Source organism: Monomorium pharaonis, chromosome 5, assembly GCF_013373865.1.
Source record: "Monomorium pharaonis isolate MP-MQ-018 chromosome 5, ASM1337386v2, whole genome shotgun sequence".
In the NCBI taxonomy this organism is placed as follows: Eukaryota; Metazoa; Arthropoda; class Insecta; order Hymenoptera; family Formicidae; genus Monomorium; species Monomorium pharaonis.
The window spans coordinates 24,951,895-25,096,073 of record NC_050471.1 but is presented as its reverse complement, the minus strand read 5'-3'; the positions used below and the strand labels follow the sequence as shown (position 1 = coordinate 25,096,073).

The following is a 144,179-nucleotide window of genomic DNA, read 5'->3' as shown; positions in this document are numbered from 1 at the left end:
ATATGGCAGGAAAGTTGTTAAAAAATCATACAAAAAAAGTTATTTGTAACTGTTGTATTTTTGTTCAAAATTTTACTTTTTAAGATGTAAGGATTCAAAACAAGCATTTAATTGTCCAACAATCTTTTTATTATTTATATTAATAAATTATTTTATTTACAGATTTACATTGTAATATACTAATTCCGTCTATTACTACACTTCTGTCTACATTTTGTATTCCGGAAAAATGTAGACATTTCGATTCCTCTTTGATTGTAGATTAGCCTCTACCGAATTATATTTTGCAATCCGTCTTGCATATTCGTCCTGCGTTATACCGGCGTGATTGAACAAATTTTTCAGACGATTCCTGGGACTCCTATGTTTCTACGAAAAAATGTGATTATTGGTCGGAGGTCTGAACCGAGAGCGAAACCGTGTACGTTCAGACTGCCTTAATGAAGGTACATTCTTCCCTCGGTCGCCGATCAAGATATTCCCCATATAAATCGAATGCTTTTCACCGAGGCTCAATCAAGCCATACGGTAGCTTGAAAAATGCGGGTTTAGATCCCGATTAGGATCATAAAGAATTAGCGGGTAGGACCCGCGCGAACCGCGTGACCGATCGTATTAAAACGTAACAAAACGAAAGAAAGGAATGGGGAGATGTCCAATGTATTAAATTTAATTCACAAACTGCGATATTAGAGTATTATTCTAAATTTATCTACGGTGATCAAAATGGGTGTAACAAAATGTATCTTAAACTTTTTTGAACTCTTAAAAAAAGTGAAGCTTTTTACGCTTAAAGAAAACGCCGCAGTAGTTGCAATTGTAAAAATATACACAACTGTACAAGTTTTATATGTAAAGTTAATTTTCTGTAAGCAAGCTTTTCTTTTATCCAAGCAAAATTCACTCTCAAATTTCTTTATAAGATAAAGAAGGGAATCTGGATCCTTCTGAAGAAAAATCATTAGTAATACAGTTTGTTCAACTATATATTAATTATGCATATTGAAGTTTGTATGGTTGTCACTTTCAAAGTTAACTTTAATATTCTTTTCCGAGTGCAATATATTAAAGATAAAATGAAGAAAAGAAAGAAGGATGTTATGTCCAAATATTACATATCAATATATCTAATACAATAATTCGAAACATTTTCTTATTATTAATAATTTTTCTCTTTTCTTTTTGCTGGCTACCTCTGAGAACCGTTAGACATATGATTCTATTTCAAGAGTGCAAAAGCACGATGTAGCTCCGTCGTCAAATTAAAAATTTACCTCGGCGCGATGATAGAGTAAAGGGGGAGAAGAATGGGCTAGGTATACGGAGAGTAGATCGATATACTCAGCGAATGGAATGTCTTAGGACACCGCCCACGGGCATACTAACGAATCCCGAGGTCGTTATCCTCCTCTTAATTAATGGCCATTCTCGTCTTCTTCCGCGCGTCTTTACTCTCGCTCTCGTGTCGACGATGATAGTGCCCCCTCCCCCTCTGCTTCCCTCGACGCCCTCTCTTTTTAAGCTCCCACTCGCGTTTTCTCTCCCTGCTCCTTTCTTCGTCGTTCCTTCTCTTTCTCCCGCTTTCTCTCCGTATCCTCCGACTTCCTCTTCAGCTACGCGTTTTGCGAGACTCCGCCGCGTAGCGGCCTAAGCGTAATCAGGCCAAGCACGCAAATTAAAGTCTCGTCAGCCGACCTACCTCGTTGCGTCCCACTGACCCCATTTCCTTTCTCTCTCTCTTTCTTTCTTTCTCTCGTACTTCTCCCCGTGTTTCCGTCGAGCAAAAAGGACGCCGCGAGATTTGAGTCGGTCAGGGATCCATTCAGTTTAAGAAAAGGAGGGACGAGCGTGCAACCAGAAGATACGGAGACCAAAGAAATTCATGGACCCCTAACTTCCTAAAAACCGTCGAATCTTTGAATCCCTGAATGTCATCTTTTCTATATTGAATAAGATCTAGAAAGACTCTTCTCTGAATTAAAATATTTTCAGAACGTTGGTACTTCCTTTCGTATGTCAATGCTTCAGATTTCTACAAATGAATCCTCATTAAAGTTATAAAATCTACAAAAACTTGAAGACCTGGAAGTTTTGCATGATATGATTTTTAATTTTGTAATAGTAAACTTCTTCAATTCTTCGGGCTTTTGAATTCTCAAATCCTAAGAGCGTTTAGTTAGAGAAGGATGAAAGTGGACGGATACGACGAAAGAAAGGAGACACTTTGCGAACAAGGACGTATACGCGTGGTGGGGAATGAGCGAGAAAGAGAAAGAGAGGGAGGGAGAAAGAGAGAGAGAAGGCGGTAAGTGACGGACGAAGAGAAGCCGGAGCTGGAGGAACGAAGAAAGAGAGAAAAAAGGGTCAAACTCGTTTTCGTTTTCGTCGCTAATTAGACTCGTTAACCGCCTCTTCTGGCGTAGCAGGCGTAGCCATAACCGGGCGACTTCTCTCTTCGACTCCGCGGAGAGGAAGCGAACGGAACACGGCCACCACTGATGCTCGGAGGCTAGTTTGTTCTCGTCGCCCAGTCCTCCAGGGTGCGTTTGCCTTGATCGCCCCTCTCGGCTATTCGACATGCGTGCCGACATTCGCGCGAAATTGCACCTGCGGCCCTCCGCCCTCGCTCTCCGCCCGTTTCGCCGTCCCCCCCTTTCTCCCTCTGGACGTTCTTCGACGGCGCGTGCGAGGGAAAACGTCTTCAAGATGGTGGTAGTGGTTGTGCCGACGGTCGTGTTGCTCGTTTGTTGTGAACAAACCATCTGAAACGATATCCGGACGTTGTCAACCCCTTAATACCACTTGTGAAGTCGTTTTGGGGAACAAAGCAAAATTCAAGGATCAGGTAGCCCTTCGATTTCTTGCTCGATATTATTTGAATGCTTGTCATTGGGAAGTTTCTCCGATAAAGAAACGAAACGCCTCGAAGACATGAAGACAAGAGAAACACGGTTTGATGCTCTCACATTTGCCTTTGAGGACTCGCTGAAGTTCCACCCAAGTGATTTGCTTACCCAGTACAATTGCAAGGGCTCTATGATAGAAAGGTAAGAGAAGATACAAAATCGATAGTATCCGCGATAGATTCATCGACGAAGATTTATTTATAATAATCGTTGTAATAATTATCTGATTTCTTATTATATAGGTCTCAGTATCTATTAAACTATGTTTCCAAATAACCTGGGGTTTTTAAATATTATTTTTCAAAATTGGCCTCTTTCTGAATCCCTTAAAATTACCGAACTCTCAATCTCTGAGATATTTGGCATTGACAATTTCTTTACGCCCCGCGTTCAGAAATCTCATGTCCTTCGTTTAGCTTGATCAGACCTCCCGTTACCCTTCCACCCGATGCAACCGACGCGCACCAGTCCACTCACTCACTCAAGTTCGCGCCGTGGAAAATCGCGGCTCGCCGCGACACGTTCATTCATCATGCGGCCTCTTCAACGTGTAGCGCGCTGAAAAATGATGCTTATCTCGCGGTCGACTCATGGCGCACCAATGTTCATTTTACCATCGGCCTATCGGCAATCAGTTGGCCGTTCTGTGTCTCAATCCACCACGTTCTAGCGAGAGAAAGAGAGAGAGAGAGAGAGAAGGAGAGGAGAGACATCCTGTGCTGATCACGTGTGACCTGTCACTTTTCCAGATTGGTAACGCCGATTCTCCCGGTTGCTCCTTTCGTCTTCTGTCGTCCTTTTTGAGTTTTGAGGTAGCCGACCATTAGTCTCGCGTATTTTAGATGCCACATCCCGATCCTCCCCCTGCCCCTCCGGCATAACCGTTTCCTCTCTCGCCGGAGGATGCGGCATGCATCCTCGTAAAACCAATCCGCGTCTGTCAGCATCGACGGTCCTTATCGGCGCCGTGATTAATTATTTTCGCAGAGGATACCTTGCTATTTGCTCAAGACCCTCATCTCTTTACCGCCGCGAGTCAGTTGTCGGCGGATCTCTGTACGACGAGAGACGTGGCGCGGAATGTCTGGAAAGTCCTTTTTTTTTCTCTTTCAGAGTGTCACCTCGCGCTCAGCTGTTACAAGACGGAGAATCTTTAAAGAGCTTAGTCCCAACGCTCGAACGATGTCACGTAGATCCTTGAATATTATTTCACAAAAAGTAACGTTTAAAACAGTCTCAGCGTTCGAGAAATCTTTCACTGTTTTATAAAATGCAGAAATATGCTTCTCTCCAAACTTTAAACTCTAACTTTTTTTTCCGCATTTAAATTCTGTGCCTTTTACAATTTTGAACCGATAAAGGGAGAAAGTTATCTGGAAACGTGATTTCTTCGAGGTCTGACTCTCAACGTAATATCGTGCATTGTTATTACATAAAACCATAAATACAACCGCTGCGTCGGTGCACGCGTTTCCTTGGCTGTCTATATTCGCCGGGCGCGATGCATGATACCGTATTTCTTACATAAAGCGGACATTGACGTCCGCCACGGGGTCTAATACTCACGGTGGGCGGCCATATTGGATCGTGATATGGGCCTGCAATTAAGGCCGAGTAGGCCACCCGGGCTCGGAGGAGCGCGATAAGGTGAGCTTTGCCGTGGCCGCGTCTCAGGGCTAAGCTTGACCTTCTTGGCCCCCCTTCGTTCCTCGCTGTGAGCTGAAGGTTAGGTCACGATTAAGTACTGATTGGGTGGGCCTAATAACCGGGGACTGTATGCAGAACTTTCACTGAAGGTACGTCGACCTGCGACGGATCGAGAAAGATCATTTTACGATCGTTTGCGTAACATTATTCGTTTTTTTTTTTATAGTATGAACCTCGAAGACTCATCGATGCAGGTGCAGAGTTCGAAAGTCATCGGACGATGAGAGCTAAAATAATCGCGAGCGTTTTCAAGCTATATTATTTACCTAGTGTTCTTTCAAGACAAGCTGCCTTCAGTACGTTTATTGGTTTATAGTTTGTAGATTATTGAAGTATTCAAACGTATTTAAACTTTTTTTTTTCTAGAACTTTCAATGCATTCGCAATGTTAAACGTTTCCTTAACGTTAAGATCTCTGCAACTTTGAAAATTTCAGAACTCTAAATCCCAACGTCTTTGAAACTTCTAATTCCTTTACGTTGAAAGATTACGATCTGACATTTCTCTTGCCGCATAAAGATTTTTAGATCTAGAACTCCCGGTCTTTATCCCAACAGTGTTTAAATATTTTTTCGGGGATCTTCACAGACGAGTTCGACGACGAAACTTGTCCTTTGCTCAGCGCGATCCTCCGATCAGATAAACGGCCCGAGCCTTGGTATGCAAATCCTAAATGAACTAATGAAGATTAAGAATGGTCGTGGCGGAAGAGTTCGCCTCATTTCGAAAACATCCCTGCCCCCTTAACGACCGCGCAACGCTGCGCATTCCTGCGAGGCCCGGGATTCCCCCATTGTTTCCACGCGGGGATCTAATAGTGTCAAGCCTGCGGGACCTCCTAGGGCGAAACTTTGGCTTACCACGAGGTCAAATCTATTCTGCGGCCATCATCGCGGAACGGATACGGGACGCAACGGTAGCCACCTAAGATTATCATCTTCAACGGTAGCGATGAAGGATTCCTCTTAATTCCTCTTAATAGCCCGACGAATTTTTCAAACGTCTCTCAAACGCTTCCTCGTGTCCTTTCCTAGAATCGGAAGTCTCGTAATATTTCAGTCCAGGATCGACGCAAACCTCTTAATAAGGTTATGTCTTCAGGAGTTAACGAGGGAGGAATATGGGCGTGAGACAGAAGGAGATCCTGGGAATAAAGAAAGTCACGCGGTGAGGAGTACGTCGGTATTCCTTTTCGGAAGGTAGCGGAGGTTTATTTGACAGAACCTTCGCCGATGCCGCGCAAGAGTGTTATATGCGTATGCCTCATGAGTTCTTATGGTCAATCTTTTTAATGCCACACGTTTAAACTTGTTAAAAGGTTTGGATAGTCTAAAGTACAGTCTTTAGTCTTTGGAAATACAGATTTGTAAATCGTATCTTTCAATCTCTTTGTAACTGTTGGATCAAACATTTCAGTGTTATAAAGCTTGGGAATAGGTAAATCCATCATATTTCTCAAATTTACTTTATTTTAATTAACCACGCGCTCATGAAATGTTCCACATAAATCCCCCCCCCCCGGCACGGAGAGAACTTTCTCATCTTTAAAATTATCCTTAAAATTGTGGTTAAGAGTGAGACAACGTGAACTTCGAAGAATTTTACTATGCTTTTAACAAAATTTACTAAAACTTTGCCAAATTCTATTAAAATTTTAGTAAATTTTGTTAAAAGTATAGTAATATTCTTTGAAGTTTACGTTGTGTCACCATAATTCTTAAGAGAAAATTCTCTCCATGTATGCAATTATTTGAACAATCTTGAACATACCTGCAAGCGAGAGGAAAGGAGTAGAGAAATGGAAAGAGTAAACAGACATTTGTTAGAACTCCTCGGTGAAATTTATTCGCGCGCATCACGAAATAAATGCGCTCGTTCGAGAGTCCAAAACGCGCTTCTAAGCGGCGCTAAAACGTGAACGCGTCGGCGGACGATCGGTAAAGGAAGAGGAGGAGGAGGAGGAAAGAGGGGGAGGGAGAAGGCCCATCCGGCCTCGGGGCGCATCGCCCACTCTCCCCCTCGTGTTCCTCATAGCTCGCTCGCGCGCCAAATGAACCATACCTGAACTTATTTTCACTCCCATCCCGTGCGCCGGGACCTCGTCCACGAGCGCGAGGTGATAAATCACCGCGCCATAAACAACCAATATTTCTCGTCGAATGTTTACCGAGTACGCTTTAAATGCCTTGTTAAAACAAACCTACGCCCGTACGATGGTGGACTGCGCCCTTTTTGCCTCGCCCTGCGCACACCTGTGTAGGTCCATCCGACGAGTATATATCACAACCGAGCACCAAGACGTAAACTCTCTCTCTATTTCTCTCTCTTTGACCCCGCGCGAAACCTCGCTTTCGGACGGCAAGGAAGGGCGAAGGTTAAGGAACGCAAGTGGTTAGCACACTATGCAAGCGATACTTTATGCACACTCGTGTACGTTTAGGGAGGGATTAGAGGAGAGAAACGGCAGAGGGAGTGCGTTAAATCGCCACTTGATTGCGTAATAGCTACGAGTTAATTCTTTCGGTGGATTCCTCATTGATTATGAAAAATTTGCACTTTTTTGTCGCGAGGTTTTTCATATACTTACACCTACGCATACTTCCGACAATGAGACATTTAAATATTTACATACGTTACGATGCGCTTGATTCATTTACAACTCAAATAATCCGCGAAGGAAAAAATATGACTTGCGTAACGTTTTATCTTGAATTCAATAATTGGCCTTTTTTATAATGTTATCGGGATCGAGCGCATTTATTATATAAGGCTCTTTCAAAATTAAGAACGTCAACAATGGCGGAAAGATTAATGCACGCCAAGGGAGAGGAGGAAAGAGTTGCGCTGGTGGCTTGATTCACCGCGTTTCTCAATTCACCTTCGGGAAAAGTTCCCAAGTTATGAGAAAAGGCGCGGGGTCGGGGCGTGTCCCATATCTCATCGTCCGATTGAGTTATAGCGCGTTAAGGAAGCCGAAACTTCCCGGGGCCGCTCGCCTCGAAGGGGCCTAAACGCCAGTTTGGAACAAATCGCGTCCACGACGAAAGAAGCCGGTCGGAAGGCGAGATGAAATTAGTGATGAATAGCTTCTCGTCAATGACCTACCGCTCCTTCCCCCCCCCCCTCTCCACGCGTGTAAATGCTTCGTTAAACCACTCAGAGGAGGCAAGGAAAAGGGATAGAAATGGTAAGAGGGAGAAAGAGAAGAAGAGAGAAAGGTCGATCTTCTTGACTCGTACGGGAAATGAGCTGACTCGTGTCTTGAAATCACTAGTCCTCGATATATGTGAGCTGCACGCGTCAACGGGTTATCGAGCATGATCAATCATTCATAAATGTTAATGCGGCGAAGAATCAATGAAAAATTTTCAGATAAGCTATCAATTTAGTTACAACCTGTATTAATAGAAATATTGGCGGAATATATTTTCAGATTGGAGACTTGTTTTTCCAGATGTTGAAACACGTTTCATATCTCGCGGCTTTGAATAAACAAACTATATTAGACCTTAAAAAATCTTTTAATTATATCTTATAGAGGCAAATTTCTGATATTTCTAAATCATGGATTTTTGAAAACTTAAACTTTTGAATTATCGAACTTGATTCGCATAAAACATTATATCTTCGCATTGTAAATTTTTTACTTGATTACGTAAACTTTCCGAGAATTTTATCAAAGTGTGGAATCTTTCTTGGTTTAAAATTAATATACAATTAATTTTTTATTGTTTAGTACAGCTTAACGTGAAAATATGTTCTAATTTTGTATTCCATAATGAATCCATTAAATTTTTATCCGCAGCATTCACTTAATCTTATCTGCATATATTGTAATTTCAAACCTACTAACATAAATCCTCAGCTCGGTGACGGACACTGACATTTATTGGTGTCACACTCGTGCGTTTTGCTGTTTTACTTTCACAGTGCGCATTAATAAACGGCGAATGAAAAAATGCGGGATATTTATCTACGTCCGTTTAGCGGTCAGCCGGAGTCACCGGAGGGTATATTCGCACCAGTAGAGCGTTGCTTGAAAAAACACCCTGTAGACATAACAGACATGGCCACTGCAGGGTTATCAACCGATCGGGAGTAAATCTCTCGACCACTGTCAGGCAGCGTTCGACAGGCACGATAGCGAATTAACTCCGAAATAAATGGTGCCTCCTAGGAGGTTCCATTCACGAAATTTCTCCCTAGCGACACGGGCCCGCCGATAGAGCGCATCTTTCAAGAATTAAAATCGACCAAAAGGGACTTTACATTCACATGTAACATTTTATATTAGACTTTTTTTATAATCATAATGCTTATACATTATACCATTTTAATTAATGAATAAGTATAACAATTTCTTTTTGTAATGATTTGTTTGTGCTAACATTACTCGAATTCTATCTAAAATTTAAAAACATTTTGAAAATCCTTTGTTCTCTAAGAATTCAAAGCTTAAAATTTATACACTAAAACGCAAAGAGTTAACCCGGAAAATCATTTTTGATTGATATAAAAAAATACTAATCATACTAAAAAGATAGAAACTAATTAAAAAATTAATTTTCTCATTGCTTCTTTTAAAAAAGCTAAGTATAAAAAATTTCGGAATATGTATGATTATATATTAACAATTTTTCATACTTAGCTTTTTTAAAAAACCAATGCGAAAATTATTTTTTTAATTAGTTTTTATTTTTTCAATATGACTATTATTTTTTTATATTAAACAAAAAAAGAAAACTAATATAAACATATATGGGCATATTTTACATATATGTTTTTATATAAAACATTTTTTTTTCGGAAAGAGATACAAGAATTTAAATGTTAATTAATGATATCAAAATCCACAATTTGGAAGCAAACATCTCTTGTTTTAAATTAGCTCTTTTGTTATAAGTTACAAGATACAAAATGTCGAAAAGACTTTCTGCGCGAATGTAAAAAAGATATACATTTCGCAGTTTTAAAGGAATTCTTCTTGTGGTCTATTAGAGACAACGCGCCCATTCTTCGCGAAAAGCTCATGAATATTGTGCCAGCCAGTGGCGAGGAGAGAAAAAAGCTTCAATTTGCATCGGCCGCCATTCTTCAGCTCCTTTGAATTCCGTCGCTATAGCGACTTTTGTCCAGATCGTGCCACAATGGCCACTATCTTTTCTCCCCCGACCAGCTTCGCCTGCTCTTCCTGGAGAGAAACTCAGTGCAAACAAAGAATCCTCCCTACGCCCTCTCGGTAGAGAAAAGGGCCAAAAAGGCGAAAAAGGTCGATACACGAATAAGCGATGCGCCGGTTGGATAATCCGAGAAAAAAGACCGCGAAACGTGAACTCGCACTGTGGCGAACCATCGCCCACCCCGTCCCTAACCATCGGAGATAGGAACATGTATATAGGGTGAATCCTCGGAAACCCACCCAGATTTCAAGATTTAAATGATACTTTTAAATTTAAGTCGACTATATATATTATTACCATTTTCTCTCTCTCTCTCTCCTCTCTCTCTCTCTCTCTCTCTCTCGCATATATTATAATATATGATAATCTTGCGCAATACATATGTATAAAAACCATCGCCCAACCCGTCCTTACCTATCGGAGATAGATAAGAGTATGTATAGGATGAATCTTTGGAAACCCACCCAGATTTCAAGATTCAAATAATACTTTTAAATTTAAATCTACTATAGGTATTATTTCCTCGTATTCCTAGTAATATATAAATATATAAAAAATATATATATTTAATTTTAGCATAAAATCTTTTGTGAGATGCAAACTAATACGATAACGTGTAATAGAAAAGAGTTAATGTGGGATTTTATAATATTGATCCGTAGAACGGATTGGAGATAAAGTGAACTCGAGAAAAATGCTTAAACGATTTAATTATCCGAGAACATTACGGCGATTACTTAAACGGACGACTATATAATTAACCGCGCTAACTTCAATGAATTAATTGAACACTAACGGCGCGCGTCGTTAAAGCCCAGATAGCGCAAAACACGAGGAACACGAGGGACGCGTATTATCTACCGCATGTTTAATGCATTCGCATTCAACGACATGCAAAACGACACCGCGGCGAATATCAGATTTGTTTAAGGAAGTCGAGAGTATCGTTATCCAGACGATATTCTCGTGCACTTTCGCACGTTAGATTTTCCAGGCGTAAACGGCGGCGGCATAACCGCGAACGTCCGGCGAGTGTCCGGTGATCGTTCGCAGCGCCGTTTGACGTTCGAAAGGTCGGACCAGAGTGTCGTAACCCGCCGACAGCTGAGACGCGAACACTTGTAGAGTGTCTTGAGTCGTTAGAAGCAGCATCGCGCAAATTTCTTTGAAGTTCATGTCTAAATGATACTATTTAATAACGCGCCTTAATAAATTAATTCTCAGTTTAAGCTGCAGTTTCGATTTGGTGCTGCAGAGAAGAAAAATTTCATTCGGTTCAACTCGATTGTTCACCGCGTGTCCCTTCAATATCGAGATGCCGTTCGACGGTTCACGTTATCTCGGAAGTGGATCCCAGTGGACCGCGAGTCTCTGGCAAGTGATTCGTTAAAAGGACCGAGAGTCCGCCGGGCGAGGATTTACTCGTCCGAGGACCGTTCGGTCACGTAACTTTCGCGAATATTTCGGGCCTCGGGGGAACGAGAAAAAGGGTGGTCTCGGTCCCGTGGGGTGTAGGAGGGACGCGAGGGGAGGGGGAAAGGGGAGAGGCGAGACGAAGGCGAACAAGGCGAGCGGCGGCGTGACTACGGTGGCCAATGGGAGTCTCGGGCGCGAGGAGACATCGGGATCGAATCAGTTTATGCGCGACAGGTTCCGGAGAGAGATAGGGGACGAGGAAAGAGAGAACGGGATACGGAGGAGGAATTATACGAAGGAAACAGGGTACACGCGCGGGAGAAAGATCTGGCTGGCGAGGGATGGAGGGGAAGAGCGCGTGAGTGAGATGGCGAGGGGCCAACCAGACCGTACACTTTGCCAACTCTCCGACCTTCTGGTTCGCCGCCATGAAGAGGCATTATTTACAACGAAGTCCCCGGTAGACAATGCCGGGTAGCCGCGGCCATCTTTCGTTCCTTTTCCGTCCTCTATATGCGACAGCATCTGCCGCGGCTGTTCCTTCAGGAAGACCCCTGCTCTCTCCTTTCTCCCCTCTTTCTCTTATAAACAAATAAATAATCTCAATCTAAAACTTGACGCGAACCGAGTTTAATTTGAGTTTTACTTACTTTTAATCTATGTTTTTTTTTATTTAGAAATATATTTGTCTCTCCTTTTTCTTTTCTCTCTCTCTCTCTCTCTCTCTCTCTCTCTCTCTCTCTCTCTCTCTCTCTCTCTTTTATTGTATGGAAGATGGTCTCCTCCTCTCCCCGTTCTTGCGTACCGTTCTTCTTCACTAACGCACGAAAAGCAGTAACTACGGTAGTTACGTTGTTAACATTTCCCGCTACTGTTATAAAGTCGCGGGGGAGCCTCAGATAGAGAAGGGAAAAAACGCGCTTATACATCCGACGATATTAACGAGATAGAGAGAGAGAGAGAGAGAGACTCAGAGTTGTCGTCGCACGTTTATGCCGCAGATGTTAAAGTCAAAAGGAGAAGATATGGCAATAGGACACCGATAACACCTGGATTATAAACGAGCCGAAAGTTAGAGGGTTTCTGCGGTGTTGACTTTCGGGCACTTAAATAAGCAATATATCTTTAATCTCAACGGATCTGCCTGATAAACGAGAAAGATATATCTTACTTTTCAAGGAGACCTGACATTAATTGGAAAATAACGCGTAAAATTAATTAAAATGGTAGGTAGATTACGTGCACACTCGTAAAATTTAATAACTGTCGCCGCGAAGTAATTCTGTAATTTCCAATTAAATTCTCGTTGATGAAAACTCGATTTCGTCGTAACGTTTACGGTGGTCGATGACGCATCTTCCACATTGGTATTTAAATGTGGACCGCGATTCTTATTAATCATCCCAATAAATGAGAAATTAATTTGAATTGTAAATGATAATTTGTATTACGGAATAATATAAGAAGAAAGAGAAGAAAGAATCTCAAAGAAAAAGAGTCTCTTTTTTTAGGGAAGGGAGGGGGCAAGGAAACAAAATGTTGCCACCGTTGTCCATCTTTTCGAAGAGATATTCTGTCAAAGATCTTTCACGAGCGTTCATTAAGCGCGTTTTGGAGGCCGCGAATTACGCGAACATAAAATGTCATTCATACAACGATATACCAGCCAGTGTGTATTATTATTACACATATATAAAATATTATTACATATAAAATATACGCCGTAGGTATTCATTAAATTCGCTCTCTCCCCCGCAATACATAAATGCACGATAATAATCATCGAACTGTTACGTTGGCCGTTATTATTCCACATAACGCTCCGTTATTCCGTCGTCAAACGTCAAAGAGATCTGTCGCGTCGTGAAACGTTCGACCGAGAAGCATATCCCAAGCAGAACGAACAGTAACGCGAAAATGACGTTAAAATGTATGGTAAGTGAAAAATGATTTCAAATGATCTATTGGGATGCATTTTGATGCCATGATGACTGGTTTGTTCTGTTTGAGATCTACGACACACGGAGAGAATTTTCTCTTAAAAAAAGAATTTGTCCTCAAAATCTTTTTATATTAAACTTTACTAAAATTATAGTAAACTTTCTTGACATACAAAAAATAATATTAATCATTAGTTCCAGATTAAAACTAATAACTCTTATTTAACAATCAGTTTTATAAGTAAATAAAAAATTATATTCTTGATCATATTTATATTCTTTAAAAGAATTAATAATCTAAAATTTCAACAAAATATTATGTTTTTATTTCAACAATATTATAAGTCATCGAAAATACAGTACAGTTATTTTCATAATAACAGTATTAAAAGCTTCCAATTTTCTGTTTAAAACCACGTTTTTGTCCGTTATTTTTCCTTTCAACTCATGGAAATTATTATTGAATGGCAAAAATATATTTCTCTCAATAAAACTATAACAAAATTTCTTCATGTAAACAAATTATGTCCGTTTATTATGTCCATATATTCTTATTTCAATAATAAATATCTTTGTAGAAATGTTCTTTTCTTTCTGCGCATCCATGTTATCTTGGATGCGACTACTATGATTTCGAGAGCAAAGTTTAAGAGAGAAAGTTCTCTCTGTATGTATTTTTCTCAAATTGCTTTTGAAACCTGCATCTCTTTGATGCCTCAGAAACGTGCGGTCCTATAAACATTGTGTGGTCTCTCGACATTTCTCGAAAAACTGCCAATCTGCAGAATGTCGCTGCGACAAATTTGGGTGGTTCGTCGCTTACCGGGTTTTACCGGATAAGACGGAGCGAATTTTACCTCGCGCGCTGATTGTCCTAACAGAAAGAGAGAGAAAGAGAGAGAAAGAGAGAGAGAGAGAGAGAGAGAAAGAAAGAACAAAAAGGGCCGAATGTAACGGCGATCGCCGCCCGGGTCAACGCGCCCGACTTTTTCCCGACTTTATGAGCAAAAGAGATAAGAAGCGAGTGGTGCGCTGTGCACCGCTGCTGCCTCTCGTCCGCTGTGCATCGCATCGGCGCGGCGCGGCGGCGGAAAGGCCCAGTCGTACATCGAAACAAGAAGTTTCCGCGCGCCGCATTTTCTTACGCACCGACATACATTGGTAACGCGTGCCTCTGTCACCCTCTCGGCGGCCATCTGCCGCGTCCAGCAGCCTCCATCGAGCGATCGAATCCGCCAGAGATGACGGCGGCCGCACCGTCGCGCTCTCGTCGCGGAGAACAAGGAGAAACGATCTGGAAAACAACGTCGAAGAGGAAGATAAAAAGGAGAAGTGAGAAGGAGAAGGAAATATTACGTTCCAACGATATCAGCGGAAGCAATGGCTGTGCAGAGCAGCAGCTGATGACCGATCGCCCTTTTTTCGCCCGGAGAGCCGAGGCAGTTAACCTACACGTACAGTTAACGCGCGCTGTCATTGGCCAGAATTCTGCCAAAATGTCGAAACGTTTAATATTCCTAACCATTTGGCGTTCACGGTATCCTTGAACAGCTCTTATGAGATTTGGAGTTTAAAGTTTTGAGCTCGCAACCTGAAAACGGAATCTACGTCCGAAAAACATGTCCGGATCGTCTCGTTGCTTCTTGTCCCTCCTGCCCTCTCTCTTTCTCTCTCTCTCTCTCTCTCTCTCTCTCTCTCTCTCTCTCTACTCGCCGAACGACCGCGATTCTTCTCGCTTGTGCCATCAATTACCAAACACCCTGTATGTATCGAACCGACGATGAACGCTCGCCGGTCTTACCGCTTTCACAACTGCCTGCAATAAAAACTCCTCTAGTCTCGTTGTCCCAGCCTCTCGTACCCTTTCTCTCTCTTTTTCTCTCTCTACCCTTCTTCTTTGCGTCTCCTTTGCTTCTCTCTCTTTCTCTCCCCTCAAGGCTCCCTCATGGAGCAGGCGCGTTCGACGTTTGACAGAACAAAAGACTATCGACCGGACTCGCTCTCTCGGAATCTTCCGTTTCCCTCAAAAATAGACTCCCGCGAGCCTCCCCATGCGAGAGCGTCCTCCCTTCCTTCAATCCTCCTTTCTCTTTACGCTTTCCTCCGTAGCCGCCACACGTAGGTACTCGTCGCCCGCGACGATCTCCTATCCCGACGGGAGAAAGGGTTGAGGATGAATGTCGAGGAGGGATGTACGTTTCCTGACCGGCTCTCTCCTGCGTGCTACACATCCAACGAGCCATCGTGTACAAATTACCGAAAATTGGTCCACTTTTTGAGGCGACTCGGGAGATACCTCCCGACGTCGGCATAACCGCCACGGTATCTCTCCCTATTGTCCCTTCGTCCTCGAGACGCGTTTTTTTTACAGGCGGGGTGGCGCGCACGGCTCGGCTCTCTCCCTCTCTCTCTCTCTCTCTCTCTCTCTCTCTCTCTCTCTCTCTCTCTTTTGAGTGCGAAATTGTTTTTGTTGGCTACTGTGTGTGGTAATTTTCGAAATTTAACACTAGTTTCCGAGTCCTAGGAAATTGAAGCGGCTCGTGCGACTAATTTGCCGGGAATCGGCGAGTAATTTTCGATATTAGATTTGACCGGACTTCGCCGATTAGCCGGCCAACAATCCGGTGACTGTGACTTAGAGCCTTGTGTCCACGATGTGCCGCTGGAAATCGCTCCGAGGTCTCGAACAGAGCAAAAAAGGAAACCGACAAATCGCGTTTGAACAATTCGGCCATTTGACTAATGAGATCGGTCAATTCTCCTTGGATTCTAATATTTGGCAAATTTGGGACTTCTGCCGCCACCTTAGTCACCGCTGTGGAGGGGATGAAGAACTAAGGGCAAGAATCAATCATATTAAAGAATCACCAAGCGCCTATTAATTCTTCAATATGATTGGTTCTTGCCTCTAGTTTCTCATCCCCTCCACAGTTCCAATATGCTGATATTCTCTTATCCCCTCGTTCCTTGGATGCAACACTATCTGTTTGATTCTATTAAGATCGTTCCTTTGCGGAAATATCAATCCGCTTGAGCGTGTTACAACGAGCCCTTACTCACGTGACATCCAGACGGTCTCGCGTGTGACTTAACGACGCTTGGCTAATTAACGTAAAATTCGATCGGTCATGGAAGGTGGTCCGTTCTTTCTCCGTTTGTCCGATTCTCAGCGTGCGAGCGATTGCGCGTGGACTCCCTGCGACAACCTGTTACTTCCAAACGTCACGCTGCTACCTGCGAGAAACACCAAAGATCGAACAACCTCCAAGTGGTCCAACTGACAATTATGAATTTACGCACGTACTCGACGAATGTAATTCTTTTTACGTTGAGGGAAACACGTTTCTTTATATATTAAAGAATTATAATTTATAATATATTATAGATTTCGAATTTTAAAAATTGAAGGACGTAAATCGTACTTTCGATAATTAAATTCCTGATACTTTCGGACCTTCTCAAACGAATGTTAAACAGCTTCTCCTCGTAATTTACGTTAATGCGAGACTCGGTCGGTCGAGCGTACGCATCGACCAACCTTCGTCGGGCAGGCGCACATCGAATGCGCCGTTAAAACGAAAAAAAAAAAAAAAATAGTATCCCGCGATATCGAGCGTACAAATATTTCTGCCGTCAACGGGAGAGACAACGAGATATTCGTTTCGAACAAAGCCGAGGGAAAGAGAGATGGGAGCCGGGGGGGGGGGGGAGGGGGAGAATCGGCAGAACGAACGAACGCTCCTCCGATCGCTTATATTTCACGATCGCCGGTCGAAAAAGGAGAAGCGCGCGTCTCTCCGCTCGCGCGCGCACCTGCCGTGTTGCGGCACCGTAAGAAGGCTGCGGCGATCCCCTCGCCTCGGAGAAAATACACTCGGGAACACACGGATACGGCCGAAACTTCTTATTCACCGGGGAGAGCGCGCATGCAAATGCGCGACGCGGACTCGGAGAGGTGATACTCCGTGGTCCGGGGCCCCGGGGGCCCCGGGGACCGACCGACCGGCCATTGTGCGTATCTGTCCGCGTCGTCCGCTCGCGCTCGCGCGCGACCGTCCGCGCCCCCTTGCTCATTAAATATTAACGAGAGTCTCAATTTCTTCATTTCGTTGATGAGTCGCCGCGCGCCATCCGAGGGAACCCGCATATAGATTGAAAATTAACTTATATGAGCGCCGACAAAATATATACGGCATGCGGTGCACTTATACGACTCAAGAGGTCTACAATTTACACGAGGGCTCGCTATGTTGGTATAAGCCCTAAGTAGAACTCGTCCTCCTCCCCCCCCTCCCCCGCCCCCGCGTCGCCCTTCTTCCTCTTCCTCAACTTCTTTTCTTCTTCTTTTTCTTTCTCTTGTACTTTTACTCCTTCGTCTTCTCCTTCTCCTTCTTCTGCCTCTTCTTCTTCTTCTTCTCCATCTTCCTCTTTGTCGTCGTCGTCGTCGTATCCTCCTTTCGGCTTATTCGCTTCTGACCCGAACGTGAAATCCTTAAATACCTAATTTGATGCTAATTACAACTTGCACTTGCGTCTCGCGAGATACTCCCGGCAAACGTGTGCGCTCGCGTGCTACGAAGAAGGTTTAATGGTGTGTGCCCGGGACGGGTGGTGTATGATGAATGGTGAAACGTGTCGTCGGTGAGGCATCAGGTTGAATCCTCTCAACTTCGAACTCGGAGGTGCCTGTGCCTTCGAAGTCTTCGACTTTCAGCGCGAAGTTTTTTTGCGGAATCTCATAGATAATTTAACACCTTAGACATTTACAGCTGAATCCGAGTAGCGGTCGTTGATTTTTACTTTGAAACTTTAAAACTTGAAATATTTATAAAAGAACTTAATTGGATTATCAAAATGTTATAGTCATCGAATTTTCGAAGTAATAGACTTTTTGAAACTAAAAATATTATGATACATAACTTTGTTTCTTAGATAAAGAAAAAGAATTCGGGGCTTTGAAATTTTTATACTTTTATGACGTTTTTCCACAATGCTTTCAGTTAAATTGCTACCTTCTTATAATTTTTAAAGAAACTTTTCAAGTTAAACTTTCGACAGTGCTTAATTTAAAGTTCCTAAAATCATTCTTCGGTTATTTGAGTTGTTACAAACTTTGGGCATCCAAGGATTAAAACCAATCTTTCAATAGTTGGACGCCGATATTTTTGTATTAATTCGAGAATATTAATGCAAATAATAAAATGAAGAAATTCGAATTTCTGTTTTACTTGGGCTTCGACATCTCGCTGTTAAGAAAGTTTCAGCACATCGTACGCGAAATATGCAAAGCTAATTCGCGAAGGAATTTAATTTAGATTAAAATAATCATCGCAATTCATTGAGGAAACGACCCGTGTTACATTTCGCGCTAATTGGAACACGAACTTACCTCTTTTTCATACGGTCTATACTTCGAACGGAAAAGGTACGGCAAATTAGAGAAGGCAGAGCAAGTTGCATCTGAGTCGAGACGTACGTAACTATTTATTATGTGATAATAGTTGCACTCGAATGTAGCACATTAATTTGTCTATAGAGTTGGAAATAATTGCTTCGCTCTTTAACATGTACGCTTAATGATCGCTATGCTACACATATCTAACGTGCGACCTATCGATTTTCCCTGCCGAGCATTACGTGACAAGATACGTCATGAAGGATGCCCGTAAAGTATTTGGACTCACTTTATTTCAACGGGTGAAATAAAGAAAATAAATACAAAGAGATCAGTCTACAAAGGGAACGATATGTAATGCGATTTTCGTTTGGAGTGTTGTCAAGTTTTGCGAAGGAGACACTCTGTAAGTTTCTCATTAAATTAATATTTAAATATCGGCCATTTGTTATAATTATATTGCCACGCTGGTGCACGCAATACACTCCAAGTTTTCGCAAAATCTTGCTGCAATTTAGCATCTCAAACGCATATTAAATGTTTAAAGTATGAACCAAAATAAAGCCCTTTTATTTCTTATGTAAAAACCCTTTTATCAGTGACCGAAGGAAAAACTGAAAAAGGTTGATCAACGTTAATCAACGTAAGAAATGGTCGTCAATTAATAAACTTCAACATAATTCCTAAATATTTCAAACTTCCCAACGTTGAAAGAAACATGTTGGATGTAAATTTATGAAATACACACAAATATTAAATGAATACTTTCCTGTACGACGGCGCTACACATGTCCAAAAAGTTCAACTTGATTAAAGTCTCACGAGCACGTGACAATCTAATCTTGATTACGCAATCACATTATGTGCGCGGGATCGCGCGGGATTGAAACTTGCGTCAAAACACGTATATACGTGTGTTTATGTGTGTGTGAGTGTGTGTGCCTCGTACTGCTCGAATTCAAAGATGACGATTTGGAGGGGAAAACGTGAATGCAAGAACGCATAACGTGAAAGGCTCGATCAAGGCGAAATCTCTCTTCCTCCGAATGGCACGCGATAACCCGAACCGCGGTTTGCAAAAATATATTATGCCCTTTGAATTCCAGCAGCTCGTTAAAAAATTTTTCTTAGCTAAGTTTCTTGGCACGAGCAGAGGAACGCCGTTTTTTTTTCTCTTTCCTTTCTTTTTAAGAAAAACTTTCGTACGTTTACGCTGCTAATATAAAATTCGTAGATACTCGCCTAAATTTCTGTGGAGCTTCGCATACTTTTGTTCATCGGACTCAATTCTCTCTTGTGATTTTTACCTTTTATACAAAGACAATTTCACCAGATTATATCTTTTTTCTTAATATTTTATTGAAACTGCTGTTAACGTATATATTGACGATTATCATCGTTTGATTATGAGTTCAGTTAATGGGTATTTAATTGATTAGCTTTGGCCAATTGGCAACAACGCAAAGCCGATAAAAGTTAATCGCGCGCGAAGTCTCGTATAAAATCAACAAGGACAAATTAAATACTCTCCCTACGTAATTGCACATGTAACGTACGTGTCCGTCAGCATGGGCGAGTCTTTATTTAATTTAACCCTCCTTGCAACATTCCATAGGGTGTTCTAAACAGTTTCATAATTATGACCTTTTAATTTGAGAGCATTAATATATCTCAAAGTCGTACAATTTAAATAAATTCAAAAATTCATCGTACGATTTTCTCGAAACTTGCAGAAATTTGCACATATCGCCAAAAACGTTAAGAAATTATTTGATATATTAAAATGTCCTTTCATGAGTTCTTGGAGACATATAAAAGCTTTTTTTTTAGATTCTTGAATCTTTTTGTCGTTATACGCCTAAATTTTTAAATTTTTAGAAATGCTCGCTGGACCGTGAAAAAAATTGTTTTAATGCTTAAATTTTCAATTTTCAAATAAGCGTGACATTCAAATTATAATTAAAACATCAAAATTAAAAGCATTACATTTGCGTATTAAAAGTTTATTAAGAAGGAATTCTTCCAAGTTTTTTTAGACACGTGTTTACCATAGTATATCCTTTTGGAACACCCCATATGTCGAACGGTGTCCGAAACTCCGTCGTAATTATCGATATAATCGCTAATGATATACCCTCTTTGCATACGTACCTAGATTACATTATTATTATTATTCTCGTCTAGTAAACTTTGGTAATTCGGATGTGCATGGAACTATGATTATTATCACTGATTATTTAATCATAATCGTTCTCGAAGTTACCCGCTATAGATTCTACCTGACTAGGCTGCCTTCGGGAAAAGTCCTCCGACGAGTTCACTTCCTTCCATTAAGTCCGTCGACACGTTTCTGTCCGAATCTTGAAAGGCCCAAATGCTTAATCTTGATCGATTTTGCGTAACCAAAGCTTTGTCCCCGCGCGGGATTAAAACTACTTCGGCTTTCGCGAAGTTCAAGTAACGTCAGTTCTCAAGATTGGCACGGCAAAGATCGTACTCTACTAGAACCTTTGAAAGAAAGCCCAGGCTTAAATAACAACCGTTGCCACGGTCGGCGACGCGCGTCAGCGGGATTTCTTGCTAAGACCACGGATGGACGCGTGTCATCGACTTGCCGAGGGTTTTTCCTCGGTTCAGTCAATTCACGAGGAAGCGCGAGTAATTCTTCATCCAAGATGGCTGGAGAGACTGCTGTAAGCGTCCTCCTCCATTTCAAGCCGTCGTCAATAGAGGTCGGAAAAGGAGACCTGAGAGGAGACGCCTGAATGCAGATGATGAAGGGCGTGCAACTCCTCCATCGAGGTCGAGGGCATGCTGTTGCTGTCGCCGAGTATACTGGCGGCCGGCCCGACGTTTGGAGAATTGCCGGTGCTGGAGGACACCGCCGTCCCGGAACAGCCGACGTTGCTACCGACGTTGCCGCCGTCCTGCCGCATCAGGTTCCGTCGCCATTTCGCGCGCGCGTTTTGGAACCACACCTGGACAGACGCAAGATAAGAAAAAAGATCCGCGTAATTCATCGTCAACTCTTGAAAACCAAATGACTTTTCAAAATCATAATTAAAAAAAACCGTATTCGTTCCAGGAATAAAAAATAAAGAGGAGCAATGCGCTTGGAGTGATTGGAACTGATGTCGAGCAGTTTTGCACACACGTTCTTGCGATTAAAGAAAAAGAAGGTGGTTTTTTGTCAGCGATGATTAATCGATACTTTACGAACACCGCGTCAAAGAAGGATATAGAAAGAAGGAAGAGCCTGTACCTGCAGCACCCTTTTCGACAGGCCGGTTTTCTGCGCGAGTTGCTTGAGGTCTTTGGCGTCCGGGTTCTGATTTATTGAGAAGTAATTCTTCATGGTTCGCAACTGGTGGTGCTTGAAACTGGTGCGCATACGTTTCGTCCGCTGATTCTGGTGCACCGGTCCCGGGGATCCCACGCCCGCGTCGTACGTGGCCAGCGACTCCATCGACGAGGACAGCTCCGTGGGATGCAGCAGCTCTGCAACCGCGACGTCCGCTAGAAAGTTTCTCTTTTCTTTCCGCTTTTTAGTTTCACGTCCGGCCATCGCGACGTTGACGCGCGACGCGCGACAGCGGAGGGAAACCATTAGACAAAAGCGTCGCATTCATTACAAAATTATCCCTTTTTATTTATACACTGAGAGAAAAATGTTGTTTTAGTTTGACTAAATTTTCCAATTAAATTTTATCTATTCAAGTATTCATATATTTCAATTAACTATATATAAATACTAGAATTGAGAAATTTGTGCGTTTAAGCTAAATGCATAAATTGTTGGAATAACAAAACTTTAATTTAGTTGAAAAATTTTGTCAAATCAGCAATATTTTTTTCTTAGTGTACAAAAAACAGAAATTCGAAAATTCAAAATTCCGAAACACCGCGGGGAGATCGAACGCGCGAAGAAAACTTTAAAACTTGAAGCTTCTGAAGTATTTCCTTCGGGATACCTATGTTCAAATTCGCGAGATACAGTCTTTCCGTACAAAAATTGCCGTATGAAAATCGAGGTAACTTCCAAGATGACGAACGTACATTTTGTATCCGTAACTTTTCATTCCGCAGTCTTTAATTCCGCGCCGGCCGAGCGGCGCGCGTGATGACCTTAGAAGGATTTTAACTTTGCGTGATACGAGAGAGGTCGACCACGTTTTCGTCGCCCGTCCTGTCCTCTCCTATCTTGCGTACGTATAACTGTGCTTTTCGAATCGTCGACCGGGAGGGAAGGAAAAAAAGAGGACGAAATCCGTGTCGTTCGTCCCGACAAGAAAACGAATTCCGTACGGCGCCGTTCACGAAAACGGTTTTTCTCCTCTGTTTCCTCTCTTCTCTCTTTATCTCACGCTCTTTCTCCTCCTCCTCCCGCCTCGGCGAGCCGGCAGATCGCCGTCCGTTGGGAATGGAAGTTCGGAACAATAAACAGTAATGGCGCATACGTGCTCGGGGATTTACTTCTGGGATCCCCCCGCCCTCCCCGCGCCCTGCTTGCGCGTCCGCTTCGCGTCGACTGGAACCCGTTCTTCTCCCGATTGAATTCAATGGTTACCCTCGTCGTCTTATTTATTGGATACGTTCCTTCGCTCCGCCGGCCGGCGCGCAACAACTGCAACTGCGCACACAACTCTGCGCCGCACGCCCCGTCCTCTTTCCGGCGATTCTTCTCCTTCTCCCTTTCATCCCGCGTTTCTTTAGCCTTCATTTCGTTTTCGTCATAATTCAGTTAAATTCGCGCGGCGTGGCCACCGCTAATTGATCAATCAAGACGCTTCCTCTTCTGCATGGTTGAAGGCCACGTCTGAGATATCGTCATGAGTCCCTTTTGCATCTTCAAACAATCGTTTGTCACATAAAACGGGACTAAGTGAGAAGCTCTATCTCACCACCGCGGAAAACGTAAATATGTCCGTTTCGCATTTAAAGAAAGCGCAAATTAAAACGGAGGGAGAAGACTCGAACCCAATCGAAATTGGGATTTTCTCAGCGCGGCTTCTGTCTCTGGCTGAAAGAGGAACGGCTCCGGGCAACCGCGGACAGTGACAGATAGGTATCGGCAGCGGGAGATGCATCGATTGGCCGTTCTGCCCGGAAAAGAATGCTGCCGTGGCCAATGCGTGGCTGCTGCCGGTAGAATGGCCGGCCGGTGCTCTTATAATGCCGCCTGCGCGAGTTTCTTGCCGCGTCGCCGGCAATCGGAATTCCCCCTCTCGTCCCCGTCGCCGTCGATTCTCAGTCCTCCACAGGCCCCGGCAATTTTGGCTTCTAACTCGCCCTGACAAATTGTAATCTCATTCTTAAACCGCCAAATCAGCAGCCCGTCCTCCCACCCTCCGTTCGCCGTGCCCCTCGGAAGGGGGGAGAAACTTTCCGGAGCTCGCGTGTGTCCTTCCTCTATCGCAGGAAAGGGCAAAAAATGTCTCTTCCTAATTCCAAAATGGACCAACGTGAGATTAACGTGTTTTTTGCCATAAGAAATATGCCCACGTTTTCGCTCTAAACCTCCTTCACGAGATAACAATCGCAATTACATTTTTCACATACCTGCCGTGTGTTTGAACGTTTAATGTAACTGCTCAGTTTTCATGTTCGCATAAGTCAAACCAACGCACCACTGTATTCAGCGAAGACTGTGTATTTTTTCCTTCGGGATTTGTCTGCATGCACAGATTGCAAGTTTAAGGAGATGCAAAACTTAAAATTCTTGGACCTCTTGTTGGAACGCCGCTTCGACAACTCAAATTTTTGCGTTTATGCGTGCAATCCAATACGTCAACTGGTGTCAGGCGTTAGTCGGTGACATGTCGCGCAGTTTAGGAATACTCGGACCTGTCGTCTTCTTGCCCCTGCGCTATTACCACGAGAGCGGCTCCGCGATCCGTCGGCGCGTCTCGCCGTGGAATCGCGTTCCCCCGTCGGCGTGTCCCTTTCGCAAAAACTGTCCCAATTATATATAAAGACAATAAAACACTGCGAGAGAGGGGCCTCTCTCTCTCCCAGGCCGGCAGGTTCCCACTCGTGGCCGCGCACGCAGGACGCTTCATGGACGATTTTATGGCTGTTGGTCGTAAATTCCGGTCGGTAGTCCGGGGGAGAGTGATCCTCGGCCCTCGTCGATTATAAAATAACTGGGAAATCACGCGCGGCGCGCACCGGCCGTCGTCCGCCATCTTGGCTTGCGCCCGGAGCCGAAACGATCGTAAAATCCAGCGGAAATCATATCGAGACGCGAGCGCACGACGTTTCGCGCCGGTCGGCGAACGGTCGCCATTTTTTTTCACTCTCTCTCTCTCTCTAATTTTCTTCAGCCGCGAGCAGCCCGTTTTCATCGAGATCGTAATGGCGATAGCGGCGAGAATTAACTTGGCGATTTATGTGTTTCCACACTCCGGGGCACCACGCTGGGATTTAGTGAAGTATCCGCTATAATTCTCTCGCTCGATGACGATTCTCATTGCGCTGTAATTTCACACCAGCATTTGTTACCTGCGCGCAAGGTTAGAAATGAGGATTACAAGCGGGGATTACCGGGCGAAACGGGCGCCTCGGGATCTCGCGTTGTGGGCGCCTTTGTTGCATCGGGGGGATTCGTCGCGCGTTGAATCATCGAGCAATTAGACATCTGCGTAGCGCGCGCGCGAGATTTCGTCAAAGAAATCGCCGCTCGCCCGAGATGTCGAATGCTCCAGTTTAACGAGCCGAATAATCGCGCGCGGACGCGAAATGAAATAACATCTGCACGATTCTTGCGAGGGCCCGAGCAAATGTTTGCACGAAGGAACGCTCCATTATACCCCCGGTTGCCCGGTAAATAATGCAACTCCGCCGATTAACTCGTTTGCCGTAGCGTGGAATAGAGAGAAGACACAAGACTAAAGAGTGGAGAGAAAGAAAGGGACGCGGAGAATGCGAGGAGAGCGAGAGAAAGCCTGGGTACTACGAAGTCTAAAGAAACGAATGCCAAAACGGAACTGCCAAGTTCGGGGATCTGCCACATCTAACCACGGCTGTGACGGGGAAGAAGAGCCAAAGGGGAAGAAAAGCCAAGAACCAATCATATTGAAGACTGCTCGATGAGCGGTGATCCTTTAATACGATTTGTTCTTGCCTTTAGTTCCTCCTCTCCACCACAGTTAAGTGTCTAAATTGACAGATCTTCGGAACCGCAGCTCTGATACTAAAAGACTGAAGAGTTTTAAAAGCGGGCGGACTCTAAAGGGGAAAGAGGACGGGGGAGTGGACGAGGGCAACAAGATCGCTCGGGATCGAATTACAAAATTGCGGAACATACATTGGCTGGACTCACCGAGTGCTCCAGCGGCCAGTCTCATCGTGACGGGGAGCTCGGAGCCGGTGATTTCCGACAGCTTCCGCTTCCGCGGCCGGCCCTTCTGCACCGTGCCGGAAGCGGCGATTGGGTTCTGCTCGTAGTAGGCCGGGAGCGGCGACACCCCCGGCGAGCCGAGGTCCTCGATGCCGCCGGCGGCACCCCCGTAATCGCCGGCGCAGCACAGCAACTCGTAGTGTGGTCTTGGGAGCGACGTGCTCGTCAGTCGTCAACCTCTCTGTCAAGTAGTCGATAGACGACCTGACCTCCGCGTTATGCGTTCGAGTTCGATGAACGAGTTCGACGTTTACTTCCGGATACCACGCGGGGGCGGAATTTAACAAGTAGCGGGGGAAGTAGGGTGGGGGAGTCGGGGATTATCGTTAGTAGTTGGCGAGTTAGGATAATGCGGTTAACTTTGGGCGAGTCGTTTTGGGTGTTCGAATTCGAGGCGAATTCGGGCTCCCTCGTTCCATCTCTCGCGGTCTCCTTGGAATCGTTAAGGGGATCGTCTTTAAAAACATTCTATGGCGCGCGCGAAAACTTGAAAGACGTTTCGTTAGGTAAACGTTGAAAGAAATCACGAGAAACCCTCTTAAATTCCTCTGACATTCATTAAGTCTCACTTTCACGCCTCGCGGTATCTGTCGTCGCGGCCGTCTTCCCGGAATCCGAGACCGAATCCGTCCGTTTCCAATGACCACCATTAGCACTCAACAACCGTCATTAGCGCGGAGGTAGGGGAGGTAAAGGAGGGGGGACTGACTCGGTGCGACAAAGCGCCTCGTGCTCCTGTCAACCTCGTCATCGAACTCGTTGATAACAAGGAGAGACGGCCTTTGAAGGATAGTAATGATCAGACACTCTTGTTTCTCACCTACAATACACCAGTCCGTCCCGCTGGCCGAAATGATCGCCTTTGTTCAGCGGGGTGCTGCACGAGGCGCAAATGAAACACGCCACATGGTACACCAGGTCGCGCGCTCGCATCACCAGTTCCGAGGCGGAAATGCCGGCGCGACATCGGGAACACCGGGACACGGCGAATAATCTGCAAGACAGTTAAAATTATCCTTGTGTACACGGAAATTCAATTTTATGTTCACAATAATATCACCTAAATATCACTTGAATATCTCGATCTAATCGCTAGAAGGCAATATGACAAAGAACGTGTCACAACCAATATTTGGAACCAATTTGATTATCTTTGAAATATTGTAAGACGTCAAAATTTAAGAGACATACATTTTTTTACTATGTGCACATTTTAAGAAAAGTAAAATAATTTTCCAAAGTTTATATTTCATTGTAAACATTTATTGTACAACTTGGGAAAATTTTTTAAATATTTTAGAAAAAGTATTTATGGTTTCTCATATACTTTATAATTGTGCATTTAAAATTTCGATAAATCTATTATTTTTCATGATACTCTATCTCATTATTTCCATGAGATTATATTTCTTTCATAAATACAAATTAAGAATAACTTTATTCCAAAATCTCTTCTAAGTGATAAAATAATTTTACAAAGTAACATATCTGAGAACCAAATTAAAAAATTGAAAAGCATTTTAATTCGTAAAAGATACACAGTATAAAGCACATGAAAGTAAGGAAAACTTAAAGCATTTCTTATATACATATTTTTATATACATTTATAATAATTTTATAATAACAATTGCTTAGACTTTAATATAAGCTTTGGCTTTGAGGTTTTGTTTCACTTTTTAGATTTAGACATATATAAAGAAATACGCTCTCTTTTTAAATTTATATATAATTCAATATATTAAAAAAAAATTAAATTTGTTCCAAATACAGTTGTAATATCTTTTGTCACTTAAAAAGATTATTTAATAATTTATATAATTTGTCAGTTCTAGACTTTAAAATTTTCCAACACAGGCACACACGTAAACTTAATAATATTATTATTTTATTCTTTTCCTGTTGACACCAATTGAACGAACATTTCATTGAAATATCAAAAATATCGAAATTTCCTGCATTTTCTTAATCTCGATAAACGTATATCTAATTTTTAACTTGGCATGAAAATGAGCAAAAATATTTAGATCTAACGGTACGTTATGTACATATTATTCTGTAAGCGGGTATTCGTAAATGCATTGCGAATTCTTGCTTGAGGTGAATTTCGCAAGGGATTGAAACAGACCACGTAGGAAACAAAGGGCTCGCGTTGTTGCATATTGCATGGAAGACGGCTGTTGAATTCCTCCCCTGCTCTAACGAACTTGTCTCTCAGCCTTTCATTCCACCCTCGTACCAAAACGGCGAACGTCATTGCGTAAGCGCGCTATTTCACATGATAAACAATATATTTGTTTCTTCATTTACAATTACGTTCAAATTTCCATTCTAATTTTAAGTTTCTCTAGATTGTGAATTGTTTCAAAGTTATGAATATTAAAACTTAAGAATGTCAAAAATGCCTTAGAATTTAAATTCAATCTTTCAAATATAAATAGAAAACATGTTACATCTATATTAAAAACGACCCTTGTTCAAATTTTTGAATTGCATTTTTACCTGAGTGTAAATGTAACATAACGTGATTATTTAAATATTTTATGTTGAATAAATATTCAAAATTTTTTAACGTTAAAGTAATACAATTTATGGGTAAACAAATAACACAAAGATAATGTACTTTTAAAACATTAATTCTGTGATAGATTATTTAATGTATGTATCAACATATAATAAGTTTATTTTATTGATATAAAGTACTTTTTTTCAATCATATCAAAGCGTAATATTTTCTTGTTAATTTTGTACATAATATCTGTTTCTAGTGTATTCATCCTGTGTTAAATTAATACAAAAATTTGAGTGGACCGTTTGTGGGACATACAATATGTTAATAAAAATATCTAACGCCAATTTTCCAACTGTGTAATAATAAGTCAATAAGTGATATTCCGTAGGATTTATTTAATTTCGTTGAAATTCACTTTCTTCTCGTTTTTCTTACGGCTCTCCGCATTCTCTATCGGCAAGTATATCGCAGCGCGGAGTGTGGAATTCGAGGTCCAATTCCTGAATAACGACTAGAGCTGTGTATTTTGGAGTCGGCTATTAGTGAACATTTTGTGTGGTCTAAGAAAGAAGGCATTTTTGGTAAAAGAGAGCAAGGCAAAGCCGCCTCTCGTATGTAAATTTAACGCTATCCCAAATAAATAAAAAAACAAGGAAGTACATAATAACGAATCTCGCATCAGTTCCATACGCGTCATTTGAGTGATTCGTCGCAGAACAATGTGAAATCAGATTCGTTTTCACGAAACCGCGACGAATGCAGATAAGAGATGTGTAGAAAGACAACTGAGAAAAAAATGTGTGACATTTACAATTATAATTACATAGTAAAGTAATTATAGACAAAAATATCATTTTTATAATAATTATTACGATAATATTCATAGTGGATGCTTACAGTGATTGTTTTATGATACAATGTACTATATTAACGTTTCCTGCATTTTATGGCAATCACGTCATAAGTTGTATAAACGAATATGAAATTTAAAATTATGATTATGAAAACTTTAATATAATTTAAACAAATTTATAATTCATATAACTGGATCCAAAGGTGCCTATAAATTATAATGATATTATGGTTACTGCAACTATTTTTTTTCTCCGTGCAGTTCCAGAGACACTAATAGATCTTCTTAAAAAAGCAACAATAACATTTTCCGATAAGTATAACAAGACAGAAGATTTTAATCAACACAGAGAGCCAAAGGATATATCTAGAGACTGGACTTTCAATACTCCAAACACAGTTCTCCCTCGTCTCTCAAAAAGACAACGATTTCCCTTTACGTATCACGCTTCAACTAACCTGTAGTAATCGTCTTTGCAGTAAATGTTACCGTCCCTGGCGAAGCAGGTGAGCTCGGCGGCCAGGGGGACCCGGCAGTGACAGCAGCGCAGGCAGCCGCAGTGCCATGCGCGATCGGCCGCCCTTAGGTACCAGCGATCGGCGATCTCCCTTCCGCAGCCGCCGCAGCCGAGGACACCCTCGGCGATACCGCCGCCACCGCCTCCCGCACCCCCGCCACCACCACCGCCGCCGCCGCCGCCGCCTTCGTTCGCGCCGATCTGCCGACCGTTCGTCCCTCCGCCGCCGTCTCCCGGCGGGGGTGTGGTGCTGCCGCAGCCGACTTCCTTCAGCATCTCGCTTCACGCGCCCCGTTACGACGTTGCATGTCGACGTTGCATTCTGCAAGTGGCATATCGCAAGCCTTGGTGATGACGTATGGCGTGTCGCTTGTCTGGACGGAGCGACAAAGAGAGGCAAATGCACAGAAAAAAATTCTACAGTTCTGACAATTGTGAAATTATTACACGCAGTTCAATAAACTATATTATAGTTGTTGCTGCTGCCGTTTCAGTACAATAATTATAAATATAATTTGTTTTATCACGGCAACATTATATTATAAGAAAATATATACACAGTGATATTGATTTGTAGTACATTTCAAAAGAACTTTAGAAAAATAGAAATCTAAATTCTATAGCTTTGTATAACTTATTATTGTTTATTACAATACATAGATGCTGTTCATAAATTTATAGTTGCCAATACAAGTTTTTTTTTAATAAAGGAAGCTGCAATTATTACTGCTTATTTAGGATACATTTACCGGAAGTGACGATATCGAGACAAATTTCTAGGAATACAAGTGCGATCTTACGTGTTACTAAAATGACCAGTGGGAGCGACAGATTTATCGATCTTATTCAACGGCGGTTGAAATTTTGTAGTTTGAACAGTTCCAACTGTATACAAGAGTTTAACGCTTAAACGCTATGCGCTGTAAGACATTGTTGACAGTGTTGTCACGTCGTGTCGACAGCGATATTACACATAATTTATAACTAGAAGATGAATCATTTAAAAGAAAATAACTATTAAAATCTGTTAAAAACTGCTAATAATTTAATAACATGTATCAATGCTGCGAGTGTCTCGTAAAAAATACAAACAACTGGTACTTTGTTGCTTAACTTTATTGATTTTCCTTCTTTTTTATGATAACAGTTGTTGCTATAATAATTCTGCGATAAAAGTCATCACATGGTTCTTCTTATTGCTCAAACGATTGATTCGAGAGGCTCGTAAAAATGCATCTTAATGCATTGAATGCATGTGGATGTATATTGAACTGGAATTATTAATATTTAAAGCTTTTTTGTTTTATTATTCATCATTGTTTTCAAGTCTGAAAACAATGATGAAGAATTAGAAATATTAAAAAAAGAATAAATCAACGTAGAAAGGTGTTCAAAGTACAGAAATAATCTTAAAATTAATCTGTAAAGATATAATAAAGTGTTTACGTATTTATGTTATTATGTATGTAAATCGAGAGATATGATTTTGAAATTCTACAAATATGAATCGTATCTCTCGGTCTGCACACATAATAACGTAAATAAATATGTTGAGAAGCCAAGAACAAATATATATAAAACAGAAATAAATTGTTTTACTATAGCTTTACACATTAATTTTATCACGTATAAAGTAAAAGTTTAATATATAATGCATATTTTTGCTACAAAAAAATAGGTTTTTAGAAATCTCTGTGATAGTTTGCATCAATGCGGTTAAATAATAGGAGAAATCCTCGCAAAGCATAAATTTATAAAGGAGCTAAGAAAAAGTAAATAAATAAAAATAATACAAGTTTAAAAAAACAAAACAAAGTATTTAAATTCAGATGCCGCTAGAACAAACTTTAGAACATAACGATATTTCGCAAAAAACCGCTATAATTTAATGTGTCAGTAATAAAAAATTAATTAGTGTGCATTTTTTAATATTAACGAGTAATACGTTTGATCAATTATTGATAGTTTTAAAAAATGTATTTCTGATAATATTATAAACTAATCTTATTTTTTAATTAGTTTTTAGTCTCCTATGACACGATTTCCCATAACACTGCATTTCTTAGAAACCTAAACACCATGTTACACAAGAATTACCTGTACATATACATTATAGAAAAAAAATGTTGTTCTATGTATAAAAAATTTGGTTAAAATGTACCAAAATAAACTATTTATTTAGTTCATATAAACAAATATTTTTTTATTTACATGTACTTCACGAAAACCAATAAATTTTTGGCTATACAAAATAAAATATTTGATGATTGTTGAAATGATTGTGAAAATGCTTTAACTGAACAGTTTTTATAAAGGCACTTTTTTTAAGTGTACACAAGAATTTTATAGCTACATAATAAACTCTATGTAATCGCGAATGAAAAACATCATAGGTACTTCTTTCTATCGTCATAAAGTAAAGACTCGAGAATCCAAGATCAGGATCCTTACGAATCGCTTCGTGCACAGGTGCATTCATTCAGAGCGCGCTACTCAGATGACACGAACAGAAACCAATGAATGAAAACAATTCGCGGTCGACGGTAATGAATCCACTAACGAACGCCACTCTCGCCTTCGAATCACGATTTATACGAACGCGATGTCTCTTGCTTATGATAGATTGTTATAATGTTCGTTACATCTTTGCGCACATGTCACGACAGAAATGGAAATCATTTTCCATTTCTGAGTAACTTTTGTAAAAATTACACTTTAGAATCCGTTATTTGGTAATTTAAGAAATCAGAGCAGATTTCGATTTCGGCAAAGTGGATTTAGATAGAGGCACGTGCACAGGTGTGAACGTGTGACACATTTATTTTGTCATTGAGGCAACGCCGAGTATCAAAAGTATCGTCTCAAGCATTGTCGTAACGCAGCATCGATCGCAACGATACTTCAATGTTAATTAACTTGTCCTTGAAAACGGCATTGTGCTAGGTGAAAAGCGAAGTGGTCAGCACCACCGCGGATTTGCATTGCGGTGGCATTATGTTTGCAATAGCATGCGGATTCGATATTATTGCGTGCCATATTTTCATAAAATCGATTCGTTTGATCCTCGATAACGAAATATTCTGGCGAGAAAGAGAGAGAGAGAGAGAGAGAGAGAGAGAGAGAGATAGAAGAGAGAAATACGCGGAGTTACATCGGCGAAACTGCATTCATACCAGAATGTTTATTGCAGATCGCAATGACTGAAGAATCGTCACTGTTAAAGATTAAAAATTACGAAATGCTCAAAATGCTCACAGGAATTTGTCTAGTAAAATTTTAATTTATATTAACATAACATAAATTATGATAATATAATGTAAGAGTAGATAATAAACTTGTTTAAATAATTATTAAATATATAAATTATTACAGATTATTAAATAAAGATTAGCCGTAATTTTCTAAAAAACTTTAAAATAAAAGAATATAATCAATATTGATGCAGATGTATCTTTCAAAACGACACTCCTTCTATTTCTTCAAGCCTACAGAATAACGTAATTAAAGTGAGGTGTGTAAATCGGCAAACATTAACCTTTCGACTGTACATGTGAATGTAATTAATTTCTAATGGTACATCCAATACAAACTCTTTGTGTGTGTGTATTATAATCTTAAAGTATGAGGTGTTAAAATGTGTACTGTTACCTTTGTGATAGCATTATACATCTAGCGCAAGTATTATAATTTCTGAAATCTATTGTTAAACAATATGCTATCATCTCAATATCTCTCCATGTGTGCGTCAAAATAAGAAGAAATACTAAAACGAACGAATTTCACTCATTTATTAGAAGTAAAAGACAAAATTTTTCTGTTTTAGATCAAGTAAAGTATTCGAATTGAAACAAACAAATTCTGACAAGTTTCAACGCCACTATTAAGTTCTTTTAATATTCTGCTCACCTTTAATCGGTTAAACAGTTGGAATGCGACGGCGAGTCCCGCTGGCGCGTGGCGGCCGTCCCTCGCTTCACTCCGCTCGCCGGCGACGAAGCACCCGCGGCCAAAATTACACCCGCTTGGTTATTTTCATCTAAATCGCGATCATCTTGGACCTGCTAACTTTCCCAGGGTTCGGTTCGGTCGCGGCGCGGCTCCAACCCCAGATATTCCGGCGCTCCGACGGCGACGACGACGACGACGACGACGACGACGACGACGCCCGGCTGCCTCGAACCGACCAGGCAGTCGTTGCGATCATCAATCATGCTCTGGACAAGCGAAAAGCCGCGCATGGACGGAGAAGATAATTTCTTGCCGCGTGACATCGGTTCTCTACGATAATAGAATCCGCGCCGACGGGAGAACCGCAAAATTGTATCTGCTTTAAAGTATCGCTCGCGTATAAATTACTTCGAATAAGAAACTTAATCGGGCGTTCCGACCGATCTCCAGAGAAACTTTAGCAGTCTGACGTCTAACTGTCGGATCATTAGAAACTTACGCACAAATAAACTTCATACTAGTTTGTTAGTTGCATTAAAGTTTCTTAAATTCTCGACACCCGATCTAACTCGCAATTTCAAAGATTGAAAAATGTTAAACATTTATTTTTCTTTAAAATTATTTGAAACATTAAGCCTGCATTTAAACTTTAATTTAAATCTCCTTCAGGAAAGAAAAAAGTAAAGCGTTTTAAGTGACGAACGTTTGACTGAACTTTCGATTGTGGTTAAACTAGAATGCGACCGCAGTGGTCGCGGAATGTTCGAAGTAAATTGCTGGTCAATGCCTTAGAAAGAGGCGCCAATTGAGTCACAGTTGCGTTTAACAAGTCCCCGAATTCAGTTTCTGTCGGAAATTCGTTCAAGTAACAAGTTTAGTGCGTTGAACATTAATTCAAATTCTCTTCTGACACTCGACATTTTCTCTTATAATTATTAGTTTCCACGGAAAGAAAAAGCAATTTTTCTTATGTGTCTCTATAGAAATCTAAATTAAATCTAAATTATAAACTCTTTCACAGGCTTCGAATTTTTGCATTTAAATCAAGTCAATGAAACTAAAGATTCTTGACTTTTATGTCAAATCTCTTAATCATAAGATTTTCAAACGAGAGTAAAACGTTATAATATCAAATATTTATTTAAAGAATATAAATTATTCTTGATTCCTTAGATTTTTTTTCGTAACCATAAAGTCTTTGATTTCTTGGATCGTCTTAATTTTTAAATTTTCAATTTTTTTACAAACATTAACACACAAAAAAGTTTCAATCATTATTAAGAAAATTCGTCGAATAATTGGCCTTATAATTTTTTATTATTTAGTATTTTATTAATATATATATATATATATATATACCAGTTCATCCTGTTCTCAAAGTACAGCATCCTCGTTAGATTTCTTGATCCTTTCACGTCGCTCCTTCCTTCAGTCGGGTTCAAAGATGCAAAACATTAGCACGTCACAATACCGATCACAGCTTTGAATTTGCTTTGAGGGTTTAGAGAGCACACCTCTCTCACACTTTTCTAACGATCAAGCGAACCCGCCATTGATGAAACTTACAACCGACAGAGACGGACGCAACTTCCGAGCGGGATTCTCTCGAATTCGCGAGAGGGAAACTGTCGAAAGAGATCTCCTCGCGGGGAGATCTACGCGACCGCCAGACGGAAATTCGACGGGAGGGGGAGGGACATTCTCCGCGAGCGCGCGCGGAACTCGCGCGCGGAAAACCTACGTGCGGGAAACTGGCGCGCCGGAAACTCGCGAAACCCCCGTCGCCGGAGTGCGAGAAGGAAGCGCGAAGGACGCGGTGGATTCGTGCGGGATGGAAGCTGCTCCCCGTCGGCATAACATTACGATCCTAGGACGGCCACCCCAGGGCCAGGGGCGGACGTCGCCGCGGCAGGGAAGCGGGGTTGGCGATCCCCCTCATGCTGCGATCTCGCCGGGGTGGCGACAGGGTGGGGTTTTCGAAGCCGGCCCGAGGGGTAGCGGCGTCGGGACGCCGGGCGTCTGCGCGCCGCGCCGGCGCCTTTCGCGGCATTTGCCTTTGTTCTCTCTCTCTCTCACAATCGGTTCCTCACTTTCTCTTTCTCTCTTCTCCTCTTTGTCTTTCGCGTGAAAATAATTCGCCCCGTCTCTTCACCGCTGACGTCGACTGGTGGTCGTCGTTGATAATATCACCGGTACGTTGGTGATGTTATCATAGTTAATGTTGTTTGCCAAGTCACTGGGTTTTCTTAGAGAACCTCTCCAATTTGGGAAACGTATCGAACGAAGTATCTTGTGAGATATTTTTATTCTCTGTCATCGTTTTTTATAATACAATCTATTATAGCTGCTTTATAATATTCTATCAATGTGTAACTTAATTTGGTTATAATTATTACTGTGATTATCCATTTATTCTTTTTTTTTAAACAATCACTAAAAAGAACATTTGTATTTTTTGCAATGTTCAAGATTGTAATTTCAAATTATAAATATTAAATATTATACTTAAAATGCGTCAGTTTTCAAAGTTTGAATCAAAATGTTGAGGATATTAGAACAAGTTTAAAAATACATTTTGTTTTCTCTGAAAAACTTAAATAAATCTTTTCAAAAATAAAGTTATATGAAAGCAAATATTAATGAGTAAATTTTTTATCGTTATTAATTAATTATGAAAATTTACTCCCTTTAGTCAAATAACTACAAATTTTAAAATAAATAAACGGATTTAAATAAATTTTTGCACTATTTATTAGTTTTATTATAGCATTTGTAAAAAATTTGATTTAATTCGTAAAATAATATTCCTCCTCAAATTTGTAAGTTCTACAAAAGTCGATTTTGTGTAAGAATTAAGAGCAAACAAACAATTAAATAACTTTTACCAATAAAAGAGAATTATGCTCAAATTTTACACCAATAATCAAACGTAATAATAGAATAATCCTGAATCCTTTTTTAATTTCTGATATTACTTTGAAATACAACATAGACGTCCTTAAATAAATTTCTTGGAAAATGATCTTTTATATTGCATTAACAAATCAGCGATGATTATGGCGAAAAAAAATAGCATACAAGTCTCGAGTCTTCCGCCTATTTTCCACATCGTCCTTTCCTTCCGGTGACATCAGCGATTTCGTGTTTCCGGAAACATTCTGAACGGTGCTAGAGCGACATTCATTATTCATGATTAGCCGCGACGTCTCGCCCGCGCGCGCTCACGTTTCACTCTCAATTAATTTGCAATCGGGGTATCCCGATGGGAAGAGAGAGAGAGGCGCTCTCGGGAAGAGAAATGACGTGACACGCGAGGTGGTTAGTCACGCGTCAGTCACGCATACAGGTACAAATTATTACTTAAACGACACCAGCTGGCGAAAAACGTGTTCCCGGCGATTTTAATATCGCCACCAGTTTGTCACACTCCGTCTCCTCTGTCGAGCACTGTCGATTGGACTCGTTCCTAACGAGAACTCCCTCGCGCGAAATTGCACGTCGGGAAAATCACGTAATTGCAATTTCGAGCACTCGAGTATGACAATTGTTACAGGATTCCCGGGATTTCCGATTTTTTTATAAGAACCTTGTACTCCTTTCGAGATATAAGATCTAAAATTATTTTCGATCTTTTTGTTCGCATTTCCAGCAGAATTTTTCAGCCCTGTTATTTCAGACCGCGTAAAGTTCTTTTATAATTTTGCGTAGCAGAATTGGAAAAAAATTTCTAAGCCCTGGAATTTCGAGGCTTAGATTGATTAACTTTAAAGCTTAATCTCTACACCTTTAGTTTTCAATTTCACACGATGTAAGTTAAACGCTGCTGCAAATTGCATACTTCGTACGAGAAATCGCGCTTCCGTTCCGCGCGCACGTGCGTAATTCGTGTGAGCGCCTTTTAATTACAGTTGAGGAATGCGAGCGACAGTCGCATACATTGTCCAGTTCTTGTAGAATTTGCCTGGGTTTACGTGCGCGGTCGACTATATTTGGCCGAGTCGACACGGCGTGACTTGACGCGACGGCGCGGAACCCGCCCGGAAAATCCATCGCGTCTATGTGCAACAGAGTCATTCCTCGCTCCTGATGGCCCATTAGGCTCATTAACCGCGGGTGGCGCGCGATCAGGTCGTCATTACAAATCGAACTTCCCGTTTAAACCGCGGGGTTCTCGTTAATCCCGCGTACCGCTGGTGTTCGCGACCGTAAGAAGCGAGAACGCAGTCGACGTTACGAGAGACTTGTCAAACTAATTTTTCAACCGCGAACACCGTAACTCGTGACACTACACGTATTAATTCAACAGTGTCTTCATTTGTTTACCACAATTTAGAACAACATTTAGCAACATATAATTTTTTAACGACGTTCAAATTGTTCTCACCTTCGGGATTAATTGAAAGTTACACACGCTCTGTTCAATTTGATTCACTTCAAAATGATATTCTCCTTTCGTTGAATTTAAGCTTATCAGTCATTATAATTCTGACGTCGCGTATAGTTTCCGGTTGAAGAATCTGTAGGCAAATACCTCTTCCGTTCCTGGCGCGAGGTCGACTTCCCTATGGAGTACCCAACCGCTCGAGGCTCCCGATTCAATCAAATTCACCCTAATTCAATCACATCCAGTCGCCTCTCCCCCCGCTCCCGCCGACCCCTTCAAGTCGAGGGGCGCATTGCGCAGTGCGCCATGTAAGAAAGAAACTGTCATTGTGGCGAGGGAGGAGGTCTGCTGTCATATCGATCAGAGACTTTCCGGACAGATAGATGGCTGGAAGCGATACTAACGAAGAAGAAGAAGAAGAAGAAGAAACAGTTGTGGTAATAGTAGAAGAAGAAGAAGAAGAAGAAGAAACGGCAGCAGCAGCCAAGCGCTGGCTTATCTCTCCCGCTCGTTCCCACTGCCTCTTCCTCCCTCTCGCTCCCTTTCTATCTTCCTCCCGTGGGAAGGGGAGGATGAGTGAAGGTACAGTAACCTCGGCGGAAGCAGCCTCCGCGAGGTGCGGCCCTCCGACGCCCGCTCGATAGGAACCCGTCCGGCGTCGGCCAATAGCGATAGCCGCGACACGGCGAGGCCACCGTCCCATTGGCCGACGCAGCCGGTTCGCATCATCGCCCGGGTGGGGGCGACCGGGAGAGCCGAATGGAGATGGAAATAATGCTCCCGCCAGCATCATCGGGGGATCCTGCCGAGAATGGGAGTCATCTGGCGAAGGCTGACAGAGGCTGGCAGCCGTTCGGCACAAGACCCGTCCTGTGTTCCTTCTCTCTTCCTTTCTGGTCCAGTTCCCTCCGATCAACGGAGAACAGGAAAGGAGGGACGAGGTGTTGGTGGGACATATCGTATTATGAATGAATAAAGTTACATGTGTAAGATTGAGAGTTGCATCGGCTGTGGGTCTCTCGTGCCTGAATAAGAGAGCGGTAACTTTTGAGAAGTCGACTTAAACGCGAAGAAGAAGGGAATTCCCCGGGGATGCCGGCAACTCCGGTCGCGATCGTTGTACTTTCGTGGATTCGCGAGTTACCTCTGATACTCGCTACCATATCAGATCGGCGGCACGGTATACGAATGTAAAACCCCGAAACAATGCCAACGTTACGCTTTACGGCGGTCCACTTAGCCTGTATGCCCGAGCTCACTGTGCCGTGTCGTTTACGGTTATCGCAATGCCGAATTGATGTGACAATTAATCTAGGCGGACAACTCTCGCGGGCGCGCAGCACGTCTCGTAATCGGACGTGATGTATATCTCCGTCGACCGTTTATCCGCTCGACCGTGACGCAAAGCGAAGTTATTTCCAAGCATTCTGAAGCCCGGGCTCGGGGTTTCGGGTGAGGCTCAGGAGGGGATCCTCGCACCGCTAAAAAGATCGGCCGCGTCACCGCGGAGTCCCCGACACCATCGATCATCGGACGAGTGAGAGACGGCGACAACGGCGACAACGCCGAACGGAGAAACTTTTAGCGCGACCGCAAAATGGAGGCTGTCGGGCGTCGTTAGCGGGCCCCGACGGCCCCGGCGGGAACCGCTGATTCCCCGTTACAGTCTCCGTTCGGCGAACAAAAGTAGGTCTTTCCCTTCATGCCGCACACACAGCACGAAAGTAATTCAAGACACCTGGCGGGAATGGTTTTAACGGATCCTAAGATCGTTCCTCGGGAACGTTTGCGAGTTCCGCGCGGTGGCGGAAGACGGAAGGGGGAGGGGGAGGCCGGAGTCAGCCTCCCACCTCCCCTTTCCTCCCTCGGTTGCATTATGTAAAATACATGGCGGCGGCGGCGCTCGCCCAAGTTATCTCCCGGCGTAAGAGTAAATAAGTGTAAAGATATAACGGTTAATTTCCGCGTTAACGCGCGTTTTATCGCGACGTTTCTATCCGCGGCGGGCGGCAGGATGCCCCGCTGCTCTTCACCGTGAATTCGCCGTGCCCGCACGCAGTTTGCGTGTGCGTGTCGTTTCGCACGCACGCGCTGGGAGAACGCACAGGGGGATCCCCGAAGAAGACGCTACACGCGCGCGCGCGTATGTGTGTGTGTGTGTGTGTGTGTATATGCGCGCGCGTCAGAGGGAGTTAAACGGAACGCACGTCTCGCGGCTGCCCTCGAAAGTTTCCACACGCATCCTTTTACGAGCGACCGTTCGATCGAAATCAAGATCGAAACGACGTGCAAGTCTTCTTCCCAGCATTGGATCCCGTTCCCCGTTGCATTACGTTTGTTCTCGACGAGGTGCCGAATCTTGAGGAGACAAGTAAATTTACGGGAAATTTTACGAGTATTTTGAGATCGGGGCTTTTGACAATTTTAAATTTTCAATGCTTGCAAAGAATTCTATAAACCTTCAAAATTAACTTCGAACTTTGAAGCTTCAAATCCGTTCGAAGATTTGAATATACAAAGTTGTCAAAAAACAACAGCCCTAATTTTGACAAAATGTGAAAGAATCTACTCAAATGGTTAACATCTGGTTTCAGATCAGCTCAGATATTATCGATGAAATGTAGGGAAATGTATTTAAAAAATTCCGAAACACTTTGTGAGAAATTCATAACAGTATTCAATGAAAGACTCGGAAAGATGCATTTGATACGTCAGACGCCTCATCCTTATATGATTTTTAATTATTTCCTACCACTTTATGTACGCTTTTAAAGCATTGTTTTCTCCACGAACCGTATAAATATTTCCTGTATATTTCATAATCTATTCTTAGTTCCCCCCCCCCTTTCCCAAGTCTCTTCCAAGTTATTCCGCGATACGCAAAAGCCTTGCCTTCTCGGAAGGTGAAAGAGCGAAGGAAAGAAGCGAACGACAGGACGGAAGGAAGGAAGGAGGAGCGCACGAATGCGTGCGCATGAAGTGTATTTATGCGCGGCACCGTCACGTGGGTAAGGATCGTAGATTGCGAGTCGGCCCCGGCGTGCGTGTCGGTGAATGAGGCTGACGTGGATAAATGGCGCGTTTCCCCGCGGGAGACGCGCGCCAAGGCGATCTTCCGGGCTCGGTGCAACAGCCGATCAGGCCCTCCGTGCGGGCCGCGAGAGATCTTCAGGAAGCGTCGCAAGAACGTGGGGTGAGGGAGGGCTGGGTCGGAGAAGAGGAGGTGAAGCAAGAGAAGGAGGAAGAGACGGCAACGACGACGACGACGGCGGCGGCGGCGGCGGTGGCGACGCTCCTCCACGGCTGGTTCTCGCAAAAAGCAGCGCCGCTTGTCGTCCGGGTAATTGACGATCGCGAGAACATGCGCGCCCGTAAAAAAGGCCCGCCTTCTCTCGGCCGCCTCGCTCTTACGCGGAATCTTGTCAGGAGGACGAGACGCGCGCTCGATGATTCCACGTGAATGTCAGCCGGGTTGTTCCGGTAGTAGTCGCCGTAGTCTTCCGGAACACGCGCGATATAGCGCTGCATATAGGAGAGATGTCATAAACTGTCAGTTGTACTTTAATTTCTTCGATTTGTGACATATTAGATGCCTCGTTACGAGACAACTAGTACGAAAGAATTCAAATCCTTCATATTATTATACATATATATATTATTGTTATTATATAATTATTAACTCTATTTTATTTTAGGTGTTACAGGCATTCCTTAAACAGCCTAAAACAATGATGTAATTAGGAAGAGGGGCTATGAGAATTCGAGCCCTTTCTCTTCCCCAAAACTTGAAGTTAATGACTAAAAATCCCAATAGAAAATGAATATGAAGGAATCTACAAATTTAAACTCGTTCGCATTATGTTACCGTCTGTACTTAAATTGTGGAAAAGGATTTTTAATTTTGTAAATACAATTAAAAGATTAGTTTTGGAAATAATTAAGATATTCGGTAAAACAGGACAGGTTCAGCATCCGCTTAAAGATACAACATTATTTTTTAGCCTCTCCACCCACGTGCAAAACCTAGGTTCGCCAATGGCCTAAAGACAGAGAAGCAGGCGCGTTATGCAAAATAATAATAAGTAAATTAAGCAGAGTGAAGTGGCTGATATGAATGGAATCGCGTTAACTTTGTCTCTCATTGTTCGCATAACTCCCGCGAGGGACGAGCGGACGGGTGAGAGAGGAACGGCAAGGGGGACGGGAGGGGTGCGAGAGAAGCGAGGTAGGTCAGACCTGTGCAGGCAGGCTAGAGGAGGAGGGTTATCTGATTGGGAGCGCGCGAATATCTTCTCTGCTTCCGGCGCCCAACCCGTGATTACCGCGTCGATTGTCTGCAAATGGAAGCTGAAAAACGCATCTCACACTCGGTAAAGGCGAGCGAGGCGCACGTCAACGTCGACGAGGGATGCTTGAGGCCCGCGGATCCCACGATGCCACGCACGGTCGACGCACGGTGCCGCTCTCTTCATTTTGTCGTTATTAACGCCCCCCTGCCTCTCTCGAACAAGAGAGGCAACGATTGGAATAAAAGGGGAAAAAAGAAAGAAAGATCTCCATTTTATTATCCTCGACACGGACGCTCCGTCCTGTCGATGTGATTTCGAAAAAACGACGAATAGGAAAGAAGACAGAAAAACGTACGTCTCAGTGTCATTTTGCATGTGTAATCGAAAATGTGTAGCATCAAATTGTCCGGTTCACCGGTATAATAAAGCAACCATCGTCCGCCTAAGCATATGTTAATTTGATTTACACTGCTGATTAGTCTCTATCGACCATATCTCACGGAAATAAGACCGACCAGGAGGCAGAGGAAGGTGGGAGGGGAGGGGCTTTAATCGGTAACGGAGAAATCGCGGATCGCTCTCGCCAGGCAACGGCGTTCGCCATCTTTGATCAGACGGGCGTTCTGTATTTCTACACACGAATAATTATACAGTGCATGTAAGATTCATGAGATCCGCAGATACGAGCGTTCGGCTAGTACTCGCCAGGCAATAAAAACGACACGAACGAACGGAGGAAGAGAAGAAGGAAGGGTACACAGAGAGGGAAAGAGAGAGAGAGAGAGAGAGAGGGAGGAAGAGAGGGGAAAAAAGGAAAAGGAAGAAGGAAGAAGGAAAGGCATCCGCCGACTAGAATGATTCCTTTCCCGAATCGCATGCCCCTCATCGCACTCTGTTTAAGTGAGCGAGCAGGCGCCCGTATTATCCGTTTAATATGAAACGAGACGCCTCGTATAACATCGTCTCGCCTGCCCGACTTCCAAAGTCTCGGCCGAACAATCTAAAGGTGTTGTAGTCGCCGCGTCGATTCGCGCAGGCGAACTGTAACCGGGCCCGGGCCCGGTAATTGATTCGGTTCTATTATTGCGCAACCGAGCGCGTATTGCGGAAGCTCCGAGACGGACGGAAGATTACGGTAATTATCGATCTTATCGAGCGATGGATCATCGTGCACCGTGAAAATCTCGGACATTGCGAAATTTTAAATTTAACAAAAGACCTAATTATAAATATAATAGGATTTATTGAGATCAATATAGAGATAAGATCAAATTTAATGTTACTTAAAAATGCTTAAAAATTCAAGACAAATGCAACAATGAAGTTTTATTTTTTAGAACTCGAATAATGAGAATTTATGAGAAGTAATATGTTATATTGCATATTATATTGGGTGTGTGCTTGTGAAGTAGTCGACTAATAGTTTTGGAATTTTAGAATAAGTTGCGTTTTGAATCTTCCCGTCAGAGATTCAAGGTTCCACTTGGAAGTAACTCTTGCTTTCTGTGATACTTACAGAGGCTTTAATGAACCCGTTTCGAGGTTTCAGGTTCGAGTATACTTGAAAGTACTACTTTTATTTTTCAAAGTAATTGAAGAGGATTCGAAACTGTGCAAACAGATTTGAATCTACTTGTAAAATACTCAATCCCATCACTTGGATAGAATATTTTCATCATGTTATCCGTGATATCCGTGAAGTGCGTGTAGCAAACTTTCCTAACTTAACAACTCGATACAAATAAAGTAAATACGTTATTAAATAACTAAATAGTCGCCTGTAACAGCATAGACAGATTGCAACATTGAAAAACATTTAACATCGGCGCAATATTGCAGCGACATTGCAACGGTGGTAAAATATTCGCCTTTAAAAAAATTGCGCCATATATTACACCAACATAATGAGTTCTTTTTATATTAAGAACGCACTTATAAAGATGTTAGCACGTTTTTATGTCATCATTCCACCTTTGTTTTTAATGAGCGATAAAGATAGAATGACAAAAAGCGCGCTAAAGTTTTTATAAACACGTTTTAAATAACCAATATACATTGCAGTACTGATAATATTTCAGGTGCCATTATATTGACACATTTTGATACATATAACATTCAGGAATGTGATATGTTTCTGAATTAATGTTTTCACAAAAAAATTAAAAGTTTTACTATCAAAATACATCATTTATTTTTATTTTTAAATATAATTTTGGGGATTTGTCGCGTCAAGAAACTATTTTATCAAAATGATTCAAAATGTGTGTGAAAAATCTTATCATGTTATGTCACTTACTTCTTATGTTGTTTGATTTTCTTAATTACAAAATGTAGTGTTCATCTCGGAATCCATTTAGTGGCGGTAGCACATAACATAAAACATTATTCTCGAAACGTTGCTACAACATTGCTGAAATAATATTGTAAAAACATTGCAATGTCTGCAACATGGTTGAGACAATATGTTGTTGTACATTGTAGCAATATCGCTTATGTGCAGTATAGAAGATGTGATTAGGACAATTTTGTTTTATTGCTAAAAAAAAAAGTGACATTTGTCCATCTCTCATAACCATATAATTTTTCATTGCAAATAAAAACAAATTACAACGAAATAACGTAGCAGAATCGATGTAAATGGCCGATGGCGAAACGAGATCTTTTGCGCGCGAGGGGAAAAAAATCGCTCCGTTATCATGTGTTAACAGCTTGCCGCTCGGCAGTATGAATGGGTTAACCGGAACGGTCATTCTAATACCCACGGCCGTTAACCTCGGGCCCCCAGTAATTTACGTATTTGTTCTTGGAGCCTGTAAATCTCGTCGGGGCCTTCCGCGACGAGGGGGAGGCGCTCGCCGTGGAGGACCTCGCCAGCCAATATGGATAGGAATGTGCGACGTTACCATAATATTAATAGTTTATTTACCGAGGCCCATACGTCACCGGGTCCCGGGCCGGACCCGGTGTGTATTAGTTAACGTCCGTTGCTCTCGCTCCGGGCGACTATCACTAAATATTCCTCTTTGCGAGAACGCTGACAGGCGCTTAGACGCTCGCGGATGCACGCGTGTGTGTGCCTGTGTGCGTGCGTACGAACGGCGCGGCCTGTTCGCCGGCCGTCGGGTGTTCGACGGTTAATATTGATGGCAGGATGCAGAAATGAGTTAAACGATACGAGGAGCATCGCTAAAGTAAATAACTCGCTCGCTTGTCTATTCGCCGTTATTTACGTCGTCGGGGGAGAGGGCAGGGGGGAGGGGAGGGGAGAAAGGGGATAATCGAGAAACTGAATTTTCGCGCGGTATCCTGGACAGGGTGAGGCCCCCACCAATCACACTCGGACTCTCCCTCATCTGAGCGAGCTGTATTTTTCTGTTATGCGTAATTCAACTGACATCGGTACGTTTTTTGTTACGACAATGCGCGGCCGAGACGCATTTATTCATAAACGGAAAACTAAATTAAAGACTTAGCAGGTGTCTGTATCGAAAATATCGCTATCTTTACTTCTACAGGGCACAAATTCTCTACCAAGTAAATTTTAAAGATTTTGATTTTTAGCAGATGTAATTGTTACAAAACATATGTGTAATTGTTATTTAATATATACGTAAACGTAATGATTTTACATTTCTGTTATATAACAGTTTCATTCGTGGTTTCTTCGGTACTTCAAAGTCTCAGTGAGAAATGTGACGACTTATCGAAACAACGTCTTTTCCATCGAAAAGACATCAATTCGATGCTGATTCTATGCTGTTTTGAACATCATTTTTCATTGGGATCTTTCTGAACGGTTGACCTAACTTTGCGCCGTTAAATGTCAGGGTTCTCGCAGATCGAGGCACAATTGTCTCTCTTGATTGCCAGTCCTCGCTTTCTCCCTTCCCCCTCTCCCTCCCCTGCTATATTCAATCTTCACGACCATGCAAAAACCCACAAAACCCTCGTAACAACCTAATATTCAAAACGGCGCGGGGCGACATTAATAGACGCGTCTCCATAAATCACGGCGCGCTCCGGGCGAAAAAAGATCGCGAAAAAGGGCGAGTAAATCCATCCCCGGTCGCGGTCGGTTCGAGCACTCTGGAACGAGGATCCGGACGGAGGGATGGGGGGAGGGAGGGAGAGTACGAAGAACGATGGGCCGTGGGAGGCAGTGGGGGAGAGCGGTCCGAGGGGTAGGAAAGTAAATTGAAATAATTCTTAGCGAGGAGAATAGCCGTCGGGCAGTCCGAAGTGGAATCGGACGGGCACTCTGGCAGGAGGAGTGCTTTAAACTCGCGTGCGCGAGCGAGCGAGCGAGCGAGAAGAGCGAGCAATGGACGCGCGGCGGAATAGGGGGCCCCGTGACGATGTAGCCGTAAATCGAGGCGAGTTGATGGCGCATTGATTGCCTCGCATCTCATCACGTTCGCTTGGAAAGCCACTGCCGGCCCCGGCGCTATTCCTAGTCATTCCAGTGCCATGTTTACTCGGCACTTTTGCGCGGCGCGCGATCCTCTCTCCTCTTTTCTCCTCGAGAGCCCGTGCGCCTCCGTGATCTCGGCTCCCGTGCCTGTCTCGCACACCCCAACCCTCCCGCCCCCGTCCCTCTTGCTCCCTCTCTCGTTTTACGAGACTCTTCATGTACCGGTTTTTTTCTGTTTTTTTGCCTACATGAAAGACGTGAAGGGGGGGGAAATGTCGTTATGGAAATCTGTGCGGATTGAAAAGCTGTCGCGAAAAATTTGCGCGAGGAGGATTTATTCCGACGGCAATAAAAATGAGGTAACACAGACGAGCTACGAATGTACTTTGGTTCGCTTTAAAATCGCGCGTCTCGAATCTGCATTAACATTTACTTAAAATGCCGACGATATCGGGACAAGTTTGAGCGACAGAGGATACACAAACGTATCGATTTTACAATACTCCTTTTCTTGCGATGACGAAAACGAAATTAATTATCGCTTTACCAAGAAAATGATCGACAGCTCTCAGGGTCCTTCAGTTTCCTAATCCAACTGATTCAATAAAAGTCAACTCACCTTCAATGCAATTGCTCGGATGAACACGAGTGTTGTTTGTTAAAAAGAAGAAAGGAAGCTCTATTAGCGGCGGGAAATGAAAGGGGCTGAAAGGGGCGGCAGGGGAGGCGATAGGGAGGGGCAGGGAGGCAATAACTACTACTACTGGGCTCACAGTTTCCGAGACCGAAGCCGACGAACATTCCGGCAAAAAACGCTAACGCCACCCACACTGTGTCAAGACCCCCCGTTCACGGGGGCCAGAGGTTAGTCATTCATGCGGCAAGGCGCCACCGCAGAAGTTATTCGAAGCAGACCGTGCATCCCCAGCACGCATACCTAAGCGTTTCTAAATACGCTCGCGTGCGTGCCGATATTCGCCAATTTCGCACGCCTTCCAACTCCGTGATATTTCCATTCTCGATAGAAAATAACCGTGCGATTAGCATTCGAGGATGAATTTGACAAGAATTAGCGATCCTTAACTACAGTGTTTGAAACTCTGTTTCCTTTTCGGCATTGGCTCTAGAGACTATAAGTTTTGGCAGCACATTGTCCTCGAATGTTTAACACTTAGAGTATCAAAGTTTTTTTTATTTATTAAGAGAATCAAGCAAATAAATTATTATAAAAATAAATATACGATTAAAAGTCAAATATTGTACACTGAGAGAAAAAAATAGTTGCATTTACCATAATTTATAGTTATTTTTGGCCGTAACAATATTTTTATAGTTAAATTAACAATAAAAATTATAGTTTATTTAACACTATATTATTGTTACAATAGCTGTAGCATTCGTTCATACAACAATATGTATGGTTAAACGTGTCCATAATTGTGATTTATGTATGATAGAATATTTGTATGGTAGAATATGTATGATAGAGATTATTATAATTTATAGTAAACTTCTCAGTTTACAGTAAAATTTTTACCCTGTTTGGCACAACTACACATGATTATTTACACTACATTATAGCAATAATAACTATAAAAATGATATTTGCAACTATAATTATTTTACTATGCAATTATAATTGCAAATACTAGACACTTTTCTCTCAGTATAGCAGTATAAGAGATATAATTATTGACAGCGGAAATAATAACTGATTAAAAAATTTAAAGGTAAATAATAAATTTGAAAAAACTAACAACTTTTAACTTAGTTAACTTTAAATGAGTTTATCTTTAAATTATTTTTATCATATAAGTTTTAACTTGCTAACTTTTTCCCAAGTTGAAAATTTACTTTTAATAAAAGTAAAAGAAAACGGAAAAACTATAAAAGGAAAAATACATTTTAATATAAAAACAATATTTCTTTTTTACTTTATAAACTTATTCTACAACATGTTATATTTCATGATCTGTATTATAACTGTTTTGTTATGTAAAGTAATCTAATTTTAAAAATGTACGACATTTTAATTTAATATATATGTATGTATGTATAGAAGGAATATTACTTACTTAACTCTAATTATTGATAAGTTAAAGAATTATACAAAAAATATAGTATTAATCAGAAGATAGATACAAATAACAGTGACGTACCTTCAGTGTTAAAAATCTTACATTTCTCGTTTTAAGCAATCTAGAAAGGTATAAAAACAATTTGTTTTTAAAATAACAATTAAAAAATCTGGGATTAATTTTTGCCATTTTAAATTAAATTGTTTTTTAAATTTTGAGAGGAAAATAATACGCTGTTCAAACATATAGTGATTCAACATCAGGAACAAAGTTTAAAGCGTCGCAACTCCAGAGATAAAATTCTAAAGATTTGAAAGTTCAAGCGCGAAACTTCAGAGAAAATCCGAACCTTATGTTTCTCGCGAACCTGTGATCGGAAAAAAACGTTTATCCCCTCATTGTTTCATAGTTCAGTCATGCACGTAGAATTTACTGGGCGCGGTAATGTCGACTTCGAAAAGTCCTTCTTCCAACGGTTGGCCACCGTCAAATAAAAATGCTCGCCGAACTGCGGGCCATCCGTGCAACGAGATGATTTATCGTTTCCTCAAGACGTATCCGTAAGAAATCGAGGCGGGGCGACCAGGAAGAGGGTGAGGCACCAGTAGGAATAAGAAAAACGAGCACGAAACCAAGCCGACTGGAGTACGTGGTCTCGTCTGGTTCGATGCTGGTTGGGAATATTGGTGCTTCGTGTTTCCGCGCAACCGCTCTCTCGAATCGATCAGGCTTTCAGCTTGATTTATCATCCCGCGAGAGAGGGAAAGAGAGAGAGAGAGAGAGAGAGACGCTCGGACATCGCATCGCCAATGCAATGCTGCCGTTGTCGTTATATCTCGGTGATCCTTGTAGCCTCGAATGTTTCATTTCGCTTTGCATGCCCGTAATAACAGCGCGCCACGATCGCACATGTGGTCATCATAGGAGAGAAAATTGGAACTAAATTTATACGCTGTCGTAATTAGTTGTAATATGCCCGACGCAAAACGCGAGTTTTGAAATCTTTCATTCTGATGTGAGCCTTTCAATTTTTATGACACTGTTGTATCTTATGATAAATTATCATACTTACACCTTAACTCCTTCAGGTCCAGTGAAACATATATGTCCTAGTATCTTTAGAAATATATTTAAAAAATATTAAACTATTTAGTTTAATTAGGAATTGCGTGTATGTGTGTGTGTGTGTTTTAAAGAAAATTGTATAAATTATAATAAAAAATAAATATGTTTAATAACAAAATTTCAATAATATTTTTATTACACATACTCTATAAATGCATATAATTTTTACAGCTTTTGTATTTGAATGAAAAGTAACTATTACTGAAAAAATGTTATTAATTGACATTTACAGTTGTAATACCAGAAAAAAAAAATTGCAATAACCATAATATCATTATAATTTATAGTAATTTTGGGACCCATTTTTTAATAGTTACTCAATAATATAAATTATAGTTTGTTTTAATTGTATTAAAGTTCTCAATCATAATATTGGTTTATGCAACTTGTGATATCACTGTCATAACCAAAATAAAGGTTTTAATATAGTACATTGTACCCTAAAATAATCACTATAAACATGATTGCAAGCATATGGTTATTTTTACTAATATTATAGTAATAATTATTATAAAATAATATTTCTCTCTATAATTATTTTATTATACAATTGTAGCTAATTGTAAATATGTACACATTTTTTCTCAGTAAAGGAAAAAACATTCACAATAAACTGTTTTATTTAAAGCATGCTAAATAAATGTCTAAAATATATTAAGTTACACTTGTAATTAAAAAAATTAATAATATTAAATTACAATCAATAATATTTTTTAACAATATTTTTCTTTTTGGATCTATATTAGATTTTTCATTTTTAATTTTTATATTTTGACTTCATCTTTGCATCCAGATAAATCTATGTATATCTTAAATAAAGGTATAAAATTTAAAGACCTTGTGCAAAAATAACTATATATGTTCCACACTATTTTCCAAAGAGACAGAACCTGAAAAAGTTAAATTTTATCTATATAGATTCTCATAATTCCAGATCCGCAAATATAATATCTATATTCTGAAGCCTTAGAGCTCTGAAGTTTTAATATTCTTCTAACTCCTTGACCTTAAATGTGTTCAAATGTATCTAAAATCGGGACATAAGAGATCCTAAAGACGTCATTAACGTCTTCAGGTACAATGTATCTTATATCCCAATTTTGAACGTGCGTGTTGTCTGGGCTGTTGAGTTTTTACGATAATTAAACTCGCAGATTCGCGCAATTTCTTAAGCATCGTTTTACGATACGCAATTTTATTTGCGGCGTCTCTCTTTGCAAGTCAAGAAAGAATCTAAGTCCTTGGGTTCTTCAATGAAGCGGGAATTGAAGATAAGGTAGAAATATTGAGAATTAAATAATCGTTGATACAAGTAGCATCTAAAATTATCACAGAGGCGCCGTCGCCGGAGGGGCATTCGGATCTTCGGTGCCTTAAAATAATTACCACCCGAGGAATTCATTTATGCGGCGTTTCACTCTGCGTGCTAACGTTAGCCGCATCGGTGAACTAATAAAGGATACAGATAAAAAGCGGAGAGGCGATTTGGAATATCAGCGAGAGATATTTCGTCCTATCTGCCCGCTTATTAAGCAGCCCGATTAAAGCTCGCGTGAATTCTCGCGCGATGCATTAAGCTGCGCATCGCGCCGCTTCACAAGCGCGAGCAGAATCGAAAAAGAGAACCGCGGAGAAGGCAGACCAGAGAAAGGATTGCGGCGCGTTAATATCGTTAAATAAATGCACAACGTTCGGAATAGCCGTTTCCTACTTGGCGATATAAACGCTACGGCTACCTGATAATCGTTCAATTGAAAATTACCTTCAAAAACTTACTATTAAGGTCGAGTTAAGAGCTCGGGTCGTCCTTCCGATCGCAGGGGGCGATTAGGGGTTACGGTATTAATTTCCTCGAAAAGGAATCTCTCTCCGAAAGAGACCTTTCGTGGAAGCGAACGGAAGCGCCTGGGCCTTACTCTTTTTTCACGTGTCGTAAAGTCGTCGCGCAAAAAAAAAGCGCAAACCCTACCCCCCCTCCTCCTTCCCGCCCCTTCCAATCAACAAATGTGACGCTCTCGCGAAATGTTCCCTGCCTTCGTGCGTGGGACATTAAAATTAAATATCAGCAATTTAAAGATGAGGGGTTTCAAGATTCTAGAGAGGAGAGAACCCGGGGTTTTGCCACCGCCATCCCGTCCTACGTGAACGGCCGAAGGGCGGTCAGGGGAATACTGGAAGGAGAGGGGAAGGGGAGGAAACGTGGCGTTTTTAAAAGTTCGAGACGCCGATACGGCAGGGCCTAAATCAATGAAGCGGAAAGGTAAAATTAAATACGCAGTAAATTGTATCGTAAAGTCTCCGGTACGTGGCAAAAAATCGGTCGCGCACACACGTCGTTAAGACTTTATAACTCGGCTGAATGCATTTTAATTATTAGCCTCGGAGCCTCTTGGAGGAAAGGGAGGACCAGCGCGGCAGTGAACTTCCACGCGTTTCGATTTTGACCCGTCTTTCAACCGGGACCTCGTTTTTTCTTCTACTTCCTCTTTGCCTTGTCAACCTTCAGCCTGTCTCGAGAATAGATAGAATTTTTTACAGTTATTTCTTATATAATTAAAAGTCCTTTAACATCACCCGAATGCATATGTATTTCGATTTTAAAAAGTCTTAAAAAAACAGGACCCCACACAGAGCCATCATTTCCACCCATATGGAAAATTGTTTCCCGCACGGAGGAAAAATGAAGACCACAACAGAATAATGATGTTATTTTTTACTTATACTATGGGAAAGCGGGGTAAGATGACGAAATTAACACGTTCTTAGAAAATCAAAATTTTTTAAAATTCTAATATACTTAACAGCTTTTAATTTTTATGGTAAATACAAAAGATTTTAATAAATCTAAAAAAAATTGGCTTATTATTTTTACATTATCACAGAAATTAAGAAAAATAGACAAACCTTAAGATCGTCGTCTTACTCTCCTTTCCCCTGCTCTAAGTATACCACATAAATCTTGTAGGGTAAAAATCACTCCAAAATTGCCCAAGCTCAATTTGCAATTTATAGGAGTGAATTTTAACTTTTATTAAGAGTACTGAACTCGAAAAATTGTACAAGCTTAACTTTTACTCTTTTGAAATGGCTTACTTTGTGAAATTTAAAGAATAAGATACTAGCAACATAAGGTTTGTATTCATTCTCGTTTTAGATTCAAAAGAGTAGGCGCTGTTATACAAAATAAAAACACAAACACCTGTGCTCATGTGTTGCTAGTATTTGGGTTAGGCGAGATATAAAATGTGTTAAATTCACTTGTCTTGTCACATTCATACATATCACAACGAAACGTTATACCGTTACGATGAATCATTCGAGCGAAGTCATGTAATTCCGTCCTCACAGATAATTTAGTCCTTGAGATACAGTTAAGTGTACATACGGTCTGGCAGAAAGAGATTTTACTCCAATAGTATAAAGAGCACTGACTATTCAAAAAGATCATTGAGGCCCGATTAGAACTATGAATTGAGAATGAGGTTTTAATTTCTAATTTTAACTTTTGTAATTCGTTGTAATCCGCTACGACATAAGACATTTTTAAATTATGACACTCTGAGAATGATCTAATAATAAAGTTGAAACGTTCATATTTTTATTATTGATAATTTATAAGTACCATATCAGTATATCCATCTTAACTTAAATGCTTCTTATTCCGATTGTTTTAAAATGCATATTGCTTAAACTTTCTAATATCTTGAAAAGCAAGAGTGTCATTTTCAAGACTCTAGATCTGAAATCTGAATAAAGAATGTTCTAAAAATTTTTATGAGTATTTTACTTAAAATTTTATTACTAGTAAAAGAATTTACTTATTAACAGTTTTATTATTAGAGATCGACTACTTGCTAAAAAATTTGATTCTTTACAATAAAATTTATAAATATATTATTAGAATTCTAGAAGATAGAATTCACAGAAAAAAGCATATGCATTGTTCTATCCAATTTGTGTTGGCAGTACATGTACATAGTCGTCGTTATTATCGTTGCCGTAGTTTTCCACGTCTTTTCTCGCGCGCGGTGCGCTGGAAAAATCAGCGCGCGCGCTGATTAAGGCCCGTTTTGTATGCGCGAGGCAGGCCCACTGATAAATAGCTCCGCTTCTTTCAGCGGCGCAAAAAGTCCGCAGCGCTAGCGCCACGACTCATTCATGCCACATACGAAACCATATGCGGAATATGGTGCTCCGCGCTCTCGGGAGCGCGGGATTCCAGACGTCCTGGAGCCCCTGGGTGCCTCTCGTGGTGCCCCGCCGGGGACCGGCCGACGAGAGAGATCCCGAGATCCGCGGCGGTTCAGCGAAGCGCGCGTCCTGAATCGCAAACGTCACGTTCCTGCTGATTTTCTAGATTTATCGAGATCCATTTAACCGAGAATATATTTTTCTCTCCCTCGAGACGTTTCGTCAAAAAGAGAAGACGGAAAGAAGGCCAAATCCTTCAAGCCGATATTTTTAAATGTGATTGCATTGTAAATATTGTGCGCTACACTGCAACGTCGCATTGTGACGAACAAAAGTCACGAGTTTTGTAAGTTTGCGAGCATTCTGGCATTAAAGAGAGAAAGACAGACAGAAATTCACACGAATTCTAGAAGTCGCAATCTTCAGTGATCGAGACCACATGCCGGTGTCGCGAGATTCTCTGGGAAAATTTACTGGCTCGCGCGGTCTCGTGACGAACACGAGCGGTTCCACGGGTGTTCTCGAAAAATTCAAGAAAAAAAGAGGAAAAAGCAACAAAAAAAAGAACATTCCCATAGAGAGATTAGAACCGTCAAAGATTGAAACATCCTGCGTTACAGCATTCCGTGGCGGCAGAAATTCCGTAGAATTTTCGTAGACCGTCTCGCTTTCTCGCCGGAAGAGGAGACTGCCGTGAGAGTGTCGAGAGAAGAGGCCTTGCCCCCGCGACTCCCCCCCTCCCCTCTCTCTCTCTCTCTCTCACTCTTCCCTTGTAAGAGGAGGACCCGGTGAGATTAGAACTCGAAAGGGGGCACGACATCCCGCGGTGTCGCCGCGCGGACGATGATAAAGATGGAGCTGATACTACCTGGCTTAAGACGCGCTGACGCGCGCGCGCACGGCTTTCCAACATTACGTGTAATCACCGCGAGAGTGATCTTATCGGGCTGGTAACGGTGCACACACAGTGGTGGAGAACAGGCTTGGTTGTAGACGAGCGATTGTGAGAAATTTGGTAGAGATAAGTGTGAGAGAGAGAAGCATAGAGATATAGATACGCGAGGTAATCCTCGCGTGTGAAACGCGAGCGATCGTTTCGCCAACCCGCTTGCTACACTGAAAAAAAAATGCAATATATTCAATAAGATATGTTATTGCGGGCTGCCAATTAAAAATATACTCAATACAATAATATATGCTATTGCAGTATCAACATTGTACTTGCATTAATAGCAAATATTATTGTATTGAGTATTTTATGTAGTTGGCAGCCCGCAATCACATATGTTATTGGCTGTATTACATTTTTTTTCTGTGTAGGTAAACTAAATTTAGAAGCGCGATTCATCCTTCCGATTTCGTAGCGATAATTTCAATGTGTAGGATATTATAATTCCCTGGTTTTTGCTGTATGCTTGATTGAAAGACTGTTGTTGATAAGGCCATTGCACCAGAAAATAACTGTTTAAGAGAAAACGATTCAAATAATGAAATTCTAAGATAGTAAATTAAAAACGAATTGATGTACTTCTTTAGAACTAATTTTCATATACGGAGAGAATTTTTTCTCAAAATTTACCCTCAAAATCTGGTAATTGTGGTACATTTTACTAAAAATTATAGTAAAATTCCTCGACGTCACACATTATCCCACAATTACCAAATTTTTAGGGTAAATTTTAAGAGAAAATTCTCTCCGTGTACAGATTTGATTAAAATATCATTTATTACTTAAAAATGTAATTAATAATTAAATAATATATTAATAACTATTTATTATATTTAGCAAGGAAAGTATGTATTTATTTTAGTAAATACGTTTACTTGTAAAAGAAATTTACCATAAGCAATACAAAGTATATTAAAAGAAGTAACATTACGTTAAATATTTATTATCGAAAAAACATAAAATATATGTTTTCAGGATCTTGTAATATTTTCGTAAAAATTTTATTAATTGTAGATGCAGTGACTCTACGTAACAATTAGAAAAAAAAAGATCTTACTCTTCTTCCTTCTTCTTTGTCTTTCATACACGCATATATGCTTCGACGTACAAAATTATGTTTAAAACCTCGTGGACCAATTCCGCTCGAAATTTGAAAATCCCATTTTCGCGTTTTCGAGTTTGAAACTCGGCAGGATAACGATCCGACCCGTTGCCGGCACTCGCGCTTAATCAGCAAGTAAAATCGGGGCCCGGCGGGGCCCGGCGGTGACAAACTTACGACAAACTTACGAGACGTAACGGCAAATACCGCCGTGAAAATTACAACCGCTTACGAGAAAATCGTTCTCCACTCGGCGGCCGCCGTGCGGTTGGTGTGATCGCGATAAGAGAGAAAAAGAAAATACCACAGGCGGCTCCGTAGGGCCCGCCGGACGAGAGACAAAATTCAGAGTGAGATCTGCGGGGACCGGTAGAGGGAGAGATGGTGAGAGGGCGAGGAGGGGGCGAGAGGAGGGAGATACATTATCATAAAGCCGAGAATTTTACGAGAATTATGCCCGAGGTCCGAATCCCGCGGGATATCCCGCGGTGCCGTCTGTCGTTATCAAAATTCCGTCACAATGGCCACACATCAACTCTCTAACGCCGCACATTCTCTCCGCAACCTACACCTCGCTGAGGACCGTCACTCGCGCGTGTGCGTGTGTGTGTTCGTCGGTGTGCTCCATCCTCCCTTGGGTAGGTCTAACTTTCCTGTCTCTATGCTGATTTTTTGAAACTAAAGGTTTTCGTTCAATGCGAAGATAAGGTAATATATATTTAAAATCTTTTTCCAAAAATCATTCCAAAGAGAATTTTTCTCTCGTATCTACATATTTTACAAATCAGATATATGATAAAAGAGTATAATTATACGAAGAATATGTGTAAAATTTAAATTGTTTACAGTAAAAATATATAAAATATTGTGCGTTTTTATAAAAATTAACATGTTTATTTTCAACTGTGTAAACATATTTTCAGACTAAATAAAAAATTAACAGCTGCATTTTTTGCAATATTCAACAATGTTTCTCAAACAAAAGTCTTTTCTACGTTCCGTTCTTATTTTTAAAAATTTCTGTTCCTAGGAAAATAGTCACAAATATTGTATAACAATAATGTGTGTAATAATATAATAATATAATAAAAGTATTACAAAACTACACATTTCATTTTTAATAACTGCATTCCATAACTGCTGTGTATTTTCTTTAGAAAGAAAAGTAAAACTTATGATTTATAAAATCTATTATTAAAAAATCAGAAAACGCGAAAACCATATCTGGCAAAGCCATATCTGACTTAAAAAATGCTGTTTATTGTTGTAATAATATTATAGAATTGATAACTCTCCCCAACTGCGAAAAAAATCCTGGATACATCATGACTGTAATAATTATAATTATATAAAACACTTTTTGCAGTGCAGAAAATTGTTGCTTGAACGAACTCATGTGCCAACGTTATTAATAAGTTTAATTGCGAAAGGGCTCCGCGTTTATAACGAGTCATCCAGAGTCGTCATTCGTCACCCTTAATTTTAATTGCGAATACAATTAAATGACGCCGCGGATGAAAATATATGCGCGCGTATAAAAAATGGCAGACCGGAGCGCAATTGAGTCCTTCGAAAATAACACGTTGCGCACGTTAAAATCGACAATGGCCAAAAAGAACTTAATCATCCCCGCGTTTCGCATGCGTGTTACAAGAGAGAGAAAATTTGCGTGCGCGCCCGCCGAGCTGGAGCTTCAGGTAGCAGAACCGACGAACGCTGGTTGCCGCCGCATTTTGTCGTCCTCCACCTTATCCCCCTTTTCTCCCCCGCCTCTCTTTCTCACCGTCCTTGTTTTCTTCGTCCGTCGTTCTCTCCCTCCCGCTCGTTTCAAGCTGTCTCCCACAAAGTGAGCCCGTCAGCGAATCGTACGACGAATAATCGTAAAGTCGCCGCTTTATGCCGGAATCGTATTCCAGCGCGCCTCGAGATCCCGAGGATGCCCGCCGGGATTAAAGTCGTCGGTCCTTTAATCGCGCGCCGAAGGATATAACGCCCCGAACCCGTTCCGAGGCCGCGGCGAGACCGCGGGAGGAGATCGACCGGTATAAGCTAACATATAACGACGTACGCGGTGCCCCGCGCGTCCCCCGTAACGACCACGGGGGATACCCGTGTGCACATGCGACTTAAAATTATCAAACCGATAATTCCGCGCGGACGAAAGCCACCGCTCTCCGACAGGTCTTCTTCGCCCGCTCGCTCCGCGACACGACAGGTCCGAGAGAGACTCACGATGATTCAGGGTTCGTGGCACCGTGGCAGTTAGTAACGCGAAAGTCCCGAGAGAGAGAGAGAGAGAGAGAGAGAGAGAGAGAGAGAGAGAGGGGAAAAAGGAGAGACTTGAATAAAATGCACCCTCTCGATCCGACTCTCCGAAGGCAGCGCGAAGCTGCCGTTCGCTCGCGCGACTTTGTAGACGCTGGAGATCCAGCTGGGCCGAAGGTGGAATTTTTCACTGAAAACAAGACCGCTGTTTGCGCAGCGACGTGCACGTCGGCTCATTACAAGGCGGGGGTGAGGACATCAGAGGGACGCCGACGCCGCACGAGCGGCGTCATCGTCGGCATCGCCGTCGTCCTGTCGCCTTCGACGTGCCGCCGCGCGGAAGGTGTCAGGCGGAAAAACAACGTCGGCGTGTTTGTACAGGCGCGCGGGGGTGGCGGGGTGAACCCCCGATGTCTTTCTTCCTTCGCCGCGTCGATTCGCGCCGTTACCGAGCTGTCAGGTCCACACCACCCCGTCATCGCTGTCCTTCCCTCTCTTTTCCCTCTTCCTTCCCCTGCCCTTCTGCCTAACGCCTAGCGAGTCTAACGACTGTTACATCGACGATGCAAACAATGAGCGACTTCGAGCACCCTCGAACGAGCAAGACTGTAAATAAGGTAGCCACGATCTGAAACGTTAACAAAGGCCTCGTGTTGTTCTCCTTCTTCGGTGTGTGTGTCCTTGTATATAAATTGCAACTTATACGCGCAGATAGGATAAAGTCTTATATACGTTATATAAAAAACAAATTCAAACACGAATTTCATATTCCAATGTTTGAATAATATTAATAGAAAATGATATTTTATATATTATACTATATATATAGCGAAGTGATCCATCTCAACTAGTTTTTACTTACAAGTAGTTTTTATCATAAAGAATCAAATCTTTTACAAGTGGTATTTAAAGTATGTACCCTAATAGCACAAAACACTTGCGCAATATTGGGAAGTAATGTAAAGGCAATATTCTCAACATTGGTCCAATATTATAAAGTGGACGCTTCACTTTATTTAACCAATTTGTCTAAGCAGTAATATTAGTTCAATATTGGTTCAACATTGGGCCAATGTTAAACCAATCAATTTTTCATGTAGGATATTATTTGCACTTTAATTTGGAATCAATACTTTGTGACAAATATTGGCGTTACATTGGCCAATGCATTCCCAATATAACCAATGTTTAGCCAATATTAGCCAATGTTCTGCCAATGTATTGTGCTACTAGGGTAAAGAGTATACTCAGAAAAAAAGGGATGAAATAGATTAATATACAGATTATTTTTAATAGATTAATATATAAATTTATTTGCTAGATATAAAGTTGTAGAAATGTTAAATCCTATCAAAGAGATCTTATGAAGATAAGAAGGATACATTAGGTACATAAATGCATTCAAAAGTTCATGCAATGAAAATAGAAAAGAACTTTATTTATTCAAAAATTAACTGTTCAAAATGAATATGAGATCAATACAATTAACCCAGTATATTATTACAAAAAGTTTAGAAAACATTATAAAAACCTGTTGAAAAGTTATTTATGTAAAAATAAAACATAGTTGGAACGCAACGATTTTATATAAAAAACAAAAATACTCGAAAATTTTGTAACGTTTAACCCGTGACAGCATTTGCTTTATATAACCAAATTATGTACTTTGTATAATACAAAACAAGCAGAGAGAGAGAGATTGATTGATTGATTGAAGTTTATTTAGTTTTCTCAGCTATTATGTCTTACTTAGATTTACATACATGCTTCTTTAACATCCGTTTAAATACATCAATTCTTTCACAACTTCTAATTTCTGCTGGCAAGGTATTGTATAATTTTACGCCCTCGTAAAACACGATTTTTTGCGCACTTTTAGTTCTAACGAATTTTATTGCGATAGTCCATTCCTGTCTTGTTTTTCTTTCATTTTCATTATTAATTATTTCTAGTCTATCCCTTAAGTAATTTGACGCCAAGTTATGTAAAATCTTAAATATAAATATACATACATTATAGTGTACTTTATAGACATAAATTGCAACGCTTGTAAGATATGTTCTATTTTGGTGTATCTATTACATTGTAATATTACTCGCATAGCTCGATTCTGCGCTATTTGCAATTTATTCAATTACGTTTCTCCCATATCTACCAGTAGAGACCAGGAGAGACGGGGAGAGACCGGGAGAGACGGGGAGAGACGGGGAGAGATCGGGAGAGACGGGGAGAGACCGGGAGAGACCGGGAGAGACGGGGAGAGACGGGGAGAGACGGGGAGAGACGGGGAGAGACCGAGAGAGACGGAGAGAGACGGATAGAGACGGGGAGAGATCGGGAGAAAGAGAGAGAGAGAGAGAGAGAGAGAGAGAGAGAGAGAGAGAGAGAGAGAAGGAAAGGAAAAAAGTTTTAACTTAGATGAAGAATATACTATTGCGTTTTCAAAAAAAAATTCTAGAAGTGTTAGAATATGAGAAAATTTTATTAATATATTCATCTTTAATATTACATTAATTTTACACATAGATCAACGAAGCTAACGTCGCAAGGATTCTTTTAAAACGGTATATATGCCTGTCTTAAATATAAAAGAAACGGTTGTAAAATCCAGCCTTAATCCCACACCCTTTTTATCCCTTAAAGAATGATCTTAGAATTATACTTTTTACTAGACATAAGTTTAATGGATTTTGACAGAAAACTAAACAGAAGTTATTTAAAGCAAGAAGGAGTTTATTTAGGTTTCTTTTTGTATGAATATTTATTTTATGAAAACTGTCAATTTTTCTACTTAAATTGCGGATAGATCTATTCAAAAATGTCACTTTGGCATTTAAGACGGTGAAATATTGGCGACCGTCACTGGCGGCAGCAAATCAAAGAAGTAACAAAGATTCACAAAATTTCTGATCTGTCTTCTAATCTGCAGTACTTTCCATCCAAATACAACCTATTTTATCTCGCCGACATTATTGTGGTTAGACATTTGAACTTTTCGAAGAAATAATAGCAGCGAAACCCTCGAGCCTTTCTTTCTTAGTAGATCAAAACAAAAAACAAATGTTTTGTGGTTACAAAAAGCGCTTCAAATAAAAGAATTCAATTCAGTAGAGTGAATAACATAAAGATAATGACATGAGAATTTATCGTTCCCGGAAATATTAAAAACATATTTAGCTTCTAGTATTAAGTTCTAGTTCTAGTTCTAAAAAATAAAATATTATATAGAAAGAATATTAAAAGATAGGAAAAATTAAAAAGTAGAGTATTAAGGTATTACGCACAATAATCGTATACACTGTATAATAAATAATAATATACAACAATTAATAAATGAGAAAAAAAATGCAACGTCTAATTTATAGATCGCCAATATAATTTCGCTCTACGTTGCCATATTTTTCTTCCGATCCGCCTCTTCCACGAATCATTACGTTAATCATCGAAAAACGTCATTCGGAGGCAATCGTGCGTAACGAACCCAATTCTGTGCTGCGCGAGAGCCGCGTGAGCAAGAAGGGGGGAGGGGCGGCAGGGGTGGAAGGAGGACGGTCGTGTGACCCATATTAGGGGCAGCACAAATCTAGGTGGCGAGCCCGCGGCAAGGATGTCCCGAGGGAATGCAGTGCTTCCGATCTGGTCTGCGCAACCTATTCTTAAGCGGCGAACATTGTAGATAATCGTCGCCCCCTCCCTTTCGGTTTTTTGCTCCCGAAAATTAGCGGGAGGGGCGAAGAGGGAGGAAGAAGCGTGATCCGAGACGTAGTTTGTTTACCTATCGTGGTCGGCGCGGGGACCCCACTCTCGGGTAAGATTTAGGTATTCTTCGAAGGGCCGGGCGGGCCCTTCGAAAGGGCCCCCCCTCGAAATCGGCGTTGCGTGCCTCACCGAGGGAAGGCGCGACCAGGCGCCTCCTTTCCCGAAAATTCGCCTTGCATCCTGGTTTTACCTCTCTCTCTCTCTCTGTCTCTCTCTCTCTCTCTCTCTCTTCCTCTCTTTCCCTCCCCCACCCGTGCCCGGCGCTTCTCAGAAACCGCGCGTTTTTTATAATTCGAGTCGTGAGCAAGAGAGAAAGGAAATGATACTAATGACATACGCGGGATTACAGCGCGGTGCATCGCGTGCGCGCGCGCGTCTAATGTGTCGATGCCGGCGCGCGGGGAGTAATTGCGCCGGTGCAACCGGAAAAGTATACGGGGAGAGACCCCTTGTCACAAGAATAAGTCGGCTCTCTCGCGGGCGCAAGTGTAATATTTTCCGAGGACGCGCGGTCGTTTCGAATCGGCGCGCGTTTGAACGACCGACGCACGCGATCCGTCACGGTCGCTCCCGGGCGTACCCGGGCTCGTCCATGTTTCTAACGTTCGGGCTGCTAATTTCAGTATGATATTTGAATGATTTGAAGCTAATAACGCATCCGAGTCTCTTTTTTTTATTGATGTCGCGTTTATTTCAGTGAAGAATCAAGTAAACATGATATCGATAAATTTAAAATTCTTAGTTTACTCCTTCTATTTATAATTTAAAAATAATCACCTAGTCTTTTTTGTAGATATCTGTGTAGCACACTGAAATGTTTTTCACATCCTTAATTAAAAGTTACTATTTATAAAAAGTTGTATAAATCAAAATACTAGTATATTTTTTAATGCTACGTAAAACTTTTATTCAATAGGTAAATAATGTGTTTCTGCTTTGAAAATACGTATTTCTATTTAAAAAAGTAGGATGCGAAAATAAATATGAAAAGAAATAATAACAGTGATCTAAATAAATGCATACTAATGATTTAGTTTTAATGAATTATTTAAAATTAAAAGATAAGTGATTTTTTTTATGTCACATTTTTCAATTATGGAGAAAATTTTTTTTAATTTTATTTCTCGTAAAACTGCACACACTTGAAAATCGCATTTTTTCGCAAAATTCTTTTTTGTTATAACTTAAGACAAAAATTAAAAATTATAAAAAGCCTTCGTGATTCAATCTAAACAAACAAAGTGACATCAAATATCGTTTTAATGAAGTTTCTAACGTCTTATTGTTAATTTTTCTATATTTTAATAATTTTTTTGTATTTGTATTCATGTATATAAATTTTTTAAATCCGTAACTGAGCTTTTTTGCTACTGAGATACAAAAATCACCATCTCCAAGAGACTGCTCCTCTACTTAAGAACGATAAGTAACGGTTTTCTCTTTCAACGTTATGTATTCTTATTCAGCTTTTTAAACACAAATCGTGACTTTACATGTAGAACTGCAAGCTAATTCCGTGCAAGCGTAAAACGGTGCAAACTCGCGAATCCAAGATTCTCCCCGGTGATTTAAAAGGGGGACAGTAGACCGGACGGTGGGACAATGGCGGTGACTGTCAACCGATCAACGGGGGCCGGGTACACCGAGAGCGTTGGACCACGAAAGAATTCGCCTCGTAATATCTTCGAGCCTCCGATTATTAAGCTTTCCACCGTTTCATTCCTCTCCCCCGGCCCGTGCGAGTCAACGAGGCGGCGGCAGTTGACGTCGTCGGCACGAAGCGCCGAGCAGTCAGGTAGTCGCCTCCACACACAATCATCGTATGCCCTCTCACCTCTTTTCGTGTCACCACGGATGCAGCCAGGATATTAAAAGGCAGTTTAAGGATGACTGGACGATGACTCATGACACCCCAGCCATCGGCAGGACGACCGCTTTCTTCTGTATTCCTCTCTCTTCTTCTCATTCTCTTTCTCTCTACTCTCGCTCTTCCTTTTGCTCTCTGTTTCTCTCTCTCTCCCTCTTTCTCTTGCCTTTCTTTCTCTCCCACGGTGAAGAAGAGGCTCGAGAAAAATCTTCCTGAGACCCGTTGACATCGGCAAGAATATGCCAGTCAGCGTCGCCGTCGGGACCTGCACCGTGACGAAGCGATAAGTGATTTTAGGCAAGTCCTGTCGGTCGTGAGAGACCTTCCGTGAACGGAAGCTGAGACCGACGGTATTTGCCAGACGCGATAAGGTTGATCGTTCTGGAATCCGAAAATCTCGAGAAATTTTACAATGTTACTAATGGTGAACTTTAAATAAAAGACTCAATCTTCTGCGAATCAAGTTGTCAATCTTTCACTTGTATTTCCGAACATAAAGAATTGCAATTAGTATCTTGTTCCCAAGGAACTTTTGGGAAGGTTTGATGGTGGTATTTTATTTTCAAGTCATAATGACATAATTACATCTGATGTAAAAATACATATGCATATATGTTTCGTATTTACACAGTTTATTTTGCAACGGATTACAGTTTCGAATATAAAAGGAAAATATTTAGATAGAGTATATTTAATAAGATAAAGAGAGAGTTACAACGAAAAAAAAAAAATTCAAAGCGCAACAGCCATAGAATCATAAAAATTCCAAAGAATCAAGATATCAAAGAGAGTTAAGTAACTCAAGCCTTCTTTCAACGTTGCTACTAATTTGAAATGTTTTGAGGAAAGCTGCTATCTGAAGGATAGTTTTTAATACTCCAGTCAACGGCTATGGCTACATTTTAAGATAAAACTAATCCCTTGAATGTATAAATTAAACACATAGCTACAAGAACTATTTCCAACATTTCTATTATTGATAGCATTTTCTGTCGTCTTTGAAAGGCCATCTCAGGCTCAGGTTTCGAAAGTATATAGTTGGAAATATATCTGAAGTATCAGCAATTTGACACGTGTAATTGTCTCCGCATGCGGGCCGTAGTAGATTAAAAGCAGCGCACACGCAAGAGCCTCTCGGGAGGATGGGGGAGGGGGCACAGCCGGCGCGATCGTGAAACTTTATCTGAAATTATTATCGTCGTAGCCGCAGATCACCGCCGTCGATTTCGGCGGGCGTCGTCATGCGATAAAGGAACAATCCCGCGGCAGCGGCATCGAGAACAATTCCGCGGTGGTGGTATCGATATCTGCAAGTAAGACCTGCCACGGCGAGAGAGAGAGAGAGAGAGAGAGAGAGAGAGAGAGAGAGAGAGAGGGAGAAAGCGTGCGCGGCTGTGAATCGAGAATCGTCCCGCCGGAAAGTCGGTCGAACAGTCATCTTCGTTGGACGATCGGTACGCGCGCGTCCGGCTGGTACTCAAAGGGACCGCCGGCGATCCCCTTATCTCGCGACGGGGTCAGAACGTCCCGGGCAGTCCCGGGACCGAGGCTCCCAGGCGGGAACAATGACGGTCTATCCGCGCGGCCACCGTGCACCATTGTTCTTTGTTGCGCGGCATGATCCAGGCGGAATCGGGGAGACAAACCGCGATTCTCGAGCGCGCCGAGATGGCATGGGTTCCAACCGGGGCCGATGCTCTACCTACGCACATCAATCACATCCTCGGGGCCTCTTACATTTTAATCTTCGCTCGTTAGGGAAACATACGGGAAGAAGAAATTGCGCTTCCCTCGGTTAATAATACGGGACCGAGGATTCCCTCACAGGTGGTACGGGAAACGCCGTGTTGGGGAATACGCGAGAAAATGTACTCGAAATACAATTGAAATATATTATATATCTGAAAGTGGAGTGTCCGCAGTGCTAGCTAACTGAGGGGAAGATCGATTTATTCCTTCAAATACACTGTAAAAAATTACAACTATAATAGTGGGTAATTTTGAGACCAACTATAATAGGTGGAAATTTACTTTGGTTTATAATTTTGCAGTGTACAAGTAAAAAATTTAATTTGTCATAAATTTGTTTACAGTGTATACACAAGTGTAAAAAACCAATTAAGAAATTATTGCAAAATTTATTATACAAAATTACATACACAAGAAAATTTACAACTATTATAGTTGGTCTCAAAATTACCCACTATTATAGTTGTAATTTTACAAAAATTTTTTATATAGTGTACGTTTCATGGCCCGGAAGACCAATACTTCATGAACATTATTCTGTTTTAATTATTATGAAATTGATTCACAGATAATGACAGAGTAGCTGCGAATAATTAGAACGACCGAATGCCCAGTTGCGGGAAAAATATTGTTGTTTTGGTTTTTCAATTAGCGCATAATGCGTAAAACCCAACGTAAACCCAAAACGTTTTCGCTGCAATCGTTCAATCAAACGGCGCATTCAGGAGATGCGTATCATTGTCCCCCCCTCTCTCCCCCTAAAGAATACACCTAATCTCTCACTCTCGATATATTCGCAATATCCTCGACACCTCGAGAGGAAACAAACCCCTCGCGGCCGCCACCTGCTGGTTTACATCACGCTATCGCGCGGAGTTGGCCGACGATTCATGCCGATAATGACGGCTTACGAGCAGCTAAGTCAAGCCTTCCTCGACGGAAAGAGAGAGTGTCCACGTGCAGAGAAAGAAAGAAAGAAAGCAAGAAAGAAAGAGAGAGAGAGAGAGAGAGGGAGAGAGGCACGTAACACGTGGTATAATCACGCGGCATTGAAACCACATATATCGCCACAATGGCGACAGAGAGGAGAGAATCGTCGTCATCGTCATCGTTGGCGGCTGCGCACCGGAATGATTAATGCGTCGCCGCTACGCCGCTATATGCGCCTCGGCCGCAACACTCACATCTTAATTCCGCGGCATAATGCTCTTAACGATTTTGTACCGGGCTACGCGTGCTTTTGGTAGCCGATAAACACGACAAGCGTTCGGGATCCGCGTACGTTCGTTAGTCCCCGATTGTTCGTCCGCGCGAACGTCGTCATGCACGCCGCGCGGACGACGGCGCGGACCGCGCAACCGCGCCGTTTCGTGAATCGGTTATTAGCTAATCGTCAATCGGTCAACACAGCCAGGATCGAGAGTTAGCTAATCCGGCGATCGTGCCGGTGCGGCGAGGAAAAGCAACCACGTCGCGGAAGCCTCGTCGGTGCTGTCGAGAGGTTTCTACTACACAGGTTCAATTGTCGCTTCTCAACCCAAGGAGTTGAAAATCGAGAGCCGATTTTCGCATCGTTCATCCGCAGGCACAATCGCGCGCGGATCAGCGAAGCGAAGAGACGAAGAGCCGCGCGCTCGGTTCCTTTGAATAGAGAACAATTCCGAGCGAGTAGGCTGGTTCCCAGGCGGATGGTGAACGCGTTTTCTACACGCACCGAGCTAGCTCGGAACTAGCTCGAAAAGGGAAGAGTCCGGCGTACGCTTAAATTGATTTATAGCGAGAAGATGATGAGGCGATGCGCGACGTTAAACGCCGCCTTTTACGAGCCGCCGTGCCGAACCTCCACCTTTGGCTCTGATTGCGGATCATTAATCAGCGGGGTGTCTCGCGCTACCTCTCGCGCCACGTTAACGCGGAACCCCGTCTCTTTCTCTACGGGATTGAGTCCTTTCTTGGTCTAATTATATATCGGGACGCGCCGCGAATCGGTGCGCACCTCGCGAAATTCCGAATCGTCGAGCGATGATTGATGGTCGCTCTCTCTTTCTCCCTCCCGCTTTTCTCCCCATCCCTCTTTCTCCTCTCTGTCTTCACCATAGGCGATGCGAGCATTTTTCACCATCTCGTAGAGACGGTCGTGAGGAAACAAGTCCCGAGGAATCATGGCCATGAGATCGCAAACGTGATGCGTCGGTATACATCGTTCTTGAACGAATATTTCACTTCCCATGCAGCACAGAAGTTTGCAGCAACATTGGTTCAAGAGCAACAACGTTTTACCTGCGAGCAACCTACCGCCACCAGATGAAATCCTACTTCTCGTAATTAAAAGAACACACAATAGAATAGAAAGCATGTAACGATATAGGACTTTTTACCCGGAGGGCAATTTTTCACACGTAGCCTGATATAATGTGCTATGATTCTATAGGCTTGAATTCCAAAGCCATCTCTCGATTCATTTTTTCGTTTCACGCACTGAATGATTAATGCGTCGTGATCAGCGTGCTAAACATGTGTCTTGATTAAAGAGGTGGTAATACAAATGTTCACTCAATTAAGGAGTGTTTCTTTTTTATTTAGTTATGTTATGTAATTATATATACTTATTTAATTATAGTATATTATTGTCGTATTTTGATGAAGTGTTTATAAGTTTTCTTTCCATAATAACCATTCTGGAATGCTAACCCAATACATAAAAATGTCATGTTTCAGAAAAAACTTATAAATACTGCAATATGTTAAACTAGATTCTAATAAAAAACTTTTTCAAAAATTTTCATCTACATTTTCATGAAATCATTTTTTAAAGAGACAAGTTTTCAAAATTTAATTCAAAGACGAACGTAAATAGCATATATTTTGACAGTAAAATTTCTATTTTTTAAAGAGACAAGTTTTCAAAATTTAATTCAAAGACGAACGTAAATAGCATATATTTTGACAGTAAAATTTCTATTTGCTGTCTAAAAATTATTTTAGAGGCATATGATAAATAAATTTCTAAGAATTATGTGTGTCAAAATCACATACGTAATATTTTTGTAATATTGCAATCTTTTAGTGAAATATCTCTGCAATATTGCCGCAATTTGTACCATATAAGTTAATATGCATACATTAACAGAAGAATTGTAATCTTTATCTGTGAAATGAAAATGCAATAAAAATTATCCAATCAAAATTTTTTGCCACCAAAGTGACGATAAATTCCTGTATCGATGACTCGGACCCGAGCTGTTCGCGCCATCAATCGTTCCCCGAGCACATCAGCCCCTTTGTGCTAATGTTTGCATGGCGGATCAAACTATGTTTGATTAAATACTTAGTCGCGAGAGCCTAATCTAGTGGCGCTAAGACGGGTGCTGCTGGTAGCGTTTATCGAGCCCCTATTGTTTGCTCGTGCCGATCGGCACCGTTTTGTAAGGATTTGACTCGACAGAGGACAGAGGTGCCTAACGCCAATCCATTTGCGCAGCTCGAGGGATTTTATCCGCGCGTTCGGAGCTGTGTTTTGTTTGGAAACTGAATAGGTAGTGCGATGGCTATCATTCCCTTCTTTTCGTATACTATTCCTGTCAGCAAATCTCTATTCTTTTATATATCAATCTATTTTTTTTCAAATGGCTATAATTATTTTTATTCATTATCCATGGTTTAATCTCAATCGGCGAAATGTAAGAGAAACGTATGTTAATCGTGTATATCAATCGATGTCAGATTTTTACCTCTACGTACAATTAAGTTGATGGCGAAACGCGATTGCGCCGCTGTTGGGACACGGAGCAGGATCTAAACGCGACAGTCGAGGATCATGACCTCCCAATGGACGTCTGTCGTAAAAAAAAAGGCTATACGTGGGGTGTACAGCTGATTGCGGCGACCATAAATTCGCTTAATGTCTTCATATGGCGACTATCGAAACCCCGAAACGAGAAGGGTTGAGGCCGCGTTGGGACAAATGTCCAATCCTCTCCTACTCGCCGTCTCTCTCTCTCTCTCTCTCTCTCTCTCTCTCTCTCTCTGTTTCTCTTTGGCATTAAATCCACGAGGGTGGTATAATGCGGCTCACGATTCGTCGGCTCGATATCGGAAGAGGGATAAACAAGCGATTTTTGCAGCCATTTGGTGGCATGTACTTGATGGATTGCGAGGAAATGCAATCGCGCGGTAGTGGATTTAAATGGAATTTAATTATTCCGTTGATTATAGCAATGTTGTCCTACTCATTTAAGCCATTATATTTGAGCTATAGCACAAATATAACGATACAATTTTAACAATACTTGGTTTCACATAGTACAGATATTATTAAAATATTATTACATGTATCGTATGAGACCAAGTATTGTTAAAACTTTTGCACAGAAGAAAGTAATAACTTTTTGCAAGATTGCCTGTACAAATCACATAAGTTGTTTGGCCTGAATATTTTAACAGCTTTTAAATTTGAGTCTATAAACTTCTTCGCACACAAGTTTAAAAAATGTGAAAAAAGCTCTCAAAGACTTTTTTAGACGTTAAAAAAGACGATGTTCAGTGTGTTGAGTTACCGTACCCTTTGATAATAATGTAACAGAAAAATGTTCTGTTAAAAAGTTAAGCGTTAAACGTTAAAAAGTTAAAAGTTTTCAGTTACTGAAGCCTTACAAAATCCACGTAAGCAACCCTCAACCTCGGCGAAATAAATCGGCAAAACGAAGGACCAGATAGCAACGGTGTAAAAACGAAGAGCGTGAAAGGGGCGCGAGGGAAGTGCAAGCGATTCGTCACAGATATTATTTGAAGGGGCTCCCTCGTGGAGCAGGGGCACAATACAAGTCAACACGGCTGTCTGCGTAATGAAGTAGTTTCTGGGGAGGGTCCCGCCTAACATAGCGAAGACGAGGCCAGAGGGGAGCCAGTAATTGGGGGGTAGGCCACTCTACCCGCAACCCCCAGGGGGACAACGAAAACCCCTAACATATGCTCTTCACGGTTCTCTCTTTCTCTGTTCTCCTGACGTTTCTCTTTCTTCCTCTCTCTTTCTTAATGTCTTTATCATCGGGCTCTTTTTTTATCGAAACGAGCAATTTGATACGCGCGTAATAGATAAATCTGTATCTTAGGGTTACGCTATATCATAAAGAGCAATTATTGTATATATTTCTATACAAAGTTGAAGGAAATAATTATTCTTCATAAAAATGTTACAATTCTACATCGATTTCTCTTTGTCATTAAAATCCCAACCAATATATCTTTGGATTAAAAAGCATTTGAATATTCCTTTCTTACATTTTCGATAGATTCACGCGCGTCAATTTATTTCTACCGTGTCTCGGAGAACCGTACGGAATCGCGAAGACACCCACGTAACGATAAATCTGATACTTCTCTGGGCAGTCACTTTTATTTGGTTTTGGCGAGACCAATCGCGACGCCGGATAAATGTCGCTGTCGCGCTCACCTGTCAGATTCACGTGACCGCCGGCGGCTTTTCCGCGGCGGGGGATGAATACGTCGTTCCCCACCTACATTTTTCACGTCGTATTTCCACGTGACTTCCATGTGCTCGTTAGCGTCGGCTTTGAGTGAAATCGAGAGCGTCGACGTCACCGCGGCGTAAGCGGAAGGAGAGATGGAGAGGACGAGAGAAGAGGCGCGCGTGGGAAGGAAAGAGAGGCGAACGGGAGTTGAACCACGTCGGTGAAGTTCCTCTCTAATTGGGGTGCGACGGCGACCGGCGCTCGGGGATGAAATCCCCGGCTACCGTCCTCTTCACACACATACACACAAACTGGTACCCTCTTCTTCGTGACCGATTGCGTGCCTCGCTCTATAGGATTTTCGATTGAAGACACGCTCGCAAAAAAGGGGCTAACTCTTGAAGTTACAGAGAAAGAGATAGAGAGAGAGAGAGAGAGAGAGAGAGAAATTCAAGTACTTTGATGTATTTTTTATTGCATCTATAAAATTAAAATTTTCGAATTGTATAAGTTAGTTGTGTAGAAATTTATTAATTATGTTTTTACTCATTGGTCTATATTTTCTTATTATTATTATCGAAATTTCTTTGCTTTAGAATCTAATAAAAATTAGTTGCCTCTCCACGCTTGTTGAAAGAACTATTAATATGTAGCATTTCCACAAAGAAATGACGTGAGTCAAAATTTTTCTAATTTTATATCGTGCAAATCGTATTCTAAATAAACCATCTTTCAATCAATGAGGAGAGAGTCTAACAAGTTGAATTTAAATTTAAAAAATCATGAACGGAAAAGTTACACAGTTCAAAATAGTTTTTAAAGATCTCTCTCTAACATAATAAAAAATTGACATTTACATTACTTTTAGAGAACTTGAAATAAGCAATTTATGATTGACTCTAAATTAACTTATGTGCAATACTGTTATAAATTTAAAAATAGAAAAAAAGCACCGAATTTGGAACACTACTTTATTTTTGGATAATATTTCTTAAATAATAGTTAGAAAATCAATGTTGAAAACATGAATACAAATTAGAAAGTATCTTCTGTCAAATGATATAGTAATTTTTATAATATTATTTTGCATTTTTTAATAATTAATGTTTTTGTGTCACATGTCAAAAAGGGCATCTGACGAAATGGGCACCTAATTTGAAATCCGTATACGATCGAAATATTAATATTATATTTTGTTGATTTATACATCTTATCTAAATTATGTAATACTGCAGATTCAATATTATTCCGTTAGGTTTGCCTAAGAAATAATCGTGCAAATCTAACTCTCGCTTTTGAGGAATTCGTTTTTAGTAGATGTTATAGAAAAAAATATGAATGTATGAAATATGTGTTTTTACTTTTTTAATTAATTATCTAAGCAGATCATATTTGTGCAATGTTTAGTTTCCAAGGAATAAGGGAGTTCCAATTTAGGAAACTGTTGCAAATTCGGTGCCTTCTCTCTCTCTCTCTCTCTCTCTCTCTCTCTCTCTCTCTCTCTCTCTCTCTCTCTCTCTCTCTCTCTCTCTCTCTCTCTCTCTCTCTATACTTAGTTTTTTTTCTTCCTGAATAATTTTATATTTTAAATAGTGCCACTTTTTTGTGACAATATGTATCCTTAAAATTTTAAAAAAGATTTCCTTTTAAAAGTATGATTATTACGAATTCTAGAACTCTTTAAATTTTTTAAACGTCGTAAATCTCGGCTAAAAATTTGCAGTTTTCAATTTCTTTTATTCTTTAATAATACTGAATTTATGCAATTTAAGTTTTTTACATTCTTTATCGCATTTATTTGATAATATCTTTAAAGCTTTTTGTTTCTTTATAAATCGCAAGGCATTGCATAAATTTTATGCAAATCTCGATACAACTCTGACACTTCACTATCGAAGGCATTCATTTTACTCCCTGCACTTTCTCCGTCTCATTTCGCGGTGTTTCAAACATACAAAAATCATTTGCCACTGCACCGGTGAACGCTTAACATAAATAGCGGAAGTGATCGCATTAGGTCCACGCGTTAACCTCGGCAAAGCGTAAACGTTTCTTGCATATCCCCCTTTCCCCCCTCCTTCCTACCCACAGCGTGCATTTCGCTCCCAGGTTCAGGTTTATTGCGTTTTGTGTTATGTTAAGCTTTCGGCTTACACAAAAGGTGCGCCGACGGTTAATGTGGGGTGACGTGTGTTTATAAATACGTGACTGCCGACGTCGAAGGGTCGTTCGACAGTGTGTTTCACCACTGAATCGTCTACATAATTGCCGCCCCATAAATCACCAAGTAAAGTTATCACGGTGGAAAATATATTGAATATTAATAATAAAAAAACTGTGGATTAAAGAAATAATTGATTAAATTTAAAAAAAATCTTGATCTATGAGATTCATTTTACGTGTTATCGTACGCGCCATCTTATAGTCCGTAAAGTCAATTTATCGTTCCATTATACTGCGCATCTCTTCCACCCCCGGTGCACCTAAGCTCTTTCGCCATTTTCCTCTCGTAGTTTGTTATGTTGCAGAAGTTTCCTTTTATCCCGAGAAACTCGACACAGCCTGCCGAGCCCTCTGCTTTGTCAGAATAGCCTCTTCCCCCCCTTCCCTCCCTTTCTCCTCCCTCGACTTCCTCCCTATCGCAACCCTCGCAAATCTCTCGCTCGCCCGGTTCCACCCCGTTTCCACCGGTTCTCACCCTCTATTTCCCCTTTTCTCTCCTCGCCACCCGTCGGAGCTAACCTTCCTTACGAAGAGTGAAATTACCTTCGTTACGCGAAACTCGGCTCGCCCCAACCCCTGTATCGAACTCGCCCTCTCTTTTTATTTTTAGTGCCCCCTTCCTTTTTACTCTTGCCTTCGCTTTCTTTTTCTTTTCCCGAAGCGCCACACACACACACACACACACACACACACACACACACACACACACACACACACACACACACACACACACACACACACACACACACACACACACACGCACGCACGCACACACATATATCAAATGTATACTATAATATTACTTCGTTAAAAAAAAAGGTATATACATATACATTAATATACATATATTTTTTTTAAGCAAAAAGAATATATATATATATATATACATATGCATATGTATACAATACACATAGGCGTTAAGAGGAAGATTTTATAGCGCCATTTTTGCTACCTCCTCCGAACAGCCCTTGGGGATGCTACGAAAGTAATGGTTCCTTCAGAGACCAAGCAACCCGAGTCGCTACGTGACGCCCGGGATTTATGGTCAGTCGTGACGACGACTTTTTATTATTTTCCGTCCAGCGCGCCGCGTCGCGCACACGGGCGCGCGGGCGCGCGCGCCCGGGACGAAGCAGCGAGAGGGGAGGGAAGTGGAAGAGGCGAGGTTGCCGGGCGATGAGGGAGACGATAAGAGGGAGATACCGAGAGGTTATTCCACGGCCTCGCTGTGGAAGTAAATTAGACAACACTTAGATTGTGTACGCGATATTAAAGAGGAGTACACTAAACAGAGATCACTTTGAGATTTCTATAGTTCCCGGAATCCGACATGAGAGAGAGAGAAAGAGAGAGAGAGAGAGTGTCCTACCTTTCTTTCTCGAACCCTCTAATATCTATCGCCACCACCGACGCTGCAACAAAAGGACGCTGCCTTACCGGGTTCTGGTTTCGTCGCGCACCTGGGACGCGAGGGTCCAACGATGAGGATTATTATCTTCGTGAAGATAAATGGAGTTCATTGATGAACGATCAATCGCGCGTCGAGGGGAATCATCACGTCATTGTCGGGCGAAAGTACCTTGTCAAATTTGCTACACGGAGATTTGCTACTCGCATTAGGGAGCGGGCGGACGGATAGCCGGTCTAACGAGAACAGTAGCGAATGGTTGCCTCCTATCTCATTCAAATTAGACCGATCTCAGCGGCTCGTATTTCAGGAAAAGAACATTTTACACGATATAATTGTGTACTCGTCTACATTCTTTTCTACCAATGTAGACTGTTAACTTTGACAGACACCTCGATTTGAATAATTCTTAGGGAAATCGTTATTATTACTGGGAAAGGAAAATTTTATTCTCAAACAGTCAAATTTGTACCGCATAAAGTTGCGATAAGAGATTAAACATGTCAATAATATCTTTAGTCTTGTTATTAGAAATCCTTTCTGCTATGATAAATTAAAGTTAATCTACATTGATATAGGTGGACTTTATATACACTGAGAAAAAAATGTAGTTAACTTGACTAAATTTTCCAACAAAATTAAATGCTGTTTATTCAAGTATTTATGTATTTTAATTAACTCTATAAATACTTGAATTGAAATTTGTACATTTAAATTAAATGCACAAATTTTTGAACTAACAAAATTGTAATTGGTGTTGGAAATTTTTGTTTAATCAACAACGTTTTTTCCTAAGTGTAATGCACATTTTTTCCTCCGCCATGAAAAAAAGAGATTCTATATTTGCGATTTTCTTCACGCCTATAAATACACAGATACTTATATAACGGAAATTTATACAGACAAGAAAAAGCGACCAATGCTGTTATCTGTATCAATGTGACTCACGTCAACAACCGTTAGATTAACAACTCGATTGTCAAGCACATGCATCGGTTCACCATTATTCACACCTCATACTCCTCCATCCTCCTCCTCGTTTCGCCCGTCTTCGGCGCTATCTCGTGGCTGTCGCTCGGGAAGAACCGCGGTTCAACACACCGGTTATAACAAATGATCAGTCACGGCCGTGCTCAGACGGAAGGTCTCCTTTTCGTCCTCCGTTTACTCGAACGGCGTCTTTTGAAAATAGCTCGGATTCCGCGGCACGCCCTCCGCCTTCCTTTCCTCCACGCGTCATTAGCACCGCTAAGGGCAGGAGACGGCGCGGGAAACGGACTGGGTGCACGAGCACGAGGAGAACCAAACGGGGAGCCAACCCCCGTTCACACCCCCGCAGACGTATCACGTGTCACCCACGCAATGAGCTGGCGCCAGGATCATCACGCGGTAGTCCATTTCGGGCCCTTTGTGGTGGCCCGCAAAAATGCTCGATCAGGGCACACGTGCTGCCGAGGTCACTTCCACTGACGTTAACCCTCTGGTGATCGCGCAGGCGTAAAAAAAGAAAAGCGGACACCAGAGGAAAAAGGAAATCGAATTGTATAACAGCGGACATTTTACGTTCTTATTTACTCGTCTCATCGATTCTTTTACAATAACGTAAGAAGAATGCGGTTCTCTCGACGAAATATCGCAATACCGTTGTCGAATCACGTCGGTTTTTCTTTCGAGTAGATAAATAATTTCCGGAGCAGAGTGTCCGGAGGAAAAGCAGTTTTCTTATTATATCTCACGAGCACTTGAAGTACCTTGTTACCATCGATAACAATCCGCGCTTTCGCTACGAAATATATTACGATCGCTCGAACATAACAATATATCAAGTGAAACAAGCCAGCCAATTCGGTGATGAATAACTCATTTTTCTACGGATTCTATTTTCGTTGCGTTTTTCGACATTGCAATATTTGATTCTAACAATAAGTTTAAATATGTATCCTGACACGAGCGGGAAAAAAAAATTACAGAGCAGTGGAGTGTTTGTCACTGACCATTGATTTGATTTGTAAATGTAATTTGAAAATGACATTTTTAAGATTAATTTAGATAAATAGATAAATTTGCCAAGTTCAATATATGTAACTATTAAAATTTGACAATTTAACAAAGAAATTACGTAATCGATAAATTTTGTCTAGCTGTACTTTACTGCCTTAATATAAAAAAGTGGTTATCCGATTGCAAATGTACAAAATCAGTGAAATTCCGAATTGTTTTAACAAATCTCTTGTTTCCATGAACGGTACATTCGTATTAATAATTTTTGACACGCAATTTTCACAGAATATAATTTATATTTTACGAAATATTCTTAAAATTTTCAAAATATAAATACATGTTATTGTAAATATAATATATAACATATATAACATAAAACTTTATGTGCAATTTTATGAGTTAAGTAATGCACACATGGAACATTATGTAAATTTTTATATTTTTGCTTTTTTTTTATTAAATTGTACGGTTAGCAACCATTTTGCCACATAGAAACAAATAAAATTTTCTCACTCTTCTTCAATTCTTTAATCCTGCTGGTTGGAATCGCTAATTCACCAAAGTTTTCCAAACTCCCGAACGCGGAGACGAGCGGAAAATTCACGAGGGTCATGCGTCACGACGGCGGATCTCAGGGCTAAAAAAGGAAGGAGACACAACGGTGGCTCGTCCAGCATTTTATGAATAATGATCGCAAGAAATGCTTGCTGGCGAGCAAGGCATACGGTAGGCGTTCCTCGCTTTTTTACGTTTTACTTTTACGAGTCCATTCGGTTTTACCCGGCGGTGAACGCATTACGCGTCCGGCGGGCATCAAGTGAACCGTTACGACGCCGCGCCAATCCATGATCTAACGATTTCCTGCGCCGAAATGTATCTGCGTTATACCGAACGAATGGCGCGGAGGCTGTACATCGAAGAAACAACAAATCCAAGAGATTATTAGTAACGTAAAACGCTATCTCTACCTGAGCGAAATAGTTAAATAACAAAATGGCAATAGAAATATTTATTTAAAAGATGTATCTATTAAAAAAAAAATATGTATTTAGAAAATAAGTACTGTGTATAAAGAAGATAAAACAGCAAATATTTATACTTACATTAATTTAAAATTTATATTTTAATAAATGTTTATTTCCTATCTTGAACATTTAAAAAATAAAAAATATCAAATAAACAATAGAATGCAGGAGAAACTTATTTATCCATAATATATCAAAATATTCGGAAATGTAAAATATTTTATTTCACATACATGTATAAATGTAAATATAATTCCTAAGCACTATTCGCTTTTCATTTACTTATTTTCTGCACAAAACACTTATTTTAAATATTATTTTTCATAGATCTTTTTTTTCTGTTAATTCTATTTCAATTTTTCCCAGCATTGATCTCTACAATCTAGCAGTATAAGCTTGTTTTTTATACTGATAGATTGTAGAAATAAGTTTTTTAATAATCAAAATGACTGTTCAAGTACCATATTAAAAATCAAATTCACTGTTGCTTGTATTTTTTAAAATTTATTTAAAGGGATAAAACCACCTCAAAAAAAGTTTTTGCTAAATTTCTCTAAAGAAAGACAGTTTCTGTAAATAAAAAAGTTTATTTTAAAAACTATTACTGCAAAAACAAGTGTCGTTATTAACTGATTTCTGTATAAAACAATAGGTGGAATCAAACACAATGCAAGCTTTATCATTGGAAATGTCAAACTATATTTTTGACATTGATGTATTGTGAGCAATCAGCACAAAGCGATCTTTTTTATTGATAAACTTTGTAACTGGACTTTTCAAAAGAGCCTGTCTTGCTGAATCCGAATAATTGGCATTGATCTGCGAACAGATTTCAAACAAAAAAGCAAATTGATTATTAGCAAGAGCGGTTCGTATTTTGCAGAAAAAAACAGCTACGTTCTTTGATTCAAATGTTTTACAAAACCAACTGTTATATAAGCTAAAATTGTTCTTTATTCTAAGTAAATCAGTTTTTTAATGTCTCATTATCAATTGAATTAATGTTATCTACCAAATACCTACCATTACTTTGCTTTTAATTCCTATTAATATTCAAACATGAGATTATTAATAATTCAACAACACTTTTTTGTGATTCGTTTAATAAGTGACTAATGGATAAAAATACATATATTCACTACACATATGAGCGTTGTGATTAGAGATAAATTCATAATTCATAAGCAGCTCGTGAATTATTTTAGAAGGTACCTGAAAGCACTTTATTAATACATTTGCAGTTAAATGTACATCATGTATAACAATTGGTTCTTTCATAGTAAACAAACAGATCAGGTGCATTCAGCTTTTGTTTAAATTGTTGAGATGTATGATTATTTACTGAGATTGTAATAACAGCTTTTGCAAATTTTACTCTACAGTAGCATATTGTTTAATTTATTCAATTTTTTTACATAATTTGTCACAAATTATTAATAAGGATTCAAAACTTTTGAGGGGCAGGGTAGTTTTATTCCTTTAAAAAAATTAAACAATGTGAAGGAGATGGATTTTTAACGACAATTGGAAAATTATATTTTTGACTAACCTTAGTACAAATTCCATTGTTGTAAAAGTAGTTTTAACTTTCTTTCTGTTACGCTTGAGCAACATTAGGAATCTTATGGTCTTTTAACTCCTCGTATCTCAAAAACTATTTCTATATACTCAACTTATAACATTTTTCATATTAATATGCTATCATATAGTCTTGTTTGACATACAGTCTAAATTTTGAGAGTCACAAAATAAGCTAAAAAAGCTTGTGTTTTTATAAATCTCCTTAAGTTATGCATATGCCGTTTGATTCTCGGCTAACTTTTGCTGCCTGTATAATTTTCTGAAACTCGAGTACGTGGCTGCGAATTTTACCCTTTCATTTTTCCTGCTCGGAGGCCGTACTTTCTCTCCCGATTTCGCGAAATTAAGCGCCAACCCGCTGCATTCCCGTTCTCGGCTCCGCCGTATCCCGTCTTTCGCGCTTCGTCCCACGGAATCCGCCGCGCAAAGGGCGCTCTCCCTCGGGGAAGGCGCCCAGCAGGTACCCGCGGATCATATTTACGACAGCCTTGACCCCCGGCCGATCGGAATAAGTTTTTCATTCCGAGGTTTGAAGTAACGAGGCGTTATTCTCGCACACGCGCGATCCGCTGTGCTCGCGATACGTTGCAGGCGCACAGGCGTCTTCTTCCCACCCTGCCGCCCCGCGCGCTCGGGTCCCGATTTATGTGTGGCCCCGTGATCGGACGAATAACGATCTGTAAAGAGGTTTGTAAAGCTGGCGGGTAGCGAGAACCCCGTGGCGCGCCCGCCGGGGCCCCCCCTCGACGAGATCGTCGTGGCATCGATGCGGCTCACGCCTCGGCTGAAACTTTATTGGGGGGCCCCGATAGATCTGTCTTGCCATTTCATCCTCTCCCAGCTGTGAAACACGTGCTCCGTAGACCGCGCGGTCTGACTCGATTCTTTAAAATCGGCACGAGATTACAATTTTTAATTTGCTAAATTAACAGTCTTTTTTGTACACTCCTGTTCTTCTTTTTTTATATATTCTACTCTTAAACGTTTCGCGATAGCGTTCATAAAGGAAGATGTATAAAACTCTATCTATCTTATTCCTTAATCCAAGTTAATAAGTGCAAAATCTCGATTTATCGGGGGACAAAGGACCCTTTATATTATTAATGTTCGTGAATGTTAGGGACGTCGACGAAATCACGTGTGGTCCGCTGGACACGTGATACAATATTTCTCCTCCAGCTCGAAACTTTCGAAAGTTTCTCTTGTCCTCCTGGTCCTACTTGTTGTTCCTTGCGTGCTGCTCGCACTCTTCATTCTTTCCGACGGTGTGTTCCTCGAGATATGATTGATGATGCCGTACCACGGACCGGACGACATGAAACCAGCTACTAAGTTCCCTCCTCGCCGTTTTCGATCCATCGCTTACCATCCTCTTTGAAGAAATGTCTCTTTCCTTGTTGCAATGTACAGCGCAAGTTCTTGGATGATCAATATCACATTGATAAAGCAGTTAACAATAATAAAATATATCATTTAGTATTTAATAAAACATGACTTTTTAATAATAATATAATTATGTTTTTACTAATACAAACGTATAGAAATTTTAGCAAAATTGTCATAATTGAAGTGAATAAAACTTTAAGTAAGTTTTACTTAATTAAATCTGGAAAAATCAATATATCGAAGCTATTTCTATTTGCTGATAAATATTTTTACTTCTATTTGTTATTAATAAACTGACTTCTGATGCCGAAAATCCGTGGGTGCATTTCGATGTAATTGAGAAAGACGAGATACACGTTGCATTAATTTAAAAATCATCCCCCATGTTTCTTGCGAAGCAGAGGGAGGGGAAGAGAATGGTGTATCGGCGCAACAAAGTAGTCGAGTTTTGCCCGGCGCGGCCGGGGGAACATTTTTCGTGTCGAGCCGGTTTCTGCACACCTACACGGCGTCGCGTGGGCCCCCGAGACAATCGCCACCTACGAGCCCATTCTTTCGAGCCCAACGGCGCGTGCTTGTATAAATGCGATTCGAGATTTACGGTTTTCCTGAGTTACGGCCAATTAATTAAACCGAAAAGAGGGAGGCGGAGCGGTAACGGTCTCTCCTGGGCCTGGGCACTTTCGAATCTTCACCTTGCACCCCTAGAGATTAACGTTTCGGACCCGCCGACGCGTGATCGATGATGGCATACGTTCCGATGGGAGATGAAACCGACCTGAAAAAGAAATATACGTATGTATTCGGCAAAAAACTTTATTCGCGTGGGTTAGATTCAAGGCGGAGATTCTCAGAAGTATCAAACTAGTATTAGTACTGGTGTTCTTAAGTTTACAGAAAAATCAAATTAAAAGGAAACCATTTTTTCCCCCAAAAAGAGGAAAAATACAATTGTGACAATGACATTAAGAATTTTATTAATAAATTATAATTGTCTATTAGAGCTTTTAAAAGTAATCTTGCAATTGACTCGGAGACCAATAAAGGTTTCAAAAGAACAAGAAACTGAAAAAAATGCGAAAAGAAAAGAAACAAAAGATACCGTCTTTCCTCAAAATTTCCGATAATTTTTCTGGAAGACTAAGAACACTAATTAGTGCCATTCAATTAGGTTCAAAAATCAAGATAAAGCTTGAATATTCCGAGGAGGGGTAGCGCGTTTCAAACAAGAGAGAAACACTCCTCACAACACGATACCGTCCCGGAATGAGACGCGTCCTACATCTCGCGAGTCCCCGGGAAAGGCGGGTATCTCATTCACGCGACTAATCACACGCGACGCGTTCTCAGGAAGGAAAGGGGAAGGGGCGGGAGGCGTTAAGGGGGGCATCGGACCACTGACAATCACTTTGGGGGCGACGCGGCGCGGCGCCGCGCTGGGTGGTCCGACACGAAAGCGCACTCCTCCGACTTCCTGAATGGAACGCGCGACTCCTTGTTGCGCGGCGTCGTTTTCACACATCTTCCTCCCTTCCCTTTCCCCGCGCCGTCGTCGTCGGATTTCAGACGTAGGCGCGATGTCGCGCAAGCGGCATCGAGGAAGCGCGAAGGTCCGGTGACGACCTAATGAGGAACAACCGGGCGCGGTCCCGTGCCATCTGGTTACCAGCTTCCTCTCGGGGAGACCGACGCCTCGCGCCCGCCTCCCCTCTCCCTCCCCCCACATCTCCCCTCGCGTTCACGAGAAATTGATGTGGCCCGGAAAATTAATGATGCTAGGCCGCCGCTTCCAGGAAGAGGAAAACACGAGGCTTCGATCGAGCCGCGTCCGACAACGAGTGGAATGTCTCTTGCGAAGAAGAGACCGAGCCTGAATGTCGACGGGATCCGCGTCTCCTTCTTCCGCCTCTTCATCGTTGGATCAACGTGTATTGAATAGACATTTCACGATCAGAGCTCCCGAGTCTCACGCGCGCACCTTGACGTGTGAAAACCCCGACGATTTCGTAAATCTACGCGCGAGAAACAATTTGCATAAAAGGATTTACATATACTGAAAAAAATATCTGGTTAACCAGGGATTAACCAGAATTTTGGTTACACGATTATTCACCATACGGTGTAGTAAGCTGAATCTGAATCTGGGGAGATCATTCAGAATTCTGGATAAACTGAAAGAAATATCTGGTGAAAATTAACCAGGATTCCGGTTACATGATTATTCACCAGAATTCTGGTTAATCTCCCCAGATATTTTTCTCGGTGTAAAAAGTATGTCTCACGCTATTTCACGACGCAAATAATCGCGTAAACGACTATGATATTTGTGAACTTGTGCAAGAACTTTAATGGTATCAATAAGTGTTTGTTCTGATAAGATTCGGTAATTAGATTTAGTAATTAAACAAATTAAAGGGGTGAATACATCTAGAGCGAAAGTCACACTTTTCTGAATTTTTCTCGAAGAAAATGTAAGATCTTTTAAAATAATTTTTTTATTACAAAATATACATTACAAATAAACTTTTTTCAAAATGGCGATGCTACATCATTATGACATAACGACTTCAAAAAGGGTGGGAAAAATAATAACAAAAAACGCATCTGAAATAAAAGAAAACTCTAACTCTAGTCTCATTTTACGTAACAACTGTTTGCAATAATCTTTACCTCACTTTGTCACGTGAGTCGATCGGCAAGCAAATTGTGTTACGGTTCGTGCCCGTACGTATTGCATATGTGTTCGCGTGTAACAAGTTTCGCGATGATTTACGCATCTCGCGCCCTCGAAACTAATCTGTATTTGTTTATTCATTGGAACAACGAGGGAAGACCGCGAAGCGTGCACACTTGCGTATCCCTTCTTCTCTTCTCTTTTCTTCTCTCTCTCTCTCTCATCTTCTCGCGGGGATCGTCGTCAGTGATTTAGGGTTTCGGGTTTCCGATGCACTTTGCAGGCCCGTTCTGTTTACCATTCCCCATGAATTTATTGCCTTCCCTGAAGCAAGATAACGAGTAAATGAGCGAAAGAGCGATTGGATTTTGCTTCAATCCCATGGAAATCTATTTTCTTCCTCTTTTCCTTCAATCGAAAGACTCCTATGAATTTTCTCATTCAAAAACGCGTCAATTTCCTAATTTATTTTCCGCATGTAAACATTTTTTTTTAATAATTAATATCGATCTTGCAATAATGAAGAGTTATCGAATACGTATTCATTTGAGCTTTTTTTAAGTTTGTATTTTCTACTTAGTACTAATCTCGAAGCAAGTAAACGACATTGTAGCTTGATGTTTCATGTAGCTATCACTACAATGCTTAATCTCTTTTACTAATAACAATGTCTTATAAGATTTTTTGCCGCAAGAGGCACAGTTTAAGAATTCTTTTTGTTTGTGAAAAAGAAAGAGAGACAGAGATAGAAAATCTGGCACTTTGCTTGACGTTTTGACAGACCATATCGATACAAAATGGCCACATCCTTACACATCTCTAGAATATAGAAAAATTGCCCATCGTCACCTGCAGAGCAAGATCTTCCGAGTAGGCGAATGTGAACCGCGGACATGCCTCCAAATATAGAAGTGTATCTTTTGTAGGATCTCGTGTATCGGCGATTTTTCTACCGACGCGAAAAAATATCTCCCTCCCCGTGACGCAACCGCCCGCGACTCCTCGAGGTCGCCACCAACGTCGCGGTCATTGTTTATTCTTAACGAGGCGGCTTATTAGCTAATTATGTCGAGATGCGTTATTGCGACGCGCCGTCGCGGCGCCGACATTGTTCCTTCTTCCCAAGATCGCCGCGAGATTGACGCGGAACGGGGTTCACCGGCGATGAGTAATATCAGAAGATACCCGCCCTCTCCCTTATTAAAATTTTGCCGCGATCCTCACATGTCGGACTAGGCAAGCCGTACCTTGTTTTCACCGATATCCGATAAATCGATTAGAAACGAGAGAGATACGCCTGAAAATCACGCTCCAGCAACGTCCTGACAAATGCCAACAGAAAGGAATCGCTCCCCAACAATCCCTACTGAACGGGAGGGGCAAAAATTCTAATTAATTGACGGCCGATTCCGGCGCAAGACTCGTACGTCGTTAATTGGCAGCTTATGAACGAACTCGTGGGCTCGTTAGCTGTCACACGCGGCTGGGCGTGTGCGCACGTGGTGCCCGTTCACGGCGGTGGTGGTGGTGGTGATGGTGGTGCGTTATTTCGGCATCAGCGCGGAGGAGGCGGCGGCATGCAGGTATCTCCATGGGACGCGCGACAAAAGCGGAGGGTAACAACGGCGACACACAGGTGCAGCGGCCACCGCGATCGATTGCGGATGACGGCCCGTTGAACCGTGACAGCTTTAATGACATAATCTCGCCTGTCCCGCCCGCGTCACTGATCGCGATCAGTTATTGAGAGATCATTGCCGACCCTAGCGTAACAGTCCTGACGAATTTTCCAAAATCAAAGTGATGGAAATTTAGGAAACTTAATGACATCTTTTCAGTTTCCTCTGTTGATTTGTTAAAACCAAAGATAAAATCGGTTCATACATTTAGTGATGGAATCCTTTTTCTACAAACCTGAGTGATAGCTTAAAACCCGATAAATCAATTGCACTCATAAGAGATTCACTGTTTGTGAGGTAAAATATAGGAAAAGAGTCTTCTATAAATTGTAATGTGTACTTGATTAAATATACCAAAGTTTAATCGTAATTGGATCCCATTAATTCTGAATTTTTTTTGTCGCATCGCGTTCTTAAATATTCTTTTATCTTTGCAACCTTACTACCTCATTTCGGAATCTCCTACTACCTCATCAAAAATGACTTAATGTCAAATATCCTGTCGCAAGGATTTAAATTGATGTTGAACGCGTGACTTGTAGAAGCGTCTATCATTGGTGTCGGGCTCGAACTTTGTGTCGCAATTGCCGTCTCGCCGAGTTGGCAAATTCTATCGGTTTCTCGATAGAATCGTGGCTGGCTAGGAGACTGCCGACTGGCCCAGATAAAACCACGTGGGCGATCTCGCGATGACAAATACGCTGGGGAGTGCAGCAACTATGCGTGCCTTCCCTTCGCGGTCCCGCCTACCGATTTTGCTCGGCGGCGATGCGTATACGACGTGTTACATATATCGCGAGGGGCGCAACGGTGGTACAACGCAACGCAAAAGCGGAAAACCCTTTTTGCTCGAACGCTTTGCACTCGCGCGCCCGTTTGTCACGCGCGACATCTATTGCGCGCGCGATCGATCCTCCGCTCGGCCGTCGATTTACCAAACCATTACCTAGCCAATTTACATGCAATGATGATCGACAATGCCGCGTGTTTGTCATGGTATCAATTGCGCGTGAGATTTTCAGGGCACGCAGGCGATATCGACATCCCGACAACACGCACGCGGTTTGCAATACGGTCGGAACAATTCTCCGCGGACTGTACTTTCCGAAAATTAATGGAACCCCATTAACTCACCTTAGCGCAAACGCGGAGAATTCATCGACTCTGTCGCGCGAATTATCGTTGAAGAGGTCGGGACGACTCCACCGCCGGAAAAACGATGGTCCGCGCCGAATTTTGTTCACGCTTGTACTGCCCGTGACATCTCGCAGCTATTACGCTGACTCGTAGCGGCAGGTGCAACATTGCTCACTGTCCCCGCGCCGATATATATTCAAATGTCCCGGTCGTGCCATCTTGCGACGTGGGGATTCCCCCTCGCCCTTCGCCGTCTCTCTTGAGTCCTGTAAGTGCTCTTTCTTCCGCCCTCGCCGCCGCTCTCCTAAGCGCGACACCGTGGTCTATACATGTGACTCTCGCGCCTCGCCTTCTCTCTTTTCTCTCTCTCTCTCTCTCTCTCTCTCTTCCAGCCTTTCTCTTCCCTTTTCACTTCGTCTCTCTTTTCGGCGGCGTGCTCGTGAGCTGCTAATTAGCGCGGATTTTGCTCACCGTGCGGATCCGTGGAATCCGCGCGGTTATTTGTCACTCGGAGGAAGTTTCCTCTCTTTCTCTCTCTCACCCTCTCTCCCTCCTCTCCGTTTCTGCTCTATCTCCTGCTCCTCCAGAATTCTTCACGCGCGGCTCTCTAACGGCACCCCGGTCTGTGCAGCGCCGCTCGAATCGGCAGTGGAACTTTTTTACTTTTTTTCTACAGTTCTTCGTGACGGCTCCGTCATTTCGCTTCGTCTATAGCACCGTCTCTCTTGCAGTCTGTTACCTTATCTTTATTTAGATATGTTTATCAATTTTCTCTTATCGGTTTGTGAAAACTCGAATTCCTTGGTCTTCTGCAAAGAGATAGGCATTTAATTGAAAATTATTATTAAAAAAGTATAACATTTGTGAATTTTAAATTCTCAAAAGATCCCGAAGCATTTCAGGTTTTTTAATTTTTGAGAGAAGTTTCTTTTTAATCTTCTTGCAATCGCAACATATAATAAAATTTTTTAAAGTTAGACGTAAATTAAAATTTCGAGCTCGCTTTATTAAAATTTTAATAATTTTAGACGTTCAAGAAATCCCACTAAGCTATAGCTTTCACGATGCACCCTATTTAGGTTTATTCAACGTATTTAAGGGACTACGCGCTACAGGGTATGAATAAATAGCATCGTGCATTGTGCATCTCTCTCTCTCTCTCTCTCTCTCTTCTTCTCTTTCTCCCCCGTGCTTCTCTCTACTCTTCCGACTCTCTTTCGCTTCGGTGCTCCGCTTTGACCAGCTAAGGGGCGAGGGATGAGGGAACGAGCGGAGGGTGAGCACGTGGCTTTTGATACTCCGTCACGGCGATCTTCGCGGCCGCGCCTTGAAGTCTGAATTATTGGCCCAGAAGAGCGGCGCCCCTTGTCGAATGGTATCCGGGCGTGACGTCAACAGCACCCAGTGGGTGGCGGAGAAAAACGGAACCCGCAAATATCCCACAAGCGCGTGCGCACACGAGTGCTCTCGCTCCCTTTCTCCGAGGGAACGAAAGAAAAAAAGAGAGGATGAGGGAGATGAACTGCAGCGAGAGGAACAGCACGTACAGAGACGTTCGATCTTTCTAGAGGATCCAGACGGTTGAATTAGTAATCACAGTTTGATGAATGAACACGGATTGATGATATCCGCTTGAATGTACGCATGTGATCTTCGAATAATTGCCGTTTTGTGAGACGCCAATGAATTACTTCGCCAACCACAGGTTGTTTGCTTTTGTCTGGCATTCACCAATCTGTTGTTATTTCAAGACCATAGGTAATGTTTTAAACTGCTAATACCAAAGTTTCAGGTAATCGGAGATGCGTCACTTCACAATCAATGCAGCGAAAGACGCAATAATGTTTCCAGTATTTTTATTTTTATTAGAAAGTATGAACTGTTCACACGATAAGTAAAATTTGATAGCAAATCTGTAGAATCATGGGCAAATTGCTTGCGATTACAAGTGTAATTTTAACACATCGAGTTAACAATATTTACATAAATAAAAACAAATAATAGCAAAAGATGATGATAGACTAGATAGTAGATATTATCATGTAATCTTTAGTTTGAAAACTTTGTCAGTAGATTTTACAGAACTCTTATATAACATTATATTTTTCGTAATTTTTAACGTAAAGATTTCTCAAATTAAAAAAGAAATAAAATTACCTATTTTTTCGGTTCAACTTTATGGTTGGTTTATAATTTTATATAAATATAATTTTAAATATAGAAATCAATAATAAATATTGGTAGATTTAACAATTGAAATGGACAGCTTCACATTTCAAAATAAAATATGAGTTTTTGTCACGAGAAACGCCGGGCAGAAATCTAGAGTCAGTCAGATCTTCAGTGATTCAAGTTTAGCTAGAGGCAACCGAGTGTTTCCCTTAAGTAATCGCTCCAGTCGTGATGAAGACTCGTCCTCTGCGCCTACTACAAAATCTCTCCGTCGAGGAGTCTGCTTCAAAAGTCGCGCAAACGCATCGACGTTTGAGGTCTCTCGTGACGCGGTGTTCGAGCACGAGAGGGTTTTGCGCTAGAACGAAGAAAAAAAGAGGTAGCAAAAGGGTGGCCGTGCGAGCTGCGCATCTCGCACGAGAAAGGACTCCGGTAAACCGTCAGAGTCGGTTCACGAGTCGGTAAGACACGGGACGAGTCGCGTCTGACGGAAAGTGAAGTGACGAGGTGAAGTGTATCCGCGCGTGGCGGAAGAGCGAGACGGGCGCATTAAAAAAATCAGGAAGCGAAGTCTAATGAGCGACCGGCACCAGGAAATAAATGTCACGCGGCGGGGGCGACATTCCTTTTTACACTTTCTCGCGGCCTCGCGGAAAGACTTTCGGAGAATCCTTTTATCGCGATAAGGAAGCTCTCTAACGTGAAATTACGATGGAGGAGGAGAGATATAGGTGAAGAGTTAGACGCGACCCGGTCGGACGAAATGCATTTCAGATTACGGAACGTTCTCTCGAAACTATGTATGTTGCGAATGTGTAAAGAAATTAGACGTGAATTAAACGAGAAACGAAATTAGACGTGTAAATTAATAGTAATAAAATGACGCCGTTGAAGATGCCGTATGTCGCCGTATGAAGCTGCTGAATTGAGCCGGCGCTCAAATTCTGCAATAGGATTGGCAGATCGAAATAAACAAATCCCCGTCGACGCGTTATCATCAACGGCTCGCCGGCCGTTATCTACATAGCTTGCATAACTCCCGTCGCCGTCCGCGGCCATTAATTAACCAAACGCGCGTTTTATGTCGACGCACTGCCCGGCGTCGGCAGTCGGAATTACTCACTCGGAATAAAGTCTTAATTAATTCGTTAATTGTCTGCGCGTCTTTCTTCTCTTTTTTTGATCGTCGCCCATCCGGACGAGTAGGATTCTTTGACGCGCCGAATTCACCTGTGCTCGCTATTTTCCTCTTTCAAGCCGAGGACTTTAATGAACTTTCGTAAATTGCGATTTTTCTCAAATTTAGAAACGTCGGATTATTTTCAACTTTAATTAGTTTTATCGAATATTTCGCGCAATTATTTATTGACTAGGACTTTAATGAAATTATCGATGACATAAATACCAGTGAGACATAAAAGTCCTGGGAGATAATCAGTATTAACAAAAATCTCTAATTCAAGAATTCCGAATTTAAGTACTTTATATCAGCAATAAATGTACTACTTGTTGATTTATATATATTCTATAAAATTCTTTTAAGAACAAATCTTTTATATTAATAGAGCTGTTCGTATTTTCAACTTAAATCTTTTTTCAAATCTTTTTTTCTCTCTCTCTCTCAAAATCTTATTCGTACATTCTCAAATTTTAAGGACACATAAACACGAGTGATAATGAAATGTTACTAACTGAATAATAAATATAAAAACTTAAAAACGAATTAATGTTGATAGTTCAGTCATCGGATAGACAATAATTTTTGAAAATTTTATTCATTTCAAGATAAGCAAACTTCTCAACCGATTAACACTGTTTCTTTTACTCAAATCTGCCAAGTAAATTAACCAATCTTCAAAATTATGGAAATGTAGTTGAAAATACGTCAATATTATTTATTGTATGTTATCGGTTATTATTTATTATTAAAACCTCAGATCCTGTAGATTTGACGATCTTTATAGATTTCCCACGGAACTCTATCGATACGTATCGATTCTGAGAAGCTCTCAACAGCCATCCAGTACCCATTTATCCAAATATCAGTTTCACGGGCGCACGAGTCTGAGATCGAGAAGGGCGCCGGAACCGTGAAGCTATTTTCGATCTTCTATCAAAATCAATGGGGGAACAAACTCGCGCGTGTTCCAGTCACATTCGAAGATCGTTCATTCTGAAAGCCGATGAGGCGTGACGGCGGCGACCGATGGATTCCTAGATCCCCATGATCGATGCCGAGGCTCGTTTACTGTCCTCTGTCCTCTGACCGGTTCCAGGATCGAGATACCGATAACACGGATGATCGATGCCGGACTGCGCGGACATAAAATCGTCGATGACAGTGCGACGGTGTCGAACATCGACGTCTCATTTACTTCGTCGAATGCAACGTCGAGGGCAGCGTTGTCAATCGCGTTCTTCGCAGGATAAGGCTACCAGAGAGAGGACGTCGCGAAAAATCCGTTTCTGAAAGCTGTTCTCGAAAGACGACGATAATAAAAGAACACGCGGTATACGCGAATGAGCAAAAAGTCATTGAGTCTTCCTGCAAAATTGCAGACGCTTTTTTAATTAAGAAATTATAAGATTTCAGCGGATACAAAAACAGGACTACACTTTGCAACATTATGTAAAAAACTTTTATTCAAAAAGATAAATAACGTTTTCGTTTCAAAAATATTTGTTAAACAAGTAAGGTACAAAAATCACACTGAAAAAGTATTGTTAAACTTTGAGCGCATTTTTCCAAAACATTATTTTTCAAAGCAATAGTTATAACAATTCAAACACCGATTTACCCAAAATTAAATTTTATGATAAAAAAAGAAATTTGAATAGTAGAATTTCGAATATTTCTACTTAAAAGTTAATTCAGAAACTCGATTTTCGGATCTACAATGGCACAATATTATTAGAAATGCTAAAACTTGTGTCTACAGTAAAATTATAATTAATATAATGCGATTGCAACATGTGCTACCACAGTTATTTATTAAAGTATTTGCCATATTCAATTTTTTATAACCTTTATTCATAACGTCAACAGTTAATTAAATTTATTTAGTTATTTAGTTATGCTGGTAAAGTTTTAACTATCTACGTGCACACATTTTCACTACTATAACTAATCATTTTATCTCGTGTAGCTATCATACAGATACATGTACTTCTTTAGAGACCATAATCATTATTTACTTATTTTTAAATTTATTCTAATTATATTTCTTACTATTTTTAATAGAAATAAATATTTTTAAAGCACAATATTTACTTACCTCTTTAAATAAAAGTTTTACATAATAAAAAAATGTTCCATTTTTTAATTCGCTACTCTCTCTCTAAATTGAAGTCAGTGTGTTCAGCAATTACTCTATTTAGAGAGTATTTTATAATCCTTTAATCAAAAAAAGGAAATAAAATTAAATGAAAGGAAATTAAGAGATTGAATAATGATAAGAACAAATAGAGAGGGGAAAACATAACGCAAATATTTATGTATAAATAAAATGGACGAGCAGTTTTATTTTTCGAAAGTAACGGAACTTAGACTAGTTGCGCAAAGACCATCCATTTCTCTCTTTCTCTCTCTCTCTCCCTCTCTCCCTCTTTCTCTGTTGATGACGCCATAGTGCCGTTCCTTTTATCTGCCGTTTCGTCCTTTTTTGGCATAGAAATTCAACGAATAATCGCGCGCTGAAATCGCATCGGCGCGCTCGCTATGCGTCCTGAATGCGGCACGATGCATATTGCATGGCTGCAGGAAAGCGGTTCGCCGCCGCCGCCGCCACCACCATCGCCGCCGTCGCCGTTGCAATCCTGTGTGAACGCGGAGTTCTCTTAGAAATCAGAACGCGGGGCGACGTACGTGAAACAACATTTATATAGACCTTTTTTTTACGGTTCTCGACGAGTGGACAGGAAATCGTGGTCCGAACAAGTAAAATCTCAGCGTGAGGCAAATAAATAAATCACGCGCCTGATCGAGACCTCTTGTTTTCTCTCTCGATTACCAGGTTTAGTGTATCATAAATTACAGCCATTATGTCGTAATGATCGATATTAAATTTATTCCATCTTATATTATTCCTGTCATTTGTCGCTTAGAAAAATCGTCGAGAAAGTTTATGCCTGCTTATTATACCTGCACATTGTTGTCGTACATATAAAACCGATTCTTGTTAAAATACCTTCGTACCCTTTTATACACAGGAGTGTATCAATTTAACGTAATGTATAATTATGTTATTTAAATATTTCGCGTTGAATTGATACTCAATATTTCCTCGTTTAAAATAACGCAATTTTTACGAGTAAGTGAACGAATAACATAAAATTGTTGTTTTGAAATAAATAAATAAAATATAAGTCTTAATTTAATGTTACAAACGTCAACTTTGTTGAAAAAATATGTTTGTAAAAACTGTTGCGTTACGTTTTTACATAACATTTATTACTGTCTAACATATTCGTCTTATGTTTTTACTTGTCGGTCTATATTCTTTTATTATAACTAGTCATTTTATTTCATATTAAATTAATATAATTAATAATCTATATATAATCAAATTGAAAAAAATATTTCATCGTACACCAAAACTGTCCCGAATTTATGTTCTTGCCCCTTTCGTGCTGTCAACTCGTGTTTCTCGTGTCACGATTTTTTTGGAAAAAAAAAGGTAGAGATATAAATCGATAACGACATAATATACCGGAAAATAGGATGTTTATGATGTCCCATAATCCCATCGTTGCGAGTCTCCTCTCCGGTAGAGGCAAAAAAAAAAGTTGTATCGCGCGGCCGTGCACAGAATTCCGTCTCTGTGCTTCGTCGCGCGTAATTTACGCGTAGTTGGTATCCCCAGTCTTGCGTAATTCGCGGTCCGCCATGCGGGACATAATTTCAGCTTTAATAGCCGCGAGACGCATCGCATTTTCATAGCTCCGCATAATCGGGCCGTTAAATTGTCGACGCCACGGCGCGTATACGCCAGAAGAAATCCGACGAATGCCGCGAGCCGCCGCCGCCGGATGGACAAAGCCCGTAAATAAGACGGCAAATATGAATAACGAGCGAGGAAAAGGAGCTCTCGCGTCCGTGAAGCTGCTGGGATTCGACTCTGGGTTTCGTATTAATAAATATACGCCTTCCCCGACACTCTCCGGGAAATTCCGTGAGCGGACGCGATAGATTTACATTCTAGAATTGTGCAGCTTCCCTCAAGCTCGCGACAGGTTCTTCCATTCGACCGTTTTGAAAAGTGCGACATTATGTTCCAATTGGCTCTTTACTTATATTCCTATCTTTCCTTTTCTCCTTTGCGCGTGCGTACAAGCGCGTGGAATACTCTGCTATTATTTTGCCGGTCAGTGAATCCAGCCTACCAACTGGTTGACCAACACCGGTAAGACAGGACGGACAATGCGCGCGCCGGTTTTTGCCGGGTGAAATTCTGGTTCACCATCGTGACTTGCACGCCATCGTGCGACTTTCCATTGCGTCCCCTTCGTGGAAAGTCTCGGATTCTATCGTCGAGAGCTGATTTCTGTGAACTGCGCGAATAGAGGAAATAATATGCAATTTTAGCAGATCCAGTTTAACAACCGTAGAAAAAAAAAACGGACACCGGACGACACGCGGATCTTTCTTTGTGCGAAAAAAATCGCACGTGGAACGCTTGTGCTCTTCCAATAAGATCTCGCAAGAAAAAAAACTGTCATTAATTATTCAGTCTCTCTCACTGATTACTTTTTAACCTAAATCGATATATAAACATACTCTAGCAGCATTAATCGAAAGTGAAACCTCGCGAGCTTGTAGGAAACTTGGGACAGGGAGGAGGGGATGGTGAGAGAATCGTGGGGGAAAAACATACACATACAGACACGCGTCGTATATTGTCAAAATATATTCAATGAAAAAATGATCTTGCAAAAGTTGGACAATTCTTCCGCATCGTTACAAGGAGGACTAATAGTAGGAGCAATAATAACAGTAGTGTCCTGCGTGTATCCTCATTTACTATTACTTTCGCCTCTCGCCTAGAGAAGCACGACCGCTACCGAATGCAATTAATAGGGGCCCTACAACCTATAACGGTGCCTTAAGAGAAACGCACGAGGAACGTCCTTTATTTACAGCAATAACCAGGTTGCGAACCGTGGGCTGTTTTCTTCCTTATTGGATCCGTCGCGATCTGATCTTGAGCAATAATGTACAATTACGCGCGTTCGCTGCTCACTTTTTTCATTATTTATAAATAATTAATATTATCCTCTCGTCAAAATCCAGCGTTTCGCTCGGCCGTTCGACGGAGCGTCGATTGATTGATTATGAAGGTGTTCGTTTGTTTTGTGGAAACAAATGTCTGCTTTTGGAGAAACGTGACGCGAAGCAAAATATAAATACGTAAGATAAATCTCGATTATTTGTCGACTGACCAGCAGTAGCAATTTCGTTGATGGATTTGAAACACGTTTCTCGAACATACGTATGAAAAGATATATATACAAAGAAAGTAAAAGATAGATAATGTCAAACACTACATGCACATAATTAATTAATTATTTTATATCTTTTAATCATTGATCATCTAGTTAAAGAAGTAGCTTCATTTTATCTAAATTATTAAAATGTATATCATCTTCATACATCTTACGTAAAAAACGTGTTATCCTTTTCAAGTTATCTTAGATAATGGGAAAAAGATAACAGTTCTTTTACCTATGGTGTTCTTTTACCTACACAGAAAAAAAATGTTATTTTGACAATACCTTTAGTTTTAAAATAAAAATCTTGAAATAAGATTATGTTGCGTTAAATAAAAAAAATTTACTTGAATAAAGATTTAGTTTAAGATTTTATATAGTTTAATTAAGAAAATAATGAATAATTTTCTTGAATGGAAAGAAAAAGTGTTGGATAGAAAATATTGTGTGTTCAAATCAAAGATTATAATTTTCTTAGAATAAAATTATCAAAATAATTATATTATATTCTTGAAATAACAATTATGATATTGAAATAAGACTATAATATTATTGAAATTCAAGATTTTCTTCTAAGAAGATTATATACTGTTGCGTATATATGAAACAATGAACGCGTTCATAAGAGTATATAAGAGTTAATTTGACACTTGCTTTTTTTCTGTGTAAAGATAATTTATTTCAATAATCTAAGTAAAGATGTAGATAAAGTTACTTCTTTATCTAGATAATGGCAAACAGTATATATATAAATTAATTCATTGATCAATACAGTCAATGCTCTCCAAACGTGAATGCAGGATCGTCGAGGGATGATCCTTTTGCTCAGGAAACGACGACACTTTGACGAGGACTCGCGAAACGCCGAACTTTCACACAGCACTGGTAATGTTCGCGATTCTTAATTAGACTTAGGCGAATAAATAGATCTCGTTCACTATAATTACATTGCCCAACACGAACGACATTAGTGTTCCGCTGGCGCGGTGCGATGCAGCCGGAGTGCCGCAATTCGAGCTAATAAACAATAAATACAACGATACTATCGATTAAACCGATCCACGCCGTCGGCGGGTCATCGAATTTTACATCGTCTCGATTCGAGGCAAGCTCCTCGAGAAGTGCCGATTTTCGGCTTGCGGGAGACGAGAAACGAACTCTTCGTCCGTTTCGTCTGTCGTTGACAAGAAACCGCACAACTCGACCGAGGGGGGAAAGTCGGTCTCGAAAATGCATTCCTCTCGAGTCTTCCTCGATTGATCCTCGTTAATCCGTAAACCCGAAAGGTTTCCGTTCGCGGAAACGCTCTCTTCCTCTCTTCTTTTTACACGCTCGCCGATTATATTCGTTCAACTTATCGTTTCTTCACGCACTCGCGAGGGGTGGGAGGGGGGCGATTTCACTCACGTGAGAAACCGTCCGGAAGGGCGTACGTCCAAATACGTCCGGTATCCCGTCGCAGGACAGGAAGGACGCTAGCCGGAGAGCACGGATTGGGATCCCGTCAAGGATCACGCGCAGTCCAGGGACGCCAGGGACGCGGGACTGTGAGGACCGCCGAGCATGAAGGGCGGACTCATCGGCGGCCCGCCGCTTCCGGTGCTGTTTCCGTAGAGCTCAAGGTCGCCGAGATTACCGCCGTCCACCCCGCCGTCGCACTTGTCGGACTTGCCCTCCTGCTTCAGCACCATGCGCCGCCATTTTGCCCGCGCGTTCTGGAACCAGACCTGAGAACAAAACCAGCAGAGGATTCGCTCGTTACCTACGATGGCTTGAGTCGTCGCTCTAAGGTTTGCACAAGCTCGAGGGATCAACTTACGGAGCGCGATCGATCTGAACAATTAATTACAAGCTTGACATAAACGATTTTTTTTAAGAATGGTAAATAGAGACACTTGATAGTATAGAAGGTTTCAGTTAGGTTGCACAAATAACGTTTTAAATGTCTGAATTGTATATCATCACATAGTGTCTCAAAGATCTTTAAACATTGCAAAGTGTTATTGCAACAATCTTGTTCTTTGAAACCTTAATTTAAAATTTATTTCTAATGTAACATTTTATTAGCTGTTAAAATATGGCTGCTACAGAAAAAAAAAATTTACTGTTAGAACCAAATAACTTTCATCTAAATCCACAATACTATTTTTTATATAAAACCTGATAAAGTTTGTAGCAAGACTATGAATCTTACCTTAAAGTTTATATATGTGTTGTTTCTAGTGTTTTGAATCTTTCCTAAGGAAAACATCAAGTTCCTAAATTAAACTATAATTTTGAGCTTTAGAAGTAAACGAAACTACCCTGTCAAAAATACGTTTTATTTATTTTCACGTTGGAGTCCAATTTTAAGGACTCAATTTCTAAAAAATTTCGCGAAAAATTGGAATTTTATTGTGTCAAGAAAGATTTTCGCTGTTTCAGAAACGGAACCAAAGTGAACCTTGTACCATTGTTGCAACCTTGCAGAGCAACCTTAGAGACATGCAATGTAACTGTGACAATTTCAATGTTTCAATATCCCTATAGTAGAAACCTTTCTATGCATCAGGGGATGTCACGTTTGTACAATGTTCACGCCATGCTGGAAAAAATGTGCGAATGTCTTATGAAAACGTGCAGCGTTAGATAAGAATTCCTCCTCCTATTCACGTGCGCGTCTTCGCAAAGCCTCTCCTGTGTTCACGATAGATGAAAGACGATGCGATCCGACTTACGTCGCCATTTTCAAGACAGTCTCCTCCCCCGCGGACTTCCGACGAAGAACTCGCAAACCGACTACTCGTGCGTGTCCCCCCTCGAGTGAGCACGCGCGCGCGCGTATGCCAATGTATCTGTCTGCCTGTCTATGTTCTGTGTGTGTGTGTGTGTGTGTGTGTGCGCGTGTGTGTGTGCGTGTGTATGTGTGTGTGTGTGTGCGCGCGCGCGCGTGCGCGCGCGGCGAGCAAGTATTCGTGCGTTTCGCGATCAATATCAAGCAAGATGGCGACCAAGAACCCTACGAATACAATAGCGGCTACCTCCAACCCTCTCCTTTAGCTCGGCGAATGGGCGCAGAAGCGAGACGATGTAGCAACGTGGAATGACTGTTAGGCGAAATATCGAAGGAAACATGGCGATGATGATTTTTAAACGACATTATTTCTTCCACATTTTTAAAAATTGCGTTTTATTTTATTTTAGAAATATAATAGCTTCGATACAAGTATATATTAAAAATTATCACAGTTAGGTTCAAACATTTCTGGATTAAGAAGACAAAATATTCAATTCTATTTTTTAATATAATCATTGCTTATTTAAAAACATTTGTTTAGCATAAATTAATTTTTTTGTATCGCTAGAAACATTATATATTTTTATTCTTAAAATAGTTTGGTACTGAAGAAATCAGAATTCTTCATTACTGATAAATTTTTTCAATTTAAATCAAGCTTTAATTATAGAAAAATAATAACTTGTAATTTTTAGATTGAAGTCAATTTACGTGAAGAAACAATTTACTAACAATGAAAAAGTAATCTCTACAATGTAAACCATTTTAAGAACAAAAATTCAAAATACATTTTTAGTGGCTGGAAAAATTAAGTCATTGTTTAAAAAAATATAAATATTAAAACAAAGTAAATTATATTAAAAAGAAAAAATGTTTGTGTTTATCGTTCAATCAAAAATTTTTGGACATTACTACGTATACTATGTAATTGAAGTTTGAACTGTTAAAACTGTTTTTCCTATACGGACAATGCATAATTCGATGTATTAAATTTTTCTCTTTTTCAGCTTCGTCCAGTTGTTCGAATTTGTAATCTCTGAAACCTTGCGAGTTTAAAGTTTTAAAACTTCGAAGTCTCCATTACGTAACTTTAGAATCCCTATATCTTTGCAGCATGATTGCCTTCCATCTTTACAACCAAAATTTTCTAACAAGCTTTGAAATTAAGTTTCGTGTTCCGTAAAAAGCCAAACCCGAATGGGAAGAGAGCCTCGTCTGACCTAAGTTCCTCGTTTCCACGCGCCACCGCGTCTCGCCGCGCCTCATTTGCCTTTAAATCGTCAGTATTTCCCGCGTCCGATCGTTCTCTCCCTTTTCATCCGCGCGTCTATGACACGCTTCACAAAGGAACGCGCGCGAAACTTTCGTAACAACCTAATAATTTAACGGTAGTGGGTTAACGAGAGCGAGCCGGCGCGTCGGGCCCGCGTACCCGACGTTACGACGGGGCTTAAGCCCGTCCGCCGCGTTTTGACTGTCTCCGGATTGACGCCGGCACGTAATTACGAAGAAAGGCCGCAGCCTCCCGTCGACGGAAATATCGCTCCGTTCCGCGCGGTTCTTTTAACTTCGCAGCCACGCCGGCCGTGCGCGCCGCACTAATTGGGAGAAGCGCGCGTGTCTACGAGCGCTGCGCGGCTCGCGTACGTGAATATTTTTATAGGGCGCACCCTCCCGAAATGCGAGAGAGAGAGACAGAGGAGCCGAGCGAGAACCACCGGCTATCCATCTTTGGATTTTCCTTTTGCGCCGGTGAGTTCGCTATTCTTTTTTTTTGTGGTAAATTTATATGTATGTATAAAGTCGAATAAGTTAAATCTAACTCAAAGTGAATTTTATCCAATTTTACAAAATCCCAACGTCGCGTCGAATATGCAATTCAAGATGAATTTACAAACGCATTCAGAGTTTGGAAAATCCAATATCTTTTGATAAATTCACGTTCAACTCAACGATTCAAATGTTTAAAATTCCAGAAATTCCAAGGATTTCTTTCAAAATTTAAGTACACGTGTAATTATTAAGTGATTATACAAGCAATCCAAAGGATACAATAATAAGGTTAAAAGTGATCAAAGGCACAATTGCGATTATATTAGCGCGTAACCATTTTCGGAGACTAAACTCGACGCGGTTAATGAATTAAAGCTAACGAAATCGAAACGAGGAAATTCCAGTTTCAACACACCGCGGTCAACTCGTATTAGGAGAAAAATCGCGGAATCGCGCGGTCTCTGTTTACCTGCAACACCCTTTTTGGCAAGCCAGTCTTCTGAGAAAGCTGCTTCAGGTCCTTCGCGTCGGGATTGTGATTGATCGCGAAGTAGCTCTTCATCGTCCTTAACTGGTGATGCTTAAAGCTCGTTCTCATCCGTTTCGTCCTGCTGTTGGAGCCGGGGATACCGGGGGTCCCGGGTCCCCCTCTGCCGAAGGGCATGTCTATGTAGTCCGCGTTTAAGTCTGTAACACAAATCCAGAAACGGCACCGTCATCGAGATCGGTCGGACTTCGGCTCGAAAGCTATTCTAGGATTTATCATTCAACACGTGCGCTGTCTGCCCAGCGAATTTCAACTGTGGCTGCTACTTTTGACAACTTTGAATATTCGAAGTTGTAAAAAATAATAGTTTCAAAGGCCCTATATAGTTCTCTATCTTACTATGCGCACTACAGAAGAATTTTTGCCTTTCATAAGATGTGTAAAAACATATATGCTGACATATTGTAAAATAATATGATTAAATAAAATTGTAGCTTCATAGATAATGTGTCAAATTGCGTACTTTTTACTTTTAAATTGTTAATTTATGTAAGTCAAAGATGTATATTAATTAAATTGCAATTATTTGTCAGAAGCGTTTTAAGAAATATTGATAACGTCGATCACCAGATCGCTGCACGGAAAAAAAGTGGATTATGTGTAAAAAAAAATGACGGATAGATATTTCTTTTCCTTACAGTTTTGAACATTCCGATGGTTTTATCTCTAATAATAAACTGTGATCATATCTTTGTTCAGTCTAAATGATCATAAATATATGTTTATTACTTTTTGATAAAATTCAATCGTTTTTTTTTTCGAATCATTTTCCTCAGTGTAATTATTTAAAATTCATTTCGAGAAGATTCCGCTAACTTTCAAGAAGACTCGAACTAGCCAGATATGAAAACACTCGTGTTTTATCCCGGCGAATCAATTTGCTCGAGCTCACTCCGTGCAACGTCGACAATATCATTCTTGCAGGCAGAGAAGCGCGATAAATCGGTATGCCTGTAAACTATTTGCTGCATAGAGCTGTAATTGGCCGTGTACCTACTGGCCTTTCGCTATCGCCTTCCCTCTTCTGCGCTAATCCGCCTCTTTGCACTCGAGGAGCTAATGAGCTGTGATACGCATCAAACAGCGTTAGAACCCGCTTCCGTCGCGCCGGTTCAACGCGTGATCGAAACCAAAGTCGATAACTCCATCCGACCCGAATGAGGATTTGCAGATTAAATCGGGACAAGACGACGGACTACAAATAATTGTCAGATTTGTGGAATAAACTGTTTTCTTCAGATACAATTTTTGGATGTTTCATAAATTATTTCTTTAATTTTTTTCCTCTCTCCTTCTCGTTTTTTTTCTACTGTAAGAACAAATTGCGCTTTCAGTGTTGCAATCTGGTGACACGAAATTGCTTGCTGTTCGGTCGACCGTGGCTTCGCTTATTAAACAATTAATACTAGCAATCTGTACGAGCGATTTGTTCGCGCGCGGGACCGCACGCTGCGAACTACAACCATAACTCAGATGTTACCAAACGCGCACGGACGTTTATCTCGGCCTCTCGTAAACGTGGATCGTTCCTTAACAACGGCCGTAAAAAATTGCCGGCATGATCCACGATAGATCAGGGGACACACCAGCTTGTGGTACCGAACGATCACCTGCGCGCCGCGCGCGCTCCGATCCTTTTTCACGGACGGACGACACGGCCGACATCGGCCGACCTCCTCCAGCGAGAGAGAAAGAGCGAACAAGAAAAGAGAACAAAGGAGGAGGAGGTGGCGAGTATAGAAGTTTAAGATAGTGTTCCGCAGTGGTCCTTCGACCAAAGTCGGCCGAGTACCGTCGCGCCGGCTTGTTCCTACGAAATCGGTCCCGACAATCGGAAATTGAGTTCTCACGGGCTGAACCGACGTGCCACGCCGCCCACGCGAGTGCGTATACGCGCTTCGTCCGGAGGGAACTCCATTCGGGAATTTATACCGCGCCGGACAAATTTTATCAGGCTTCGGTGGCAAGCGTCGCACGCCCACGCACGCTCGTAAATCACGGTTAGGTCGGTCATGCGTTCCCGCAGTAAATCGATCTGTCGTACTATCATCTCGGACTCTCGCGCGACTTGCTGCTCCTTTGAACCGCTGTGGGACCGCGAGATTTTCGGAATTTTTAGGCCTTGAGCAATAGAAACTTTGAAATTGTGCTACTTAGATATATTCGGAAACTATCAAATTTTAAAACTTTCCCTAATAGCACAAAATATTGGCGCAATGTTGGAAAGTAATGTAAAAGCAATATTTCCAATATTGTAAAATAGACGCTTCACCTTATTTATCTAGGCCAATTTGTCTAAGCAGTAATATTGGTTCAACATTAGGCCAATGTGAAATCAATTAATTTTTCATGTTGGACATTAGTTGCATTTTGATTTGGAACCAATACTTTATGACCAATATTGACGTTACATTGAAAAAACATTGGTAAACGCATTCCCAATATAACCAATGTTTAACCAATATTAAACCAATGTACTAATCCTAGTAGCTACCTAGTCCTACCAATGTATTGGTAGGACTAGGTAGCTACTAGGATTAGTATACAGAACGTTGATTCTTCTTGCACTTCTAGATTGTCACGCGTTCCGTTACGACTGATGATTGATGTGCCAAGTACACGAGATGCAAGAATGAGTTCCTTTTCCAAAGTAATGAGTGGAAGATGTAGGTAAGTAAGTACGACCATCTCTAAATAGCGCACTTATTTACTCAGTTTGAGGGATTCACACTCACCAAGACTCGCGGTCATAGTCTCAAGATCCTTGGGCTTCCTCTTCCTAGGCCTGCCCTTCTGCCTGGGCGGCGGGACCACGGCGGCGGCGCCATTGAAGTAGGGCACCTTCGGGGGCGATGAGGCGTCGGGTATGGAGGGCGTGGATGGTTGCAACGGCACCGGGCTGACATGACTGTGCGGGTGCTGGGGATGCATCGAGTGATGAGGGTGCGGTGGCGCGTGTTGATGGTGATGATGATGATGATGATGGAGGTACTCGGGCGAGGGGAAGGGTTGGCCGGGGTAGTGCGGTCCGGGCGGGTAAACCGGGACTGGCGGGCTCTGCGCCGGGTGCAGCTCGGCGCCCATCTCGTAGTGCAGCCGACAGAGCACGGCGCCGTCTCGCATGCCGAAGTGATCGCCCTTCGTCAAGAGCACCGCGCACGCCGCGCACGAGAAGCAACGCACGTGGAAGACGAGCTCGCGCGCGCGCATCACCAGTTCCGACGCCAGGATCGCCGCTTGGCAGCGCGCGCACCGCTTCATGCTGCCGAACATCCTGCGAACATTGAACAAAAGGTAATCAATATTACGTTGTAACGCATACCGAGTATCCGCTGATGCGAATTGCATCAAGTGAAGGTCACCAAAATAATTATATACATAAGACGCTTAAGCTGGTTGCTGGAATGTCAAAACTTCGCTCGGCATAATCCATCATGTTCGAGCGTCCTACACCTACTATCATTTATTTTGATGAGCCAATAAAAATTATTTTCAAAATGTTACCTAAGTTTAAGTTTTAGACACTACAACAAAATCGTTCTTTTCGTCTACGTATTAGTTTAATTTTCACAGTTTAACGATGGACAGGATTAAAAACTTGCGGTGACACAATTAACTACGAAGTATGCGATCGAATATCGAAATGTACAACGCGTACACGATTATTAAAGCTGCACGCGGTACCGCTGTTCTCCCATAAATCTCTCGCGTTCGATTAATCGAAGGAGAAGAAGATAAATAATCTTCACCTTAAGAAAATGAGTCTCATCGCGAGTAGTAGCGCGTTATCCGGCATAAACACATTCCGCACGTCTGATCACTATCGCGTTCGCGATATCCCCTTCGGTATCGACCAATGTCCTCAATAGAGTTCCGCTAAAAAGAGACCGCGTCGAGCGTCGCAGGGAGCGAGAAGAAGAAAGCGAGAAAAAGAGCTGGCAAAGGAAAGGAAAAAAAAAGGGAAGAAAGAAAAACGCGAGAGGACGTATAGGTCGGGCGATATCGCGAAGGCCGGCGAAGATACGTCCGGTGGCCCTGCGCGAAGGGGGAGCAGAAAGGCGAAAAGGAGTGAGGAAGGGGAGGAGAAGGAATATACCGATGCACCGGGCGCCGTGACATCGCTACTGCATTAGCGGCACCCTGCAGTCTCCATTACCGGAGCCGGTCGACTATCTGGCCGACAACCACGCCGCGGCTACCTACCTAACCACTTATCTCGCACCGCGCCTTCCAAATATATTACCACCCCCTCGCCCCGCGCGCTCCCCTACTAAAGAACCTAGATAAAGACGTGGCTCGATCTTATAACGCCGATCCTGGAGCCGGTCCCTCCCCCCCCCCCCCCCGGGTATACGCGTATACGCCAGTGCGCGGGCCCTTTACGGCGCCCCGGTGCCGGAGTATCGGATCGGAAATGGACGATTTCGGTGACAGTCAGAACGAACGGCGCGATACGCGCGGAGAGAAAGGACACGGTAGAAAAGCTCTCGCGCGGTCCTCAACCTCTGCTGTAAGGCCTCGTGGGCAGTTATACTTGGTCCCGCTGTGCTAGAGATTTCCTTTTTTTCCCTACATATTTCAGTATTTTATTGCTCCTGTTTTTTTTTTTACGCGCTTGGGTCAGATCGTCGACGTTCAGAATAGACCGCTGATGGCAGCGAAAAAGGAAGGGAAAAGTAAAGTCGAGAGACGCTCCGTTTCTTTTCGAGACTACAACAACCAATCAGATGTTTCATCTTTTTACTAGAAAGAGATCAGATGTGATTTCAGCTTATTTTCGTTCTACGTGCCTGATTTCCCTTTCTGCTGCCATTCTGAGTTAATTTCGGATATGTCACCATATCTTGATTCACGTACTTGCATCTTCGAATTGACAAGTTCTAGAATTTCAAAGCTTCGACGTTTTCAACGCTAAGATTTCACTCCAGATTCGTCGAGGGTCGTCGAGCGATTGAACAATACTCTCGCGATGTTGCAAGTGAAATTTCCATAGACTAGAGATATCGACGAGAATGAGATTGATGAGAACAAAGGGAGGATGTGAATACATGAAATACCATTTGCGATAGAATCTATGTGATTGGAAAATGGAGAGACGCGGAATAAACATGCGTAAAAGAAACGGCTGCCGGAATAATCTGCATAAATGAGAAGTTACGTAAACATCATATCAAACATCATATCGTTGAAATATCATACGAATAAGACAAAAATAATCATTCTGCTAAAACCTAGATTCTAGATTTCGTAACGTTAATCAGAACGAAAATAAATCGCGAGGGGGAAAAAAAATATGTACATAACAAAATGCGAATATATACAATTTAGACTTCACAAAATTGAGTAGGCTAAAATGGCGAAATATTTATACAAAGGGAAGATATACTTTCTGGTGACAATCTGAAAACGGAAGAGAATCGTAAATTTGGGGGACTGTTTGCGAGACCGAAACTTAATCTGTGGGGACTAACCGTGCTAAGTCTTTTGCTCCTTCGAGGGTCTCTTGACTCGAGACACATTGTTATCGTTTCTGATCCTATTGCTGTACCCTACTCTCAATGGGGCGATGACTATACGGGTGAGGCTGGTTTGTCTCCAACGGCGTGTAAGACCGCATATTTTCACCTAATCGGATCTGTCGCGCCCTGTTCGCTAATCGAGCGAGATACCGCCGGTTGAAGAAAATTGAAAGTGAAGAATACGTGATAGCGGTAAATGGAAAACAACTCTCCGGAGAGCTATGAAAAAAAAAATCTTTCAAATAAACGACATGGAATATTTATTTCCCAAAACCAAGATTTATTTTGATTTTAATAAAACACGTATCACACGTGTACGAAAATGTTTTTCTACAAAAATAAGCAGTGTAAACGGTAGCCTTTTAACCTCAAGGGAAATTGAGGGAAGAAGAAAAATCACGTAACGACAAATAATTTATTGACAAAGTTAACAAGTGTACCGAGAGTAGCGCGATCTTATCTCACGGGAATTTGAATCGGACGCATCAGTAAGACTCTCGGTCGCTAATCTATCGTCAACAGGTGAGATCGGCGGATTTTCCGGAGGCGAAGTGGATTCACATTCCCGGGGCTACTGCATGCGGCAACATGAGACGCGCGCAGCGTGAAACAGCACGAGATATATATTCGCAATATAACGCGCGGGGCGCGGGCCGAAGCCCTCGGCAATTCAGCCGGTGTTACCCTCAAAATCCCATATAAAACATCCTTCCCCTCTTATTTATATTTCTCTCGGTGAAACACCACACCCCGTACTTCTGCGTACGAGCTACCCGGGTCCGACCCAGGTAAAACGTTTTGCCGCGACGATCGGGGAGGGAAAACGGGGCCGACCGAAATCCGCAGACTTTGGGGCCCCCCCGTCGTACGCGACCTGGAGGCGGTTTTTCAAGACCTTTCGTCACCTCTAAGGCCCCGTCGAGCCTGAATGAATGAAACCGGGGCCCCGGGAACGACCTCATTCGGGGTCTTCATCCTCGGTCCGGGGACAAGACGATGGGGAGTGGGAGGGGAAGGGAGGGAGGAAGGGGGGAGGGAGGAAGGAACGCCCGCAGAGTTTTACAAGATGCGCCATATGCGATACATTATTATACAATGCGGGAGAGAGGCGCGCTCTATGAGCGCGCCGCGGTCTCCCTCCTCACCGAGGGGGAGAAAAGGGCGGCGGAAATCCTTTATAAAGCTCGCGCTGGCGCGGCGGACCGCTCGCCGCGCGTTCGCACACTCGGACCACGTGGACTCGCATCGCCTCTTTCTTCTCTTCGTCCTTTCCGGCCCCGAAGATGAGAGAGAAGGGCAGAGGCTCCTTTCTGCCTCGCTCTTCCCGGGCAGGGGAAAAGAGGGCGAGATGCGGAACGCGCTTACGACGAGCGGGATTCTCTTCTCCCGTGAGACAGATTCGCGTTTCGCGCGTGACGTCCGACTCCTGAGTAGCAGTATGATAATCGCCGGTCGCGGGATTCGCGAAGTGCATTCGACGCCGCTGAGAACGACTTCCTCGTTCCTTCGCGCGAGAGACAGCGAGAGAAACAAGCGGAGAGCCGCACGTTTCTCCCCGCTGGCTACCGCGCAGCCGATTTCTCACGGCGGCCGAGGCTCGCCGTTTACACGACGACACATTTAGCGTCCGGCGAGAGAAGTCGGGGAGTATCGAGTGTCACACTTTAGCGTCCTTACGCCCGTGCATTCGCGTCCCGTCCACCTTTGTAAGCTCGCGGCGCGCGTCGCCAGTGCATTTCTCAATCCGCGCGCGCACATTTATTTCGCGCGTCGCCGCCGCACAATCGAGCGGATCTGCCCGATTAGATCTGCGCCGTGGTTAACGTCAGATACATTAATTACCGGGCGTTGCCGGGGGGAGCGGGGAAATTCCACTCGGCAGTAGCAGCGGCAGCAGCTCGGCTGCCACGGCGGCCTTTATCGGTGGAAATAATAATTTACGGCAAAACGGTGTCGCCGGGCAAGGCCGGGGCCGCTTAATCCTCCTGAACGCGCTCGCGCAGAAAACGGGTTGCCGCGCAGCAGAAATGTATCGCGGAGGCCGCGGCGCGCGAGATACAGGGTGTCCCCGAGATGCGAACCTTCCCCGTCTTACGACCGCTCTACGCGCCGATTACGGAGCCGCTTTCCGCGGAGAATTTCAGCGCGCGTTCATCTCCATAGGAGGCGCAGCCGCTCCCATTATCCGTGTTAACTACTGCCACACACGGTTTGAATAATATGTCAGTATTATCGATCTCGCATCGAGATTGAAAATTAATAAATTAATCGAGTAAAAAATTCGCGATGAAAATACGCGATGACATTTATTCTTGTTCTGCGCTGATATTTGTGCGGAAAGTACTATTTATAGCGGTAATGATCGTACCGACAGTTTTTATGTAAGCCAAAGTTTATTCTACGATATTTATATCGAAAATTATTTACATTAATGTGTCGTTTACATGCTACGAATGCGTGTACGAATAAAATATTTGAGTGTAGAAATGTTACCATCATAAAAATACTGTATTTACAAAGATACAAGGTATTAAATTTTATGTTACATATCATATGTTAAATTTGAACAGAGCTATTCACATTGGTTGAATATCGCAACTCGTATGGATATCGCTAAATCTTCGTAGCTTTTGGACATTCAGCTGACTAGCACGACGGAAACATCAGGCACCATAAAAGCGCATGCAGAATTTGTATCAAGGTTACTAATTATCACAACTGTCTTCACAACGCAACGATATCCTCGGAATTTACTCCAAATTCGCGAGCATATAGTTCCAATTTTTAAGCGAAAACTCGAAACTTTTCATGAAGAAACTATTTTACATGTATTACAACATGTAACAATTATTTTAGGATTTTTATATGTCTTCAACTTATAAATTTTACTAGATGTACGAATTATAAGCGGATTTGTGAATAGAATCGAAACAAATTCGATTTCGAATTAAATTTTCCCAGATTTACATTATATATGCGCTAATTTAAATATGCTAAAGTATTTCTAGTATCGTTTTTTTAATAGACAAAAACATTAACAGAAAAATAAGAATTTAATAAAAACAATAATAATAATAGACCATAATGCACTTCAAAAAAAAGTATTAGCATATATTATCTATGCCTATAGTACGTAAATAATTATTTAATATACCCGTAAGATGGAATTAAAGATAAATTGTAAATTAAAATATTTGTGATATTTGCAATGATACAATTAAAATAACAGTACATCAAGGTTTGATAATTAAGGAAAAGTTAGAAGTTAAACAATAAAGTTAAAAAGTTAGAAAGTTTTAATTTAAGTTAATTTAATCTTAACATAACTTTAACTAAGTTAGGTATTGTTTGTGTAACTTTTAACGTAATTTACAACTACATTAATTTTATAAACTATTAACTTTAACTTAATTTAAAAAGTTAAAAAAAATTTTACAGAAGAAATAACACAATTAAAAGCAAAAAGACAGTACCATAAGTTAAAATAATATAAAATAATGTATTAATAATAGAACAGGAAATCGCAAAAAATGAAGCAGGTAAGATAGAACAAAAATACAGTAGAAAAATTCTATAATTAATTCAACAAATAAATCATGAAATTATAAGAATGATTTAAAAGATAACTGTAATAATGTAGAAGAAAATGTAAGAAAAACAGTAAAAATTAAAATATGACTAGTAAATTAAATAAAAATTTATTTAATAATAAAAATATCAAATGATAAGTACAAATATTAGAAACAATGATACCAAAAAGTTTTGGAAAGCAGCAAATAATTACGTATAAGAATTGATATGCGCGTAAGACATAAATAAAGTAAATAGGCGATCACGTTTCGAAAACGAACTGTCGATAATTCGCGCTTTTACCACAGTTCGAATTCGAATTCACTACACACCACCACTATCTTCCCATTATGTACTCGTTGCCCGTCGTAATCATGAATTTAGAAACTAACGTTTCCCGCGATCGAGGATCGTGAAAACCGCTGTCAGCGGGTCTTAACAGCGGGCGAGACAGGCACGCTGCTCGCGTGTACAGCGTTATTAACGATACAAGCGCTCGCCGGAAGTGCCCGGCGAAAGAGTACCTGATGAATGATTTTCGCGTTAATCCCGAGCGACTCGTTCGACACGGCGCTGGCTCGCAGGGTTCGACGCGCTCGGCGTACTCCGCGTTCTCGAGTTCCCTTTTCTTTTTTTTCGGTCTTTTTCATTTTTTTTTTCTTCCTTCGGCTTCGCGCTACCTCCTCGCACGTTTTATTTTATGAATAATGTAGCGACAGCCCGTGGACGTTCCAGGCCGGGGACCGCGGGGACGACGAAGCTTCGCGCGCAACCGCCTGCGCACGGCGGTGCATGGACACACGCTGCGCGTGGGACGCTCTACGTGGACCGCTACCGGCAACAGTGCTCGCATTAATCTAGATCACGGGCGCTATATTGCCGGACCGCCTTCTTATTGGCATACCACACGGGGCCCCTCTCCCGTCGGTTAATGTACACGTAATATATTGCGGGACGTTGACGCCTATCCTCATTCCCGACATCTCGATTCTCGCACCGGCGATCACTCGGTGACTTCGCTCGCGTTCGCTGAGCTCTTAAGAGATTTTGGACAGTTTCGACGAATCCTCTGATTAGAATTGGTCCATGCAAGCTTTCGCGTGTTGTAAAAAACAAGAATAAGGGTGATTAGTTATGGAAATGTTTTTCTTGTAAAATATGTTTGTTCACGCGTGTACATATTTTCGTTATATTTTTAAAATTAAAAAATTAATCGTTGCTTTTTCTTAGAGTATTCTATTTTATCTCACTCAAGTAATTACAATTGTCATGATTCATCAAACTTCAGTCAAGATCTTGACTTTATTATGACAAGTGTTGATTCCTATAAATTCTAAACATTCCCTTTTACATTTTTTATTTTCAAACGTAATAAATTGATCCTTTTCTCTCCTCGAATCTTCGAGTTTTTCAAAATTCTCAGATTTTTTACTCCACGAGTTTTACTTGACCGAACCTTACGATTTGCGAATCAAATGCAAATCTTAACAAATCTTCCGCTCCTTATGCTCCTCTTGTAAGAAAGCCAATGCTTCACTCCTATTTTACCGATGTCATCGCAGAAATGTAACTCCAGCCTCATCCTCCGGTTTTCAACTTAGCTTGCTATGTTAAATAAAAGCCAATGGCGATCCAGCAGCGGGGAAACGACTCTCCGCTCTCGTACATCGATGGTGCACGAGGCTTATACACGCAGCTAGCGGACGCGTGGATTTATGCTTCCGCGTTTGGGGACAATCTTGTATCGTATCTCATCGGACGTTGTAATAGATGCGGGAAATTATAAAGTTGTAATTTATCCGGAACGCGTTTATCCCGCGTTCGCCACAACGGCAACTGTGCATCTCAAACGTGATTTATGATTCCATCTGATAAAAGGATGATCAAACCTCCTCTTATCCGAGAGCTCCAGAGAGGACACAAGGATAATCCTACCTTATCTGCATGAAGTGTACCAGCTTCGAGAACATTTCAGATTTATGCAACAGATTTGTCCCGTGCAAAGTTGAATCGCAGATTTGTTTCGTCAATAGAGTCGAAATTGATGAAACTTCGAAGTCCTTTCAAATCTGAAGGCTTCACGTTCTGAAGATCGACAAAAGCACCCGAGCTCTCGCATTCCTCGCATTTCGTCGTACGCCGCGGCTAACTCACTTACGTAACCCGCCCTTTTGCGCCATAAATCTTCGCCCTCTCCCTCCCCCTCCTCCTCCCCGTTTACCTACCGGGGCAACACCGCGCGCGATGTAACCCACACGTAGGATTACGAAGTCGCGGGCCTGTAAGTCACGCGAGCGGGCAATCTCCAGCTGTCCATCTTGCGCGCGGTGGCTCACACAACGGTAACACGATACTTTCGCGGGCGGGAGAGGGACGCGGGTCGGGAGGCGGGATGGTTGTTTATGCGGTGACGGTCGCGATTTCGCTGGGCGAGCGGCGCGAGCCTCGTCGTCTCGGCTTCTCGTCGGGATCGTCGCGGGAACGTCGCACCCCCTGCCGAGATACGCGCCGAATCCCCCGGCGAATACGGCGATGAGCGACGACCGACCGCTCGTAAAAACCACCAACAAATTCCCGTCGGGACACAAAAACGGTTCTCCTTCTCGAGCTGAACTTTTTCAGCGATTTGTTGTGTGTGTTGTGAATATTATAGCTTAAATAATTCAAAAAATATTATATTAAAGTTCAAAAATTTTGTAAACCCCACATGTACTTGAAAATATCAAGACAAAGAATTTCTCCCTAGTAGCATAATACATTAGCAGTACATTGGCTAATATTGGCTAAACATTGATTATATTAGGAATGCATTACCCAATGTTTTGTGCTACTAGGGTTAAATTATCTGCTTGGATTCTTAGAAGCAGAAAAGTCGACTAGATTTTTTTTTACCTCAAGGTTCTATAAACTTTTTTGTGCTTCTAAGACCAAAAGAACCCAATTTTAAGAAAATCCGCCAAATGGGCAACACCGTTATGTATCTGCTTTTCTTTACGACTTCAACTTCTTTCGGAATGTTTTTCGAGACAATTTGCGTGATATAAAATTATCGAATTTTACTTTTGCGCGGAAGAGGTAATCGGTGTCCTCTCCAACGTAGTGCCGATAGGGCAACGTTGATCATGTCCGACCTAGCGTCGCCGGTTTCGCCGAATTAATGTCACAGGGGTGCCCGGTGGTGCGGACGGACAAACGGATGCTAGCGGGGCGCCATTGTCCGTGAATCTGATAACGCGGGTTGGTACATCTCGCCGACGCAAGGTAGACGACATCGTTCGCGTTTCTCTTCGGCGATGCGTAAAGCGGGGCCCCCGCGCGCGTGCAGGTGTCACTGGTACAAATACGCCGGCTATCTCACCGGGATCTACTACATCGAACTATCGCGCCGATCATTCGCCTTATGTTATCCGTAATAAAGAGACTAGCTGTATTCCAACTGAGCGGACATAATTCACTCGTCGAGACCTTCCAGAAAGAAGACCCCCATCCCTTCCGACGTCCTTGATATCTTAATCAAGTTGTACACAATCAGTTTATGAAAAACTATTTTGCGTTGCACCTTTAAAAAAAAATTGCCGATATCGCCTGTGTTTCTGATGAGTACTTGGTTGATAAGAGTAGCGAAGAAAGTATTTCATATGCTCCCAAAGATAAGAAATTCAAAGTCTGCTCACAGTTAAATCTTGGAACCTAGAGATGAACCGATCGGACAGATGAGTTTCGTAATTTTAAGATCCAACACATTCAAGATTTCGCGACTTCACGGTCTAATGCAGTTCCATAATATAGTGTCGCGATCAAGGAGATTCGCGTTATTCAGAAGTTCCGAAATGTCAAAAGGTAGCAATCACGAAGTTCCCTTGAAGTTTCGAAGTTACAGGACAACGTTTCAATTTCTCACAGTATCAAGTCCCCGAAACTCCAAAAGGGCGCAGAGGAGAAGGCCAAATAGGAGTATCATAAAATTTCTAAAGTTCTCCAAAGTTCCAAAGTCACGACGGCGAACAGGCAGGAGGCACAAAACCCGGACCATGGGTACGATTACCGTGTGCCAAGAAAAAGGGTCGGGAGATACCGCGACACCGAAATGGCTACCGATGATGCATGTGTCCCCGCGATGCGTTACGATGTGCGAGAGTCGCTCGGCCGGTTCGGTCGTCGCGCGCGTATTATGTTACCCTGCTCGTTCCGTCGTTGCCGCGACACGTGTGTCGGCCGACCGAGGTCGCGACTCCGTCGTCATATTTATGTCCCACGGCCGCGTATGCTCTGCCCTTTCGGACAGAGAAACGTCGTGATTTCCGGGAGACAGCGCGGAGAGATTCCAACTGATATAGCTTATCGCCGTCGTCATCAAAGGGAGCTAATCGTCGCCGAAGGGTGCTTTCATAAGCTCAAATCTGGAAGACTGGGTATATCTAGGGATCCATCAAACGTTAGGATCTTCGGGACAATTTGGACTCTTAAAGCCTTGGAATCACGTCACTTTGCAAATCTAAATCGGATTTCTCTCTTTTTTTTAATTTTTTAATTTTGAAACGTCTGACATTGCGAGCGTTGCTTTGGAAAACGTACCAATTTACTTTTCTTAACAACGTAGCACTGATCTTGTTTTAACGAGGGTGTCGCGATACCGATCCGCGTTTTATAGGAGAAGCGCGATTCTCGCGGATGCAATGAAAGCGAGATGCTTCCAGCGAGTTCACCGCATCTTAATTATAAAGTCTAAATTATGAGCGGGTTCCCGGCGTTGAAATATTTGTGTGTTCACCGGCCGAGGGTTACGGCTCAATTACCACTTGCTATTTCCTTTGCGAGCTGTTGATTTAAGACGACCACTTCCTGCAACGGAAACAGCGTCTGGCGATCATCGCCGCCGACAGAATTCGCGAGGAACTTGTTTCGCGTCCCTTTAGCAAGATCCCCCGTTACTGATAACGATCAAACAGTTTCACTTTCGAAACCAAGGAGAATTCAAACACGTAGAATCATAAGCCTAATAGTACTAAATGTCCACGAAACAGGAGACAACTGTTTAAACCGTTATTTATATCAAGACGTTTAAGAAGAGCATATGAGAAGTTTGGAAGTTTAAAAATATAATTAAAGTAGGATTATTAATAAATTAACAACACAAATGTTTTAAATTGTACTTAAAAGTGTCCCCTGTATTCAAAGATTCAGACATCGTATTGAGATAACAATATTTGATATTAGTGACTATAATGTTGAAACAAATGTTGAAATAATTATGGTTCAAAATTATATTTTTATATGTTCAATAGTACAAGTTATATTCATTTTAATTATTATTTAACATTTCATTACAGTTACACATATATCGAATAGCAAATATTTTTCTCTTAGTCTAGAAAGACTCAAATTTACGGAGTGAAACAATCCGTCACGTGCCAAGAGTATTGTATTATTACTAAGAAATTCGTTTTTGTAATGCAGCTGAGATATTATACAAACTGATTAGAAGAAAGAGAGAGAGAGAGAGAGGGAGAGCTTTTAAGACTGCTATGAGTAAATCGAAAGGGAAGAAATAACGGTTGAAGATAATTAATCACGTTTAGCTGTCTTTCCATGAACAGAACTAACGAAAATGTATAAAATACGAAAACGCTATTTTTGTTTAATTTCGGAAACTTTTGGATGCTGCAAAAGATTGAAAGATTTAAAGAATTTAATGATCTGAGTTTCAAGATGAAGGAGCAATCGGGTCAAAAACTGGAAAAGACTTAGAATCGCGGCTCAAAGAATCACGATTGAAAAGCCACGTATTCCTCAATCACATTGTTCTCTCCTTTCTTCTTACTTCCCCTCCCCCTTCCCTTTCCTTTCCGCTCCGTACGCCGACTGGCAACTGTAGACGCGGATGGGAATCGAAGCGTGTCTATTCTCCTGATCGCTGATAAATCGCGCTAATGCGTTTAATGAATGAGCAGATACACGTTCCAGATCCGGTGGTACGTGCATCTGAATTCCGTATGCCACTCAATGCTCTTTCCCTTTTTTTTTTTACAGAGGGAAGGTAAATGCACCGGCCGCGTGCGTTATTTACGTTAAGTGCTGCGTGAAATTAGTAACGAATGAATGCAGATGATTATCGTGGTGGTTGCGAAGAGATACCGGAATCAAATAACTCGCGTTTTTGTCCATCTCGATAAAAAATTAGTATTGTGCAACAATGTTGGCGTGTGATGCACAATAACGGCTTCATTAACGGCTTAAGGGGTCAAACGCGAAGATTATCGCAGATTACACTCAACTTTCTGGTACGCAAGCGCACTTACTAGTCAAACATCCCTTTCAAGGCGCTTGCCGAATCTATTTACGTTCGATCCAGTTTTTTATAATAATTGTACAGAGCAGAATGACTGTTACCATCGCGGATAGTTAAATATTATTCGAGAAATTAGAACTCTCGGGAAGTTGAAGGATGATCGCGCGGCTCTTGATCGCGGGGATTCACGACGCTTCGCCGCGAAGTTCTCTTACGACCGCCATGTGTAAAAGAGTCGCGCGCGATAAATTATGCGTGTCCAGCGTCCCACGTGGTGCGAGTGCGGCCGATAAATAACCAGTGGCGAAGGAAAGTGCGAGGGCTGAGCGCCCTACACCAGCGCGATCGCCTCAACGGCTATCCATAACGAAAATAAACCTACCGCGAAATCTACATTCTGACAAATCCGATCCGACGTATCCTTCGCTACTCGGAATCGTCGGTAAGTTTAACAACTTCGTTTCTCTTATTCGGTATTACGTGGAAAGCCCGCGAATTTTTAGCATGTTTTCGGAGAAAATGTGCTGCTCTATATGTGTAGACCTCAATATATTGTATAAATTTTATCTAAACTGTATATTGATAAAAATTTTTATTATCAATATTACATATATAAATTTTAAATTCATATATGTATATCTTTTCATGTCTATTTAACTATTTTAATTATTAAATTATTAAATACTTTTAATTCTCTCTCAAAATTTGCATTTTTACACACAAAGAAAATTTTCTTGTAAAATTTATTCTGAAAATGGTAGTTATAGGACAACTTCATATTTCGAAAAATTCTATATAATTTTCTCAGATTTATTAATATCCATTTCATATATTTTAAATTTTAATGCAATAAAATATAAATATGTATAAGCAGCTTATTTTCATTCAAGTAGTTAAATGTCTCAATAATTTCAAAATGTTAAACAATTTATAATTCTTTTTTGTTTTAAATAAAATAAAAATGCCAAGTAGCAACAAACAATATTTTACATAAATGATACAAATGATACGTAATGTTTTCTGATTTGATCGTAATAATTTTATGTATCATGCAACCATTTTATCATTATAATTGATCGGCGCATACTTTAGACTATTGATAAACAATATATAATACATTTATCAATACAAGAAATGACTTAGAACATGAAAACCAAATCACATTAGCAATTGTCAAATGGATTGACGATTACTTTTTAGCCAACCAGAGCAAAGCAGTCATCGATTAAAATTGCCGTTTAGAAAATACTCTATTTCTAATCGTAGCCAATAATAAATAGTTTTTGTTATAATAAACGTTTGAAAAATTTTTTTCGTGTAAGTTTTTGAATTTCGTAAAAATCCATAGCTTGAAACTATTATAGACGCTCGGCAATGAATTAAAGCTGCAGCAAATGCAATTTTTCATACATGCAATACACATATTTCACGTCTTCTGAAAAATTCTAGAACTTTGTGTTTGGTGTGTATTATGCCTGCGAAAACGTGAATTTTTACAATTTTGTGTTTCTTCATTCACGCCTCGATTAACAGCAAATATACAACTCGCCGAGCGTCGCGGATCGAAGCACGACGAAGGCGCGCTCGAGAAAAATGTATGGCTAGAGGGAGAGAAAAAGAAGAAGATGGAACAAGGGGAGAAGGAGAAAGAAAGGAACGGAACAGTCCAGGAAGCTCTTACTTCCTCGGCGTGCAACGATCTCTTTACGGGCAAGCAATTTTTACGACGGAGCCACCCGGGCGGGCCGAAGTAACACGCAAGGTGACGAGGTACTTTCGACATGTAACGCGGCGATATTCGTATTCTTCTCCCGGAAAGTGACTCGTTAAGGCTTTAAGAGCCGTCGACACGCAGGGGCATCCTCGGCCTTGCGATCGCCTCGAGCGATCGGAGGGACAGTGAATCGTAATGGCCATCTGTTTGAAGACTGAACGAAATTTTAAATTTAACGTCACTTATACACCCTTTCAAGATTTTATGAGGTAAGAGTTTCAATAAAAGTTTTCAGTAATACATAGGGTAAAATAGTTGCCATAATAGAGTATTAGGGTAACAAACGTTACTGTGTAGATTAATAAACCAGAGAAAAATATATACAATTTTTCGAAATATAATGTTGCCCTTTGACTACCATGATTTTAAGAGTAAGTTTTATAAAGAATAAAGGAAAGTTAAATATAAGTAAGCAACAGAAAAAATTTTTTTTACTAAAATAAGTAGATCACTATATCTAGGTTTTATTTTATTATGTGTATAAATTTTTTTTTATTATAATAGATGTAATTATTTAGAAGAGACTCATATTCAAGACAGAATATATTAATGCTCTGCAGAGGAAATTATACAAGTGATTGCATGCTCTGAAAAAATTAATTTCTTTCAAACTTTTTAGAATACAAAAAGACACTTTTCTTTTGAAAAGCCATTCACTAGTCATACAAATAGTCTAATTAGGGTAATCTGCGAATTAAATATAAGAATTTAATTGGCAAATTCCAATCTATAGAACTTCTGGTTATTTTCGATAAACTCTTCTTCATTAAAAAGTTATAATACCTTAACTTAAATAAGTAATTAGTATCCACACCAAGAAATGACATTCTGATACATTAAATATAAAGGAATTAATTACGTTTAACTGGTAATTGTTATGTTAATTTTAAATTTGTTAATTTTAGCAGCAGACATACTAGTCTATATCAGATTTTCAATTTATGCAATCAAAATTTTTTCCAGTGTTAAAATTCACAACTCAATCCTACTATTACTTGAATAGTTTCATCGCGGACAGAATTAGATTGATAATTTTTTCCGGTGAAAAACGGATATTTTCCGGAACCGTAAATGGTCTTCAAAATGGATATTCAATAATCCAATGTAAAACAAGCGTTTGAATGGATGTTACGGCGAAGTCGGGCTCGTTGTAGGGACACGCGACGTTCCTAGCCGCTAATAACAGCCGCGGTCGCCGCAAAACGCGAGGCGGCGGCGAGATAAGGCTTTGGGCTAAAACCGTGTCGTGACGGGATGTCTGTGCTATTCCATTCTCGGTGTCGGCTATACGCGTATGACTTGCTCGCCCGCGGAACTCGCGTGCTGCACTCGAGAGTGCGCGCGACGTGTGAACGCGACGCGCGCACGCCTTCTCCACGAGATGTCGTGTTTCCCAAACAAGAAACGTACACATAACAAGTTTGCGACAACAGAAAAATCTCGAGTCTCACAAGCTCGGTAAGCGGAGAGCGTCTCGAGTGCCGGAGAAACGGACGCGGCGTGGAGACACTCTGTACCTCCGGCTCGAGAGAAATAAGCTAAATCGTTGCCACATTTTTCTTTACGATCACGTCGCAAAATCGAGGCGCCGAGAAGGCCTCAAGAATCGAGCAATGAATCTTGTACGTAACGTCTCTCCCCTCCCTACAAATCTGTACGCGCGCGGTGTAAAGTAAATCTTACTGCATATTTATTTATACTATTATGCTATTAAGATCACATCAGGTATCTAACGAACCGAATCACCGTAAGTGACGAGTTTTTGGCTAATTCAGTTCCCCGAACTGCGCGCATGCATGTGACTCCCCGCTCTTCCTTCCTTCCTTCCTTCCTTCCTCCTTATCCGCGCTCGGACGAGTCGACGTCGGAGCACGCGTCCGACGGAACCAGCTGCTTATCCCAGGATCTCGGGTTCACCCTCTAAGATCGGCCAATGCGATTTTGGAGAGTGCGCAGCGCGAGAAAGGGAGAACGTGGGGAGGCAGTTCCCGAAATTGCGACAGAACCAACGGGCGAGTTATGTTCGCTGACGACGATTTTAAGACGATAAGACATTAAGGAGACACCGATGAAGCCACGTAATTGATGAGTTCGTGGCGTGACGACGCCGCAATGGCGGATACGCCAAAATTAAATCTATATAACGTGAAGAGGCGTTTCGGTGTTCGTAACTCGCAAATAATAAATAGAATTAAAGTTTCATAGGATTTGTAAGATTTATTAATATCGAATTAGATTATAAATTAACAGTGAATGTGAGAAAAATGTTTCGAGTATACTGATAGCACGCAAGATGTTCGAGTAACAAGATGAACAGATTGCATTTTGAGATCAAACAAAATTTCTAGTTATCACAGGACTCGATTTTTTATAGTTAAAACGTTCAAAGATTTTACATTTTTAAAGTGGGTCTATACACCGAGAAAAAATAATTGCAGTACATAATATCACTATAATTTATAGTGATTTTTAGACCTGACCATATTTTTATAGCTATTCAACAATATAAATTATAGTTTGTTTAAACCATGTTGAAATTCTTTATAATCATAATACTGATTTATATAATTTATAATATAGTTGTTATAACTAAAATGGAGATTTTAATATAAGACGTACCATAAAACAATCACTATAAGCATATGGTTATTATTATAGTATAAATTGTAATAATATATACTATAAAAATGGTATTCTTGACTATAAATAATTTACTATGCGATTATAGTCGTTAATATTGCACAATTTTTCCTTAATATGAAATTTCCAATTATATTTACAAAACCCTTTCATTAAAAAATTATCTTAATTTAACTGCACATATATATGTAAATCAATTATAAATTTGGTTTTATTATATAAGAAAAGAAGATTAATCACATACTGAGAAAGAGAGAGAGGGAGAGAAAGAAGTGTTCAGTATTTGTGATTATAATTCCATGATAAAAAAATTATAGTTAGGAGTTTATAGTCTCGTATTTTTATTACTGCTAATATTAGTAATAATAATCTTGTGTGTATTTACAGTTTTACCAACTATACAAAATTGTACGATAAATCATGATATAATTTCAAATATAGTAATATAGTAAAAAATATCAAAAAATGGACAGTCAATACAAAAGAAACATTTTTATATAATAAATGCAATTATAGTTATAGTAAATATATCTATTTTTTAAATGTACTATTTACATAATAATAACTAATAGTTATAATTTGCATAGCTAAAACAATTATAAATTTAGTTGGCATCGAAATGAATTATACTTAAATTATTGTAATTGCAATTATTTTCTTCTCTCAATATACTAATCCGGCAATTTCTAAAAATTTTTTTATTTGTTTATTTTCCAACAGAGATATATAATTTATTGAATCTACCAGATTTCCAATTTTTCTGCACCTAGCTTTATTACAAACAGCGAACCGTTCTTCAAATAATTATCGGCTATTACATACATATTTGCAATTGCCACGCAAACAAGAAGTGAGAGAGAATATCCAACGCTTAGAAACGAAAGAAATGTCACCGCTTGTTCCACCGAGCGACCTGAAACCTCGACGACTGATGAATTGCCGGTAATTGACGTGGCCCGAGAGGTCACTCGAAATCGACAATCGAGCGCATCGAGCGGGTGACGCCGATGCATGTGTACGTACACGTCCGCCGCTCGCGAAACGTAGATCGGCGGTGATTTACTTATCAACAATCGACGCTCCGCCGGAGGTAAATGGTCGAGTCGTGACCATTAGTTCGTGGATCACGGTACGTATGGGCCGGCCCCGTACCTACCTTACGAAGCGACAACGTGCGCGAATCGACACTGTGTGAGGCCCGACCGGACGTCCCGACACGACATCAGACCCCTCGGCCACGGCCCTGCCTATAACGACGTATCGCACGAGTGATCGTCAAGATATTATATCCATAAAAGTGCATCAAAGTTTATTTGCCTAATCTTAACGACAAGCTGACGGAAGCTATACTTTCACCATGGATCTATCTCGACAAAATGTAAATTATATAGAGTTTTGGGATTTGGCCAATCATCTACACTGAGAAAAAAAATGTTATTAATCTGACTAAATTTTTCAACTCGATTAAATTTCGTCAGTTCAAGTATTTGTGCATTTAACTTAAATACATGAAATACTTGAACTTCAATTTAACTATTTATATATTTGACTGAAATACATAAATACTTGAATTGAAGAAATTTAATCAAATTGAAAAATTTATTTCAAATAACTTTTTTTCCCTTATTGTATCTTCTTTCTAGATCTAGAAGATAATGGATATATGATAAAACTATAAACTTGCGCTATAAAATGTATACCCCCTTCTCACGGGAAATTTCAACATTTCCGAATCTGCGAACTTCGGAATCGGGGTTTTCGAAAGACGTTCCGAGAACCGCGTATTTCTTGAAGTGAAACAGCCTCGAGGAGGAAACCCGCTCAAAAATTGCGCTCGACATTATCCTGCCGTAATGCGGCTGCCGCCGGTGCAATTTGTTGGTAAGTTGCGGACATTCGTAACGATCGAAATCACAGGTGCACGCTCGCGGAGAAACGCCAGTTACGCAACAGGCGACGCGAATCTTTTTTCAGCGCGGCTCTTCAGATCGGCCCTGGAAATCGGCAGAAATTACTTCGCGCTTGACTTGCTCGCGTGAGCGACGCGCGGCTATTCTCGGCGGCTTCGTAACGAGTCGCGGCCTCGTCCCATCGAAAATAGGACGAAATCGCTCAACATCGATAAGATCAGTCGGAGAAATCAAGATTCTCTCCGTGAAGTGTCGACTCTCTCTTACGCGCAGGTATTCAGCGGTACTCATCAAGTTAAGAGGTCCTCCTCGAGCCTGAAGTGCAATTGCGAGCGCGTTAAATAGCGACTTCGTATCTTCTCCTGGACGTTCGACTCGCTGAATTCACACGTTTTTCTTACGCGCGTTTTTTATCTTATTATTGAGCATCGGTTTGCGTCAATTCCGTTCACGGCTAATCTCGGTATTATCTTAAAACGGCGCTCTATCCTCTTTGACGTTTTAGAGCTAAGAATGGCCTACTTCATTTGAATTGTTAACGCAAATTCACACATTCGCTCACCGATAGTAATCCTTCTTGCAATAGATGTTGCCGTCCCTGCTGAAGCAAGTGACCTCCCCGTCAAGACCCTGGCGACAGTGCGAGCACTGGAGGCACGCGGCATGCCACCTCTTGTCGACGGCCTGGAGGTAGAACCTGTCCGATATCTTGAGGCCGCATCCCGCGCAGACCACGTTCCCCGGAACATCCTCGGATTGCGAGGGTGGCGTGGGCGGCGGCTCCAACTTCGGGATAGCGTGCAAGTGTTCCATCGTGGTTTGCTGTTCCTGGGAGTGCGACTGCGGGGGATGGGGATGATGATGCTGATGATGATGATGGTGGTGGTGGTGGTGGTGGTGGTGCGCGGTCTGCGACGGCATACTTAGGTCATTGGCGTTCTCGAAGTTACCACCGCTGCCTCTGTAGTCCTGTCCGCCCGCTGAGAAATACGCCAGGCGGAACTCATCAACTTGTGTTTATCGCTAACGTTAACTTACGATACAAATACTTAGCAAACTGTGTAATCCTGATAGCCATGAAGATTTAAAAAAAAACTTTGCAGACCAAGTTCAAATGTCCAAAGGACAAGGAAAATGATAAAAGAATTTGAGTAATCAGTCATTCGTTACCGACTGGAACAACAATCAAATAAATGTCACATATTTTTGAATAATAATTATAAATTCAACTACTATTAAGTATTTAATTAGATTTTTCCATAATATTAGATCGTTTAACTTAGTATGAACGGATAGTTGGTAAAAATACGCTAAGCGGTGGATGTGTTAATGAATCTTGACATCTTCCGCCCCACCCCCTTCGACAGGTAAGATAATCTTACCTCCAGGTGAGTCGTAGTCCCTCGATTCATAAGGGGTGGTCGAGCCGTCGTAACAGTTGTTATTGGTGCCACAGTGGGTCTGATGCAGGGGCGTATGATGGGACCCGTGGTGATGGGCGGCAGGAGGACTGCACGGTAGAGTGGTAGGTCGTGCAGCATCGCCCATCGACGCGGGAAGACAAGGACTCAGATCCCGCGCCTGGTCCACCGCACCGGGCCCCCCCGTGCTACCGGGTCCCCCCTGGCGCCCCACAGCCAGGCCGCTGCCACGCTCCTGCGAGCTGGGCGGCTGCTGGAACAAATCGATGTATCGACACTTTAGTTGGCGCATCGAATCGACGGTGTCCGTGTGTGTTTTGTCATGTAAAAGGTGAAGCCGGTAATATGAGTATGACGCAAGTACAACACATTTTTTACATTATATTCGGCGAAAAATTCGCATTAATCGTGACTTGTCATTTTTCTTGAAATTGAGAACTAATAAAAAGTCTCTTATACGTAATATCCTGTATCGAGAAGAGAGATTTGTGAATAAAGTTAGCATTACTGTTATTGAGCATCTTGTGATCCCTTGTAAGTAATCGAAATGTATAATTAAAAAAATAGCTATAAAAGAAAATTGTAATTAATAGAAGTTTATGTGTGTGTGTATGTAAGAGAAAGAGAGAGAGAATTATTAAAAACAAGAAAATTAATACAAAAGAAAAGTAAAAGTAACAGAACCAAGCAGATAAAGAAAGCAAGACAAATCCCAAAATACAAAGATAATTATAGAAAAGATATTGCTGCATCTGAGAAAAACGACGAAATAGAACGAAAGACGAATAAGAACCAAAAAGGGATACAAAAATTTAATGGAAGGACTAAAACATCATAAAAATAAAACACAATTATAACGGAATAAAAATATTAAGACAATTAGAAAAGACGAAGAGGCTCAACGGATTAAAGGGACCAACAGGACATCAGAAAAAAAGAGGAGGCCGAGAAAGGTAAAAGGACAAAGGACAAAGCGACACGCGATGAGAACAAGGAGGGCCGATCGGAGTCGAGCTCGCGAATGGAATGGAGGTGAAGTGACGACGGGTTGCAACCGCCGCTGTCACCAGAGGGAAGAAACGCGCGGAGAGAAAGAGTAGCAGACACCGGCAATGGTAGCCGGTCGCCTCTGATGGATGTTGCAAGACGCACAGCGCGCTCACGCGCATGTGCGCAGCCCTATAAGGCGCCCGAAGGCGGCCAATCCGATAGCAGCCACCGTGTGTTTCAAGTGTCCGCAACGTGCCCGCCGCTGGTTGCGTAGATATAAATTGCGAACTGCTTGCTTGCCTCTCTCTCTCTCTCTCTCTCTCTCTCTCTCTCTCTCTCTCTCTCTCTCTCTCTCTCTCTCTTTCTCTCTCTTTCTCTTCTTTTTTACATTATCTTTTTGATTTATTTATCCATTTGTCTAATTCAATATTTCAGATTGTCTAATTAAATATTTTCAGACGGTATCTTATACTAGAATGGACTTTAAGTCCAATAGATAAAGATTGTATTAGACTATACTATATACTGAAGATTAAGGGTTGCAAATTGGAGATTAACATTTAATCAGTCAAAATGAAATAGATCAAAATTATGATTAAATATATTTTTCAATTTTCTATAGATTGCCAATTTTGTTAGACTGAAACATGTATAATCGTAAGCTGAGATAGAAACAATATCTCAAATTAATTTGTGATTGTCGGATTTACTATCGATGCTATAATGTTAAAAATATGTAAAGAATTTATTAATATTAAAAATATTATTATTGTTTATACACATGATTTAAAAAGACGTACTCTTAAACTAAAATTAGTTATTACAATAAATGTTATAGCATTAAAAAATCCGGTAGTCGCATTATTATAACTCGTCACGGCATGAGAAAGTTTGAACCCTTTAGGATAATATCTTTCCAATAAATTCTTCTAGTTTTTTATACGATTCTTTTAAGTCTCCGATTCCGTCACGTTTTCTTCGCAAAATTTGAAATATTCCAAAAATATTATTTAAAAGAAATTTTAATCGTCAACTTTTAAAATCAGTTTCAAATAATTCGTAAAAGCTTTTTAGCAATTTATTTTTAGAAATATTTTTAGTATTCATAAATACCGTTAGATATTTTTAAAAAATTCTCAATAGTTTTATACCATTTCCGATCTCGTGGGGATTAATTTTCTAAAAATTTTTTTCAGGTTGTATAAGATCAGTTTTCAATCTCGCAGAAATTTAATTGATAAGTATTAAAGGTAGACCGTGGAATAACGGGGAGCAAAAGTCCACGTAGGGCGATCATATCGCGTTAACCACCGCACGCGGACGTGATCGGAATCGTTAATTCCAACCTGGGTTTACTTAACCGTTGACTTTGTTTCAGCGGGCTTTCGCGGCGCGACATAATCTTCATGCTGTTGATCCTTACGTAACGCTTGGATCGGGTGAAGGCATTGAAGGAATGCGCGTTCCTCAAAGTGTCTCCCGCATCGTTCTATTCCATATAACGAACCACCGTCACGTACAGTAACTCGGCGCTTGTTAAGCCGCCTCGCGAATTACCCGTGAATTGGTATCGTTCGTAATTTCGCGGAAATACCGATCCCGCACGGAAACAAATTCAACTGCGGGCGTGACTCATCCCTAATTTTCCGATACTACCGGCGCTGACGTGGAAAAGATAAAGAAAATATAGGTGCATCGCAACCGCACGCAACCATTCGTGAGCTTATAACCTCGGTGCAAGTAATAATCCGGAAAAATCCATTCAACCTCGAACGAATGGTTTGGCCCGCTCCTAGTAGCGAAAAATCGGCGCAATATTGAGAAGTAATGTAAAGACAATATTCCCAATATTGGTCCAATATTGTAAAGTGAACGCTTAATCTTATTTAGGCAATTTGTCTAAGCAGCAATATTGGTTTAATATTAGTTCAGCATTGGGTTCAGATTTTTCATATTGAACATTAATTACATTCTAATTTGAAGCCAATATTTTATGACCAATATTGGCGTTACGTTAGAAAACATTAGGAAAACATTGGCCAATGCATTCCCAATATAACCAATATTTAGCCAATGTTAGCTAACATTAGCCAATATATTGCCAATATATTTTGCTATTAGGGGATTCCTTAAGAAAGTTAGACGGAAAAAATAAAGATCACAGTATGACCTATGGTTCCTCGAGTCAAAAATCTGCAGGGGAGGAAGAAAGAAGAACCCGAGGACGTTGTCTTCCGCGAGCCTGAGACACGATGAGTACGTACGCAGGGAAAACGAGACGTGATCGGCCGATGAATTTCTCACGAGAGCGGCGGGCGAGCGCCGATCGATCCTCAAGATCCTTATCCATCTCGAGAGCGGTCCGGCAACGTGCTCTCCGCGCGGACTGCAAACAGACTTTCACCCGACGGCGAAGCTTGCACAAGACTAAGTTCCTTCTCTTTTTCTTTCCCTCCTCTTCTTTTTTCTATCCTCTCCTTTTTTTCTGCTTTCCCCTTATTTTCGCGAAACCGCGAAGTAAATAGCGCGCGCGCGCAAAATCTGCGGTCACGAGATGCCAGCACGGAAACGAATAGAATGCCGTCAGAAATGTCGCTCGGTTGCCGGCAGAAACCGCGTCCTACCGTTTCTGCGCGGATCTATTTGTGTTTCCTCTCCTTTTTTCTTTCTTTCATGTGTACCCGCAAATGCCATTTCACGATGGCAACGCGATAATTGAAAGAACATCGAAAGAGCACCTGTTTTATTACGGTTCTGTAGCGAAAAAGGAGCGAAGAACAGTGCAATCAACATAGAGACGCAGACCAAGTGACGGTAAAACAACGCAACTTTAAAATGTAAATTTTAATAAAAAAAAGAATGTTTTCGCATAATTCTAATTTTTCTCAAATAAAATTATCGATCTAATTATAGTTTTACACAAAAAAAATAATTTTAAAAGATGTCCGGGCATAATAAACAATGTTGCACAAAATTTTGATAATCCAGCAACCAGTTTGAATGAACCACACAATTGATGATCTAACAAAGATCTGTTTTCAGACCTCGACAATAAACTTTTTAAATGTTTAACAAAACCGTTCTTTCCATATACTCTTCCACGTAAAACATAGAAATATAAATGTGTATATATTTTTATTCATTAAAAGAGTCAAAAAGCGAATGAATTAAAAACATCAATAATGGCATATTTTTTAATATTTCTTAAAACAAAAGCTAAAAACAAAACTTTGAAAACATTAATGTAAACTATAAAGTGTCTTCTATTAGATGATATAACAGTTTTTAAAATATTTTATATTTTGTAATAATTAATAATTTTACAATATAATAAAAAATTAACGTTTGAGAAATGGGGCGTCAGCAATCAGTAATAACAAACGGTCTTGTAGTGGAAAAGTTAATTATAAAATATATTAATGTACATTTAAGTAATAAAATGTATTTCTATGTATTAAATAACAAAATTTGTAAAATAAAGAAATTTGAACATTAAAAAAATAAAAGCGAAAAATTGAAAAAAAAATAATAAACAATTTATTTAAAAAAATAAATAACGATTTATTTAAAATAAAGTTATTATAAAAATAACAAACAACACATCTACAATATGTTCTCAGTAACAGAAAAATGCACGCTTTATAATGATTTCATACCGCAATATGAGAAAAATAATGAAAGAGAAAAATACAAAAAAAAGTATAAACAATTTTAGAAAACTACAAACACACGTAAAATGATCTAATATTGTCATAATATACTCACTATTGTTTAAACTTATAAAAGAAAATTATAAAAATTTTATTCCTGCTTTGAAAAAATTTAAATTTACTGTATTTTTAATTAAAAAAAAAGCTATGAACTATAAGTTATTTCTTCAAGTATCTAAGCAGATTGTGTTTTTATCAACAGAGGAGAAGGTAGTATAATATTATATTCACTTTATTTACATTTTATGCAATAATGTTGTTAATGATCAATATTTTAAATTGAAAACAATTATTTTTATCGTAATGTTTTTTAATAGATTCGTTTCGATAGATTGCCAATATTGGCAATTTTCTTCTATTAAGAAAATTAAAATGTCATAAGGAAACAATTAAATATTTCGTCAGCTTAAAGAGCATTATTATTGACAACATTTTCAATCAGAATTCTATTGTTTTATATAAATAAGAAATCTAATATTAATCTAAAAAGTATAAACACTCAATATAATGGCCGCTCGGTACGTCTAAAGTTAAACGTTCAAATTGTTAAGCGTAAAGTAAAGAAATGCAAAAGCGTGAAAAGTAATTATTACACTTTTTCATCGAAGGTTAAACGTCTGTCTTTCGACTTCGATATTTCAAATTTTAAATCGTGCATTTAAATCGTGGTGCAAACTCAGCCACAATTATATAATTCTGTGGAAGTTCTATTCACTCGCTATACTAATCGAAAGCGCATCCGGCGGTTCTGGGATACCTGCTCGACGACGCACAGCGGACAGCGTTAATAAACGTTCGGCGGGGTTTAAAAAATGGAGCCGTCGTGCCGGTCGCGGACGGTAATTTGTTTGAAAACGCGAGACCGAGCGCGCTGCGGACTACGGAAAAGCATGCACGATAACCTTACGTCACGACCTACCGAGATACAGCGTTATCGCAGTAAATTGTAACTCGGCTCTCTTTTTCAGGCGCTCAAGCCCGATGAAGAAGAAGAAGAAGAAGGAGCCCGGCTCGGGCCGCGGCCGATTGTGAGTCAGCGAAATTTCTTTCAGCATCGACAACGACGGCGACGGGTAAAAAATTATCGGGATGGCTCGTCTTCGATATCAATGGCGCAGCAACAACGTCGCCGACGTCGTCAGAGTTCTTCTCGACTTTAAAACTCGGACCCTCGGACACGCAGTATACACCAGATCGCAAATAACTTTTCGTATCGACGACTAAAAAGAAACGCCCGAACGCTTCTGAAATATTCTGTTATTCCGGCAAAAGGAAAAGAAAAGAAGAGATTCTCGCGCCTCATCTCTCCCCAAACAGAAATATCTCCCTTAAAAAAGACATGATAGCGAATCTCGTCGAAATTCTCTGGCGTTCTCTAACATAAACTTAAATCACGCATTTAATTTATTTATTTGCTTCCCTCTTATTATATCTATTTAATTATAAGATCGTTTGACCTTGAAAGTTTAACGCCAATACGCTGAAAATATATAAATCACGTTATTGATAATAATTATAATAACATTTAATAAATCTAAAAAAAATTTAATATATTAGATCACAGATAATAGCGTCTTGTTGTAAACGTTTGATAGTTCTGATTGTGCCACTTATTTCGGTGGAGAAAGGATAATGTTCTCGCTTTCGTCACACAAAAGGAAAGAGTGTTCTTCTTCTCTCAAAGAGAAGAAACTGACGCTTTTCTTCGCCAAAAGCCGGCGAGAATTCACGAGGAAAGTGCTAAAATTGACGGCGTGTGTTGTGTCTCGGAGTTCGGTTAACCTCGGTGGCTCTTGCACGCGCAGAACGCCACGTGTACTGGTAACACGCGTATCAAGCTTCCCTTGCTCGGTCAACGATAGCGATAACAATAAATAGCCTCGTCCATCGCGCCGACCGCGGTTTTCTGTCCCGCTCTCTTTCTCTCTCTTTCTCCCTCTTTCTCCTTTCCTTTGAAAGGCGTGGGCGACGCTTAACACCACGGAGAACCCGATAAACTGCCCGACTATCTGCACTTCTCCGCGTTGCGGACCACCAATCGGCCGGGCTGGAGAAAGCATCGCGCGGGGAACGGCCAGAAATATTGGATGACGCGCTACCGTGCCCCATATACGGGGTGTCGCCAAATCGTCGCGTGAGAGATACTGGAGGTCGTAGAGGCTACCGATCGTTTCAGCGTGCGGGCGATGACCAAACTGAATAATGATAATATTACTCTTAAAGTAATGTGCGACGCACTTATTCGCTGATAAAAGGTCTGATAATAGCTACCAAAAATATTTAATTGATTTAACTTACCCTAGTAACAAAAAATTGGCGCAATATTGGAAAGTAATATAAAAACAATATTTCCAATTGGACTAATGTCCAATATTTTAAAGTAGACACTTCATCTTATTCAGCCAATTTGTCTAAGCAGAAATATTGGTTCAATATTGGTTCAGCATTGGGCCAATAATTAAACCAATCAATTTTTCATATTGGACATTAATTGCATTCTAATTTGGAGCCAATTTAATATTTTATGACCAATATTGGCGTTACATTGGGAAACATTGAGAAAACACTGGCCAATGCATTCCTAATCTAACCAATATTTAGCCATTATTAACCAATATACTGCCAATGTATTTTGCTACTAGGGTATAGGAGCAATAAGTATTATGATTACTGACATAATGATAGTAACCAATCTTTCGATAATAATTACTAAAGCGTTTGATTGATTTTGGCTGGAGCTCAGAAAAGATTGGATTTGATAAAATGGTTTAAAGTTAAAACAGCGTCCAATTCAAATACTTCGGACAGTTCGAACTTGAACAACGATCGAGCCATAATGTCAATTCGAACATTAAAGAAGATTGATAACACAACGTGTATTGGAAAGAAAAGAGCAATTTTTCACGAGTCTTTTCTTTTCTACACTAACACCTTAGAAAATTTAAATTTAAACTATAATAATTTTGAACTTTTGGACTCGCGAGTTCAAACATTTCAAACATATCTTCATTTTGGAAAGTTCGAACCTTGACGTTCGGTCTTAAGATTCAAACCGTTCGATCGTCTGATGTTTCTAAAGGCTATACTTTTTGGTTAGATTAACCAAATCTGATGTTGATTTCTTACATATTTCCTCAAAGTTTCAGTAACGTTTCTTCAACGTCGGCGCTTATTACTGACATCTAGCACCCCTTCAAATTTCCTTTTGTTCCCGCTGACTTACTGAAACGCAACCTTCTGATACGCGCGAATATATTTATGGACGGCGACGAACAATAATGCGCCAGGCACATGACAGATTGAATAACAGCAGTGCGACTTTACGCGCGTTGTGGGAGTCCAATTTATCTCAGTGAGATTTCCGGCGAGCATATTATACATCCAGTATCCGCGCGTGTCCGCAGGCGATGCTTCCTCTGATACACATAATTTCTTGAGCCGAAGCGAGAAGCGTTGTCCCGGCCTAGAACGGCGACGTGTGTACGTCGCAAATTAGCCGGATCGTTGATTCGCGCCACATCGCGCTCCACTTTGAAGCCCTATTATTAGCTCGCCCTAAAGAGTATATCGACGGTACGTCGCGCGCGAGTGTGCCTTTACCCCCGCGCGTTACTAATTTTATATTCGCAAAATGTCCTGAACTGAGAATCAATTAACCAGCCGCGGCTTATGAATAGATTACGCATTTATCAGACAAACCCATAAATTAACTTCGCATTGAAGTAACTTATCGCGCCGAGAGTCCGTTTTCCCTCTCCACATACAGCGCGCCGGCAATTGGAGGACTTCATTGCCAAGAACTTCGTACGTACGTATGCATGAATAATGTTATACATAAGATTTTCAATACGTAATAATGGATCGTATTCTCACAAGGTATGCAAATATGCAATTTATATATATGTAGATATATACGCACATTCGATTCTGTTTACTCTATATTTAACAATCGTTATTCTTTGTTTGCTCTCCATCCTCATTTGCAGTCAGTAAAAATGGCTGCGAGCGTAGCGTAAATCACGAACGAGAGCGATGGATACATAAATCACGGTATGTATTTTCAAAGCTCGCAGCGCGCGGCCAAAACACGAGGCGTCTGAAAAATAGTCGGTTACCAGTCCCGCGAGGTTTAAACCCGTTCCTCCTCTCCTCCTACCTACCCCCCCTTTCCCTCCCTTCGCCCGATTGTCCTGATAAACGAAGTTCTGTTAACACGCCGGAGGAGCGGCGGGTGTCGCATGCCGGGGAGGCCAAGAATCGCGACCTGACCCCGGGAGATTAGCGGTCCCCCTTCAGATGGGAGCCCATCATCCTGCTTCTCGCATTCCGCAAGAATCGCTCGGCAGCTAGAGGGATACGCGCTCATATCAATTCAATTATTATTACGCTCAACGTCGCGCAAACTTGTCCGAATTCCTGGTGGTTCCGAAAGTTAAACAAAGATTGTGGATGCATCTTTCACATCTCAAAGTATTAGAGAACCAAAAATATAAGAATTTTATATTTTTCTATCATTCTTATGTCTGAATATCTGTGTATAATTTGAATTCGATTCTCTCATTGGGTTAAAAATTATCTAATTTTTCGTTTGCTCTTGATTCTCAGGTAAAATCGTTTTATTGGTGCTTACTTTTAAATTTTATGAGAAAGTAGCATTGCAATTAAATACAAATATTTATTATTATATTGTTTATTATTTATAATTAAGATAAGTATATTTGAGCAAAAGTTTATTTGGATCTACTTGATCGTTTAAAATTATTTAAAACTGTAGCAAAATACGCTAATTTATATTGTATAATTAATTATATTATACCAAATTGTTTATTGTCTTATTTCTTTTTGCATTTAATTTTAGGCAAAATTTTGAGTATTCACAAATAAAATTCTTTTGTCGTTGATTTGGGAAAAAAGAATAAACCTAAGAAGATTTTAGAATTCGATAACATTTAGCTGGTGTTAAAATTAAGTAAAACGTTTAAAATTCGCAATCACTGAATTATTATCTTATCTTGTTACAAAACACAAAAAATGGCATCTTTAAAAAAATATACATCAAAAGCAATTAATTTTTCCTCATGTTAAAAAGTTTGCGTTAGTCAAAAATCATGATTCGTAGATAACGTGGTAGATAAGGAATTTTAAAATTATCCTCTAGAATCTCTTTATTGTTACATAGTCATATTCTTAAATACATTTAATGAACTGTCGAGTTTAAGTTTATTCTCGCAGATTTGCGTGCAACTCATCGACACCATTCAATGTGCGCTTGCATGCTAAATGATTTCGACACGCAAACGTTGTGGCCCCGAAATCTGGCTTCCCTCTGTGTGATCGGGGTAAATTAAGTGCAATGCGTGACACGACATGACAATCGACGAGGAAGAATCGCGTGATAATCGCATTAATCCCTCCGCTTTCGTTCAAAATGCAGTTTAGACGAAACTGATTTAAAAAGAAAAACGATGTTACTTGTAACTCAAGTCACCATTTCATTATTTTTTAATAGCGAGCTTTAATATTATCAACGTCTCCTGCTAGACTTTAAAATGTCTATTAATATAAAAGTTTGTTTTGGTTTATATTTGGTTTATATTGTAACCAATAATGAGTAACTTAGATAAGACATGTTCCTCTTCATCTATCCAATGCACTGATATTCGTTTCGTCACGCTTTTAATTGTCTCTTCTTGTATTATCGAAGTTTCCATCGAAATGGTATTAGGTCGATAAATTCTATCCCATCGGGAAATTAGGCTAAATAAATGGCGCAAATGTTATTAGAAAGTTGCCAATATTTAGAACATAGTTCTTCTAAAGCAACGTCCCCTTTATTTCTTAGAAACTGAATATTGCCCTGTGTTAATACTGGAAACATAATCTACTTAGATAAATAAAAAAGTAAACTATACATTCATTAAAATCTGTATTTTTTTCATTCATGCTTTTTTTCTATGTAAAATCTTTTTTATATAAAACATAATCATAACCTTCATATATAGTTGCGTTACGCGTTGCGTCTTGCGGAATAGCATAAAGTACTTGAATAATCGACAAAAAATATGTTTCATGTCGAAGTGAAAGGCTTCTAGGAATTCCCATATACATTAACTTGTAAATATGTTGTGTAAATGATTCATGTTAAAGAAAAAAAGAAGCAATGTAGCCTATACTAGGTCAGTTAAAAATTGTTAAATCTTATGGATAAATGTAAAAAAAATGTAAGGAAAATATGAGCAGCACATAAATTAATAAACGGATATGTGATTTTACAATTATCGTCGTGTTGAGATTACACGGAGAAAATTGTGTACAAAAATTGCTGTGTACGACAGTAGCCACGGATCGTATTTCAGAGAATTTTATCATAAATAAATATTATGGCAATTTAATGAAAATTTCTTCCTTGGTCTGCGCTTACCGCTATAGTAATTTTTGTTATAAAATTTAATATGTGCGTGAAATAGTTCATCAGACGAGCGTGAAATTTTGAAGCAGCACAAATTAAGAGCCGTCTATTTTTTACTGAATCGTCGTGCGGCTTCGCCAACGAATCCATGATTACGTCAATCAACTTGCAACAGTATTTCGACCCTTGATACATCAGTCTGACGTATGTTACACTCAATTTATCTTAAAAAACGAATGTTATTTTTCAAATTAGAGAATATCACGTAACTGGGAGAGTTTACGTAACTGGGAATTAAAAAAGAAGTCAGTCTATCAAATGAGAAATCTTGCAGAGTAAAATGTTATACCTTAACAAAAGTGAGAATTAAGTTCGTGCAATTTTCCGAATAATTTGTGTCATTCTAATAAGACTAAAAGCTTACTCCTAAAAAATAAAGATTTACTTTTGTTGAGTGGAAATTAAGTTTGAGCTTACGATCCATGAGATTTAAGAAGTATATTAACACGAAGAATGCTCGGATCGATCGCCTCGGAAGGCGATTCTCTTTCCGACACCCAGTACATCCATTTCTGAAGTAAGTGATAACGCCAACAACAAGTGCACCGATGAAGGCAACCAGGTTGAAGCTTCGAGTGCAAAGTCAAACGTCGAGCGGCCGCGAAGGGCGACGGCCAGTAGAAAGAAACAGGGAGACGGGGTAAGAAGTAATGAGTAGGGGGTAAGAAAGGGCGACGGGCGGATATAATCTCGGCGTATAATAAATTACACTCGTCACAAACGACGCGCGCTATCGCGACCAGACACGTTCGCAGCAAGATGGCCTTTTATCTCATCGAAGCTACACACATTGATCGTCTCCCTCTTACTTTCTCCCGTTGCGAACGCGCGCGCGCGTCTCGGAAAAGTACGCGACGTGAGACTGACCGACGCCAAATCGAATGATATCGCGCTGATAAGCGATGCGCTTTCCCGGAAGCGACGGCCAATAGGAATTAAATGATTTTCCAAACCGCGGCGGCGGCGCGGAGCATTCAACGAACGCACGTACCGAGTACGTGTCCATTCCTCTCTCTCTCTCTCTCTCTCTCTCTCTCTCTCTCTCTCTCTCTCTCTCTCTCTCTCTCTCTCTCTCTCTCTCTCTCTCTCTCTCTCTCTCTCTCTCTCTCTCTCTCTCTCTGACACGTGTAACGCGTTTGTTGCAGGCTGAAAAAAGATCTTGTATCTCAAACGTTAGATATAAAAGAAATCATATATATTTCTGCTTAACTTACATATATTAAACGGAAATTATTTAAATCGAGATAAGCGCGTAAGTTATGCGTAATGTAAGCTCGAAACCAGTCCCTGCTACTCTCATATTTCGGCTTCGATTAATGGCTGATGAAGATGCACAAATTTCTTTAAATATAAATAATTTGTATATTAATTTCAGTAGTCTTTTTGTTTACACAGATTTAATAAATAAATTTATGTATGTTATATATTTATTTATATTGTGAAAATTTTCTTTAAAAAAAAATAGTCTTATAAAAAAATTGAAGGCATCGCTCATTTGCTGCAATATAACTAATAAATTATTATTGCAAAAAGAAAAGCGAATTTCGATGGGAATTCACCGTGAACGCAGTGAGTGAAGAGTTAACAATATTTTTATTCCTGTACAATCAGTAGGCGACATCGTTACTTCAAAATGTAAGAATGATATTACAAAATTTTAATTATTCAAAACATTCTAAGTAAAAAATTTTGTTCTTTAAGTTATGTCATTGTGTAGTAAATGAGCGATATGTGACTTGCATAGAATTTCATGTTGTAATATGCTAATTACGTTATTGTTCTCTTAACCCTATGTAACAATCTACTACTCTATCCGAGCAGAAACTTTTAGTGTGTAGCTGTATAAATAAATAAATGTAGAAGTTCTCATTTATTTTAAGCCTCTCCAGGTCAACAAAAAGTTAAAAAAGGGACATAAAAAATTAATTAAGAAGTAAAAAAAATGCTATTTTAAGTAATTAATTAATGTTCGCCTACAATTTAAGTAGATAAAGATAATTTGGGTTTCTCTCAAACCAAATAGCAATAACGTAGATAAAAATCAAGGGTAGTAATTTAGAGTTAAGACAAAAGTTAGGCAGAAAATATCTCTAAATTTGTCTCACACAAACAGCCGTCACGGCCTTCGTATCACGTATCATCTTTCCTATATTATTTTATAAGTTACTTTCGAAAATTTAACATACCAAAATCTAATTTAAAACACAAATACAAATGTATTTAATTTATGCTTTTAAAATTTTATATGATTGTTCCGACGGACCGACATAATACGAACCAATAATTCATAATATGAATTAACATAATTTGAAAAAATAATTTTTGGAGATTTAAAAGAATACTTTTTTCATCGATCACTAATTAATAGTGGGCTCGTATATCAAAGTTTAGAGGAAAGGACATCGCTGCATTAATTGTCTTCAGCAAGTTTGCGGTTCTTTCATTTGGCGCATGCGTGATTAATGCATCAGTTTAATTAATCGGCGACAAGGGACAATCAATTACATTTGTTTACAAGTAATACTCGTTACTTACGACGACCTCGATCGCTGATTGAGAGCAAATTAATGTTACTCGAAGTGAACTATGTTATCACACCTGCTCGCGTAATCCCGTTGCTTTCGAATAATTATTGCCTATTGAGTTTTCACATTAGATCGCGCGATATTGTTAGCACTCTCACATTAGTTTTGTAATTAGAATGGTCAAAAATTTTAAATATTTTTAACACTATAAAAGTTCAATTGTACAACATTATTAATCATCAATTTGGCAAAAATCTACTTCTGTGGAAATTTCTCAGTACATACATTCACGTCTTATTTGTTCAATTTATAACTTTTCTTTTAATCTCAAAAAGTTTTAAATATTTAATTCTAATATTAATTAACTAGTATCTCTGCTGACGGTAAGTTAATCATATCAAATATGCGCACAAGATCAATCATTTTGCATATACACAAAGCGCTGTGACCTTTGGATAATCTTTTCAAATGTCAAACTCTGCGATATAATTATGCCTTTAAATTCTACTTTCCAACCACAAACATATACGTGAATAAGTGATGAGTCACCAATAATTCAATATATAATATTAAACGCAAATCTATTTTTGGTTCAGTACATTAATAATTAAAATGAAAATTTATAATATCATCTTAAATAACGTCATAATCTTTTTAGGAAAGATGTGCTTGCATTTACTGCACTTCTCACAGTGATCTCGTAAATTAACATTTTACATTGATTTCATATTCAATACAATCAACAGAAGCGGATTTTTCGATTTTAGGAAATTGTAACTGTTATAAAAAAAATAATTTACATATAAATATTAACAATTACAATAAATATAACAGAAGCAGCTTCTAATATTAATAAAATATTTAAAATAGCATCACAAACTTTATTATTTTATGAAATATAAAATTAAATAAAATTTTATAAAATGCAACACTTTTTGTAGCCGAATCTGCTATGCAGCGAGTCCGTCGCACATCTCGAAATTGCAGGACAGGTTCAACTTGAATCCGTTCTGTCACACTTTCAAGTCAAGCTGACTCTTCGACGCTTAGCGACGGTCACAACAAAATTCATAGTTATAGTAAACTATAAGTTTATAGTAAACCATAGAGTAGACTATTTGTAGGAGGAATCCAAATTTAATATGCAATTGAAAGCATTTCAAAATATAAATCTTTGCACTAACAAAATATCCAATACACACGTAAATAAAAAATCTTCAGACAAGCAATCCCAAACAATCGCAGTATTGTGTCGTTCTTTCTAAAGAAAACCCCGAAATAAAATAACAAAAAGTAAGCTTTAAAAAAACTATTTGGGAAATTCGATATGCCGGATTTAGTTTGATCCAGATGGGTTAAAGCGACTCAGGCCCAAAATACAAGTCTTAGTAGGATTCTGATCGGATTCGACTTACCAAATCCGATAATTATTTAGTCCTTTTTCATATGCCGGGCAGAAACAAAATTAAATAATTTTTATAAAAAAAATAAGTTTATAAAAAATATATACAAATGTAAATATATATATATTTTTACATGTTTCATAATAAATAATATTATTTTTATACTGTATGCTTATTCCAGATTTAGATTTAGATGTCTCATATACGTATATGATTTTATTTTCAATAAAATGCGTCACAATCATGACTTTTATTGAGAAAATTGATATCTTGAATGTAGAAAAAAATTTTAATGCACTAATTATTTCAGAAACATTTTATATTAAGCAACGGAATAATGACTTTGAACTTCAAACGGATACCGAATTTCTAAATCAAGCATAGCTTATATCTCATTTATTATCCACGTCAATCAACTTTGACGTTCGGACTATCATCCGGTTATTCAAATTCGGCACTGATAAGAAATATGACCATTTTAAAAATTTAAACCAGATTATGTATACCATATGAGAGAGATACATGATCTGGTTCGAATATTTTACCAAAATTTAGCTCGATCTTTCAGAATAATCACAATTGAAACACAAAGTACTGACAATTTCCTATAAAAATTGCTATTATAATGAAATCAAAAAAATCTAAAATACGACTTTTCTATAGAGACCAAAGTTCGACTCAGTCAGACGTAACACTATTGATAATAACACTAATAATGATGATGAAATCCTAGTGCCCAGCGAAAGCTGACAGATTATTTGCCTGTCTGTGCACAAATTCTGTGCCTCGTCGACGAAATCTATTTTCGAGCTCGCGCGAAAAATTATATTCTCACATGGAAAATTACAGTTTGGTTTTGACACAGCTATTACATCAAATTGGTTTCATCAAATAAGAAATTAATTTCGTCGCATAATCATATTTTCGAACCAACGTTCTACTGATTTCTCCATTAGTGATTTTAAATAATAACACTGTGTGAAAATCGTAGACTTTCGATATATATCGTTCCGTAAATATAAATATTTATCATTAAAATATATTAAGGTGTATTTTTATGTCAGATACAGTCTACCACGATGGAACAGAAAATGTATAGACTATACGATATAGCTGACGGGAGTCGCAAAATCAGAGAAGACAGAAAATAATTAATATAAAACAAGCGAGGACCTGTCAATTTTATGACAATTTATATTATTACTGACATCACTACAAGTCTCTGTACATAAATTTGTCCACATACATAATTTAATTGTTATAGACAACTACCTAAATAGCCTATAAAAAATTAAAGTTTGGTTTTATTGTGCAAAGCTATTTTGTAGATGAGCTAAATGATTTTGTCTTCCGATATTTTTTGAAATACGCTTAACAAGTTTAAAATAAAATTATTAATTTAGAAAATTTGAAATACAAGAAAAATTGAAAAGTAAAAGAAAATTTTCGAAGTCAAAATAAAAATTTTTTTTTATTATAATAATTCTTTCCTCTACATTGCATTCTTTTCGTATGTTTCATAATTATTTGAGAAGACTAGAGAAAATATTCGCTATATTACTTTAAATTACTTAATTATTTCATTGACATATTATTTAAATAATATACGACTACTTTCCACATTACAATAAACATTGTATTATTATTTTAAATGTAATGAATAATTTGCAGTTGTTTATTTAAAAATACCGAAAAAATAAAAAGATATGTAAATAAAAATTGATTTTACTTGTCAATCTAGATATAACATTACATTTACTATTTGTCATTCAATTTTCTATAACATCAAAATGAGAAATGTTAGGTTAAATATCACAATAATAAATCAACATAGACAAGAAATTTATCAAGTTTTTATTGATTTTTTCATGCTTTGTCTCGTTGTTTCAAATGTGTACGTGTATGCGTTTATACAAAATGTTACTTTTGAACATTAAAACAAAGAGAAATAAACAATCAACTTTATTTCGGTTGTATATAAAATTAACAAAGAGTATTGCTTTTACTAACAATGTTAGATTTTAAAATCCGACTGATAAAAACGATGATAAAATGTAATATCAATAAAAAAATGAGATTTTCCTTTTTCTATGAAAAATATCAACGAATAATTTAAATAAGCTTTCAATTTTCTGCAATATTATAAGGTATAAATTATTTTATACCTTCCGCGCTCTTATAATGCATACTATCAGAGGTGACCCTGTCACGTTACGCGTAAGTTCTGATACTCGAAACGCCGATTAAAATTATCAATTAAAAATCAAACTTTTCTAAATTCATTGGTACTCGCAAAAGTGTAAGCAATCCTAAATTCACCATCTTGAATTCGGTGGGAGAAAAAAATGTTAACGAAGATGCTATCGCAGATTCGCAATCTGAACGAGGAGCTTCCGCCCCGGCAGGGTGTACCAGCTGGTGTGCAACGGCCAATGGGCAACGCGGACACAGGGATGACACTCACCCAGTGCATGCCGGTGGTAGGAGGGGCGCGCTCCTCATACACTCCCATCAGGGTGGCCGCTGTCGCGGGGTAGTTCCCGCCGAGGGTGCGCGACGCCGATGTTACTCGGGGGGGAGTCCCGAGGGGTCCGCTTGCCGATAACGCGGAGATGGCGTCCGCTGTGGCTCCGGTCCTCTCTTCCTTCCACCTCTACCGCGTCGTCCACCCTCGTCCTCTCTTCTCTTGTTACTCCCCCCGCAACACTCCCGATATCACGACACTAACGTGGGGGGGTTGAAGCCCTCCGCGACACCTTCAAGAATAGTCGAGGGGAAAAGCCTCACAGGTGCATTTCGCGATTCTTTAACGTAGTCGATGACAGTTCACGAATTCATACGCGAGTAACACCCACTTCACAGATTAACACTGAGGTCTGCTACTGTCATCGACGTACCATCGACAATCCAGAATTCGTACGTCGCGGTCCATACTCCATATCGCCCCGGTACACTGGCGGCAACAACGAGAAAACGAACACCAAATTGAGGGTTCGCGCACTGAACCAATTCCTTCACTGGTCACACTGATAAAAGATCACCCATTCGTAACTGTTCCTTTACTCCCAGGAGGAACGTCCTGTTAGTGTAGGGGTGATCTTCCGGGACCATGTGCTCCGTAAAGAACGGACGCGACGGCAAACGGAGCTTGATGCGCACGAGACGAGGGACAACTCTGCTGCGCCAAGGTAAGTCCGAACGGTTCCGACGAGCCGGAGCCGCGATACGGAGTGAGGGTACTCGGCAAGGCCGAGTCCAATCCCGGGTGTTTGGCAGCGCCGCCTGGCGACGAGGCCTGGATCAACGGCAACGTCGCGAAAAGGGGCGGACTTTAGCTCGCACGAGACCACTCCCACGCCACTCGTCGCGCGATATGTAGGTTCCACCCCTTTTGCATCTCGCGCGCTATGATGAAGCGTTCACTCCCGGCGAACGGGTTTTTCTGCTGTGAGAAGGGCAGAAGGAAGATCGAGGGAGAAGGAAGCCGGCGCCGCTGCGCCTCGCATTGGCGTAACCTCTAGGGTAATCATAAATTGTGCATGTTGAAATACGCTATGAGATCTCTTTCCTCGACACAACAGGAAGAACATCCTTTCTCTCCTATACTGAAAAACATGAAATTTATGATTAAGCGAATTTCCTCAGAGATAAAGTTTCGTCGACATTTTTTTATCGAATTTCCTGCACGTTCACGTGAAAATAAGTTTACTAAACCCATGCATTTTCAATGCAAAATAAGATCTTGAATTAGAATATATCCTTCTACATAATATTAGGTTTACGCAAAAATTTTTTTAAAGACCTTTTTCATAACCATTTGAAGAACTACTATTATTGTAAAACTATCAAACTAATGTCGTTCTAGAGAAATGTGGAATCTTGTTACATATAAGTTGAGATATATAGTCTAATAAATATATAATTATATCATTGAAAAAAGATGCTCAATAATAATGACACATCCTTTTTTGACATTACATTTACTATCACTCACTTTGTACTATCATAAACATTTTCTAATTTTGAAACAAAATTTCTTGCGTTTACAGACTCGTACGCTTCTCATGAAGATACAGTACCCAAAATAATGAAAAAAAAAGTCTTTTTCTGTTGCAGTGTAATATTTAAGCCCTTCACCCCCTCGTCACAGTTGCGTTTTGCTCAAAAACGACGTGGAAGTGGGAGAGACAAGCTGCAAGCTGACCAAGGGTGAGAGAAAGACAGACCGTGGAGCGACCATCCGATATCCCGTCATAAAGAGAAACCGGTTTCGTCACAACGTAGACGGAAACCGTCGCTCTCCGATCAGAAATTCCTGATGCGATACCCCGGTGTTCCGATGATGGAATCCGCGAAAACAGCGTTTGCTTCCCGCTTGACCTGTGCCACCATCATCACTGATTGAGTGCAGTCGCCTTATTCCGCGGTACGATTAAGCCGAGTGTTTACAGGAGAAATCGAATGCAGAAAAACACGTCGACAAAGATGAGCTGTTGACGCGGCGCTTGTGCACGAAACAAACTCCTAACTAACTCCTTGGGATCCTATCGTGAAATCACAACAAACTACATGTTTTACATTCTATTGCGAAATGAGTCACTGATAAAGAGCAACCTCTTAAGAGAAATGACTCAAGTGGAACAATAAGTCACAACAACGTCAAAACGACAATGATAAAAAGTGAATCGTGACTGACTGAAAAAACTGATTTGTAATAATCATTTTGGGACCGTTATTTTGATGTCACGGACTTTTTGTTCTGCTCGAGGACCATTCAAACTGCGGCACTGCCACAAATAAAATTGCATAAGGATGTGCAGCACGTACTAGTAACTAAGGGAGAAACGCAAAATAAAGGAAAACAGAATTAAATATATGTAAATGAATAAATTAATTATTATTTAAAGTATCCTATCCTAAATCATCCTATCCTTTGCGATAGCCTTACGTTTAATTCAGATATATTATTTAAAATAAATAACAAAATAAAAAGTAACTGTGATATGTGTTATCTGTTGTATGTAAACTGTGTCGTAATTTCTACACGCGTCGTATATGCACCCCCAAAAATATTTGTTCACTAAATTGCGATCATTCCTTTGTTACGTTCGCCATCACAAAACAGTGCGTTAGACGTGTCTTTGGACATTCGAAACTCTCCAGTATTTTTGGTATTATTTTCTTCTTCAAACGGAAGCGGTTTGGGAACGGTAAACCGTAAAGCGGCTTTAGAATTGAAAGTGGCGGTCAGGTTCAAGAGAACCGCTGGCGCTTTTGAGCTTTGTCTCTGACTAAAATCCTTGCGCTCCTGGTCGAAAGGGCTTGCGCTCGCTAAATTTGCGTCGCTCTTTACCCTTTCAACTTCGTGCGGTAGCATAGAGAGAGAGGAATCAGAAACGGAAATTCAAATTGAGTTGAAATATCGGAAACTCCACAGTTGAATGGGATTTAGTAAAGTGAACAGAAAGAAGTAAAAATCTTTCGAGAAATTTATTTATTAAAAAACGACTTACTAAACTGCAGAATTTAAGTTTAAACCTAAAATTGATTTTAGGCAAGAAGCAATAATGTTAAAACGAAAAATGGCTAGAACTTCCAAACACTCCTCTCTTATCCCGAAGATGTGATCGATAACCAAGTTTCATGAACGTTTCCACGTCTAAGAGTGAAATATCGAGTC

General features: G+C 40.6%; 2 protein-coding genes, 1 long non-coding RNA gene and 1 pseudogene across 6 annotated transcripts; 1 reads left to right on the top strand and 3 right to left on the bottom strand.

Annotated features, from left to right (window-relative positions):
• Window positions 1-18,608: 18,608 nt before the first annotated feature.
• LOC105839748 (LIM/homeobox protein Lhx9) lies at window positions 18,609-36,187 on the bottom strand. 3 transcript variants are annotated; one of them, XM_028192630.2, is made up of 7 exons: window positions 35,131-36,185; window positions 33,730-34,037; window positions 29,765-30,145; window positions 26,764-26,937; window positions 25,866-26,089; window positions 21,807-22,042; window positions 18,609-21,522 (listed from the first exon to the last, which is right to left on the bottom strand). In XM_028192630.2, exons 3-7 carry the CDS (start codon window positions 30,097-30,099, stop codon window positions 21,268-21,270), a joined length of 1,224 nt encoding a protein of 407 aa, XP_028048431.2. In that variant the 5' UTR covers window positions 30,100-30,145; window positions 33,730-34,037; window positions 35,131-36,185; the 3' UTR covers window positions 18,609-21,267. The 3 variants fall into 3 exon arrangements, with proteins under 3 accessions (XP_028048431.2, XP_036142861.1, XP_036142862.1); XM_036286968.1 differs by having other exon boundaries at window positions 21,268-21,522; window positions 29,765-30,197; window positions 35,131-36,187; XM_036286969.1 differs by lacking the exon at window positions 33,730-34,037 and having other exon boundaries at window positions 21,268-21,522; window positions 35,131-36,187.
• Window positions 36,188-78,424: 42,237 nt separating this feature from the next.
• On the bottom strand, window positions 78,425-91,972 carry LOC114255025. The gene is made up of 2 exons (XR_003626351.2): window positions 86,523-91,972; window positions 78,425-81,813 (listed from the first exon to the last, which is right to left on the bottom strand). It is a non-coding gene; the product is annotated as an uncharacterized LOC114255025 (long non-coding RNA).
• A 3,873-nt stretch (window positions 91,973-95,845) lies between these two features.
• On the bottom strand, window positions 95,846-142,052 carry LOC105839862 (protein apterous). Of its 2 annotated transcripts, none has more exons than XM_012686502.3 (6): window positions 140,964-142,052; window positions 123,364-123,655; window positions 122,544-122,961; window positions 103,015-103,553; window positions 100,202-100,419; window positions 95,846-96,910 (listed from the first exon to the last, which is right to left on the bottom strand). In XM_012686502.3, the coding sequence occupies exons 1-6, from the start codon at window positions 141,009-141,011 to the stop codon at window positions 96,695-96,697; spliced, it is 1,731 nt and encodes a 576-aa protein (XP_012541956.1). In that variant the 5' UTR covers window positions 141,012-142,052; the 3' UTR covers window positions 95,846-96,694. The 2 variants fall into 2 exon arrangements, with proteins under 2 accessions (XP_012541956.1, XP_012542035.1); XM_012686581.3 differs by having other exon boundaries at window positions 123,364-123,652.
• LOC114254999 lies at window positions 141,609-143,491 on the top strand (annotated as a pseudogene).
• Window positions 143,492-144,179: the final 688 nt, after the last annotated feature.

Bases quoted from the DNA above. Each gene is read 5' to 3' on its own strand.
- LOC105839862 (XM_012686502.3), bottom strand. From the start codon at position 141,011: ATGGGAGTGTATGAGGAGCGCGCCCCTCCTACCACCGGCATGCACTGG. The intron at 103,554-122,543 runs GTGAGCGAATGT...CAATGTTCGCAG, and splicing joins TGCAAGAAGGATTACTATCG to GATGTTCGGCAGCATGAAGC. The intron at 96,911-100,201 runs GTAAACAGAGAC...TTTTGTTCTCAG, and splicing joins TGCCAAAAAGGGTGTTGCAG to GTCTGGTTCCAGAACGCGCG.
- LOC105839748 (XM_036286968.1), bottom strand. From the start codon at position 30,099: ATGCTGAAGGAAGTCGGCTGCGGCAGCACCACACCCCCGCCGGGAGAC. The intron at 26,938-29,764 runs GTTAGTTGAAGC...ACTGTCTTGCAG, and splicing joins TGCAAAGACGATTACTACAG to ATTATTCGCCGTGTCCCGGT. The intron at 26,090-26,763 runs GTGAGAAACAAG...GTCGCTCCCAAG, and splicing joins GACGGACTGGTGTATTGTAG to ACCACACTACGAGTTGCTGT.